The sequence below is a fragment of the Adiantum capillus-veneris genome, chromosome 21 (assembly GCF_014529385.1).
Source record: "Adiantum capillus-veneris isolate H3 chromosome 21, ASM1452938v2, whole genome shotgun sequence".
In the NCBI taxonomy this organism is placed as follows: Eukaryota; Viridiplantae; Streptophyta; class Polypodiopsida; order Polypodiales; family Pteridaceae; genus Adiantum; species Adiantum capillus-veneris.
In genome coordinates, this window is record NC_140951.1 from 70,830,862 (window position 1) to 70,975,040 (window position 144,179).

The 144,179-nt window shown below is 44.4% G+C and overlaps 1 protein-coding gene across 2 annotated transcripts; it reads left to right on the forward strand.

Annotated features, from left to right (window-relative positions):
* Positions 1 to 19,312: 19,312 nt before the first annotated feature.
* Positions 19,313 to 108,999, forward strand: LOC147431139 (Pleckstrin homology (PH) domain superfamily protein). Of its 2 annotated transcripts, XM_086493783.1 has the most exons (10): positions 19,313 to 19,331; positions 19,397 to 19,499; positions 46,980 to 47,077; positions 81,050 to 81,137; positions 103,447 to 103,669; positions 103,739 to 103,819; positions 105,526 to 105,626; positions 105,713 to 105,835; positions 107,821 to 107,910; positions 108,341 to 108,999. In XM_086493783.1, the coding sequence occupies exons 2-10, from the start codon at positions 19,431 to 19,433 to the stop codon at positions 108,482 to 108,484; spliced, it is 1,017 nt and encodes a 338-aa protein (XP_086349909.1). In that variant the 5' UTR covers positions 19,313 to 19,331; positions 19,397 to 19,430; the 3' UTR covers positions 108,485 to 108,999. The 2 variants fall into 2 exon arrangements, with proteins under 2 accessions (XP_086349909.1, XP_086349908.1); XM_086493782.1 differs by lacking the exon at positions 19,313 to 19,331 and having other exon boundaries at positions 19,350 to 19,499.
* The last annotated feature ends 35,180 nt before the right edge of the window (positions 109,000 to 144,179 follow it).

Sequence of the window (144,179 nt, forward strand, 5' to 3'; positions counted from 1 at the left end):
CCTCGGTAAGAGATGTTCAATGTTTCCTCGGATTTGCAAATTTTTATCGTATCTTTATACGGGGATACTCCAAGGTGGTTACAACACTCACAACGTTGACATACCATAATAAGTTTATCTGGGACTCAGAGGCCGCGAAAGCATTTCAGACTCTCAAGCAAGCTTTCACAACCGCATCCATTCTAATTCACACAGATCCTACAAAGTCTTTCATCCTAGAAACAGACACTTCAGATTTTGCCCTTGGTGCTATTCTATCCCAAGTAGGAGAGGATGGTCGAGTACATATAGTGGCTTTTCATTCCTGCAAGTTTTCAGCTGCAAAAATCAATTATGAAATCCATGACAAAGAGCTCTTAGCAATCATCGACTCCTTCAACACTTTGCGTCACCTACTTGAAGGAGCTCCTCATAAGATCGCTGTCTATACAGATCACAAGAATTTGGAATACTTCATGACATCCCGCGTCTTGAATCGTCACCAAGATAGGTGGAGTGGTATCCTATCAAGGTTTGATTTTCTTATCTCTTATAGACCTAGCCGTCAACAAGCTAAGCCAGATGCCTTATCAAGAAGATCCTACCTTGCACCTAGAGAAGGCAACGCAGCATTTGATCAACAAGAGTCAGTGATTTTGAAACGTGAGCAGCTTAAGCTACATGCCACCATGAGCCAAGCTCCTGAAGATTCTACTTTTCTTTCTAAGGTGAAGACGCAAATTGCCAAAGACCCACTTGTTCAGAATATTAGACAACAACTACAAGGACAAGAGGTTAATGAGGACTTTCAAGAAATTGATGGACTAATTTACTATAAGGGTCTTCTCTATATTCCGCTAGGACCAACACGCTTGGAGGTACTTCAGCAACGGCATGATCTTCCATCAGCAGGGCATTTTGGGGTTAATAAGACAATTGAGCTTCTCTCCCGTGACTTTTGGTGGCCTCAAATGTGGAAGCTTCTCAAGGAGTATGTAGGCACTTGTAACACTTGCAATAGATCAAAGGCCCCTCGTCAACGTCCTCATGGGTTACTCCATCCCTTGCCCATTCCAACCAAACCATGGTCATCCATCTCCATGGATTTCATTGTAGAGTTACCCTTGTCACAAAGATTTGACTCCATTTTAGTAGTCGTGGATCGCTTTACAAAAATGGCACACTTCATTCCAACCACTAAAACCATCACCAATGAAGGTACGGCCAAAATCTTTCTACAGCATATCTATCGTTATCACGGATTACCGGATGACATAGTTTCTGATCGAGGCCCACAATTCATCTCTAGCTTTTGGAAAAGCTTATTCAAGCTACTCGGAGTATAAATCAACCTCTCCTCAGCCATTTACCCACAAAGTGAAGGACAAATAGAGAGAGTAAATCAAGTTTTGGAACAGTATCTCCGTTGTACTATCAATTATCACCAGGATAATTGGGTCGAGCTCCTACCGCTAGCATTATTCTCCTATAATAACAGTTTTCAAGCCTCCACCCGTCACACTCCATTCTTTGCTAATTATGGTCAACATCCCAAACAGGATATCCACAGACACTATCAAGTCAAGAATCCAGCTGCTATTCATCTTACACAAAGAACTTACAATTCATATCAAAGAAGCTCAATCCAAGTATAAGGAAAGTGCAAATCTCCATCACATGCATCATCCAAAATACAAAGAAGGGGATAAAGTGTGGCTCCTTCGACGTTATCTACATTCATCTCGTCCCTGTCAAAAGCTTGATTATCGAAGGCTTAGCCCGTTTAAAATTATCCGTCAAGTCAATCTAGTCACCTATCAACTCCGATTGCCCTCATCCATGAAAATCCATTCGGTCTTTCATGTCTCAGTCCTAGAACCTTGTCACACATCTAAGATCCCAAGAAGAGCCCTACAACCACCTCCTCCGGTTGAGATTCAAGGACATGATGAATATGAGGTCGAGAAAAGCCCTAGATTCTCGAGTTTCACGTGGCAGGTTACAGTACTTGGTGCATTGGAAAGGCTATGATGTTAGTGAATGAACCTGGGAACCAGCACACAATCTACAACATGCATCTCTCAAAGTCCAAGAGTTCCATCAACAACATCCATGGAAGCCCCAACTCAAGGAACACTGCTGCTCCTCGTGGAACTTGTCGCTAGAGGAGGGGGTAATGTCATGGATGCTTGAGAGTCAGTCGCTGCCTGCACCATCGCCTACATCATTGCTAGAAGGCTCTAGAAGAATCTAGAAGGATGTAGAAGATTCTAGAAGTTCTAAAAGTATCAAGGAGGTTCTAGAAGTTTCTAGAAGCATGGAGAAGATTCCGAAAGAATCTAGAAGTTTTTGGAAATCTCTAGAAAGTTGAAGAAGGATCTAGAAGGTTCTAGAAGAACTAGAAGGATCAAGAAGTAAGAATCTAAAAGTTTCTGGAAAGCTCTAGAAAGTTGAAGAAGGATCCATAAGGTTCTAGAAGAACTAGAAGGATCAAGAAGGTTCTAGAAGATTCTAACCTCCTCAAGAAGAATTTAGAAAATTCTAACCTCCTCAAGTAACCTCCTCAAGCACTAGTATAAATAGGGGTCTTGGGCCACAAGCCCCTCAGTCTTGCCAACACCAATTGTGAGGCTCCTATGAGGAAAACCCTCTTCTAGTTCTTGTCTTATGTTCAAGTCTTGTTCTTGCAATCAAGCCTTGTCTTGTACTCAATCATGTAATCCAAGTCTTGTATCTAGCTCTCTTAATAAAGTATTAAGCCTTGTAATCAAGATTAAGCTTATCATCAAGTCCCAAGTTCTTGTACATTGTGAGCGCCTCCACTTTTCTAGCTCTATACGCGCTCATAACATAGCCTGCTCATTCTCACCCCTTTCCACATCAAGTACATCATGTACATCTGCATGAGTAATAGGCTGATCCATAGCATTTTCTGGAACCCCCAGAGGCTTTCCATTTGCCTCATTGAAATTGACTTCAAGTTTTTCACCATTAAAAAGAGGCAACAAAGTGCCATAAATGTCCGGTGAGCTTACATTATTGTCTCTAGTACATGATAACAAAGGCTAAACAGAATCTTCCACAAATGCAACATCTTGTGAAACAAAGATACATTTTTTTTGTTAATCGTATAACCTGTAACCTTTACTTTTAGTATTATAACCAAAAAATTTGCATTTAATAGCCTTATCATCCAATTTCCTACGCTACCTTTGTGGCACCAAAGCATAAGCCAAACAACCAAAACGTGCATGTGATCAATAGATGGTTTCTTATCATGCCATGCTTCATAAGGAGTCATAGACTGTAAAGCTTTTGTAGGACACCTATTAAGTACATATATAGCTTACCTAAAATTCAACCTTCACAAACATGCTTCACAAGGGCTTCAATAGGTGGCAAAGAAGCAACCATATCAGATTTTTGCAAACATACCAAACCGGAAAAATTCAGATGCCCAAAATGTGCATGCCAAAGTTTTGCATCTAAAATGGCCTTTGAATCCACAACTGCATTTGAAAAATTCTACCCATACTTGTCATACAAAGTGAGCTTATACAACAATTTCGTCACCAAAACTGAGATCATGAACTGTACATCTGTCATTCACAAATTTCACAATAAGACCAAGTCTAGAGTGTGCAGATATAGAAAAAAGGTTCTTTTTTATCCTAGGTACATAAAGTGCATCAACAAGCGTGAAAGAACTGCCATTTGCAGTAGTCAGCACAATCTTTCCTACTCACTTAATCGTATAAGAGGCATTGTTGGCACAAGTGGCTGGATTTCCATGAGGGACAACCTCAAGAGAGGTAAACAAGTCACGATGTGATGTAATGTGATTTGTGGCACCAATGTCAAAGTACCACACGTGTAAAATTGACATACATGTATAATGGACAAAAGGATCATAAGTGCACTGAGTCTTAACGTAGCCCGAGTGAGATTTTTCGAGCGACCTAAAACCTGAGCAAATTTCTAAATGGTTAGGACCCAATTTGTGCTATGTGTTGCACTCTATATTGTGATGGGTGAAATGTTTTTTGCTTTTTTCCCTTATTCTTGTCTTGTCCACAATGACTCAAAGTGTCTAAGAACCAATATCAAGCCCTTGCAAAGGGAGAATTAAGCCCTTGCCACTAGGCGTTGTCACGTAGTGATACATGGAACTACATAGGAGCTTGTTTTCCCCAATTCTTCTTTAGTCCAAAAGGGCCAAATATCTTGGAAGAAAAAATTACACCTTTTTCAGAGATTCTTGTAGTACCATGTGTCGGCACATGGTGCTATATGAAGCTTTGCAGGTGCTTTATTATGTTGGGGTAAAGGCGGGTGCCTTACCCAGAGCCGAACACTAGATTTGGATGCCCATTGTTTCACCTTATAGATAAAACATATACATGCAATAAGGAGTACTCTCACTTCACTTTTGAGAGGTTTCCCACCCACTCCCCATGTCATCTCTCCTCTTCCCCTTTATGCACCGTGCATGCAAGCATCACGCAGTCACAAATTAGTCCCTCTGAAGATTCCTAAATCACTATGTGACGACATGTGGTGCTATAGCACCATGGGCAAATACGTGGTGCTATAAGAATCTTCACAAATTGCTTAAATGAGCCCCTTTGAAGCTTCCTACAGCACTAAGTGCCGACACGTGGTGCTATAGGAAACTCTACAAAGCGCTTAAATTAGTCCCTTTGAAGCTTCCTATAGCACCACATGATGACACATGGTGCTACATGCAGCTCCACAAAGTGCTTAAATTAGACCCTATGAAGCTTCCTATGGCACCACATGCTAACACTTGGTGCTACAAGCAACTTTGCAAAAGACTTAAAGCCCCTTTGAAGATTCCTAAAATATCATGTGCCGACACATGGTTCTACAAGCATCTCCACAAAGAGTTTAAACTAGCCTCTTTGAAATTTCCGTTCGCACCACATGTCGACACGTGGTGCTATAGGAAACTCAACAAAGTGCTTAAATTAGCATCTTTGAAACTTTGTTTAGTACCACGTCTCGACACATGGTGCTACAAGTAAGTCCACAATGCTCATAAATTAGCCTCTTTGAAACGTCTTATAGCACCACATGTAGACACATGGTGCTACATGCATCTCCATGAAGGGTTTAAATTTGCCATTATGAAGCTTCCTATAGCACTACGTACCAACACATGGTGCTATAGGAAGCTCCACAAAGCTGTTAAATTAGCTTCTTTGAAACTTCCTTAATTAGCCTCTCAAAACTTTCTTTAGCACCACAGGTCAGCACGTGGTGCTACGAGCAGGTCCATAAAGGGCTTAGATTATCCCTTATGAAGCTTCCAATAGCACCATGTGCCAACACGTGGTGCTACAAGCAACTCTACAAATGGATTAAAGCCCCCTTGGATATTCATATAGCACCACGTACCAACACGTGGTGGTATAGAAAATTTCACAAAGTGCTTAAATTAACTGCTTTGAAACTTCCTTTAGCACCACGTGTTGACATGTGGTGCTATAGGTAGCTCCACAAATCGCTTAAATTTGCCTCTTTGAAGCTTCTTATAGCACCACGTGCTGACACGTGGTGCTACCAGTAGCTCCATAAATTGCTTAAATTAGCCCTTATGAAGCTTCCAATAGCACCACGTGCCAACACATGGTGCTATAAGAAACTCTACAAGTGGCTTAAAGTCTCTTTGAATATTCCTATAGCAACACGTACCGACACGTGATGGTACAGACAACTCCAAAAATGTTTAAATTAGCCTCTTTGAAACTTCCTTTAGCACCACGTGTCGACATGTGGTGCTACAGGCATCTCCACAAAGCAGTAAAATTAATCTCTTGAAGCTTCCTAGAGTAGCATGTGCCAACACGTGGTGCTACAAGCAACTTTCAAGATGGCTTAAATCCCCTTTGGATATTCCTATAGCACCATGTGCCAACATGTGGTGCTACAGACAACTCCACAAAGTATTTAAACTAGCCTATTTGAAACTTCCTTTAGCACCACGTGTCGACACGTGGTGCTACATGAAACTCCACAAAGCGCTTAAATTAGCCTCTTTGAAACTTCCTATAGCACCACGTGTCGACATGTGGTGTTATAAGCAGCTCCACAAAGCGCTTAAATTAACCTCTTTGAAACTTTCTTTAGCACCACGTGTTGACATGTGGTGCTGAAGGCAACTCCACAAAGCGCTTAAACTAGCCTCTTTGAAACTTTCTTTAGCATCTCGTGTCGACACATGGTGCTACATGCAGGTCCACAAAGCTCTTAAATTAATCTCTTTGAAACTTCTTTTAGCACCACGTGTCGACACGTGGTGCTACAAGTAGCTCCACAAAGCGCTTAAACTAGCTTCTTTGAAACTTCCGTTAGCACCACGTGTCGACACGTGGTGCTACAAGCAACTCCACAAAGCGCTTATATTAGCCTCTTTGAAACTTTCTTTAGCACCACGTGTCGACACGTGGTGCTACATGCAACTCCACAAAAGCGCTTAAATTAGCCTCTTTGAAACTTCCTGTAGCACAACGTGTCGCACATGGTGCTACAAGCACCACAAAGCACTTAAACTAACCTCTTTGATAATTCATTTAGCACCATGTGTCGCCACGTGATGCTACAAGCGACTCTACAACGTGCTTAAATTAGCCTCTTTGAAACTTTCTTTAGCACCATGTGTCGACATGTGGTGCTACATGCAACTTCGCAAAGTGCTTAAATTAATCTCTTTGAAAATTCCTTTAGCACCACGTGTCGACACGTGATGCTACAAGTAGCTCCACATAGCACTTAAACTAGCCTCTTTGAAACTTCCTTTAGCACCACGTGTCGACACGTGGTGTTACAAGCAGCTTAAATTAGCCTCTTTGAAACTTTCTTTAGCATCACGTGTTGACACGTGGTGCTAAAGGAAACTGCACAAAGCACTTAAATTAGCCTCTTTGAAACTTTCTTTAGCACCTTGTGTCAACACATGGTGCTACATGCAACTCTACAAAGCACTTTAAATAACCTCCTTGAAAATTCTTGTAGCACCACGTCTTGACATGTGGTGCTGCAAGCAGCTCCATAAAGCGCTTAAACTAGCCTCTTTGAAAATTCCTTAACACGTGGTGCCACAAAACAACTCCACAAAGTGTTTAAATTAGCCTCTTTGAAACTTTCTTTAGCACCACGTGTTGACACGTGGTGCTAGATGCAACTCCACAAAGCGCTTAAAATAATCTCTTTGAAACTTCCTTTAGCACCATGTGTCAACACGTACAAAGCGCTTAAACTAGCCTCTTTGAAACTTCCTTTAGCACCATGTGTCGACAGGTTGTTAGCGTGCAAACAACAAGAACAACGAGTGCCTCTATAGCCTTGCATGAGTCACACTCTCGGAAGGAAGAACTATTGCATTCCCGAAATCATCTGTGACAAGAACCTGTATATTTTTAAAAAAAACCTTAAAACATGAAAACACATTTAGAATTAGGAGAAACCAAGTACATCATGATGTAGCTCGTCTCATGCAGATGTTCGTATAGTATCCATAGGCAAAAAACAGATGAGAAATGAGAGAGTTATGGCTACTCAAAACTTGAGGTGTACTCCCTCTTGCTAAAAAATGAGGTCTCTGGAATGTGTGCAAGTGTTGCAACTATTAAAATGGGGCCTTTCTTATCTTTTATCCCCAAATATTTTCTCTCTCTTCTCAGCCTACAAGGCTTTCTTGCAAGGCTCCATTTAATTGGTCCTTTTTTGGGCTCAATTTGGGCATGAAATGGCGAGCCAGTGACTTTTTGGTCAAGGGAGAAGGTGGGGGCAAGTGTCCAATGGACCAAAATAGGTGGCTAGGCGCCTGTCTAGCTGAATGGGAACACAAAATGGCACCCCATCTCCCTCAAGAGTCCATGAGCCCTCCATAACCAAGCTTCTCCCCAAGCTCCTCTCAAGTGTTACACCTGTAATGGGCACCCCATCCTCCCCTTATACCCCCCACTTTCCCCTTTTCTCTTCTCATGTGGGATAATCCCATTGCCACATGGCACATTCCTCCCACTCTTCCCCAAGTCCCTTCTCTCCCCACAGAAAATTTCCAGCTTGACCTCTTCTCAGGACCAACTTCCCCAGAGCATAATGCACCGGTCCGGGCATCAAATGCGACGCCGTAAAGCACGGCTCGAAGCCCATTACTTCGGCTATCTCCAGAAATTAGAATTCTCAAAATTTGTAATTTTAGATCATCAAGCTGTCCGAGTTGCCTTTATCGCATGTATCTGCAACCACTTTCTAAGTCGATACCGCCCACTTCGGACGCACATAACTCATGATATACAAGTTCGATTCACAAGCTATAAAGCATGGCTGAAAATACTTATTGAAAACCATGTTTTGGGAACTCGAACAACCCAAAACCTCAAAATCCAAGCTTGGCCAAACCACACCTTTGTACATGAATTTTTACATGGTCACTTCCAAGACTTGCAGGGCTATGTACACATATATACATGAGGCTAGTGGGTAAACTTTTTGGCATGATCTAATGACTTTATGCTCATCCAAAAAATGTTTGACAACGTGGTGCTACACACAACTCCACAAAGCACTTAAATTAGCCTCTTTGAAACTCTCTTCAGAACCACGTGTCGACACGTGGTGTTACAAGGGTCTCCACGAAGCTCTTAAGTTAGCCTCTTTGAAGCTTCCTATAGCACCACATATCGACACGAGATGCTCCATGCAGCTCCGTATAAAGGGCTTAAATTAGCCCTTCTGAAGACTCACATATCACTACGTACGGACACGTGGTGCTATAGACAACTCCACAAAGATATTAAATTAGCCTCTTTGAGCACCACGTGTCGACACGTGGTGCTATATGCAACTCCACAAAGCACTTAAATTATCCTCTTTGAAACTTCCTTTAGCACTAGGTGTTGACATGCGATGCTACAAGAAGCTCCACAAAGCTCTTAAATTAGCCTCTTTGAAGTTTGTATTCTTTGTAATCTTCAAGTCGAGTTCTCTACAAAGACGAGACGTATTGTAGTACTTGTCATTCTTATGCAAATGAGAACCACAAACATTTTGTGAAAGAGCTCTAGAGAGATAAGCAAAGAGAAAGAAAAGAGAACAAAAGAAAACATGCAACATAAATGGAAAAATAGAGAGAGAGAGAGAGAGAGAGAGAGAGATTGTATTAATGTCATCAAAGCTCAAACATGACCTATGAGACCAAAGAAACATTTCTTATGCTCTATTGAGATTATCAATGGGCACTTTGATGCTTCATGACCGTGGATGTATTGAGAGAAAAAAGCTTAAATACGACCAAATATGGATATGTGATACTTAAGGACCATGGATGTATCGAGAGTCTATAGGGTGGTTGTGAGAGAAAGGAATATCGGGGGAGATCCAAGTTCAAAATGTGAAGAAGAAAATCTTGAATATGTTCAAAAGTGATCCTCACTCTAAAACTTGTAAGGGGCATAGTGAGCATATGTGTGTGCGTGGGTGACACACACACACACACACACACACACACACACACACACACACACATGTCACATTGCTTTGTACAAGACCAACAAAATTGCATGGTAACAATTCCTAGTTTAACACCTTGTGACTTATTGGGTTTGAAAGTTTATGAGGGCTCCTACTCTAAAAGGCTTGTACCTCATGTTCTATGAGGTACATTATACACACACATTCCTTTTTACCTACATCTTGACGTGAGAAAAATCAACCACATTATTGCTCAAGAGCCATTCCTAGTGGTTCATTTGTGAAATCCTTTGTCTCCTTTGCAATGTGCTATCATCATCGATTCTCAACTTAATGTCCTCTAATAGTCAGCATCTCTATCTTGGCTTGATTATTGAATTAAGTAGAAGTATCTTGATTAGTTTGGTATTTTCAAAACCATATATTGAAAAATTAGCTTGGTTTAGTAATTGCTTGGAAAAACTTGCTCGGGATCGGGATTCCTCAGTGCACTCTACACTTAATGTCCATTTTGCATCTACATCAACATCACAATCTCCTTTCACAAAAAAACTCTACAATAGCTGCACTTGTAGTGGAACCAACCTCTTCCTTCTTGGCCACTTTTGCCTTCAATTTAGGACACTGCTTGATCAAGTGATCATTAACTTTGCAATAATGGCAACACGTCTTCTTCTTGCCCTTTTCACCAGAATTCCTAGACAAGGTGTTGCCAGCAAAAGCATTGGAAATAGGTGATTTGCCACTCGCCAAAGAACCATGAGAAGTGGTTACATTGCTGTTACCACCTTTTCTTTGAGCAACAACAAAAGCATGTTCAACTGCACATTATTTAGACATATTCATGCTTGAAAGTGACTCTTGCAACATCAGTGTACATAAAGCATCAAGCTTCGCTAATGGACAAACAAATCATAACCATTACAACATCAAACGACATCCAAATGCTAGGAAACTTCTATGACATGTTTATAAGCCTAATCACACATGCTTATGGTGTCAAATCTCACTTTAGGTCAAGTGAAACATCAAGATTTCCTTGGGTCATAAGTCTCCAAGTACTAGTAAAAGTATGGTAAGAATCTAGCAATGCATCATTAACAGTCTACACGAGTGAACTGTCAGAAATGAATTTGCCTGCAGAAATGAGTTGCTCATTAATATCTTTGATACTAGTAAGGAAAGTGTCCATGTCATCTTCCTCATGCATAATCTCCGACTCCGGCTCTTTACGCAACAATGCAATTTTAGTCTCATTGCGACTTACATAAAGACCAGCCAGAATATCCCAAGCTTGTTTAGCTGATTTAGCTGAGCGAATGTGAGGATTAATAGTGCGCTTCATAGATAATGCAATTAATGCATGAGCCTGTGCATCTCTAACATCCCAACGAGACTACTCAGACGTAGGGAAACAGCTCTAGCACCAACAATCCTGCCACCAAAACCTTTAACATCCTCAACAACGCCTGTATCCACAGAATCCGGATGTACATCAATGCACTGCACAACATTCCAAACGTCCTTTGACACAAGAACATGTTGCATCATGTAAGCCCACATTGGGTAATTGTCCCCATCCAATTTATCCTCAACAACAAACATCTTGAACACATCCGTGTTGTATGTTTAAATCCATATTATTCTAGAAAAAATTGACTTGGAGGTAAATAGGAGGCACATTGTGGCACTTATTAAAAAAAATTCATTAGTGGAAAGATTCTAGATTTTGAACTTTATGCCTCCCCACTTGGGCCTCTTCTCTTTCTTTGTGTGCAACCCTGATCTCCTCCCTCTTGCCTCGCTTTGCATGGTGCAAACTCAGAGAGAGAGAGAGAGAGAGAGAGAGAGAGAGAGAGAGAGAGAGAGAGAGAGAGAGAGTTGAAGCTTGGAGAAGGACCATAGCGTACCCTTTCAACAAGGTTTTCTTGTTAATCTCACTTGTTTGCTTAGCCTTGCAGTTCGTGCATCTTCTTCGATAGAGGGTTTCTGTTTTAAAAACTTGCAAAGGGAGGTGATTGGTGCTGCTCATGACTAGCTGGTACGAGTAGACAAACACGATAAGATACTTGATGATGAGGTGAAAGATGAAGATTTGCAGAGAGAGAGAGAGAGAGAGAGAGAGAGAGAGAGAGAGAGAGAGAGAGAGAGAGAGAGAGAGAGAGAGAGAGAGAGAGAGAGAGAACTGCCAGTTCTACATGCGGGCTGATGGTTCTATTTTGTTTTTGTGTTTAGAACGAAAAAGAGACAATGAGAGATTTTGTTGAGATTCTCCTCCCAATTTTGTTTTCAAAATGGTGGGTCATACTAGGTATGTTCATTGAATTACACCATTTGTCTAGACACTTTATCGTTACAAGCCCTCATTGCTTTATTTTTTCAATTATTAAATTAATTCAACAACGTGGACTTACACAATTATATAGGACTATAATCGGGTCTCTCCTCTGGCAATTGGAAATTGGCCAAAAAAAAAAGATAGAGGAGTATATATTATGTGAGATATTTGGGGGCTTGAAGTGTACATCAAAAGTGTTTTAGATTGTATGACAGATAAATCTTGGTTGGCTCGGGCTTCTTCTTGTTTGTGAAAAGAAGAGTTTCATGAAAGGTTTCTCTACCAATAGAAAAAAATATTGGAATATATTGAAACTAAGACAACAAGGATAATCAATACTAGGGTAAATGCCCCCATATGTGGACATGCTCCTGTGATAATACGTACCATCCCCAACAAGCGCCCAACCCTATTTGAGTTAGTGGATAGGAAAAACTGAGGTGGAGTATTCCTATTCGTAGGGAGAGCCGATCTCAGGATGCCTTCATCCTTTTTGACCCTGGCTCTACTCACAACTTCCTATCAATGGAGTTGGCCACTAATTTGGGTATACAAGCTTTCGAGATGGTAGATACTGTGACTGCCGATGGAGCTTTCAAGGGATAACAAGCCTCCGTTACTCCCTTGATTGGGAAATTGAGCCTTCATGTCTAAAGCTACATCGACAAAGAAGATTTTTTCATCTCCCCTCTCCAACATGAGGTTGTCATCCTAGGGGCACCATGGTTCAACCACATGGCTGCCAACATGAAGTTTTCTGAAAGGAGAATTTATTTCACATACAAGGAAAAGAACATGTATATAGATGCCAATGAGTCGGGTCGTACTATACCTCTTGTAAATTCACGTGCTTTTGATAAGTCAATGAAAAGCTCAGTTTTCGTGTATATGATTTTGTCAAAGAGTCTATAAATGATGCTAATGTTTTACCAAAACAAAGTGGTAGGATTAAACCCCGTGCACAACTATCCTTTAAGTGGTCGCCTGTGTACTAAGGGCGTTTACACACTAATGGGCACTGCCTCACGTTCAATTTGGGGTGGGCGGGTGAGCTTTACACACCTGCCTGCCCAACCTCAAGTAACAATAAAATAAAAGCTGCAAATTGCAACAATTGGTGCGTAGGCTATTGGTTGCGTCAGAGTCTTCCTGCTGTCGCGACGTGAGCTCCACTCCCGCCCATCGATGGACAAGGGAGCTTGGCTGTCCCTTGTCTTGGGCACTCCACTTTTTGCGCATCGAATTCGACGTTGCCACCTGGAATCCACGCAAGCATGCCCAAACTTGGGCGTTCTGTGTGTAACCAGCCTAAACCTCTTATCCCAAAACCTGCATCCTCCAGTGCAAGAAACAAAATTGCCTACCTTGCAAGGACGAGAATGATGTAGCACATCTATTGGGCCTCTATTGGTCAAAGTTGTCAACCTGTCGCTCCGACCTGTGCCCGCCCGGGGGCTTTTACCCTATGACCTTTGGCTTGTGAGGATACCAAAGACGAGAACATTGTAGACAAACTATAAGGGAAGTATGTGCCACTTCCCCCAACTTGCCAGCCCCGTTTTCAAGTGATTACTTGCATCCCTTGTATTCGGCACTTTCTTATGATATTGATCATTCGTTCGCGTCCCTCATTCTCGTGTCCCTCTTGCGTTCAGTTTTCAAGTTGCGTTCTTGTATGTGCGTTTGCTTGCCTGCAGGTCCCGTTTGCATCGCAGGTGAGTCGGCGCGGCCCCGTTTCCGCGACGCCCCGAACGAGGGCGTCACACTTGGTATCAGAGCTTCGGCTCGAGTCCCCGCCGACCCGACGTCGGCCCGCGGCCCGTGGTTGTCACCACGTTTTCAGCCCGTCTGCCTCGTTTTTCCACGTTTTCTCCGCGTTCTCGGCCCATGTTGCCCCGTTTTGCCCCGTTTCACCACGTTCCTTGCGTGATTGCCCCGTTTTGCCCCGTTTCACCACGTTCCTTGCGTGATTGCCCCGTTCCTTGCGTTTTCTCCACGTTCCTCACAGTTTTTCACCGTTTTGCCTCGTTTGACCCACGTTTCGCCCCGTTTTCACCGCGTTCTTCGCATTCTTGGCCCCGTTTTTCAGCGTTTTACTTCGTTTTGCCCCGTCTTACACCGTTTGGGACCGGTTTTCACCGTTTTTGAGCCGTTTTTCGCGGTTTTCGTCGTTTTGGACCCAGTTTCGCACTGTTTCATAGTTTTTCAACGTTTTCAAGCCGTTTTCGCACAGTTTGTCAGTTTTCGACATTTTTGAGTTTCTCTTTTCGGTTTCGGCCACAAAAGTACAGGAATGGCTGGAGATCAAGAATATGATGACGGATACAGAACCGAGCCTGATCTAAATAAGAAGAAGAAGAAAGAAACGAAGACACGACAAGATGCACAAGACACAATAGAAAGAAGACTGGAGGCCCGCATCATGGCCTCCGTGGAACAACAGATCACCCTGATGTCGGCTAACCTAGGTGAATTGATTCAAACACAGCTAGGCCAGCGATACGAAGACCAACCAGGTCCCAGCAATGTCAACACGCGGCGTAACACACAAAGACGACCACGACCCGAAGACGAAGATGACCAGGATGATCGAAGTGAAAGACGCTACTACAGCCCTGACAGACATCTAGAAGACGAAAACAGACTGGAAAATTCAAACCCAGTCCCCCAGAGAAATACAAAGGCAACCGCTCCTCACTGGAACTCAACAAGTGGTTCAGCGAGGTAGAAGACTACATGCAGTGGAACAGCATAGGCAGACGCAGATATGTGCAAGTGGCCAAAACCTTTCTGGCCGACGACGCCTATGTGTGGTTCCTCACTGAACAGCAATCAAAGCACTGGGAGGACTGGGAGGACCTACAAAAAGACATGCTCAGCTACTTTGTCCCAGAAAATGAGGGCAACAAAGTCAGGGATTCGTGGCGCGATCTACACCAAGACGGCCACATATCAGACTACATTGTCAAATACCGGCGACTCATGCTCCAACTCCCATTGATGCACACAACAGACAGGCTACATGGGTTCTTGTATGGCCTTAAGCACTGGGCCCGCCGAGAGGTAGAGAAACAGAATCCCAACACCTGGGAAGTGGCCGCCAACATGGCAGAAAAGCTCCGTGACACAAACACCACGCCAGGGTTGCCTCCAAACAACCCTCGCCCCAACAATTTTGCACCCAACCACTGGCCTAACCCACCCGTCGGGCAAGGCCACGGATTTGTACATAATAACAGAAGCAATGTTACCCGCCCCCCACCACCCAATCCCAACCCGGGACTAGGCCGCGAAAATGGCGCCTTAGTCCCACGCAACGTTTTTGCAAGCAACTCCTACAACCCCACACCCAACAGTTTTGCCTCTCAGACTTACAACGGCAATAATAACAATCTGCACCCTGACCGCGTCTGGTGCAGCGACTGTAGGAAGGATCATGGTCCCTACTACGCTTGTGTACGCAAGCGCAATTATGCCTCAACATCATCTAGCAGAGCCAACACCATCCAAATCGAAGAACCACCCTCCCCCCCCCAACGAAGAATAGAAGAAACGGCTGACACTAGTGCTGACCAACAACTTCGGATTGGAGCAGTATCCCTCCACCCTCAATGCATGGCAGCAACGATCACGAACATTCAGAACTTGTATGTCCAGACAACAATTGGGACCCAGCAACAATGGATCATGGTAGACTCAGGCGCTACACACAACTTTCTATCCCCGCAGTGCGCCGCTCGCCTGGGCCTACGCCTCACCACCGTCAATGAAAATACAGTTAAGTTTGCCCAAGGAAAGGATAGCAACGTAAAGGCAGCCCATCAAGTCAGGGTCGAGATGGGTGAATTCACATGTCGCCTTGACTTCATAGTGGTCCCAATGGACGACTTTGAGGCCATCATTGGTTTGTCCTTCAACGACAAGTATCTCATTGCACTCCTCGGCATGAAGGTGGATCAATTACTGCTGAATAATCAAGGCAAAGCAGTGACAATACAAGGCGCCAGACTCACAACGCAGCAAGCATTCACCCGTCAGGCGCATATGCAAACCAAAGCCCCCCCCCATCAACTGCCAAGACCCTGCGCAGTTAGCAGCGATGAAAGGAAAACAGAAACTCCCAGAATACTCGTCCCCCAAACTCAACCTCATGAGTGCAAAGCAAGCAGAGAGGGCTCTCAAGAAAGGAGCTCAGGTTCACCTGTGCATCATGCAAGCAAAGGAGCAACCCACAGCAAGGCTCAACTCCATCACCATCGAGCAAGCCATGTGTGGGAGACCCCTCCCTTACCCCCATCCTCCAGAAGTACAAGGATGTCATGCCCCCAGAACTTCCCCCCGGCTTACCCCCTCCTCGTCAAATTCAACATGAAATTGACCTCATCCCAGGAAGCACACCCCCGGCAAAGGCCCCCTACCGCATGAACGACACTGAGCTCAAAGAGCTCAAGAAGCAACTCCAAGAGTTAGAGGACCAAGGGTTCATCCGACCAAGCAGCTCCCCTTTTGGCGCCCCAGTCCTGTTCGTCAAGAAGAAAGACGGTTCGATGCGACTATGCGTGGATTACCGCGCCCTTAACAAGATCACTATCAAGAACAAGTACCCAGTCCCCCTCATGGAAGATCTGCTGGACAGACTACAAGGTGCCCAATACTTCACTCGCATCGACCTCCGATCAGGCTACCACCAAGTCCGCATCGCCTCTAAAGACATCCCGAAGACTGCCTTCTGCACCCGCTACGGCTCCTGGGAATGGATGGTCCTGGGGTTCGGTCTCACCGGCGGTCCGGGTACTTTCTACAGAATCATCCATGACAGTTTCCGCGACATGATTGACGACTACCTCATCACTTACATCGATGATCTGCTCATTTACAACAAAACCTTAGAAGAGCACCAGAAGCATGTCGCCGCAGTACTCCAGCTCCTCCGCAAACAACAACTTTATGCCAAGCTGGAGAAGTGTGAGTTCGCTGTCCAGAAGATCGAGTTCCTTGGCTTCATTGTCACGTCCGAAGGGATTATGGTGGACCCCAAGAAAGTCGACGCTGTCATCAAGTGGGCTCCACTGACATCCATCAAAGAAGTCCGAGAGTTCGTGGGTTTCTGTCAGTACACCCGCCGCTTCATCCGCGACTTCAGCAAGATTGCGGCGCCACTGACAGAGATAACCAAAGGCCACAAACCCTTTCAGTGGACCTCTAAAGAAGAAGAAGCCTTTGAGAACCTGAAGATAGCCATGTACAGTACCCCTGTCCTTCGACTACCCGATTTCACCAAACCCTTTGAAGTCCACACCGATGCCTCCGATGGTGCCATTGGCGGTGTCCTACGAGTCCCACAAGTTCACAGATGTGGAGACCAGATGGACCACCCATGAGAAGGAAATGCTCGCTGTCGTCCACTGCCTCCGAAAGTGGCGACACTATGTCCAAGACAAACACACCAAGGTCTACACTGACAACATCTCCCTCAAGTACTTCCAGACACAACCCAAACTCACCCCCAAGCAAGCTAGGTGGCAAGATACTATTGCAGAATACGACATCGACATCATCCACAAACCAGGTACTACAAATCTCGTACCAGATGCTCTCAGCCGAATGCCCACCCTCACGGCTATCTCCACAGCAACCAGCACTTTACGCCAACGTATCCTCGACGCCCAAAAAGCTGATCCTGCTGTCCTCCACATGCTCAACGACCACATCTCTGGGAAAGCGGCAGTGGGTCTTTTTGAAGTCAAAGATAGCCTCTTCTACACACATGGAAAAATCTACATCCCCAATGATCCAGAGTTAAAGAAAGACCTCATGTGGGAGGCTCATGACTGCAAGCTAGCTGGACATGGGGGCCAGAAGAGATCTTATGATAAACTCCATCAACACTACATGTGGCCAAAAATGAAGGACGACGTAATCGACTACGTGCGCACCAGCCCCCCTGTCAACTGGTCAAAGCTCAAAGAGTCAAGCCTCCTGGCCTCCTCCACCCAATGCCAACACCCTCCCGGCCTCCTCCACCCAATGCCAACACCCTCCCGGCCTTGGGACATGGTAAGTATGGACTTCATCGTCGACCTCCCCCCCTCCCACGGCCACACTACCATCATCGTGGTCGTCGACTACTTCACCAAGCAAGCTCACTTCATACCTGCAAAGCCTCCCGTCACAGCCTACCAAGTAGCCAAACACTTCTTCGCCAAAGTCTTCAAATACTACGGCCTCCCCTTAGCCATAGTTTCTGATCGCGACACCCGCTTCCTCAGCGACCTCTGGCGCGAGCTCTTCAAGCTGCTAGGAACCCAGCTCCACTTCTCCTCCGCCTACCACCCAGAAACCGATGGCCAAACAGAAAGAGTCAACCAAGGCATTGAAGACTACATCCGCAGCTACGTCAAAGCAGATCAAAAGGACTGGTCCGAATACATGGACATCCTGGAATTTCACTACAACAACTCCATCCATAGCAGCACTGGCTACACCCCCTTCGAGCTCTCCACAGGTAAAGAAGTCATCACCCCTCTTGCACTGGCAACCGGCGACGTGCATGCCCAGGATCTGGAATGTGAAGAGTTTTTGCAGCAATGGCAAACACGCATGCAACGCGCAAAGAAGAGTCTCGAGCAAAGCAAGGTACGCATAGCCAAATACGCCAACCAAAAGAGAAGACCGGCCGAGCTGTTCCAAGAAGGTGACTTGGTACTGGTAAGCTCCCAAAATATCAACCTCCCTCAAGGCCTCTCCCCGAAATTCAACCACCGATTCTACGGACCATACAAGGTGCTCAAGAGCTACAACGACATCACCTACAAGCTGGAGCTACCCCCACAAATCAACATCCACAACGCTTTCCATGTAAGTCTCCTCAAGAGGTTTGCACCGGATAGCACCTATGGTCGGAATGTCCCCGAACATGTAAAGGATGGCCCGCCAAATGAGCCGGAGGCCATCCTAAAGTCGCGCTTTGGGCGCCGGGGACAACTATTCTATGTCAAGTGGCGCAACCGACCCATGATGGAATGCACTTGGGTACCTGAAGAAATCATGCTTCGTCTCGGACGACCCCTTGTGCTCCGATTCTACAACATGCCCACTGAAGAGGAGGACATCGATCAACATGACACCACATAGAATAGTCCTCACCCCCCTTGTAACTAGCACCACCCTAGGTAGCTAGACATTTTTGAGCAACACCAAACTCCCCTCTTTGTAAATATCCACCCCTCAACCTCGGCAACAAATTTTGTATTGGCCACTTCCCCCAACTTGCCAGCCCCGTTTACAAGTGATTACTTGCGTCCTTTGTATTCGGCACTTTCTTATGATATTGATCATTCGTTCGTGTCCCTTATTTTCGTGTCCCTCTTGCGTTCAATTTTCAAGTTGCGTTCTTGTATGTGCGTTTGCTTGCCTGCAGGTCTCGTTTGCATCGCAGGTGAGCCGGCGCGGCCCCGTTTCCGCGACGCCCCGAACGAGGGCGTCACACAAACACAATTATCGGAATTTGAAAGAGGTAATCTTTTCAAAAACAACGTTCTTGAAAATGGAGCAAGTGCCCGAAATCCAAGTGTCCATCAGGTGAAAGTGAAAATTTGTGCAACGAGCTTCGGCCATGGCGGCCTTCAAACGTAGAGCTATTGCACCTCCTCAGAGCGAAGCAGCAGGAGACGCCGAAGCACATGTAAGTCTCTTCTTCTCTGTTGCGCCCATTGCTTTCCTTATTTGCGAGTATCAGACACGAAATGCTCAGTTCTCTCTCTCTACTTCCCTCATAGACGCAGTATACCGTGTGTGTTGATAGAAAAATGTATGCATTCACAAATCACTGACAAATGAAGACATATGTTTCTTGCTTCTTCATCCTATACAAATGCCTTATAATGTCATCCTCTTTGAGCATGATCGTCAAAGAGGTATTGTGTTTTTTCCACCTTTTTTCTTTGCATGCATGAAGACGGACAACGTTTTGCCTGTATCCAGCTGCCTTTCTGTCGAGAACCCTTTGCTGACTTTGCTGTTAAAATTTATCATCAGAGCATTAGCACAGTTCCTTATATGTTTTATGCTTTCTACATTGCGTTTCTCATTGCTCATTCGTAAGTAAGGAGACAAGCACAAAGAGGCTAAAGGGGTTTGAAGAGCCGCCTACCTCTTTGAAGCAATTAACACACAAAACTTCAAAAGGTGCGATAACTTTGGGTTGAGACATATGAGAGAAAACTCTGTCCTAGTGATGCATGAGGTTTATGATTGATTTTCTGCATTCGACTTTTTCCTCATTTTCTGACCAGGAATAGTTCAAGTTAATCGATTCTTGAAGCTTGCCTGTATGGTAGAAAAAGAAAATGGTTGATTAGTTTTTCGTGAGCCACTCAAGGCAATATATTGGATGTTACAAACTCTTAAACTTTAAGAAATACGAAGTTGTTTATTGTGATCTTTCAAATCAAGAATGCCATAGCAGGATGGATTAACCTTGACACCTGTTGGAGATTGTGTCCTAGCACTTGTATAAGCCTCTTAGGCTTTGCATATGCATTTTAGTTTTTATTAGGCTTTGAGCCATTTTTGCCCAATGTTTAGGCATATAGTCTTATTTTGTCAGTATCTCCCTCTTTTGGGTCTGGCCTTGATATTTGCATTGCATATAAGTTGTATTGCTGTGGTGTTATTCCTGTGTGTGTGTGTGTGTGTGTGTGTACGTGTGTGTGCGCAAGAAAAGCATGGCTTGGTACCCTTTGTATTACGCAAGCAAATTATAGGCTGGAAGGCATTAGCTGATGGTTATATTGTCTTGTGGGTGACTACCATGGGTCTATACGGTACACTTTCCTTTAAGGGTGAATCTCGCTTATCCTTGGTTCATCTAGGTATATTAGATAAGCCCGTAGGCATAACAAAATTAAGGAATCTGTGCGATACTACAAAAGCTAGGAATAGGGGAGTAATGAAGGAAAATAGCAGAGAGCTGAAGCAGAAACGGGCCAAAACTTAGACAAGGAGGCCGAAACTCTACCAAAGAATCTCCGATATTAGACTCTGGAGTGGACATCGTGGCCAGGTCACCACCACCACTCAGTTCGGAGATTGGCTTAGGTGGTTGACATTTATGAGCCATTGGGGGATCATCTTCTGGATATATGGTCCAGCGTTGTCGTGTAGAGGGTGAGTCCTATACACATAGCACGTCTTCACCATCCTTGCACATTTTGAGCCTCGACACCCCATTGTACGTGTGAGTCCTCATTGTACCTGTGAGTCTTGGGCTGGAGCTGAGTGTGCTGCCATGCTAGAGCTTGTATCAGTTCTTTGAGATAGTCGAGTCATATGTTGTGGTCTGCTGTTGTGTCTTTGTGAGCTCAGTTGTTGTCTATTTGTTCCTTTGTTTTTAGTCTGTTTGAGTGAGATTGTCACGCACATTGCACTGAGGAGCACTCACTGTAGAGAGCACGACACACTATCCGCGCTACAATTTACCGAACAAAACCGCCAAGGCTGGTCTATTGATGCAAAAACGCTAGTGTATCTGCTCTGAGGCAAAAACGCTAGGCCTTGTTGGGGGTTGATCTTGCTGAGAAGTTGCCTGTTGAGCAATGCTCCTACTGCCTCTTTTGCCAGAAAGTGCTAGCGCTAGGTTTCTACTTATACAAACTTAGCAAAGTTGCCTACCTACTTTCCAACAAAAGTCACTTAAAAATAATAAGTGAAAAATGTCAAAAATAGGAAAAATAGGTCTATGCACTGTAAAAATGCTACTAATGGGTTCTGATTGTAATCTGATGGTCATGCTGTGTGCAACCAGAGGATATGCATTTAATTTAAGTGTCTGGACATGCACGGTCTGCGAACACACTCACAAAAGTGCCAGATCGCTTCCTATTCTAGACCGACTTGACGAAACTGAATCCTCGTCATGCTGTAGCTTGTCCTCGGACACATAGGGTTGGATGTGTTACGTGACATCCCCTCCTTTTCAAAGTGAGGTACTGGTACCTAACTGTATGGTGTCGAGGGAGATCGCCAACAACATCCGGAATCCTCGAAAGGACTCTTCACCGACCCACTCTGAGGTGTGGGTCGTGCGATACTTGAACTTCATAAAGGTCTGCAATGCTTGCTTCTTTGGGCCGCGCCGAAAGCGACACAAAGTTTGTTGTGGCTCCTTCAATGCGTCAACTTTGTCTAGAGTCATGCTTCTTCCTTCTTCAAGAATCTCCATGGCTGAAAATTCCTGAAACCACTTTCAACACAAAATCATGAACATACCCATTCCATGTAAAGTGACTGGAAAAATACTATTCTTTCAAAAAAACTGTGCATGCAATGCAGATGAACAAAGTGACGGAATGCCAAACCGTTCATCAAACACACGCAAACAATGTGGTCGAAACTTGTCTTTCTGATCTAAATCAATCAACTGTGACAATTCACAACGGAAATGCCCATGCTTGGTGCTCATACTTGCTTGTGCTCTTTCTACGACTGTGTCGTGCCAAGGAAGAGACATGGAATGTGACTTCTTTGAATGCATACTTTTCAGCTTTTCATGAATAATCTGCATACATCCGTGCTCATTCATGAGTGAAACGTGCTCATCACGAATGAAACACTCGAACAATGCGCGTTGACAAATCATTCGAACACATAGTACTTCCTGTAAGGGTTCTGTGGACCTAGGCTCGAGAGCCAAGATCGGTTCTTTTTGAGGGGGTTCTGTGGACCTCGACTCGAGAGCCAAGACAGGTTCTTCGTGATTGATCGAATCTGCAATGAGGTTAGCTTCGCTAGAAAAGGTATCAACTATACCATCATCCTTGTGAACAATCACGTCTTGATCATACAAATCATCATGCTTGTGAGAAATCACATCTGGATCATGCAAATCATCATGCTTGTCATTGTTATCCAAATCATCATGCTTATCCTTATCAGGCAATTCATCATGCTTATGATCATGCAAATCCTGTGTGTCATGCTTTGGAGACGAAGAGATTGAGAGAGTCTCCTTTTCCCTAATCTCTTGCATCTGTGCCTGCACTTGAGAAAAGAGTTGCGACATCTCTTTCATGTGTCGGTCGTTCATGGCTTTTCTTGCTTTGTTCTCGCGATCCATTTCTGCTTTTCTTTCTGCGCATTCACGATCAAATTCTGCCATTCTTTCTGCTCTTCTTGCTTCGCGTTCTAACTTCGTGTCCATCATCATCATGTCGAAAGCCTCCATAGGAGTTAGTGCAATCCTTTCCGTAGATGGGGAAGGGAGAGGGTCGGAAAAACCTCTTGGTGGGGAAAATCCTTCTTCGCCTCTCTCATGCGCATCACCTCTAAGTGAAGTATCCATTTGACCATCCACTGAAGTCGTGGGTTCTTGTGCTCTTGGGTTCTTAAGTTCACGAGGAACTTGGATTCTTGGGGTCTTGGGTTCTTCAGGGTCTTGAGGGTCTTGAGGTTCTTCTTTCGCTTGCAATCTGTGTTAGAGAAGGATCTTCTCTTCACCCGAGTTCTGCTCTTTTCTGCGGGCGCACCCCTTGGCGGCCTTGCGCTCACACCAAGGTTGCTTTTTCCCACCTCACGTCGATTGGCCGGCCATTAAGTGCATGGTCCGCTCTCAATGAGTGAAAAGAGGCACAAGGGGAGGCTGGACAAGTCCTTCTTTCTTGGGTTTCCTGTCACTCTTCAAAAACACGATTAGGAATCGACACGCTCAAGAGATCTTGGGTTACGTGCGACTGCAACAAGCAAAAAAAATTTTATGTGGTTCTTTCCTTGAGTGATACAGAACACTGTCAAAGCTCTGATACCAATGTAAGGTGCATCGGAATTAATGATGAACTTTGCTCAAGATGAGTGCTTCGAATTGTGCTCAAGGTTCCTTTTACTTATGGAAGGGAGAGCCTTTCGTTCTTTAATGAGAGAGTGCAATGGACACAAACACTCTTCTAAGGTCAAAACATCAGAAAATAATCATTTAAGACCTCAAATAAACGCATTTAGCTCACAGACAAGATGTCATGAACCACAACAAAATTGAGAATGATTACACTTAGATTAAAAAGCAAGAAACAAAGTGAATGGACACTGTGAATGGAAGTGCATGAGACACCAAAATGTTGTCAAACCCTCTGCGAAGGCCCCACTCTCTATGGCGAGAGCGGTCTACTATTGATTCCACAAATCTTTACAATGCTTGGACTTGCCGACGATGTCGACGACGATGAGGAGGACGACGAGATGGGCTGAAAACTGAAAATGCTAAGGGCTGAAAGCTGCAAATCTTTATCTGCTGAATTCTAACTCTATGTCGGTGATGATCTCGATGGCGACGATGCGACGACGATGCGCTGAAAACGCAGATGCTGAATTCTGTGTTTTCCGGGCTGAAACTGCAAACTTCGATGGATCCCACCATGCGGCGAGGAACTGCTGCGGGAAGGTGAGATCTGTGAGGTTTGGGGGTTCTACTGCGGGTACTGAATGTTGAAAACTGAAAATGCCGGTGTTCTTGATGGTCTTGTTGCGCCGGAACTGCAAAAACGTTGAGTGTCTATGTTGCTCCAAAAACGCTAGGCTGAGAACTGTCTTCCTGCTATGGAAACTGGTAACGCTAGGGGATATGCTGTGTCGTGATGACGCCGGATTGATTTGTTGAACAAAACCGCCAGGGCTGGTCTACTGATGCATAAACGCTAGTGTATCTGCTGTGAGGCAAAAACGCTAGGCCTTGTTGGGGGTTGATCTTGCTGAGAAGTTGCCTGTTGAGCAATGCTCCTGTTGCCTCTTTTGCCAGAAAGTGCTAGCGCTAGGTTTCTACTTATACAAACTTAGCAAAATTGCCCTACCTACTTTCCAACAAAAGTCACTTAAAAATAATAAGTGAAAAATGTCAAAAATAGGGAAAATAGGTCTATGCACTGTAAAAATGCTACTGATGGGTTCTGACTGTAATCTGATGGTCATGCCGTGTGCAACCAGAGGATATGCATCTAATCTAAGTGTCTGGACATGCAGAGTCTGCGAACAGAGTCACAAAAGTGCCAGATCACTTCCTATTCTAGATTGACTTGACGGAACTGAACCTTGGTCATGCTGTAGCTTGTCCACAGACACATAGGGTTGGATGTGTCACGTGACAAGAGAAGACTAGAATGTCATCAAAGAAGATTCGTGTGAACTATCGAAGATGAGGACAAAAAATTCGGTCCATCATTTGATTGAGAGTTGTTGGAGCATTAGTAAGGCCGAAAGGCATTACTAAAAACTCGTACAGTTTGAAAGTTGTACGAAATGCAGTCTTATATATATCTTCTTGAGCAATACGAATTTGATGGTAGCCGCTCTTGAGATCTATAGGGCTGATAATTCGTGCCCCTTGTAGCTTGTCTAAGATATCATTGATTTTGGGAATCGGAAATCTAATTGTAATCTTATTTAGAGAACGATAATCGATACACATTCGAAATGTGCCGTCTTTCTTTTGAACAAGCAAGACTGGTGAATAGTATGGAGAAGTACTAGGTTGAACAAGACCCTTCTTGAGAAGTTCATTTACTTGTTTAAGGATTTCTTCTTGTTGTAAGAGACTAACTTGGTAAGGTGGCTGATTTGGGGTGAACTGCCCATAATTAAATTGATACGATGATCTTTCGGTCTTTCAGGAGGCAAGTCATATGGAAGAGTGTCCGTAAAACAATCCTTATACTGATTAAAAAAAGTTACTCGATCTTTATCTAAATTTGACAAGGCATTTTCAGTACTCATTTCTCTGTCTTTGACAAAAAAAAAAGACACTTTTTCATTTCTATTTTAACAGTGATGTGACTGACCATGGGTATAGGCCAGTCACTATCACTTGCATCTACATTATACTGTTGCCCTTTGAAAGTAAAGGACAATTTCTTATTTACATAATTTGGTAGAGGATGAATTCTATAATGCCAAGGCATTCCCAAAATAACATCGCATCCTTGTATGGGAGCAACTAGGAAAGACTTTCGATCAGAGTTTCTCAATCTTTAGATTCAAATGCCCTTGCATTGGAGTGGAATTTGTAGTCAACCCTTCAAAGGTTGATCATGAACTGATTGTTTTCAATCTCTTGGGAGTAAAGTTCAAGAGATTCTGAGGTATCCAATGAAATGAAATTGTCGGTGGAGCCTGGATCAAACAAGATCAATACTCTCTGCCCATTCAAGCTGCCCCACCCTTTGAGTAGCTGCCTTTTTCCTTTCTCCCTCCCGATGCTCGCTTGTACATCAGGTACTGAATTAGATGCACGAGGATGTGAAACTTTTATAAACTGTGGGCAATTTGGTTTCCTGTGGCCTTTCTTGCTCAATAGAAACATTTACCCTCCTCCATATAGGCCTTCAACGGAGAGGGAGTGAGGAATTTACTCTTCTTTGTTCCCTGTGGCTTCTTTTTTGGACCTTGGGGCTGATCTGAAGGCCGCTTTCGTGAGGAGGTTCCTGCCTAGGTAGTGAGAGGCTTGTGCTTTGCATGAAAGGTACTAAACTCCTTCTTATGAGGAGTTCCTTTCAAATGCAAGTTACTGGCTATCAGGGCGGACTGCATCATGATTTGTAGAGTGTTTCGTGGGTACAACTTCATACTTTTCTAAAGTATTGGCTGGAGTCAAGCTTCAAACTTGCGCATCTTCTCTTCATGAGAAACTTTCATAAAGGGAGTGACCTTAAGAAGGATCTCCCAGAATTTGTTGACGGAGTCGGACACAGCTTCATTCTCTCTTTGGGAGAGCCAATCCCATTCTTTATTCACATCCCAGCAAAGTTGGGGAGAAGGAACTGAGTGTAGAACTCCTCTCAATCTTTTGGTTTGCGTTTTTCCAAAATTGTGGTAAGCCACGAGTTGCTAAAAAGCGAGAGCCTCCTTCCATTATAACATTCGAATTTGACATCCTTATCTCTAGCTTTGAACGTCTTCTTCTTCTTCTTCTTCTTGCGGTGTCGAGACCGCTTCTTGGAGATGGCTTTGGAATCTTTGTGCACCGGAATTCTATGTCGACTCTTCCTTTGATCCTCGTCTTGCATTTCAGCTTCTGGTGGTTGATCGACAGTCTCGTCTTGGGGTAACTCAAGTTCCTTGTTAGGGATAATATTATCTTGGTTCTTCATAAAAGAATACTTTGGGGAGTAGTTCAGTGAAGGGATTTCTTTTTCTTCTTCGTGCTGTCGGGAGGTTCCTACTGCAGGATTCCTCTGAGGCCATGTTGGGGTCCTAGTCTGAGGTATTCCCTGAGTTTGTATTGGGGGGCCATCTTTACTTTCCCTTTTTCAAGGGTCTTAAGCACTTTCAAGTTTCTGCATTTCTGGTTGAGCAAGAGCAGCTTGCAATTCTGCCATCAATTGCGTGAGCCGCTCAAGCTCTTCTGCTTGTCTTGCCATGACGGGTATTTTTATGCCAAGGACCGTCTCTCCTTAAGAAAGGAGACGAGAGGACCTTAATCTGATACCACTTCATAGAAACGGATGCTTAATACTTAAAGCTTATTTACTAGTTTTCGTAGGATTTTACACGACACAAAATTGAGAAAACAATGCAGAAAATCGACACAGCACTAGGGACGAGAAGATGGCTGATCCCTCCCCCCCTTGAAGGAGATTTCTATTAATTTCTGAATTGTTACAAGCACGAGAACCTGAAACTTAGTGTTCATGTTCCAAATACTTTTCTGATGATTAGAGATGCATGGTTTCATAAGCCTATTGGCTGAAATTCATCATACATGGAGCCAAAAATGGCCATGTTTGCTTCATACTGGGATTTTCTACATGGGAGAAGTTTTTACTGATATCTGCTCGCGTAAGGGATACCCACACGAGTTCTCCTTGGTTGAAATCTGCTTTTGGAATGCGTCAGAGTGCTGAAATTTTTGTGGGCAGCCGGTATTGCGATTGTTTGAGTGTGGCTATTCCCCACAGGGATGCACACAAGCTCCTATGGCTGCACTCTACCTTTGCTGCGCGCTTCACAGCTTCGGCACGGCCTTCACGGACAATAGAGCAAGAAAACGAGGAGAGAGAGAATTGGCTGAACTGAGAGCCGAGAGAGAGGACTTTGTGCGTCGGTGGAAATTGCTGCCAAGGACTCCCAATAGGTAGCGGCTAGGTCTTTCTTGTAGTCTTGCAAGGGAATTTGCCATGTGACGCTGCATGAGAGAGAGAGAGAGAGAGAGAGAGAGAGAGAGAGAGAGAGAGAGAGAGAGAGAGAGAGAGAGAGAAACAAAACTTCCATGCTGGTCTTTCAGTTTTTTTACGCTACATGCTGAGTTTTTAGTCTTATTTTAATGTTAAGTCATTTAACCGTGCTCGTTGGCCGGTCTGCAAAAAGCTGGCGTCGGGCTGATTTCTGCAAAATGCCAATTCTCTTGCAAAAATGCTGGGCTCTACTGCTAGCGCTATCTGCTTTTGATGATAATCGATGGACTGCCAGACTTCCTTTATAGGCAAGGGTGCTTATAAATTTACTAAGGGCTAGGTAGGGCAAACTGTCCACCAGACCCAACAAATAAATCATAAAGGTGATTTATTAATAAGTTTGGCTAGGGGTCCAGTTTTTGGGTGAAATTGTTGCACATCTGCCACCGGGGAATCCAATTGATGCGGAGAATGGCTCGTTGGATTCCTCTAACCTAAAACTACATGCACGTCATGCTAGATGCCCACCGTAGTGTAATAAGAGCTGTCAAAAAAGATTGTACAAACCATTTATGCAAGAGAGTTCCAAACTAGAAAACCTAATCTAATGGACTCGTCCGGGCATGTAGGTCCTACGAACAGGCTCACAAATTGCCGGTACTAATCCTCCTAGGATTCTAGACACTCCTATCTAGGAAGAAGGTGAAACCTGCTCTGGAGGTTGATGAAGCATTTCCACGTGGCACACTGAGCCATGGGCATGTGATACCGCAGTACAAGCACCAACATTCCAGTACCATGGCATTTTGGCCCAGCATCAGCCCACAATACCCGATCAGCCCCGCAATACCAAATCAGCCTTAGCATTAGTAGTTTTCAGCCATAACCCCGCCGTGCTGTTGCAGATCCAGCAACAAAACCAGCATTTTGAGATTGAGCCCTTAGAGTAGCCAACGTTTTTCAGTTTTCAGCCCAACTTGACATCGGCCCTAGCAAATCAGCCCATAGCCTCGTCGAGCTTGCAGATCCCATTTAACATCCGTAGCATTTTATATTTCTAGCTCTTAGTCTCTCATATCCAAGCATCTATCGCATGATCCCATCAGCATCTCAGTATGAAGGACCATTGTATCGGTATTTGTGGAATCTAAAGCAAATACCTCTCTAGCGATAGAGAGGGGGGCCCTTGGAGGGGGGCGTTGGGTGTGTAACAAACTTGGACACTCCAAGTCAAGAATCAACCGCGACAGCACCAAATAACCACTTCAAAACAATTCACAGATCACAATAGATTTGCACTGCCCCGGCGGAGTTCCGTGCCTAGAGATATTGGCCCCAAAGACTGGCGCCCCTTTCGGTATTTCTTTTTGTATTAATCAATCATCAAAGTACAAGAGAGCGGTCAGGGTTTCACTCTCAGACTCTGCGTCCAGATGCTCAAAGAAGTGAGGCCCTCACCACTAATTTAAAGGTTACAAGGGATGCCCAAAAGCAGAGCCCCAAAAGCTTTTAAAATCAAAAGCATCAGTTCTCTCTCTCTCTTAGAGAGTCTTTTCTCTTTTTTTTATAAAAAAAAAACAAAAGCAAAATTCGCGTCGCTCATCATTTTCCAAAAAATAAAAATAAATAAATAAATAAATATATATTTTAATAATCCGCCTCCGCGATTTCCGGAATTTAGGGTTTTTGGCAAAAATTAGGGTTTGCAGGAATTTTAGGGTTTTTGGCAGAAATTAGGGTTTCTGTTGTCCGCCACGTCATCACTTTGTGACATACCCCCCTCTTGAAAGCATTGTAATCGACTGCGATTACGCCTGCAAAACCGACAAAAGCCATAAACCGTCTTAGCAGACACTGACTGTTAGTACCTACGTACTAGGAACTCACATCTAGCACATGTACAAAATTGACAGCCACATCACACGACATCACAGGACATCACCAGACATCACAGGACATCACATGACATTCAACATTCATTCGGATCTTAGACCATGATTTATCGGCAATGTAGCTAGCAATCACATCTAGGTCCAATCGGGACCTCATCGATGTCCGATTGACTAACCCCTATTGCAACCATGTCTATTCGAGATCAATCAGACCAAAATGCTGCAGTCATTTCGGCTATCAGTTCCTGCACTCACAAGAAGTCAAGAACAAATCAGTATCATAATCAAGAATTCCATTTCATAAAGTCATCCAGCAGAATACTGTCAGCTCTCAGTATCCCTGAAGCTCAAAGAGACATCAGTGACTTTAGTATCAAAATCGAGGCATCTGTTGACAAAGGAGCGGAGTGACTCCCCTCTTGTGCATCCCACTGCACCAGATATCCGGCCAAGCTGAATTCAGGGTTCCGTTTGGAGTAGACTATGCTAAACCAAAACATCGAGGTAAAGTTTCACAATCCGAGGAGTATCTGCTAGGTCCTCCTCCTCCATCCACTTCGCATCAAATGCAGGAAAATTCTTGAACTTAACCAAGAACCGCCTTCGGACTTTACCCTGCTTCGTATCATTATGTGCCAAAATCTGTTCAGGAACAAGGATCTCCTCGTTTTCTTCCACTTTGGGTTGCTCATCAGGCTCCCCAACATCAGGCACATCACCCTTAACAGGTTTCAAGAGACTCACATGCAATGCATTATGAATCCTCCAAGTATCTGGCAGTTCCAATCGGAAGGAGACATCATTTATCTTGTTAGTGATCTGGAAAGGTCTGTAGTATCACATACTAAGCTTTGGAAAAAGCATCTCCTTTCCCTTTTTCTTTCTTAGGCGTGCCTTCTCAAAAGTAAGAGCACCCAATCATCCTCCTTCAGTTTCCAGTCGCGACGATGGCGATCCGCTGCCTTTTCCTGTCGTTCTTGAGACTTCTGTAAAGTCTCGTGAACCTTGGCAACAGCCGTATCCAAATCTTGCGAATATTCATCCGCTTCAAATTTCTAATCTTTCGTGCTCAGGAAGGATGGAACCTTCGCAGCAGTTTCAACAATCTCTCATGGCGTCTTCCCCGTCGAAGAGTGTATCGTGTTATTGTAGGCAAATTCCACCAAAGGTAAGTTCTTTTCCCATTGAGTCTTCTGATGCGAGATACAAGACTTCAATAAATCTAAAATCACTGAATTGGCAATCTCAGATTGCCCGTCAGTCTGCAAGTGGAACGATGACGAGAACTGCAACCGCGTGCCAATGTTCTCCCAAATTGCCTTCCAAAACAAACTCATAAATCTGGGGTCTCTGTCGGAGACAATCGTCTCAGGCGTGCCATGTAATCGGAAAATCATCGTGATCATTCTGTATTCTCGGGAGATAAAAAAAAATGAAATCCATTTCAATATTTTCCCAGGGGCGGGTGGGTATGGGTAAAGGCTGTAACAATCCCTGTGCCTTATGCCTGTCAAACTTGACCTTCTGGCATACCAAGCAACTGCGCACAAACTCTTCCACATCCTTCTTCAGTCTCCGCCAAAAGAAATCTCTCTCTACCCCTTTCATGGTGGTAGCAATGCCGCGGTGACCCGTAAAAGGTGGACAGTGGCAATCAGTCATAACCTTTTCCCTCAACTCACAACATAGTCTTTTTCATCAAGTAGCCTTCCCGAAGGGTGTATCCAGCTACTGTCTCCCCATCCCGTATCCGTGTGAAAATATCTGCAAAACCTGTATCTGTGGCATACTGATCGACCATATCCTCGAAGCTCCTACGATGTATCGCGGAAATAGCCAGAACCAACGGTTTCCGAGACAAAGCATCTGCCACCACATTCTTCTGTCCCTGCACATGGACAATCTGGAAGTGGAACTGTGACAAGATGTTCACCCACCGCATCTGCTTTTCCGAAAGTTGCTTCTGTGATAAGAAGTAGCGCAAACTCTGATGGTTTGTAAAGACAGTAAAATCTGCTCCGAGTAGGTAATGCCGCCACTGAGTAAGAGCATGGATAACCGCCAAAAGCTCTTTCCCATAGATCTGTGCTGTCATCTCCAGCCTAGAGAACAAACGGCTCTCGTAAGCTATGACATGGCCTTCTTGCAGCAAGACCGCACCCAGACTACGACCACAAGCATCACAATATACTTCAAATGACTTCTGCAATTCCGGCAAAGTCAAAATAGGTCTCGTAGTCAATTTCTCTTTCAATGTCCGAAAGGCAGTCACCTCTGTGGGTCCCCACGAAAAAGGTACTCCTTTCTGTGTCAAGGTATGCAAAGGGGAAGCAACCTCTGCAAACTTTCGTATGAACCGCCTGTAGTACGAACACAGTCCCAAGAAGCTTCTAACTTCATGGACATTCCTCAAATCGGGCCAATCACGGATAGTCTCTATCTTGGCCGGGTCCATTCGCACTCCTGTTGCTGACACAATGTGTCCCAAAAAGTGTATCTCTAGTAGGAAAAATTCACTTTTCTTTGCATTAATCACTAATGTGTGATCTCATAATGCCTGAAAGACTTGAAGCAGATGATCTCTGTGTTCTGCCTCATTCTTGGAGAAAACAATGATGTCGTCAAAGAAAGTGCCAACAAATAGCCTGCACTCTCGAAAAATCCTGTCCATCATCCGGTTAAATGTCGCAGGAGCATTGGTTAAGCCAAAAGGCATCACCAAAAACTCAAATAACCCAAAAGTCGTCCGAAAAGCTGTCTTGTAGACATCTCCTGGCGCTATCCTGATCTGATGATATCCACTCTTCAAGTCAATCCTGCTAAAGCACGAGGATCCCTGTAACCTGTCGAGGATATCATCGATCCTAGGAATCGGAAATCTGTTCTTGACGGTGATTTCGTTGAGAGTGCTATAATCGATGCACATTCTCCAAGATCCGTCTTTCTTCAAAACCAACAACACTGGAGAGCAATACGGTGAAGTACTAGGCTGGACAAGACCCTTTTCCAAGAGGTCTTTCACTGAGTTCATAATCTTTTCATTCTGTACTCGGCTCACACGATAAGGTGGCCGATTCGGTGGCGTGCTTCCAGATATCAGATCAATGGTATGATCTTCAGGTCCTCTCAAAAGCAATCGGCATGAGCGTGGAGAAAAAAAATCTTGGCGTTCTTTTCTTCAGGTCAAAACATATTCAACCTTTATCCATCGTTCAGTTCTCCCAAAAGAATGAGTAAGAAAACTGAAGTTCATCAAGTACAATCTCTAAACCCTTCATTTATCAAAGTCGCTTTCTCGGCCCGGTAGTCAACCACGGCGTAGTTCTTGTGGTACCAAGGGATCCCGAGTAGAACGTCACTCACGTGCCCTGAACACCCCTGTCATTGCAAACGAAGTTTGCCAATGCTTGGTGTAATGGCAGCATCCCATCCGGGTGCCAGTCGAACTACCTCCGCCTGTGGCGTCAGTCTGTCGGGCGTAGTTCCAAATCGAGCCGCCAATTCCAAGTGAAAAGAAGTTGTCCTTGGCTCCTTCAAAAGAGCTTCCTGATCCTTCACTTTGCCCCAAAAGCGGCAAAGTTTGTACTTTCATTCATTAGATTCGGTGCAGGTCCCACGCCATGTGGTACCAGTTCTGCTTTTCTATCTGCCTTTTCTGCCACATTCCTCAGTTGCTCTCGAACTCTCAGGCCTGTTGTCGTCTTTATTATTCTGTTCTTTTTGTGCCTTATCAGGGCACTTTGCGGAAATATGTCCATGTTCGCCGCATCCAAAGCACTTCCCCTCTCTGATGAAGCGAGCTCTCTCCTCAGGAGTAAGCTTGGGTCGTGCATCCTTTTTTTTTCTCTGGGCTCTTTTTCATTCTACTTTCATTCCCAGAAGTCTGTTCGGCTCGTTGTGTCATGGCCTCATCTGTGGGGTAGGTCAGACTGCCAGAGTGAATGGCAAAGCCCCGCTTCGCATGACTCATCAACTCCTGAATAGAAGCCGACTTCTGTTCCAAGCAGTCATCTCGGATCGCTGTAGGTAGACCCAAGGTAAACCGCTCAATCTGTTCTCTGAACGAGATCTTCTTGAATGAAGAGGCGGGTAGAAAAGAGTTCCAGAATCTTTCACAATAAGCATTGATTGTATCTTTCTTGGTCATCCGAAGATGGTTCCAAGCAGCTCGTACATCTCGTTCATATTCTTGCGTCAACCAAGAAGAAATAAAAAGCCTCTTGAATTTCAGCCATGTAACTGGCACAGTCTTGCTTAATAGAAGCGTGGACCACCAAGTACGAGCATTCCCCTTAAAGTAAGAGGCAGCTCTCCGAATCTTGGAGTGCTCTGAATAGCGTCCTCCCGCGAAAGCGATGTCAAACTGCTGTATAAAAGACAAAGCCTTCGAAGCATCTGAGTATCCTGAAAAGTATCAAACTTGATCGAGTGGCCACCTTCCTTAAACTCTCGGACTTTCTTGCTTTTATCTTCGAGAAAGTCATACTGGTTGGCTTTGTAAAAATTCTTCTTGTTCGCATAAAACTTTCCGTCATTGGAATCTGAGCTGTCTGTAGACGAGTCCTCAATAGAACTGTCAGTCTCTGGGCGAGATTTAGCCTTCTTTGCCTTTCTCTTGCCCTTTCCAAAGCGTCGCTTCTTGCTTTGCTTTTTACCTTTTCTATCTTCTTCGCTCGAATCCGAGGAGCTAAAAGAACTGTCAGAAGAAGAAGAAGAAGAACTGGGTAGTTCTTCAAACTTGACGCGCTTCTTCAATTTCTTTGCCTTGTCAAATGTCGACCGACGACCCAAATATCCCGGGAAGTCAGTGCCTTTCTTCTGCTTTTTGCCGTGCTTTTTGGCTTTCTTTTGCGTGTCAAAAAGCTGAGCAATCCGTGCATCAACCACGTTCTCCAGTTCCTGCTCCGTATATTTTCTTGGAGGCAGAAGGTTTCTTGAGAGCGGGTTTCGGGAGTGGTGTTGTGGTTCTCTGCCACTCCATCTGTACCTCCTCCAAAGAGGTCTGGTTCATATATTTTGCCATCTTCGGGTCCTTGGCAAAATTGAGCATCATCTTTGTTGCATCGCCGATCAACTGGCGACACTCCATCTCTCGCCGCTCCGCCTAAGTAGGCCAAGGCGGGCCGTACTCTCTGCCTGAATCTTCGTTGTGATCCCAGCCCGCATCTCCAAATGCAGAGGGAGTCGACTGATCATTGCCTGAAGCCATAGGTGCCGCGGAAAAAAATTCGGGGATCGGATTTCCCGTAGAAGAGAAATCGGCCGGGCTCTGATACCACTGTAAATAACTTGGACACTCCAAGTCAAGAATCAACCGCGACAGCACCAAATAACCACTTCAAAACAATTCACAGATCACAATAGATTTGCACTGGCCCGGCGGAGTTCCGTGCCTAGAGATATTGGCCCCAAAGACTGGCGCCCCTTTCGGTATTTCTTTTTGTATTAATCAATCATCAAAGTACAAGAGAGCGGTTAGGGTTTCACTCTCAGACTCTGCGTCCAGATGCTCTGAGAAGTGAGGCCCTCACCACTAATTTAAAGGTTACAAGGGATGCCCAAAAGCAGAGCCCCAAAAGCTTTTAAAATCAAAAGCATCAGCTCTCTCTCTCTCTCTTAGAGAGTCTTTTCTCTTTTTTTTATAAAAAAAAAAACAAAAGCAAAATTCGCGTCGCTCATCATTTTCCAAAATAAAAATAAAAAAAAATAAATAAATATATATATTTTAATAATCCGCCTCCACGATTTCCGGAATTTAGGGTTTTTGGCAAAAATTAGGGTTTGCAGGAATTTTAGGGTTTCTGGCAGAAATTAGGGTTTCTGCTGTCCGCCACGTCATCACTTTGTGACAGGGTGTTAGTCTTCTTCTCTTTCTATCACTCACAGAACGTTCACTCATAGTATCATTCTCTCTTCTCTCTTCTCTCTCCAATCTTTGCACATCTCTCATTAAGTAAAAGGAACTCTCTCATTTAATAAACAGAACCTTGAGACTTGAGTATGCACTGAGCACTCATCTTGAGCATTCACCATCAATCACTTTTGCTGCACATTAAAAAGAAGGGCTTTTGGGTGCCAAAATTAGCATATACTTTTGGGTAGTGTAAGCTTTTGTAACCTATTGGCTCTCGGCCGAAGGCCTTTAAATATGAGCCTTGAGGGCCACTCAAGTAGATCAGCTTGGTAGCAGATTGTAGAGCGGGCTCCTCTGGTAGTTGTACTCCGTGATTGAAGAGTATAAAAGACAAATTGAAATGGGAACCAAACTTCGGGGCAAGTGCATGTGGAATTGGAACTTCGCCACTTATTGTGACTACTTTGAGTTTTCAAGTTCCAAGTGTTAAAGATTTCTAGTTTTTATTGTGTGGTGTTGTGAGATTAGCCGATTATAGTGATAACAAAGCTTAAGCTGATTCTTCTTCTATGGAGGATCCGGTCTGACGTTTTGTAGCACACACCATGGATCCTAACAGAGAATTTGATCAAGAACGGAAGCATGTTCCGCCTATAATGCGGAAGATGACTCTAATGGCAACAAAGACTCAAATAACAACAAATCGATCGATGATGAGTTTGATGACCAATCAAGGAAACTCCATCAAAGATCCATAGGTTACAAATCTTCGATGGCAATTGCAAGTTAGTGCTTGTGCAAAGCAGTTTATGAAGTATGCAAAGGATCTATATTATGCTAAGTTTTTGAAGAACCAATTGATTTCAGAGTTCTATGAGAGTGGCAGAAGCTGACCAATCTACCCCTCAAGTCGGTGATGATAGTTAAAGCAAAGGCAAGATTTGACAAGAAGCTCTCTTTTTTGACAAAAGAGGACATTGAACGACCCATGGAGCGGAAAGTCAAACTACTAAAACACAAAAAACACTTGCACAAGGGACGAAAGTCCAAGTCTTGCCCTGGCTATCTCGGCCGTCAATCTACTTTTGAAGAACTAGCAAAGAAGGGGTCTAGAAAGAAACACTGTTGATGTGTTCACTTTGAAGACAACACACCAATCCTTCTTCTCCTTCTTCTTGTGAGGAAGACCGACAAGAATTGAAGAAACAGAAGCATCGGAAGAGCAGATTGCGAAAGAGTTACAACTTACAAGAACTCTTGTCGTTCAGACATCGACATTACTTCTAAGTACACTTTTGGGACCACTTTTAGCAAAAAGAGGAATCATCTGATTTGAGAACCAAAGTACGAAGGCATTGAGTGGAGAAAGGGCAAGAAGGAATTTAAGGATGGGGAACCAAAGTATAAAGCTCGACACTTTCTCCGGCGAGTGCGCCACAAGGATACCCATGAAGTGCCTTATCTTTTATTCTACAGTTCGACACTGAGGCAATTTACTGAAGCCTCAAGGGTTCAAAAGGTGGCATCTGACCTAAAAGAGAATGCCCAAACTTGGTGGTCTACACTTTTACTTCATGGAAAAGCACCTGGAAACTGAATTAAGTTCAAGAAATTGTTTTTATATAGTAGACTAACTCTCCAATTTGAAGCCGATGTTTTGACGCCTTGGAATCATGTGCGGATAGAGGAGGAAGATACGATCTCAACCTACAATCAAAGGTATCGGGATACAATCCTATGAGTGGCTTCTTTCTGAAAAGTATCTCTGAAGGAGTAGATAGAGCGATGTTGTTGCGGTCTACCCAAAGAAATTCAAAGATACTGTATGAAGCAGAGGTATTCGAGTATTTAACGACAAAGGAAGCACGCTATGGACAATGTTTGTTGAGATCATTGACTTATGCAATTGACTAAATCCATCGAGAAAGAAGCTGTTAGGTGCAACGGAATGAATGTTTGCGCTTTGCTCAAGATGAGTGCTCCGAACTGTGCTCAAGGTTCCTTTTAGTTCTTATGGAAGGGGGAGCCTTCCGTTCTTAATGGAAAGTGCTATGATCACAACAAAGTGAATGGACACTGTGCGTGCAAGTGTATGAGACTGAGAGATAGAGAGAGAAGAGAGATACGACACCAGAGCCTCCGAAGGCCCCACTCTCGTTAGTGAGAGTGGTCTACTTATGATTGCACAAAGTGGTACAATGATGATGCAACCTGGGACTATGCCGGTGACGACGACGGAGATGACTTTAGGGCTGAAATCTGTGGTCTTCTATCTGCAGAAAATCTGCTAATGTTTGGGCTGTTTTGGGTGGCTGAAAATGAGGTTCTTTTGCAATTCTCCGAGGCTGAATCTGCTACTATCTGTGAGGCTGAAATCGCTGAACTTCCTGCTGCAGCAAATTGCTGAAAATAGAAAACGCTGGCTTGTCTGATAGCGTTAGTGGAAAACACTGCCTGTGGATATGCTGGCGATTGTCAAACTGAAAACGCCAGGGGTCAGGGGGAGGTGTGGCGATATGCAAAACGCTGGGCTGAAGTGGGGAAGTGGCTCGCAATGGTGAAGACCGAAACGCTAGGGCTGTCTGTCGGTGGCGATCAAGCAAAGCTGAAAAACGCTAGAGATGGGGAGGTGCTGAAGATGTCCAAAAACGCTAGGGTTGATGGTGCTTGGGGGTTCTTGCTGAGAAGGTGCTTGTTGAGCGGGAAGCTCATGCTGCCTCTTCTGCCAGAAAGTTCTAACTTGGGTTTGCTTATATATTTTCTTAGCAAAATTGCCCTACCTACTTTTGTTGGGAAGTCACTTTAAAATAATAAGTGAAAAATGTCAAAAATAGGGAAAATAGGCTAAATGCACTCGAAAATTCCCCTGCTTGAATCTGATGGATTCTGAAGGGAATACTGATGATCATGCTGTGTGCAACCAGAGGATATGCATCTACACTAAGTGACTGGGCATGCACGGTCTACGAATAGACTCACAAAAGTGCCAGATCACTTCTAATCTAGACTGACTGGACTGACTGAACCGTGATCATGTTGTAGCTTGTCCACGAACACATAGGGTTGGATGTGTCATGTGACATCCCCTCCTTTTCAAAGTGAGGTACTAGTACCGAACTGTATGGCATCGAGGGAGATCGCCAATAGCATCCGGAATCCTGGAAGGGACTCTTTGCCGGCCCACTCTGATGTGTGAGTCGTGCGGTACTTGAACTTCATAAAGATCTGCAACGCTTGCTTCTTTGGGCTGCGCCGAAAGCGACACAAAGTCTTCTGTGGCTCCTTCCTTGCGTCAACTTCGTCGAGTGTCATGCTTCTTTCTTCTTCAAGAATCTCCATGGCTGAAAATTCTTGAAACCACTGCCAACACAAAAACATGAACATACCCATTCCATGTAAAGTGAGTGGAAAAATCTTGTCTTCCTCAAAGACTGTGCATGCAATGTGGATGAACAAACAAACGGAGTGCTAAACCGTTCTCCACATACACGCAAACAATGAGATTGAATCTTTCTCTTATGATCTAGAGCAATCAACTTTGGCAATTCACAACGGAAATGCCCATGCTTGGTGCTCATGCTTTCATGTGCTCTTTCGGAAACTGTGTCATGCCAAGGAAGAGACATGGAATGTGACTTCCTTAGATACATTACTTTTCAGCTTTTCATGAAAAATCCGCATACATTCGTGCTCATTCATGAGAGAAACGTGTTCAACATACAATATGTCATGCATAGGAAAAGGGATCACATAACGATGCTGACTAAAATATAGGAAACGATCACGAAGGAAACATTCGAACAATGCGTGCGTATGAATCATGCGAACACATAATACTTCCTGTGAGGGTTCTTGAGACCAAGGCTCGAGAGCCAAGATCTCTTCTTCGTGATTGATCGAATCTGTAACTAGGTTAGCTTCGCTAGAAAAAGCATCCACTAACACATCATCCTTGTGAACAATCACATCTTCTTTATGCAACTCATCATGCTTGTGAGAAATCACATCTTGATCATGCAAATCATCATGCTTGTCTTTATCATCCAAACCATCATGTAAATCATTATCATTCAAATCATCATGCTTCTCATAATCATGCAAATTTTGTGTGTCATGCGGTGGAGAAAAAGAGACCGAGAGAGTCTTCTTCTCCTGAATCCTTTCAATCTTGTCTTGCATATTAGCAATGAGAGATGGAGAATGAACAATGTCCTCTTCATGAATGACAATGGGAGAATCACTTTTGGCATTGAGAGTGAAAGTGTTAGCCTCCCAATCAATGAGAGGGTTATTATCACGAAACCATCGAATGCCCAAAATCATATCACATCCTGAGAGAGGAGAAACAACAAATCTACTAGTGAAGGCAGCTTGTTGAATTGCAAACAACACATCAAGGCACTCCTCCGTGATGAGAGCGTCCATACTGGGAAGAAAGCCAGAGACCTCGAAAGGAGATCTCGGACTAACTTCGAGGCGGGCTCTCTCAACAAGAGAGGAACTGATCTCATCATGCATACTACCTGGGTCAAACAATATGACAAAACGGTGTCCCGACGTACGACCGTAACATTTAATGAGAGAATCATCAATGGGAGGGTCATGAGAAACTTGGGGCACACTCATGTTATCATTTATTACATTGAGAGAGGAAGTGGGTTCTGTAGATTCTTTAGATTCATTTGATTCAAGCTTAGGACATGTTCTTTTTATGTGACCCTTAAATGTGACAATGAAAACAACGACCTTCCTTAGAATAAGTGCTTTGCTCTTCCGACGTGATGTATCCTCCTACAATTCCTTGTGCTACCTTTTCATTTGGAGTAAGCTTAGGTTTAGCAATTGTGTTAGCCTTACCCTTAGATTCATTGGAAGAATTCTTTTCTGAGAGGCTGTTGGAAGATTGGTTAGAAGAGTTATCATTCTTACCATTCTTACCGTTCTTACCATTCTGAGGGTTTTGAGAAGTCTGCGAGGTACTTGTGGAAGTCTTGTTCTCCTTAAGCTTTCTCTTGTTGTGCTTCATCTCCTGTGCGAGAGCAATTGTTATCGCCTTGTTGAGATCGATTGGATCGAGTACCTCGACATGGTACTTGATATACTCGTCCAATCCAAAGAGAAAAGCCTCTTTGCGCTCATCACCGATTTGCGTAATTGGGTGCCGAGCTGCAAAACACGATTAGAAAAAGACATAACCGGCATACCATTTTGCTTGAGAGCGCGCCAATCGTCCTTCAATCGTGCAAGGTACTGAGGTGGCATAAATCACGCCTTGAGCTTGTCTTGGAAATCAGCCCAATTGAAGGAAAGGGGCGTGAATTCGTCGGCTTCCTCTAGGTGCGCGGCTAGCTGTGCCTCTTGCCATGCGTGGTACCAATTGATGGCATCACCGGCAAGGTACATAGCTGCCGTCAAAACTTTGCTATTTCCTGTCTTCTTAGTTGTCGCAAAATAAGCATTAAATTGATGCAACCAAAAATGAAGAACCATAGCATCCATCTTACCGTCATACTTATTGAAAGTCAACTTCCTTGTGACTCGATGGTTGGAATCCGCATGCAAGCCACTTGAGGAACTCCCACGATCTTTGGGTGGTTCGGATTTATAGGCAAGTACTTGTCGAAGCAATTCTTGAGTGCGTAGTTCTCGTTGAGCTTTACGCTCAATCTCCAAAGCCACTCTTTGAGTTGCACGCTCCGTCTCAAAGACCGCGCTTCGTGCTGCCTCTTCTGACTTTCTTTGTTGTTTTCTTTCTTTGCGTGCGTCGCGTTCACGTTCTAAAGCAAGGCGATTTGCTTCTTGCTCGCGGTCCTTAGCAAGGCGATTTGCTTCTTGTTTATCCATCATGGCCATCATCTGCTTGACCATTTCCTCCATAGGGTTTGGTACACTTGGTGGCGTAGATAGCGAAGGGGGAGGGTCGAAAAAGTCTTCTGGTGGGGAAAAATCTTCGCTACCTCTCTCATGCTCATCACGTGTATGCGAAGAATCCATTCCGCTTCGGGTGACGACCATGCACTATGATCTTTGGTTCTTAAGTTCACGAGGAACTTGGGTTCTTGAGGATCTTGAGGTTTTCTTTCGCTTGCAAATCGCGTTTGAGAAGGATCTTCCCTTCACCCGAGTTCTACTCCTTTCTGCGGGCGCACCCCTTGGCGGCCTTGCGCTCACACCAAGGTTGCTTTTTCCCACCTCACGTCGATTGGCCGGCCGCTAAGTGCACGGTCCGCTTTCAATGAGTGAAAAGAGACACAAGGGGAGGCTGGACAAGCCCTTCTTTCTTGGGATTCCTGTCACTCTTCAACAAAACACGATTAGGAATCCACACGCCCAAGCGAACTTGGGTTCGTGCGACCTCAACAAGCAAAAAAATTCTTGTGGTTCTTGTCCTTGAGTGATACAGAACACTGCCAAAGCTCTGATACCAATGTTAGGTGCAACGGAATGAATGTTTGCGCTTTGCTCAAGATGAGTGCTCCGAACTGTGCTCAAGGTTCCTTTTAGTTCTTTCGGAATGGGGAGCCATCCGTTCTTAATGGAAAGTGCTATGATCACAACAAAGTGAATGGACACTGTGCGTGCAAGTGTATGAGACTGAGAGATGGAGAGAGAAGAGAGATACGACACCAGAGACGTAAAACCCTCCTCCGAAGGCCCCACTCTCGTCGGCGAGAGTGGTCTACTTATGATTGCACAAAGTGGTACAATGACGATGCAATGGCCTGATGCAACCTGGGACTATACTGGTGATGACGACGGGGTAGACGACGACGACTTTAGGGCTGAAATCTGTGGTCTTCTATCTGCTGAAAATATGCTAATCTTTGGGCTGTTTTGGGTGGCTGAAAATGACCGTTTTGGCTGCGTTTTCCGAGGCTGAAAATGAGGTTCTTCTGCAATTCTCCAAGGCTGAATCTGTTGCTATCTGTGAGGCTGAAATCGCTGAACTTCCTGCTGCAGCAGATTGCTGAAAATAGAAAACGCTAGCTTGTCTGATAGCGTTAGTGGAAAACGTTGCCTGTGGATATGCTGGCGATTGTCAAACTGAAAACGCCGGGGGGGGGGGAGGTGTGGCGATATGCAAAATGCTGGGCTGAGGTGGGGAAGTGGCTCGTGATGGTGAAGACCAAAACGCTAGGGCTGTTTGTCGCTGGCGATCAAGCAAAGCTGAAAAACGCCAGAGATGGGGAGGTGCTGAAGATGTCCAAAAACGCTAGGGTTGATGGTGCTTGGGGGTTCTTGTTGAGCAGATGCCTGTTGAGCGGGAAGCTCCTGCTGCCTCTTCTGCCAGAAAGTGCTAACTTGGGTTTGCTTATATATTTTCTTAGCAAAATTGCCCTACCTACTTTTGTTGGGAAGTCACTTAAAAATAATAAGTGAAAAATGTCAAAAATAGGGAAAATAAGCTAAATGCACTGGAAAATTCCCATGACTGAATCTGATGGATTCTGAAGGGAATACTGATGATCATGCTGTGTGCAACCAGAGGATATGCATCTACAGTAAGTGACTGGGCATGCACGTTCTACGAATAGACTCACAAAAGTGCCAGATCACTTCTAATCTAGACTGACTGGACTGATTGAACCCTGATCATGCTGTAGCTTGTCCACGGACACATAGGGTTGGATGTGTCACGTGATAGAAGCTTCATCGGACAAGAAGAAATCCAAGAAGTTGGTGTAGAAAAAGAAATCTACCACCCCTCAAATATCTACCAAGTAGAAGGCGGTGTCTTACAAGTTGGGTGGATGTGGTGAAAGAGGGCATATCTTAGCAAGTGCCCAAAGAAGGAGAAGTTTGAAGACAAACTAGAAACATCCAAAGCGGTAGAGGACCAAGCTAAGAAGGGGAAAACCAAGGCCAACTTTTACCAGATTTCATGGGGATGCTTGAGGATCACACGGATCGTAACACAGAGCATTGCAGGACGTGTGGCAAAGTAATTTTCTTTGACAACGGAGCCAAGTCCAACTTTATTTCTCGTTTGGGAATCAAGCTTGAAGACATGGGGCCGCAAATGGATGCAGTGTTAGCAGCACCAGGTTATGAAATCATTGTAATTCCTATCATAGGCAATCTGCGTCTGTATTGTCGAGGTGACATTGTGCATGGAGACTTCAACATTATGCTTGTGGAAGGGTGTGATGTTTTGTTAGGGATGCCTTAGCACGCCCAGAACCAAGGCTGGATCCGTACGTATGTACCGTACGTACATACGGATTCATATTGTACCGTACATCCGTCCGTACGTATGGAACGTATCGTATGTGCTGAATTTTTTTACATCTGTTTTTTTGGCCAATTGCAGGCACTTAGGGTCACTTTCATTGGGCACAGGGTCTTATGGGATTCACCTTTTTATATGGGTCCAAAGGTCACAATTTATACTCTGTGGTTATCTACGAAATGGAGAAGTTATTCACTTACACTTTCTCACTTCTCATATGTGGTAGTGCATGTGCGATTTTTTCATTCGGGTTACACTTATATGCTATGGTTATTTATAAAGTGCAAAATTTCTCCTCTATAGGCCCTGAAACTTGCTGTAGTGTGTGCATCTCTAAATATTGATCTGAGTGGATATATTCTCCAAATAAGTGTGGGGAATGGATATCTAATGTATCTCTACTAGTATACATGTATTCTATAAATAATTCACTCCTTAATCATGGTTTCTTACAATGGTACGTATTTTACGTACCTTAAAATCCAAACCGTTCAATACAATCTACTATACATACATATTTGTATGCTACGCGACGTTTGGTTCCACCTTGCCCAAAACAGCGTCGTGGACTGTGGGCAAAGAGGAATTAGGATTCAACTCGAGAATAGTAAGGGTAGGGAAGTTGTGATTGATGTAAAACTCATCGGCTACAATAATGTGGATGATGGTAAGGATTCCAATTTGTCAAAGTTAGAATCAGAGTGGCAAATTTTTCTTCAAGCTCATGCCAATTGTTTTCAGAGGGTTTGCCTGGAGAGCTATCAGAGGATCACACCATAGAATTGATCCTTTGGAGTACTCTGAATTGACCTTCTTAGAGTGAGTCGTCCTCAACAGGAAGAGATCTTAAGCCAAGCATAGGAGTGGTTGGAGAAAGGATTGATCCAGCACAGTACCTTACTTTTTTGTTCTCCGGAATTGCTTGTTTAGAAGAAAGAAAGATTTTTGAGGACGTGTATCGATTATAGCGCTCTCAATAAGATTACCATCAAGAAGGGTTGCTTTCAGTGTGCTTATGCTATTGCCATGCTTGTGCTGTTGCAGAGCCTCTCATACAAGCCACTAATCAGCCCATTGTAGGGCTGGTTACAGAGCCTCAACTGGTGGCCATCCACGCCATCCAAGGCGCCGAGATCTGCAACTTATTTGGGAGTACAACATCCAGAGATGGTGGAATTGATGCAGATGATTTTGGAGGCACAACACGGGGTTTTCAGTCCCTTGGCTTCTATGAGCCACAAGAGGTTTTTTAGTCGGCCCGTAACCCGCTTGTTGCACAGAGAGAGAGAGAGAGAGAGAGAGAGAGAGAGAGAGAGAGAGAGAGAGAGAGAGAGAGAGAGAGAGAGAGAGAGAGAGAGAGAGAGAGCCCAGCCCCAGCCAGCGCTAGAGGGGGAGAGTGCTGCGCTGGCTGGCAACCTGATCAGCTGTTGGGAGACTGATGAAACTGGGGTTGAAAAGAATATGGAACGATTTTACAAGTTGGTATTCAGCGTTGAAGTGATTTGTGAACCTACTACCAGCTACCGCTGGCTTGCTCCTACCTCCTGTCTCAGTCCTCTCCCTCATCCGTACACGTGCGCAGCGCCACAGGAATAGAGCCTCTCTCTCTCTCTCTCCCCCCCCCCCCCCCCCCCCCCCCCCCCCCCCCCCCGTGTGTGTGTGTGTGTGTGGTTCTTGCAACCGCACGAGTTGAGAAGCGCTGCCAATCGACTGATCTGATAACAAATGTTACTAAATAATAAAACAAGTAATGGACTTGCATTGGTCGTTCCGGTCACCTCCTGGTCGGTCACACACTGGCCTTTTTCTACCTCCAAGGAAGGCTACGCAAAATTACAGCCTCCCTGCCCGTCACATCGGGTGATCCTAACTAGTGTGGCTGCAGCTTGCACAGTGCGTGCTCCTATGCAGGAAAAATGGACTATAAGATTAAGCTCCAGATAAGGGCACTTAGGGCCCAACCATAAAATGTATTTGCCTCCTTTCTTTAACCAACTTAATGTGGTTATGGAAACCCACATGCATGAAACTATAAAATAATGCACTTTAAAGCACACCAAAGCTGCAAATTTTTTGCAAATGTTCCATGAGGTGTGTTATTAAGGACCACCGAGTCTCAGAGGCAAGGCAAGTGAAGCCATGAAACCCATGTGTGATTTGTTGGGCCATCGTTGGAGTGCAATTTCTGTGTAGAGTTTAAGCATTATGGAGGTGGGATATTGTGCTGGTTCCTATCGAAAACAGCTTTGAATCTCTTAGACATACAAGGCAGATGTAGGCAATTGGCTGTTTCATTTAGAGGCAGGCCTTGTGATTTTTGTAGTTTCAAAATGATGGTATCGAGTCTTGTTTGACATCCATTGTGTAATCTAAGGTTTTTGGAATTTGTTTTGTATCGAATAGTTTAGGGTCAACTGAAGCTTTTTGTGTGTTGTTTCAATTCTAGTTGTTTAGTGTTGGATGTCTCAAGTCGTACTTGCCTCTATATCATAGTACAATCGTATGAAAACCTCAAACTTTATCTTTTACGGTAGTCTTTGTTTGGTGTTTTAACATTTGTGTGATGATACTCTTGAATTAACCACGAATCTCCTGAAGCACTCTAGATTGTTGGCCTTCTAAAAATACGTACGAATTTTACGTACCTAGTAACTAAAACCATTCAGTAATATGTACCGAACCTTTCCAACTTGGTGACATGGGACGCTCATTTTTGAGCTTCCAGTCCCAACTATTTCCCTTACCCACTGCCCCAACACCATCTCAGTCTTCTCTTTGTTTGAACCCTTTTTTGTGCAAACAAGGTTTTTTTTCTGAGCCTTATCCCTCATTCCCCGCCCAGCTGTCCAGAACGTATCCATGTTTCTATGTTTTTTTTTGAAGCTTCAATGCTTGCACGTCAATAAAAACTAAAAGGTAAGAAGGGACAATATTGCACTTGCATTCTTGATCTGATGCAGATTTTTCTGCGCTTTTAAGGCAATACATTATGTATGTGCTTTGAATTTATGACTTCGTTCTTGATGATGGACAGTTAGTGATCAACGAATCAGGTCTTGCAACCCAGAATGATGGAGGGAGGGCTGCACGGTATATCCAACATATCAGAGCCTTGAATAGTCAATTTACCAGGTTGGAATTCAACTTTGAGTTTCAATATTTGTGGGACTGCTTTATGTCGTCTAATTCTTTTGTTACCTGGATTCATCCCACTTCATTCCATTCCTAGCAATAGAACGGTTTTGAATTCACATCTTGTGCTACACATGTTATGTTTTTCAGGTCTTTTTTCGGTTATGTACTTGCACTATGAATATTTAATTATCGCTTTTTAATCGGACAAAAAAAGGATTTCTGGGTAGAAAAAGGTCTTTTTTCAGGTCTTTTTTGGGTTATGTACTTGCACTATGAATATTTACTTATCGCTTTTTAATCGGACAAAAAAGGGATTTCTGGGTAGAAAAAGGGATTTTTGGGTAGAATGGAGCAATCATCAGATGTACACCATCTGTTCGTTTCAATAATGCTAGTTTCTCATGCTGCAACTTCTTTCATGTTGTAAATTCTATGAGTCGACCTATCGGCAAAATGTTTCTCTGGTAGGTATAGAACTAGGCTCAACTCCCTGCAACGTGCAAGTTTTTTTTTTTAATTTACAAAACCAGATTTAGGTCTTTGGTTATAGAAATTGTGCAAGTTGGCCTCACAGCCATCCGAAAACATACCTGAGTCATCAGCAAACGCAGCATCCAAAAGCTCCTCTCCGCGAATGGGTAACTGTAGGCCACGCAAACCAACCTCATATGAGGTCAAAAATCTACTCATCGCCTGCTTGCAAAAGAAACAGGAAGGGGGCAAGAAGGCAGCTTTGCCGTACTGATCGTGTAAGCATGAAGCGTTCCCATCGACCTCTTGCTAGCATAGTAGCAACACCTGACTACGAGCACACCTGTAGAGAGCAGACACCCCTCTGATCCATGCATTTGAAAAGCCCATCCTGCGCATAGTGTCCTCCAAGAAGTCCCAGTCAACTCTGTCGTAGGCCTTCTCAAAATCGAGAAGGAGCACCACAAGATCCTCTCCTTGCAGGCATGCAAGGGAAGGCGCCTCCCAAAATGGGAAGATATTGTCAAGGATACTACGCTCCTTGACATAGCCGCCTGAGTCTCATGTATGATGCTCTCAAGCAGTGGCTGAATTCAAACTCAGAGGCTTTGCAAGGATTTTGTAGGTTGAGTTGAGAATGGTGATGGGATGCCACTACCGAATCTTATCAGGAGATCCCCCCTCCTTGGGGATCAGGTAGATCAAACCCTCGCTTATGCTGTCAAGCATCTCCCCAGTGTGCAAAATGTGCTGATATGCACTATATAGATCCTGTCCAAGCACCTCCCAGTACTCCAAGAAAAAGCTGGGAGTGAAGCCATCTTCTCCTGGGCAACTACCACGTTGGAGTGCTCTGAGAGCCTCCCGGAGCTCCTCTAGCAGGAGAGGGCTCTCAAGCATCTGTTGCACCTCCTTAGTGGCGAGGCAAGGCATCTGTGCCCACACCTGCTCTCTGCCTGCATCTCTGCGTTCTGATTGCGGCTCCGTTGAGAACAGCTCTCGGTAAAAGTCGGTAGCTACTGCTCATATGTCCTCAGGCTCTGTGGCAACCGTCCCATCCTGTCTCCTCAACTGCCGAACACTGGTTTGCGCATGGCGAGGGCCCACCATCTCAAAATACTCTCCAGTGACTCTGTCGCCCGCCTGGGTCCACTGAGACGTCTGTGTGTGGTAGGCAAACTCATGGCGCCGCTCCTCAACGGTGATCAGCTCTTGTCAAGCCTGTTGCATGTGGTCCTCCATCCAAGGGTTACCTGGGTTCCGCTCCTATATCCTCTGTAAGGAGGCAATGCCCCGGCGTAGTCACTTCTCCTCCTCTCGAGCCACAACCAAACGTGTTGTCGACTCCCGGAGGAAGAAATGACTAAGCTCCTTGAGGCCATTGGCCACTTTAGCAGCAACACCCCCTCGTGTATCTAGACTCTCGGTCCACTACGTAATCACCTGCTCTCTGAGCTTTGTATCTAGCAAAATCCTCTCAGGAATGCATAACATAACGCTGCCACTCCTCTACGTGTCGGCAAAAGTAAGGATGTGGCACGTGATCAGAAAAGGTAGTCCCTGCTAAAACGCAAACTGAACCACCAAGGGCGCAAAAGTTCTCAGTAGCATAGACGTGATCTATCCTTGATAGATTCACTCCGTACACTTGGTGGTCGTATCTAGAAAAAGTGAGGCTATTTGAGGGCCGTGCAAAGCTAGCATGCTGCCATACATGCGCGATCCGCAAGGTCATTCATAGCCGTTCCCAAGCAGCCAGCTCTGCTCCATGAACAATTTCATGTTTGTCCTCAACCCTATCTGAGGGGTCCTCAAGCATGTTGACAACAACCCCCCCCCCCCCCCCCCCAATGCACCACTGCTTTGCATGAGGTCGGGACTCCACCAAATGCGACCAAAACTCAGCCCGTGCACTTGCATGGTTGGTTGGGCACATAAACGTTTTAGAAAGCCACAAGGCAGCCATGTATATGCATAGTGACCCACTGGGCCCTGCTTGGCACATTGCCCACAATGGCCTCCTGCCAAGAATCTGCAATAGTCATACATACACCTCCTTGAATGCCACTAGGCCCAAAAGCAGTTGACCAAAAGGTCTCATAGCGACCACGCAAGATCTGTCCACAATGTTGGGTTAAAGGCCTAAATAATCCCTTTTTGTACATTTTTATACTTTGTCCAGGTTCAATATGAACCTGGACACATTTTTTAAAGGTCACTTATAATAAAAGTGGGAAAACCCAAAACTCACTTATTGAGTTTTCCCCAAAAACGTGAGCCCTCTCTCTTCTGCTAGCGCTTGCTCTCCTGTTGGCCTTCGCCTCCCCTCTCTGCACATACTGCACTTCCTCGCGTGCTCTTTCACTTGCACACACCGCCGCGCGCTCTTCACGCGAGATTTTGCAATTTCGTCGCCAAAGGACTCGTCCTCGGACACTAGAGAGCTCCCGGCAACCCAAATTGACCCAAAATAGGCTGAAATTAGGTCCAAAACAGGAAATTACAGGTTATGACAGCAAAATACAGGTTTTGCAAATGATGTATTAAGGTGTGGGAATACTTTTGCTGAGTCCCCGAGACCGGAAAACACTGAAATTGCCGAAAAACAAGCCCTAAAACAGGTGTTTTAAGCAAATTTCAGATTTACGCATGTTTTTGCAAGTGTTTTTATGGTGCGATTACATTGGGGAAAGTGCAAATTGATGCAATCTACGCACATTTGACAAATTTTGTCGATGTATGACCATTTGTGGCTTAATTTCATGCAATTTTGATGCTACAAATTGGGGCTTTTGCGCTTACATGCTTCTAAAGGCTGTGTATTAGCCTTATGTATGTCTTCTGAGGCTAAAAACAACTAAATTTGTTGTTTTCGAGCACAAATTTGCTCGCTGAAATTTCCTGCGCATAAATTTCAGAAATTGAATTTTGTGCCCAAATCGACCTATTTTGCCCCAAATTGCTCCTGTGACCATTTGGAGCTGTAGTGCACATCTCTGTGAGGCTATACTTTGGTTTTTTTGCGCATTTTGCCCAAAAATTCAGCGTATTATCCCTCTTATTTCGTGCAACTATGGCCTCATCTTCTTCGGATGTGAAGAACCTCTTCGAGATTAGGAGGTTCGATGGAACAGGTTTTGATCTCTGGAAAGACAGGATTCAAGGAATCCTATTTCTTAAGGATTGCGAAGGGGCACTTGAACAGGTGAAGCCACAGAATATGACAGATGAAGTATGGGTTAGCATGAACAGGAAAGCCGTTACATACATTAAAATGGCCATGACAGATGAGATCTTCATTGATGTGAAAGGTCTCACGACTGCTTTTGATGTGTGGGAGAAGTTGAAGGGAATGTATGAAAAAACGCCGCCTGTCAACCAGGTGCACTTGATGCAAAAACTTGTTGGCATGCAACTAGATGAGTCCAAGAGCGCGGCAGAGCACTTGTCATTGTTCGCAGGCACTTTGTCGCAGTTACAGGATTCTGGCTTGCCCCCCTTTGATGATAAGCTGAAAGCTATCTTCTTGCTTATGACCTTACTTGAGTCATGGGAAACTTTGGTGGTTTCGTTGTCCAATAACCCCAATTTGACCTTTGATGGTGTTAGGGGCTCTATCTTGAATGAAGAAATCAGGAGGAAAGCAAGTGGAGAGGGAGGCAGTTCTGCCAACATGGTTAGATGCAGGACAGAAAAGAAGAATACTTATGCACAAAGGAGTAAGAGTAAGAGTAAAGAAAGGGGAAATGCAAGCAAAGGCAAGGGTGATGTGACTTGCTATTACATGGCAGGAAAGGTCACAAGAAACCCGATTGCAGGTACTATAAAGTTGAGTTAGAAATGAAAAAGAATGGCGGAGACAAAAAGAAAGAGAAGAAGGAAGTCAAGGCCGATGCATAGGATAGCTCAAAGGACAAAGAGAAGGCCAATGTGGCTTCTAGTGTCGTGATTGAGGAGCTGTCAGATGTAGAGGACATTTTGTGTGCCACTTTGTCAGATGATGATGCTTATGACTTTGATGCCTCTCTAAATGTTCATTCATAGGACATGCAAATCACCAAGAGTGATCTTATTGATGCTTTGTTGACTGTCAATGATGCATTGTCCCAGACTTGGATTGTTGATTCGGGTGCTTCATTTCATGTGACTCCTGTCAAGGAGTGTTTCTCTACTTTTGATGCGGGCAAGCGTGGCCATGTATACCTTGGAAACAATCATGCATGCTCCATTGAGGGTATTGGCACTGTGCATCTCTCCATAGATGGCACAAATGAGCTTGTCTTGCATGATGTTAGATATGTGCCGGGAATCAAGAAGAGTCTGCTTTCTGTTGGTCAGATAGATATGCATGGTTACAACATCTTGTTTGAGAGAGGGTCATGGAAAATGACTAAAGGCTCAAGGCTGATTGTAAAGGGCACAAAGAAACGAACACTTTACTGCATGCATGGAAAGGCCGTGTTGGGCAAGTTTATTGCATTGGCTGAAATTAACTCTCACATGGAGTTGTGGCACAAGAGGCTTGGCCATATGAGCCAAAAGGGCCTTTCTAAGCTTTGTACTTTGAACAAGCTTGATGCTAAGGGCACAAAGCTTGACTTTTGTAATGAATGTCAATATGGCAAGCAAGTAAAGCGTTCTTATTACTCTGGTGTCTCTCGTAAATCTTGTGTGCTTGATCTTGTACATTCCTGTAGCGCGGATAATGTGTCGTGCTCTCTACAGTGGGTGGTCCTCAGTGCAATGTGCGTGACAATCTCACTTAACAGACTGAATCTCCCTCACACAGACTGAACAGAAAGGAAACAATAGACGCCAACAGAGCTCACAAAGACACAACAGCAGACCAGAACATATGACTCGACTATCTCAAAGACTGATACAGACTCTGGCGTGACAGCACACTCAGCTCCAACCCAAGACTCCCAGGTACAATGGGGGTGTCGAGGCTCAGATGTGTTGGGATGGTGAAGACGTGCTCTGTGTAAAGACCCACTCTAGACGACTACGTACAAGATAATGCCACTGGCCCCAAAACGACTACTCATATGTACCATCATCAAGAGCCACCAACGGCTCATAAAGAACATCATCTAAGTCTATCCCCACTGGGTGGCGGTGGTGACTTGGCCACGATGTCCACTAGACCACCTTGCCACGTGTCTCTGCCCAAGTGTGAACCGACCAGACCAAAGACCAACTGACCAAAGCCCAACTGTAAACTACTGTCGTGTGAAAGTGAAAGTGACACCGTAGCAGGCTACAGGACCCAGGTTGCCCGCCACAAGACCGTTGTCCGTCCCGGAGAGCGGAACTGAAGAACTGGAATATCGGCAATCTACTGTTGGTGGTCGGATGATGGAGGAGGAGGAGGCTGATAGTAAGGTGGGTAAGGAGATGGAAGCCAAGTGTATGGTGAGGGGTAGTGGCCATGAGGAGGGTACATCAGGTATGGGGTAGCCACCCCATGAGCAGCAGGCTGCGTCATGTGAGACGGTTGAGGGTGAGCAGGTGGAGCTGGTGGAAACCCAAGAAAAGACTGGGCAGGCTGCGAGGGTGGAACAGGTTGTTGGAATCCCGAGAAGCCGTAGAAGTGCTGAGGAAAGGTTGGGGACTGGGAGGGGAAGGCCATAGAGGGACCATGAAATTGTGATGAGACCGATCTTATTGGTAGGATTTGCTTTCTCTGCTGTTTGAGAATCCCGTGAATGTGCTTTGGAAACGTTCGTCTGTGTCGGTATCTGTGCTGCCATAATAGGAACTTGATGAGAAACCGGGGTTGTAGTTGTAGCTGTAGCTGGAACTGCCTGTGAAATGGCTACAGCTTGGTATTTTGCATAAGAAGGACATAGTGTATGTACCACCGGAGAGAGGTCCTGAACTGCTGCGGTCATATCATTTGCCTCTTTTAACTGTTTTTGCTGAGTGTGGACAATATGTTTGAGGTCCACTACCTGTTGAGTTAAGATTCTTATGCGATCTTGAGCTGTAGCAATGAAATTGTCCCTATCCATCTCTCGTTGAAGATGAGTTTGCACTTCCCTTGTCATACCGTCATAGCAAGCGCGATGCAGACCGTTGGTACCTTGCAATGAAAGGGCTGCATTGATAATTGTCGAAATGGCTCTTCTGTCTGCCTCTAAAAGTCTGTCGGCCTCAGGCGCAAAAGTATCATATATGTCATGCTTGTCAGATGTAGGCATCCCAGAGCTAGATGCCCCTGCAGTATCCTTTGGTGCCCCAGCATTATCCCTAGGTGCCCCTGCACTAAGAGTAGTATGTGGTGCTGGCGACACAACTGGAGGTTGTGTTTTAGTGACTGCAACACTACTCACAAGAGGTGGTGTGAAAGTTGAGGTGGCCACAGAAGTAGACATACGCAGTGCTGGTGTTCTAGTATGGACGTCAGAGATTTTGACCTGTGATTCTGAGAAAGGTAGTGTTGGCAGCTGCTTAGGGGGCTAGGGCGAGAGGATGGGAAAGGCGAGGGCGAGGGGATGGGCGAGGGCGAGAGGGTGAGGGGAGCTAGGGCGAGGGGGTGGGAGGGTTAAGGCGAGGGCGAGAGGGTGAGGGGGGCTAGGGGCGAGGGAAAATTGCGAGGGGATAGGTAAGGGGGTTTGGGGGAGGGGAAAGCTAGGGTTAGGGCGAGGGGCGAAGAGATGGGAAAGTTAGGGCGAGGGCGAGGGGAGAGGGGGTGGGAAAGGGTGAGGATGAGGGAAAGGGGGAAGGGGAGGGTTAGGGCGAGGCTAGGGGCTAGGGAGAGGAAGGTAATTGTGGGGGAGCAGGAGAGAGAGCCCACTTGCTGTCCTATGCAATGAGAGTGAAGGAGAAGAGGAGAGAGGCGATGTAGAAGCACACGCAGAGAAGAACGTGAGAGAGAGAGAGAGCTCGTTGAAAACTGGGAAAAAAAGCCACGCTATTTCTTTTGGGCTTCACATTTGAGTATATGAGTAAGTGACTAGGGGGCCATTCACACTTGGGCCCCCTCACTTATAAGTCTTTTTAACTTATAAGTTATAAGTACAAGGCACTTAGGCCTTTATTCCCTAACAACCTCCCACCTAAAGGCAATGTACCTTGGGAGATCAAAGAATCAGCTAACTATGATACAACAGCTGATCATGCACTTACTCATCCAACACCCATCATCTGTCGGCAATATGCAAACCGCTCTGCTGGAAGACTCTTGGTCAAAAGATCTGCAGGGTTGTCATCTGTGTGCACCTTGACAAGTGTAATGCTCTTGTCATCAAGCACACTCCTGATAAAATGATACTTCACCTCTATGTGCTTTGTCTTGGCATGAAAAACAGGATTCCTTGCAAGCATAATAGCACTCTGACTATCACAGTGTAGCACAGGAACCGGTGACTTAATGCCAAGCTCTTCTACCAAACGCATGAGCCACAAAGCTTCTTTGCATGCCTCAGTGGCAGCCACATACTCAGCCTCAGTGGTAGACAAAGCAACACATTTTTGCAATCTAGAAATCCAAGAAACTGCACCTCCTGTGAATGTAAACACATATCCAGAGGTAGACTTCCTGCAATCTGGATGTCCAGCAAAATTTGCATCTGTAAAGCCATGCACAGATGTCTCACTCTTCCCAAAACAAATGCACAAGTCTTTAGTGCCTTTCAAGTATCTCAAGATACACTTCACTGCTTCCCAATGCTTTTTGCCAGGATTGCTCATGTACCTGCTTACCACTCCCACCGCAAATGCAATGTCCGGACGTGTAGCAACCATAGCATACATCAAACTGCCAACGGCTGATGCACAAGGAATCTTGGCCATTTCAGCCCGCATATCATCTGTGTTTGGGCAGTCATGTGCAGTCAGTTTTACATATGGAGGTAGCGGAGTACCAAGTGCCTTTCCCCCATCCATATGAAAACGATGTAGCACCTTATTGACATAATCTCGTTGAGATAGATACAGACGCCTGTTGATCCTATCTCGAGAGATACGCATGCCCAAAATATGATTAGCATTACCAAGATCCTTCATGTCAAAGCGATTCTTTAAGCTTTGCTGTAGTGCATCCAACTCCGTGACATTGTTACCCGCAATAAGCATGTCATCAACATACAAAATCAGCAATAGAAGAGATCCATCACTTGCCGTTTTGATATACAAACAGTGATCAGAATTACTTCTTTTGTATCCTTGAGACCTCATGAATGTATCAAACTTGTGATACCATGCACGGGGAGACTGTTTCAAACCATACAAGCTCTTCAAGAGTCTACATACTTTCTTCTCTTGCCCCTTTGACACAAAACCTTCTGGCTGCATCATATAGATCATCTCAAGCAAATCGCCATGCAAAAACGCTGTTTTGACATCCATTTGCTTTAACTCCATATCTTCAGAAGGAACCAGGCCTAAAACAAGACGTAATGTGGCAAGCTTTACAACAGGAGAAAAAATCTCATCAAAATCAACACCATGCTTTTGCTTGTACCCTTTAGCAACCAAACGTGCCTTGTACTTAGAAGAAGCATCCGATGTGACCTTGGTCTTGTAAACCCATTTACATGGCAGAGCCTTATGCCCTTTAGGCAAATCAACCAAGTCCCATGTATGGTTTTTCTCCAAAGACTGCATTTCCGAAACCATTGCTTTGAACCATTTCTTACTGTCTTCCCGTTGCATAGCCTCTTTATAGCAAGACGGCTCACCACAATCAGTAAGCATGACATAGTCCAAAGACGGTTCATATCTATCGGGGGGCCTTGTCACCCGAGTAGACCTACGCACCCAATGATCCATAACAGGTGGATTTTCAGCCTGTAAACCATAAAAAACAGCAGGCTGTTCAGCCGGTTGCATCGCAACAACGGGCGGTCTAGGAGCATCAACCTGTTCCCCTACCTGTGGTGCATCAATGGCAACTTGTTGGGGCTGATTTTCAGCAGCTAATGGCTGATTTTCAGCATGTAAAGGCTGCTGAACATTGGGCCTTCTTGGTTGTCCATATGTAACATCTTCACGAAAAACAACCCGGCGCACTTCCTCGACCTTTGTGGGCTGTTTGTGCATGCAATTCTCATTGAAGATGATATCATTGCTGCATATGATTTTCCGTAATGCGGGATCCCATAATCTATACCCCATTTCACCATCCTCACCATATCCTAGGAAAATGCATTTATGAGACTTTGGTTCTAGTTTGGTGCGTAGTTCACTCCGGATGTGAACATAGGCCTCACAACCAAACACTCTTAAATGTGCATATGAGGGTGGCTTGCCAGACCACACCTCCTCAGGCACCTTTCCACCCAAAGCCTTGCTAGGTGAGCGATTAATCAAGTGAATAGCTGTTTGTACAGCTTCTGCCCAAAAACCATGAGGTAATGCAGCATGTGACAGCATACTCCGAACTTTCTCTTGGATAGTCCGGTTTAACCTCTCTGCAACTCCATTCTGAGAGGGATTAAAAGGAGCCGTGAGCTCTCTTTTAATACCTTTAGTAGCACAAAAGTCAATAAATGCTTTTGATACATACTCCCCCCCATTGTCTGAGCGCAAAGACCTAAGCTTCTTGTCAGTTTGATTCTCAACAAACGCAAGAAACTTCTTGAAAGTATCCAAAACATCGCTTTTAGCACGTATTGGATACACCCACACCTTACGTGTAGCATCATCGATAAACGAGACAAAATATTTCTTTCCCCCTAAGGACAACTGTGGCATTTCACATACATCGGAATGCACTAAGTCTACCCTGTCAGACTTCAAAGAAAGTGACCTTTTGTGCGGTGTTTGACTGTGCTTACCGTAAATACAGTGCTCACAATGAGAAAAATCAGCATACCTCAAACACGGCAAATAACCACAACGAGACAGAGTTTGCATTCCTCTTTTACTCATGTGTCCCAACCGGCCATGCCACAAAGAAACACTTGGCTGCTCGGTTACGGCGACAACATGGTCACGCACACTAGATACATGCAAAGGATACAAAGTGTCCGATTTACAACCCTTGGCTACAATCCGGGCCCCTTTACAAATTTTCCACTTGCTATCACCAAAAGTGGTGTGATTGCCTGCATCATCTAGCTGCCCTGTACTAATCAAACTCTTCTTGAGTTGTGGCACATGACGCACTTTGTGCAAAACAAAAGTCATACCATCAGCAAAAGAAAACTGGACACTGCCAATACCTGCAATGTCACATGCATAGTTGTCTCCCAAATAAACAGTGCCCTGCACCTCACCTGAGTACTGTGTAAACCAATCCCTATGAGGTGTTACATGAAAGGAGGCACCTGAATCAAGAATCCAAGTATGCATGTCCACATCAGAACCCATAGCAAGGGTATGTGCATCCACAGAAGAGGCATTGAGTACATCAGTGCTGCTGTCACTGTCACAACTACTAGCAACATTGATTTCCTCAATCAACATAGTGCTCTTCTTGGCATTTCCCTTGTCCTTTGCATCAGTTTCAGCACCCTTGTTCTTCTCTTTCTTCCACTCATAGCATTCCCATTTATAATGCCCTTTCTTTCCACAATGATGACACAACATCTTTCCTACGAGATTTGCTGCGTGCCCTGTCCTTACTGTGAGATTTCTCCCTCTGTTGAGACCTGCCTCTCAAGTGCAATGCATTAGAAGACCCACCTGTGGTGTTCTTCCTGTTCATCTCTTCCATCAGGAGAGAACTCTCTACATCTGCATACTTAAGTGATGCACTTGAGTTACTAAGAGCTGTCCGGAATACATCCCAACTCTCGCGCAATGTGCATAGCAGAAAAGTAGCTTTGAACTCCTCATCAATCGTGAATTTCAGCTCTGTCAGTTGGCTGAAAATAGAATTGAATTCATTGAGGTGCACCGACATGTGCGTGCCCTCCTTCATGCGGAGATCCATAAGCTTCTTAAGCCAATACACTTTACTGGCAGAACTCTGCTGTGCATACAACTCGTCTAAACGCTTCCACATGCCCCATGCTGTCTGCTCATTCTCTACATTGAAGAGTAAATTGTCAGACACCGAAAGCATGATCGTGGAGCGAGCCAACTCGTCCACTTCTTCCCATTCTTCAACCTCCATATCAACCGGTTTCACACCCTGTAACTTAATAGGTTTCGCCTGTTTCTTCTGCAACATCACATTATAACATTGCTTCTTCCATATAGCAAAGTTATGGGCACCTTCAAGCTTGCGAATGTGCAACAAATTGCCACTTTCACTGCTAGAAGCCATTCTGAGTGATTGCAAACACTGAAACCCTGTTTTGCCGACCTAAACACGCCCAAATGTGCGCAATCGGGCAAAAAACAGCTTGCTGTTACAGAAAAACAGCGAGCAAATTTCACGCGAAATCACCCCAAAACAGCGTACATTCACTGCCAAACCCTTACCAAAGGTTTCCACAAGGTGTATACATCATTTGCTTGCTGAAATTCCCTGTTTTAGGGCAAAAAACAGACCTGTAAACACCTGTTTTGCTGAATTTTCAGAACCTCGTTGGTGGAAACACCTGTAAGATTGACCTGTGAGACTTGCCCTAATGAAATTGCATCAAATTGACCCCGAAATTGGTCAATTTCAGCAGAAATAGGCTGCTGTTCGCCAGTTTTTGAAACCCTAATTTTGGGAAAACTGTCACCGGAGGTCGATTCTACACGGTGAGAGGATCCCTTCGCGACAGAGTTGATCGAAAACGGTTGAATATCCTTCCCGCAGCGAGCAAAAATAGAATTCTGATCTGTGTTGCGAAGATGGCTCTCTTGGAAACCCTAAAGCTCTGATACCATGTGTGGGGGAGCAGGAGAGAGAGCCCACTTGCTTTCCTATGCAATGAGAGTGAAGGAGAAGAGGAGAGAGGCGCTGTAGAAGCACACGCAGAGAAGAACGTGAGAGAGAGAGAGAGCTCGTTGAAAACTGGGAAAAAAAGCCACGCTATTTCTTTTGGGCTTCACATTTGAGTATATGAGTAAGTGACTAGGGGGCCATTCACACTTGGGCCCCCTCACTTATAAGTCTTTTTAACTTATAAGTTATAAGTACAAGGCACTTAGGCCTTTATTCCCTAACAGTAATGGCTAGGGTTAGGGCTAGGGAAGGGGGTTGAGAGGAGAGACAAGCGGAGGGTAGAAAAAAAACAGGTAGCTTTAACGCCTCGAAAACTATCCCAGAGACCTTAAAGATTTAGCTAGACCAACATAATAGAAAGCATTGATTAAACCGAGGTACCAGAAAGAATTAGCAATTTCAGATAAAACGCGAAGTATCATCCTACATAAATACCCCACTCAAAGCATTTATGCATCTCCAAGAACTGAGTTTAACTTGAGAGCAAAAGCTGAGAAAAGGACCTGAGTCATATTGAGGAGATTAGGTTATGCCCAAAAAAGACAGAGATTGAAGACAGAGAGTGAAGGATAGAGTTGATCCAATTCTAGAATCAAACCCATTGAGCCTAACAGAGTCTGTAGGAGGGGAGCTGTCTAATGAGAGATTGTAAGCATAGGGTGTATGAGATAAGATGAAAAGGAACAGCAAGATGCCGATGATAGTCATCCCGAAGTTATTTATAGGTTTAGGAATCGGCGAAGCTCAACACTTGAATGTAGCTTGGTTAGACCCTTGAGCGGCAGCTTAAGCATGATAGCATTTTATCCGAGATCCATTGAGTAAAGGCAACGGAACTCCTTCGAGAGTGGCTAATTACAGCGCCGTGGGGTAGAATCTCCATCACCTTATATGGTCCTTGCCATGCTGGGACCAACTTCTTTGCTTTTTTCAGAAACTTGGCCTGATAAAATAGCACCAGTGCTCCTTGTGTTATTTGCGCCTTCCTGAGATGGCGATCATGCCAGGCTTTACGACGAAGCTGCTCTGCTTCTAGAGCCAGTGAAGCGAAACCTAGGCTTTCCTCTAAAAGGAAAAGACGAGAGACAGATGTCGACCCCAAATTTCCATTGGCACGAAGACTCCCCACTCGCGGGGATCCTGAGTTGAATTCGAAGGGTGCTATCGCTTCCAAACCGAAAGCCAATTGAAATGGGGTGTGATTGGTTGTGGCTTTGAAAGAAGTTCGATAAGCCCAAAGTGTACTGTGGATAGCTTGAGCCCAAGTTGAGGGATGAAGATGAAATGCTTTCCGCAGGAGTGCTATCAGAACCTTATTAGTGCTCTCGGCCTGCCCGTTTGCTCTAGGGTAATAGGAACAAGATTTTCTGTGAAAAATCTTGTAGTTGGCCAGCAAGGTAGAAATTGTTTCATTCACAAAGTGACTACCCTTGTCACTGGTGATTTCCAAGGGACATCCAAACCTGCACAAAATATTTTCGTAGAGAAACTTGGCTACCGTAGTGCCAGTGCTATCCGTTGTTGCAAGTACCTCTGCCCACTTTGTTGCGTAGTCGGTAGCCACCAAGAGATACTTCCGATTGCCGGGTTGGACAGAGGGAGTAATTGGGCCTACAAAATCTATGCCCCATCTCTCAAAGGGTTGCCATGCCATAGAGACCTGCAGAGGACGGTTTGACTGTTTGCTTGGTTTAGGGCCACAGCGCTGACATACATCACATACCTTTATATAGGCAATTGCATCACGGAAAATATAGGGCCACCATAAGCCACACTGGAGAATCTTTTGTGCAGTAATATGGCCAGGGTAATGGCCACCAGTGGGACCACTATGGGCATCCTCTAAAATATACTCGACTTCATGAGGGGAGACACACCGCCTCAGAACACCATCCTGCCCTGATTTGTATACCTGGCCCCCAATGAGAGTGAAAGGCCTAGACTTTAGCAACATGCGTCTCTTTTGCAGGGGAGAAGCATTCTCTGGGTAGAGGCCAGTAGAAAGCAGATGCAGAACATCGTCGTACCATTCCGGAGTGGTATCCACCTTAAAGAGACTGCTATCAGGAAAGTCGTCAGCAACCCCTGTTGCTTCTTCACCATGTGAACGCAAGAAAGGTGGTCGGCAAGGACATGATGTTTGCCGGGCCTGAGTACCACTTTGAAATCGAACTCTTGAAATAAGAGTAGCCATCGCCATACTCTACCTGCAACCTGCGGCTTGTTGAGTAGATATCGTAGGGCATGGTGATCAGTAATAACTGTGAAGTGGACCCCTAACAAGTAGTGCCGAAATTTTTGCAGAGCATACACAATAGCTAAACCTTCCCTTTTTGTGGTGCTATAGTTGCACTCTGCCTTGGTGAGTAGGCGACTTGCATAGTGAATAGGGCGATCCAGGTTATATTCCTCACTAGGTTGAGTCATCACTGCACCCACAGCCAGTTGACTGGCATTTGTATGCACATGAAAGGTGAGAGACCAATCGGGAGCTACTAAGATAGGCGCTTCAGTGAGGCGTTTTTTAAGGTATGCAAGAGCTTCTGCCTCTGCCTTTGACCATTAAAAGGGAACAGCAGCACTGGTTAGGCGGGTTTGGGGTTGAGCCACCTGTGCATACATGCGTATAAACCTGCGATGATACCTTGTGTGGCCTACAAAGCTCTGTACCCCTTTTGGGTTGATGGGAGGTGGTAACTTTAAGATTGCCACAATCTTCTCTGGGTCAGGCGCTAAACCTTTAGCAGACACCACATGGCCTAGAAGTGTGCCTTCAGTAACCAAAAAATGACATTTGTTAGGATTTAGCTTTAGGCGTGCCTCTCTGCACCTGAGGAAGATAGCAGAGAGCTGAGCGAGGTGTTCCTCTAGGTTTTCCACTGGGGTTGAACATTGAGCACCTGAGAAGGTTGAAAAATCGTCCATGAAGATGCGAAGATGATCCGTAAGTAGAGGACAAAAGATGAGATATACCGCCCTATTGAAAGATGGTGGGGCATTTTTCAACCCAAAAGACATTCGAGTGTATATAAAAATACCCCAGGGAGTCACAAAGGCCGTTTTCAGTTGATCACTTGGATGGATGCCCAACTGATTGTATCCACTAAACCCATCCATGAAACTGTACAATACATGCCCTGCTACATCTTCGAGCACACGCTCAGTGAAAGGTGTTGGTAAACCATCTGGGATAGTTACCTTATTCAGAGCACGGTAATCTACGCACACACGGATTTTGTTGGACTGCTTGTTAGGCGCTATCACCATGGGTAATAACCACTCAGAGTGCTCCACAGGTACAATGATCTCTGCCTCTTGCATTTTTTCTAACTCTGCCTTGACTGCCTCAGCATACTTCGGGTTGAGCTTGTAAGCTCGGCCTCTTACAGGCTTAGCCCCTTCAACCAGAGGTATAGTGTGGACACCCAATTCTGGTGGAATTTCCTTCTAAATCCTTGTAGGACCAAGCAAAAACATCTTTAAAAGAGTGTATGAAAGAGACTACCTTATTAAGTAATGCGGGATGCTCCCATAACCAAGCTGCTAACAGTACATGCTGAGGGTTGTCAGGATCTCCCAGGTTGACTCTCTGACGTGGTCGGGGGGTGTAGCTGGAGAGGGTGCTTTTGAAGATGAGAGGTGAGCTGCCTCTTGGAGCTTCAAGACATCATGTGCAGGTGTTAGATAGATTGGAAACTCTGCATATTCTTCTTGTAACCATCCCTATGGGAGCTCCTCGAAGGGTAAATCTTTAGATGCAGACATGACAGAGTGATTTTGAAGGGGGTTTGACTTGGGAGATGCTCCAGGAAGGCGGAAATCTTTGGCGAGTGCATGCAGAGGAGATTTCTTCCCCCTTCGGTGATGTGTTATAGGTTCCCCAAGACCGAGGGCTTCCATCGACGGGTCATTCGAAGCATGAGAATTTGGGGCTGACACACTTACTTCTTCGACTGTTGTACTGTCTGTTGTAGGACTTTGGACATCTGTGTCCTCCTGAGGAGTTTGAAGAGAGAGTGTTACTGGTGGCACAGGTAAGTTTTGAATAGAGACCATGTAGCATGGCATCGATGTGGTAGCTTCCAACCACTGTAGCAGGTCCTCGTCAGACCCGTCAGGTGGGATGGGCTGCTCAGGGTCGGGGTTGGATTGTACTGACAATGAGCTGTGCTGAGCCACTGGATCCATCCCTCCTTCAAGCCGGATTGGTTGCATTTGGGAGCCGGGAGTGTGTATCCACATGGCGTCGTTTCCCCAATCATGAAGTGCCTTAGTATGCCGCAACCATGGTCTACCAATCAGCAAAGGGAATCCTCCTTCCACCTGAGGAAGACCGACCACCACAAAATCCAAGCTAAATGTGAAGTCTTGTACCTTCAAAGGCACCTTCTCTACTATGCCCACAGGATAGACTGTCCTCTGCTCTGCCAATGTAACAGTGAACGGAGCAGGGCGAGTAGGCTGCAGACCTAAGGCTGACATGGTAAATTCGGGCATTAGATTGATTCCAGACCCACCATCCACTATGACGCCTGAGAATGACTGCCCAAGAATAGATACAGTAAGACGTGGACTTTTATAGTCGGTGAGGGGAGCAGCTGGATATGAAATCATGTAGGACTCCAGGGGGCTGCACAGGTAGGTGCCCGCCACTAGGCCCTGTACCAGGGTACAAAGACTGAATTATTGAGAGGGTGTCACTTCTAAGGGTTGCATCTAGCCGGAGCATCTCATAAAGAGACACTTGCTGAAAGGTGTTCTTCAAGATTACTTCTGCTGTGGGCCTAGCTCCTACAACCTGGGCCTCCTCGAAAACTTTGACCTGTTGCAAGTCAGCTACTGCTGCCAGGAATGCTCCATCAATGTCCGAAAGCATAGAGATTGGCCTATTCTTTGCACCACTTACGGGTGTGACATTTTGAACAGGTTGCGGAAGGGTTGGACTGGAAGGTCCAGTTGGCAAACTTAAACCCAGGGCTGCTCTTTGTGCTCGAGTGAGCACCCCAGTAGGCTCTGCTGCTTGTTGTGGCTGAACTGTATGTGTAGCAGGTGCTGGCTGAGGGGTGGTGTTCACTGTGATTAGATTGATTTTCGGGAATGTAAACTCTTGTTGATTTTGATTTGGGCCTGAAGATAAGGATGCCCTTTGTTTGGGACAATCTTTACTGTAGTGGTCCTTAGACTCCAGACAATGTCTGCAAGGAGGAGACCCTTCAGGTAAAGGACACTTACGTTGGTAATGCCCATATTCACCGCATCTGTAGCATAAGATTGGCCGATTAGACGGACGAAACAGGGGACGAGGTGGTCGCTGCTCTTGTTGTTGCATGGTGCTGGAGGCTGAGGTGTAGAAGCTTTGGGGAACTGAGGGAGTACTGGCATGATAAAAGCTGTGAGGTGCAAAGTTGTTGTGCATACCTTGCTGCATAGGGGGTGTTGTCAGCAGAGGAGGCAACGGGTTTTGATGGCCATAGAGTGAGACCATGTTGGATGCAGGTGCTAGCCCTTGTTGGAGAGAAGGACCTAGATTTTGTTGTATTTGCCGCAATCCTTTGATATAGTAACAATCCTTATCTTTGTGTCCAGATTTTTCGCAGAAATGGCAATAAGCCCGAAGGGGACAATCCTGTGGAGGATGTCTAGGAGAGCGACAAGAGCTGCACCATACCATAGCTTTAGTCTCCTGCTGAGACCGAAGCTCTTCTAGTTCTCTCTTGATTTGATCCAAAGCCTCAAGGTGCGATGGTTTCTCTTGTCTCAGAGAGATTGATTTTTCTTCTTGGAGGGTGCGTTGTAGCTTGAGGGCTTCGAGTTCCCTACGCAAGGAAGTCAAAGGATCAGCAGGGTTACCTTCCGAGAACATAGAGGGAGTATCTATGTGAGGAGAGTTGTTGAACAGCTTCCTAGCCCCCTCTATTCTAGTAGCAGCTGCGATGAATTCCTCCAGAGTGGCGTCAGGTCGTAGGCTCTCCCGGAGTTTTTGCTGAGAGGTTTTTGGAAGCGCCTTCTCCACCCACTTCTTAACCATGAATTCACTGGGTTGCTGGGGAAGCTTGGCAACCATAGACTTGGTTTTGGTCATAAGCTCTGCAAAAGTCTCCTCTGGCTGGAGCACCATGTTGGCCAACTCATCCAAGGACCAACATTTTCTCTTGGTAGTCGCCCGGCCTAAAAGCTGCACAGAACTGTTGTCTTAAGTCTGCCCAAGTGGCAAAACGATTCTTTGCAAACTGGCTGTACCATTTGTCTGCTAAGCCGTCCAAGGTGGATGGAAAAAGTACCAGATAAGCATCTTCCCTGTTAAGACCACGTCCTCTACAGAGAGATACGAACCTCCGTGCATGGTCGTCCGCATCTTCCGAGGAGAGTCCTTTGAAGGTGGGGAACTTGATGTTTACCTTGGCCAACACACTAGCCAACGCTTCCATGGCCCCTCGTTGAGCCTGTTGCTCAATAGCTTGCTGTAGCAGAATAGGAGAGAGCTTTACTGGAGAAGGTGATCTGGAAGATGTGGAACCGGATGAAGGAATGGGGATTGAAGGAATGGGAGACGAAGGAATGGGGGATGTCGTATGTGGAGGTATGGTTGATGAGGTTAAAGGACTTCTACTAGATACCACAGGGCATCTTCTGTTATAGTGCTTCAGTGGGCTCAGTAGTGCGCTTTGACGCTCAATTGACCGCCTTGTATGTGTCATGCAGTGAACAACACAGTTCTGACACAACAAGTGAGGATGGTGACTAGACCACCTGGTCCACGACCAGTGACTAGACCACCTAGCCGGCAAGACGAAGATGAGGAGGGTTGGACCAGGGCGAGGACTAGACCAGGACCAAAGACCAAGGACCAGGGACGAGGACTAGGACTTGGACCAGGGCGAGAGAGGACCGGGACGAGGACTACGACTTGGACCAGGGCGAGAGAGGACCAGACTTGCAGACTATCTCCACAATGTAAGCAAGTGTGCAGAGCCAAGCCAGGTAACAACCGATTAGCTTCACGATTTTATCTCCACAAGAGTGAGACTTCCTTTGAGGTCCCACCGTGATCGCCAAAATGAGAGCACCTATAGTGCGGATAATGTGTCGTGCTCTCTACAGTGGGTGGTCCTCAGTGCAATGTGCGTGACAATCTCACTCAACAGACTGAATCTCCCTCACACAGATTGAACAGAAAGGAAACAATAGACGCCAACAGAGCTCACAAAGACACAACAGCAGATTAGAACATATGACTCGACTATCTCAAAGACTGATACAGACTCTGGCGTGGCAGCACACTCAACTCTAGCCCAGGACTCCCAGGTACAATGGGGGTATCGAGGCTCAGATGTGTTGGGATGGTGAAGACGTGCTCTGTGTAAAGACCCACTCTAGACGACTACGTACAAGATAATGCCATTGGCCCCAAAACGACTACTCATATGTACCATCATCAAGAGCCACCAACGGCTCATAAAGAACATCATCTAAGTCTATCCCCACTGGGTGGCGGTGGTGACCTGGCCATGATGTCCACTAGACCACCCTGCCACGTGTCTCTGCCCAAGTGTGAACGGACCAGACCAAAGACCAACTGACCAAAGCCCAACTGCAAACTACTGTCGTGTGAAAGTGAAAGTGACACTGTAGCAGGCTACAATTCCGATGTATGTAGCATGCCTACTAAGTCTATGGGTGGTGCATGTTATTTTGTCTCCTTTGTTGATGATCATTCTAGGAAAATTTGGGTTTATTTGCTTAAGTCTAAGGATGAAGCCTTTGCTGCGTTTAAGAGATTTCATGCATTTGTGACCACCCAAAGAGGTAGAAAGATAAAATGCTTGCGTGTACAGACAATGGGGGGGAGTACATAAGTGTTGAATTTAACAAGTTTTGCGAAAATTTGGGCATTAAGAGAGAGCTTACTGTACCATACAACCCCTCTTCTAATGGTGTGACTGAAAGATTCAATAGGACACTTTGTGAGAGGGTGAGATGCATGCTGTCCACAACTAATGTCTCTCATGGATTTTGGGGAGAAGCTTTGAAAACTGCAGTGCATATATGCAATCGATCCCCTCACATGTCTTTGAAAGGTGACATCCCTGAAGAGGTTTGGTCTGGCAAGCCTGCTTCATATGATCACTTACGCATTTTTGGTTGCGAAGCTTTTGTGCATGTTAGACCTGAGTTGAGGATTAAACTAGATGCGAAGTCCATTAAAGGCCTCTTCATGGGATATGGTGAAGAAGGCGAAATGGGTTACAAGATTTGGTTACCTCAGCTCAAAAGGGTTGTACGCAGCCGGGATGTTGTTTTTAATGAGGCAAGGCTGCTTCAAAACAATTGTGACTCAAAGCATGACCATAAAAGGGTGAAATTTCAGCATGACCAGCCGCCTGTTAGGCCTATTTTTGACCCTCAGGATGCACCACAAATGGCTGAAAATGTAGATGATCCAGTGGTGTTTGAGCCAAATGATGTTGGATAGCAAATTGAGGCTCCTGAAGGGCATTTGCAGCCAAGAAACAATGCTGAAAATGGTGTTGAAAATGATGTACAGCAGCCCATTATTGATGATTTTGTAGTGCCACCTGATGTAAACCCATTGCCGGATAATGTAGATCATTGGGTGAGGCGGTCTACTCGTCAAAGACGGCCTGTGAGTCGATATGACCCCTCTTTGCATTACATTATGTTGACAGATGAGAGAGAGCCTCTTACGTATAAAGAGGCAAAGACATGTGAGCACAGCGACAAGTGGGAGCTTGCTATGCAGGAAGAGATTAAAGCTTTGCATGCTAATCATACTTGGGATTTGGTTGAATTGCCCAAAGGAAGGAAGGCTATTCCTAACAAATGGGTTTATAGAATCAAAACTGTTGATGCAAAACCCAAGTATAAGGCAAGGCTTGTGGCAAAGGGATATGTTCAAACCAAGGGCATAGACTTTCAGGAAGTGTTCTCTCCTGTTGTGAAGATGACCACTTTGTGTGTATTGTTTGCCATTGTGGCTGCTCTTGATTTGGAAATGGACCAAATGGATGTACATATTGCTTTCTTGCATGGTGATGTGGAAGAAGAGCTTTACACGAAGCAACCCGAGGGTTTTGTCATCCCTGGCAAGGAACATTTGGTATGTATGCTCAATAGAAGCTTGTATGGGCTGAAACAATCATGTAGACAGTGGTACAAGAAGTTTGATCGCTTCATGCTTAAACATGGTTACAAAAGAAGCCATGTAGACCATTGTTTGCATACCAAACGTGATGAGGATGGCAGCCCGATCATTCTTGTGCTCTATGTAGACGATATGTTGATAGCTGCAAAGAAAAGAAGCACTGTAGATGCTCTTAAAGGACAGCTGAAATCTGCGTTTTCAATGAAAGACCTTGGGGCAACTGAACATATACTTGGAGTGCGTGTTACACGGCAAAGAGACAAGCGCCTATTGTATTTGTCGCAAGAAAAGTACATTGAAAAGGTGCTGGACAGATTTAACATGGCTAAAGCAAAGCCTCTTGGTGTGCCATTACAGCCATATGTTAAAATCTCCAAGGATGATTGTCCCAAGTCAAAGGAAGAAGCCGATGACATGCAAAGTGTGCCTTATGCTTCAGCTTTTGGTTCACTTATGTATGCTATGGTTGCTACTAGGCTTGACATAGCCTATGCAGTGGGAGTTGTGAGCCGGTTTATGGCTAATCGAGGCAGGTTGCATTGGGATGCAGTGAAGTCCATTATGAGGTACTTGAAAGGGGCTAAAAACAAATGCCTCTGCTATGGTAAAGGACCAATGGAGTTGAAGGGATTTTGTGACTCTGACATGGCTCGTGATGTGGATACACGGAAATCCACAAGTGGCTATGTATTTACTCTTGCGGGAGGTGCTGTTTCATGGTGTTCTAGATTGCAAAAGATTGTTGCATTATCTACTACAGAGGCTGAATATATTTCAGCCACTGAGGCTTCCAAAGAAGCAGCACGCCTATGCATTGAGTTTGGCTTGCCTGCCAAGGCACCTATGCTTGGTTGTGATAGCCAGAGTGCTATATGTGTGGCAAAGAACGCTATGTTCCATGCACGCACAAAGCATATTGATGTGCGGTATCACTTCATACTAGAAGTGCTTGAGGATGGCCTTATTACATTGGTTAAGGTCCATACATCACAAAATCCAGCCGATGCTCTCACTAAGTGCTTACCCAAAGCACAACATCATCTATGCATAGAGATGGTGGGAGCCACGTAGCTTAAAGGTGCCAATTATGCCTTTAAGTGGGAGGTTGTTGGGTTAAAGGCTTAAATAACCCCTTTTTGTACATTTTTATACTTTGTGAACCTGGACACATTTTTTAAAGGTCACTTATAATAAAAGTGGGAAAACCCAAAACTCACTTATTGAGTTTTCTCCATAAACGTGAGCCCTCTCTCTTCTGCTAGCGCTTCCTCTCCTGCTGGCCTTCTCCTCCCCTCTCTGCACACACACTGCACTTCCTCGCGTGCTCTTTCACTTGCACACACCGCCGCGCGCTCATCACACAGCGCCTGTTGCGTCTCTCACACAAGTGATGCTCCTGGAGCATAACCATATCAATTGCTCCACCCACAAGGCATCTCTAGAGCTCCTATCTAAGTCGACCTCTCTGGCGTAGAAGCTGAGGTTCACCTAATCTGTGCACATTCCATGAGACTATCCTCATGGGGTTAGTGAGAGAAGGGAGATGCTGCCATCATAGCCAATCTCGCATTCTTTGAGGCAGGTTTGGATGGGGAGTAATCCGCATCCGAGCACCCTCGAGAAAGTTGTCTGTCGGACCCATGCCCAAGCTGGGTGTATAGTCAGTAGAGCTACATCCTCTGTCCAAGAGTCCTCATGAACATTTACATAGCGGGCTGCACTCTATGTGTCTGCAAGTGTATCATAATGTGGATACATCGTGCCGTATGTTGTGGTCTCAAAGAGAATTTGGCCAACGGCCACAGAGTCTATCAATCTGTCACCCCAAGTCTCCTGTGTGGTGAGAGAACTTGAGAGCTTGAACCTGAAGCCAGTCCCACACTGTATGCATAGTCCACTCAGTTTGATCCTTGCCACACAGTGGGAAAGAAAAACCAACTGTCGTGTCCAGGGCCTCTGTCCCTCTAGCTGCTAGAAACGGTACATAGCTGCTAGAAACGGTACATGGACTTTGAAGCAAGTCGGCTCAAGGTCGGGGGAAGAGTCGCTGAGTAATTGTGTAAAGTTGTAGTCAAAAAAGTCCCAACGGCTCCTCTCACGCCAAGCTGGCAAATGCATTGCCAAGAGACCTTCTAGCTGCTGAGGAAGGACTTGTCCCCTAGGTCAGCGACAAGGTAAGGGAGAGAACAGGCAACGGAGTCGGGGGAGTAACGGTAGAGATGGGAGAGACGGGAGGGGTGGGCGAAGGAGGTGATGGTGGCGGCGGAGGGGTGGGGATGGTAGGTGGAGGGGGAAGTTGAGGTGGAAGGGTTATCCGTCGGCTCATCTTGCTGTAAAGGGTCGAAACAATTTTCGTTCCTAGTGGGAACCCATTGCTGCTGGCCTGGTGCAGGCCAACCACCAGGGGCGCCAAACTGGCCTGGTGGTCCCTGACGACGTCGACCACGAACTTGCTGCCAGTCCTCCTTTGCCTGGGCAGCTGTCTTGGAGGAGGTACCTGTTTGTGCTCCTTGTGTCTCTGCCTGCTGAGCTGGGCCATACTTAGTAGGTTGGGTTTGTGACGCGAGTCGAGGCCTCCACCGTGGACAGGCCTTCGCAAGATGGCCCATCTGTCTGCGAACGAAGCACTGATTCGAGAGCCCCGAATACTCCTCGTTCTGAGAGAGCCAACCACCACTCACCCAAGGTAGCAAAATGACCTTCGAGAGGGTGTGGGTATCTCGAACCAGAACACGTACATGCTGCTTTGGCCGCAACGGAAGTTATCGTGCGCAATGTCTCCAAAACGGTCCCAATCTAGGAACGCATCCTAGAAAGTAGCGGGAGGTACTCTCTCTTTAGGCCAAGGAAACAGATCAAAATGGTGCCTCCTCGACAAGGGCATCCGTAGCTGGATCGAAGCCATGGCGCCACTGTTGAAAATGAGCTCTGGCTGCTCGGATGGCCAAGGGGCTCATCGCAATGACCTTGGATGCCATCTCGGTACTCGAGAAGTTGAACGTCGAGGATCTTTCCCACCTCTGCTAAAAGGCGGATTGGAGGAGGCACGCACCTCTCCATTGCTAGGTCGGGTGCCTCTGTTATCTTGTAGATAATAGAGGTGATGTACTTCACTCATGATCTCTTCTTGTTGAGCTCGGCTCACTTAGTAAGGGGGTCTATTCATCGGAGTGCTGCCAAGGATCAGGTCTATGTGTGATCCTCTTGTCTTTCAGGCGATAATTCCTCGGGCAAACCCTCTATAAAACAATTGGCTTGAGCTTGCAGAATTTTTTTTCGCTTTGACTGTAACTTAGATAAATTGGAATACCTACTTTTTTTTTCTAGTACAGAATAGCTCGCTGCTGCTCGCGCACCTCCCTCGCCATCGCCATTGCTATGGTTCCCTGTGTGTAGCGTTTTCGTCTTGCCTTAGTTCCATTTTCGTTCGTCGTCATAGCAGTAGATACAAATGGAGGATTTTGCTTCGCCACAGAGGGATTCGATTGAAGCCTCCTCGCTTGAATCCACGGAACCCACCATTCGACTTGCTCTTTTGCCGTCAAAGCAAGCGAGCTTAGAGGCAGAGGTGGTGCGTCTTCAAGCCACCTGTGTTATCTGCAAGATCATCGGCACTCTACCTAGTAGAGGGGAGGTGCATGATCTCCTTCAGGCCTGCCTTTTAGCAGAGGTGGGAAAGATTTATTGATGTTCAGCTTCTCACTATCAAATATAGTTTGAGACTTTCAAGATGGCATCCAAGGTCATTGCCATGAGCCCCCTGGCCATCCAAGCAGCCAGAGCCCATTTTCGACAGTGGCTCCATGGCTTCGATCCCACTACCGATGCTCTTGTTGAGGCAGACCTGCCCATTTCAATGTGTTTCCCTGGCCGGAGGAGAGAGCACCTCCCATGTCTTCCAGGATAGGCTTTGAGATTGGGACCGTCTTGGAGACTACCTCGCACGATAGCTTCCGTCGTTGCCAAGGCAGCAACCATACCTTTAGTACACGTTCTGGTTTGAGACACCCATACCCTCCTGAAGACGTTTTACTACCTTGGGTGAGTGGTGGTTGGCTCCTTCAAAATTTGGAGTATTCGGGACTCTCAAATTAGTGCTTCATTTGTAGACAGATGGCCATCTTGCGAAGGCTTGTCCATAGAAGATGCCCCAACCCGCGACATAGACCAAGCCTACTAAGGGTGGCTAGGCTCAACAGGCATACATAGGGAGCATAGGCGGGTTCCTCCTACGAGACAAGTGCCCAAGCAGAGGAGGATTGGCAGCAGGTTCGTGGTCGATGTCGCTAGGGACCACCACGCCAATGTTTTTTTTTTCTTGAGAAAAAGATCCTTCTATTAGTTAGTGAAACTGCCCACAGGGCTACAACCACCTCTACAAGAGAGGGCTACAACAATCATGATGGGAAGACTCTCCCAATGAAAAAACAGCATATGTACAATGAGGCTAAATCGAGAGATGGGAGGAGGGAAAAGCCACACAGGTGGACGGTAGTGCCATCTGAGCACACCCTAGACCATGGTGAAAAAAGGCCTAGGACGCTAGAGTGGAAGGAAAGCCTCTCTGCGCTCCCGCATGCGGTTGGAGCTGCCTTGGAGTCTCTCAAAGTGTCCTCTCAGAGTATGGATCAGCTCTAGTCAAAGATCCCGAATAGTCTCTGTTGGTGGTACAGGGCGAGCCTCGAAGATGCGGAGGACGAGCCTCTCTCTGCGGTGCCGGTATGTGACGTCCCAGTCGAACAGTGTACTGAAAGAAAGGGACACCTGGGTCCTGGATGGTCTGCTAGGAGAAAGGGTCCCTCCAAAGCCACTCTCTAGGATCCCACTGTACTCGTGCCAGTGGACAGCTCTCCCAAACACACAGTCTCCAGTGGCCAGTCTCAAGAGCTGTTGGGTTAGGATCTATGACACAAGTCCTCCCACAGATGCCCACCACTCTGATCCTTTGAAAACAACACTCTGCCACCTGTGGGGCCTCTACTGCAACTCGGTGTAAGCGTCCCTCACCTTGTAGCTCGAAAAACAGGGAGGGTATAGTCTCTGAGCAAGCTTGAACTGAGATGAGAATGAGAACCTCCAGTCGCGTGAAGGCCCTCATCCATCTGGGCATTGCTGACTCGAGAGGTGTGAGCCACTCAGCTGGTACTGCCTCTGAGATTTCCTGACACATGCTCTGCACCCCTCTCATGCCCTGAAGCTTCTCTGACAAGCCTGAAAACTGTAGCCAGTCACCTAAAGTGCGTGCTGGACCCTCTGCCATGGACCCCAAGAAAGATGAGGCCAACTACCAACTAAGTGGTCTCTCTGAGTGCTGACCATAGGGTTCTGTAACAAACTGCTGACGTGTCAAAGCCTAAAGAATGGAGCCAACTTACAGATGTGGCCGAGGGGCCTAAACCCTAAGAAGAACAAATAACAGAAGAAGTCCTACCAACTTATGGGGACCCCGTTCGATGGGGCCCCAGGTGACATAAAGGAAGTAAATAAAGCAGGATCCGAACACACACAAATCTGATGACGTGGCAGATTTCCGAAAATTGCATTGGCATGATGACGTGGCAAGCTGTACGGATTTTCGTAAATTACGTTGGCAGCTTTTGGCATTTCTTTTTGGACCAGAAGCTTTTGAGTTTTAAAGGCTTTTTACTGTAACTGCTTTTCAGGCCAAGGGTCTTTAAATATGAGGCTAGGGCTCATTCTCTGGCATGCTTCCTGGAGAAGGTGCAGAGTCTGGAGTACCGGCTTGTACTGTGTTGATGCATTATAAAGAAATACCCAAAGGGGCGCCAAGGTTTGGGGCCAATACTCTTTGGGGTGGAATTCCGCCACTCTGTGTCGCGTGTTATCTCTCTCTCTCTCTCTCTCTCTCTCTCTCTCTCTCTCTCTCTCAGTTCAGTTGTTATTTGAAGTGCTTAAAGTTGTTCAGTCTGTTCTTTTCTATTGGCACGTGGTGCCCGTCTTGTGACAGTGGTATCAGAGCATCAGGCGTGTGCTTTTTTGAAAGCATACCGGTCCTACAAAAGAGCAGACAGAGCTATTGGAATTTTATTTGAGGTATCTTCGCCATCCAACCCGGACTTATTAGCCACTCCCACCCTTACTTCATCGTGCATCAAGCGCGCTCCCGTCTTCACCGCTCATGTCTTACAGGGCATAAGCCATTAAGATCACTTGCAAAGAAGGATCCGATATTTGTTTCGAGGTACTGTTTTTCTCAAAAGCAGTGCCATGCAGATATTGATGTCTATAGCTACCAAGCTGCACACTCCAAGTACATGGCAAGCTTTCAAGAAAAAAAATTGTCTGAAGTTATACGGTTTCTGACATCTTTCGTCAGAGTGCAACTTCTGGCAGAGTGGGGTATCCTGAAATGCTTGCCATGGAAACCCTAGCAGATTATAACTTGAAATTTCTCGACATCTCCTAGTAGATGTCTCTTCACGAGTAGATGACCTTGGAGGTTCTGTGTGATTGCTATCTCTTGGGACTACCATCGCCACCAAAGAAACACTGTCTGTCAAGAGCTGATGGACCATGCTGTGCTCTGCTACGACCTCATGGAAGGAACCTAACCCTAATTTTTGGTGCAGGTTTCAGGATGGAAAGTCGGTCGACTTTTCGAGCTCGACTGATGTCGAGATTGCTTTTTAAGTTTGAGTTCTGTTTGATCTTGTTTGGTGATCCTGTTTGGAATTTGTTTGAAATGGATGGTATCTGTTTCGAACCTGTTTTGGTGCCGATTTGAATTGTTTGACTTTGGTCTGATATTGGTTTCGATGATTGGTGATTTTACTCCTGGGTGGAGAAGTGAGACGTACTGTTTTGGTATTGTTTGAACCTCGGAATGACGTAGGCCGATTCCTGGGAAGCGTTTCGTTGTATGTTTGAAAACCTTGGAACGACGCAAGCCGAGGCCTGGGGAGCGTTCCGTTGTATGCTAGAAAACCTCCAAATGATGTAGGCCGATGCCTGGGGAGCGTTTGGTTGTATGCTTGAACCTCCAAGCAACGCAGACTCGTCTAGGGAGCGTTTCGTTGTACAGTCCTCTCAGCTCATGGCCCGTATCTTTTTAGGTTATTTGTGGGGGGAGTGACGAGGTAGTTGTTGAGTAGCTTCATACCGCAGACCGTTTGTCTCGGGGGAGTGCTTAGCGGCGCTGTTTGTTGTGTCTTGTAACACGCATATGTAAGTAAGCATTTGTGTTGCATTGTGATGTGCCAATTATTGAATATTCGTAATTGGATGAGATTGCCTGGGTATGTAATTTTTTAGTGCATCAAGACACCCGTGGAAGATCAGTACGGTTTGGGTGTGATGGCTAATTTTACTACGCCAGAATATCAAGAGTTTCGATCTGGACGAAAGGAGAAGCCAACTCCTTGATCAAAAGAGCAGAAAGGAGAAGCTAACTCCTTGATCAAAACAGCCGAAAGGAGAAGTAACTCCTTGACCAAAAGAGCAAAAAGGAGAAGCTAACTCCTTGATCAAAACAGCCGAAAGGAGAAGCTAACTCCTTGATCAAAAGAGCAGAAAGGAGAAGCTAACTCCTTAATAAAAAGAGCAAATTGATTGTCCCTCGGAATGACCCTCAGAAATTTTTGAGCTAACTTGAGTTGTTTTGTAGATATGCTGTAATCGCGGACGATTACTCTCTTTCAAGAAGGGGAGATGTAACAAACTGCGGACGTGTCAAAGCCTAAAGAATGGAGTCAACTTACAGATGTGGCCGAGGGGCCTAAACCCTAAAAAGAACAAGTAACAGAAGAAGTCTTACCAACTTATGGGAACCCCGTTCGATGGGGCCCCAAGTGACATAAAGGAAGAAAATAAAGCAGGATCCGGACACACGCAAAAACTAATGACGTGGCAGATTTCCGAAAAGTGCGCTGGCATGATGACGTGGCAGGCTGTACGGACTGGCTGATGGCGTGGCAGGTTGTACGGATTTCCGTAAATTACGTTGGCAGCTTTTGGCATTGCTTTTTGGACCAAAAGCTTTTGAGTTTTAAAGGCTTTTTACTGTAAGTGCTTTTCAGGGCAAGGGCCTTTAAATATGAGGCTAGGGCTCATTCTCTGGCATGCTTCTTGGAGAAGGTGCAGAGTTTGGAGTACCGGCTTGTATTGTGCTGATGCAATATAAAGAAATACCGAAAGGGGCGCCAAGGTTTGGGGCCAATACTCTCTGGGGTGGAATTCCGCCACTCCGTGTCGCGTGTTGTCTCTCTCTCTCTCTCTCTCTCTCTCTCTCTCTCTCTCAGTTCAGTTGTTATTTGAAGTGCTTAAAGTTGTTCAATCTGTTCTTTCTATTGGCACGTGGTGCCCGTCTTGTGATAGGTTCCAAACAAGGGGCTGTCTCAGGCGCTTCTCCGTGCAAGTAGGTTGACGCTGCTTCAGGCCTCTCCGCAGTTGCTCCCAGGAATGTAGCAGACTCACAGTGAAGCGGTCCTCCAGTCTCCTGCTCAAGCCAACTCTGCGCATCTCTGTGAAAATCCATCTGGTCGAAGGTCGCCAGTGGCCTGTAGCCTGAGGCACCCTAGCACTAAGCCGCTGAAGCAAGAACTCCTTCCAGGGCTCCTCTCCTAGAAGAAGTCCTTTGACGATAAACTTCCCTAGTAGGGCTCTGCGTTGCTGTGCTGGGTCTATGATCCCCAACCCTCCGGTCCCTCCCTGAGAACAAGGAAGAATGATGACCTGCCATGCCACTTTGGCCCGGGCTATCTGAGTGTCACGCCCTTACCAAAGGAAGTTCCCGATCAGCCTCTCTACTTGGCTGATGCAAGAACTCGAAGAGATCCAACAAGAAGTGACGTACCACATAGTAGCCAACAACACCTGGTTGGCCACTACAACTCTGCCTGCCAGAGAAAGTCGTGCGGAGCTCCAATGTAACAACTTCCTCCTGATGGACAGGAGGAGGGGAGCAATGTGTTGCTCAAAGACAAGTCCAAGCCAACCTGACAGCCCAAGTATCGAACTGCAGTCCCTGGGGGAATCCACCTGAAACCCTTACCTGGCATCCAATCAGGCGTAGGAGCACTACCAACCGAGAAAGCCACTGTCTTTCTCCAGTTGATCAGTGCGCTTGATGCACGACAAAAAGTCTGAAGAGCCTGCTCACACTTGTGAAGGTTGGCCTCCTGGCCAAAGGCTGAGTCGTCTGCAAACTCAGCATCCAGTAGCTCATCTCCTCGAATAGGGAGCGCTAAGCCACGTAAATCAACCTATTGTGAAACCAAAAACCTGCTCATCGCCTTAGCATAGAACAGAAAGAGGAAGGGGGCAAGAGGGCATCTTTGTCTGACCGAACGTGCGAGCATGAAACGATCACCTCTACCCCCTGACAGAAGTACCTTACTGTGTGCCCGTCTGTATAGAGCTGACACACCTCTGATCCAAGCATCTGAGAAGCCCATCCTGCATAGAGTGCCCTCCAAAAAGTCCTAGTGAACTCTATCTTAGGCCTTATAATCGAGATGAAGAATCACCAGATTCTCACCACGGAGCTACGCGAGGGCAAAAGCCTCCCAAACAGTAAAGATGTTGTCAAGGATACTACGCTCCTTGAGAAAACATGTCTATGTCCCATGTATAATGCTCTCTAGAAGTGGCTAAATCCTCAAATTCAGAGCCTTGGCAAGAATTTTGTAGGATGAGTTTGAGGATGGTGATGGGTCGCCAGTGTCGAATCTCATCCAAGGAGCCACCCTCCTTGGGAATGAGGTAAATTAGGCCCTCACTCATGCTGTCAGGCATCTCTCCTGTGTGTAGGATGTACTGAAAAGCGCTGCGGAGATCTAAGCCAAGCAAGTCCTAGTACTCGAAGAAAAATCTGTGTCAAACCATCCTCACCTGGACAGCTATCACGTGAGAGTGCTCTAAGAGTCGCGTGAAGCTCCTCTAGCTGAAGAGGTAGCTCAAGCCTCTGGCGCATCTCCTCAGTCACAAGACAAGGCATCTGTGCCCACACTTGCTCTCTGCATGCATCCTGCCGCTCTAACTGAGGCTCTGCAGACAGTAGATCACGCTAGAAGTCAGTAGCAACTGCACGCATGTCCTCTGGCTCTAAAGCAACTGACCCGTCGGGCCTCCTCAACTGACTGACCTTGGCATGCGTATGCCTGGGTCCCACTGCCTCAAAGAAAGCGCCTGTCACTCTGTCACCCACCTGGGTCCATTGAGATGCCTGTCGATGGAAGGCAAACTCATGGCGCCTCTCCTCTGTGCTAACGAGCTCCTGGCGAGCATGTTGCAGCTGCGCCTCCAACCAAGGACTGTCTGGATGCTGCTCCTGCATCCTCTGCAAGGAAGCAACACCCCGGTGGAGACGCTGCTCCTCTTCTCTCTCTGCAGCCAGGCGAACGGAAGACTCCTGAAGAAAGAGTCGACTAAGCTGAGCAGGTCGTGAGGCCACTTTGTCAGCAGGAGAATCTTGTATGTCTAAGCTCTCTGTTCAAAGAGCCTCCACTCGCTCTTTGAGCGTAGAGTCCGGCAAGACCCTCTCAGGGGGGATGCGTAGCATCGTGCTCCCCTCCTCTTCCTATCAGTCATAGTGAGGATCACTGGTGCATGGTGCGAAAAGGAAGTCCGAGCCAAGATGCCAACTGACCCACCCAAGTCACAGAAATGGTCACTAGTGTAGAAGCAATCTATCCGAGATAGATTCGCGCCTCCCACTCTGCGGTCCGCCGAATGAGAGAAGGCCAGGCTGTCTGGGGGCCTCACAAAGCTAGAATGCTGCTACACATCTCAAACCCGCAGTCATACAAACACCTCCCAAGCTGTCAACTCAATTCCATGCACAATAGTATGTCTACCATCAATCCTGTTAGAGGGGTCTTCCATCATGTTGAAGTCACCCCCTATGCACCATTGCTCTGCCTGCGGCAGAGACTGAACAATTTGAGACCAAAACTCTGCACGTGCACTCGCCACATTGGGCGCATAGATTTTCGGGAAGCCCACAAGGCAACCATGAACCTGCATAGTGATCCACTGCGCCCTGCCTGGCACAATAATCCCTCTGTCCACAATGGCCTGTTGCAAAGAGTTTGCAATAGTCATACATACCCCGCCTTGGATGCCTCCAGGTCCAAATGCAGTTGAACAAAAAGTCTCCACACAAAGCTAACCACAACGTCTAATGCGGCTCTCACATAGATGATGCTCCTGTAGCATAAGAAGGTCAATCTCTCCTCCCACAAGGCATCGCTGAAGCTCCTAACGTAGTCGGCCTCTTTGACGTTGAAACTCGGGCCCACCTAATCCCTGTACGTTCAATGAGACGATCCTCATGGGGAGCAAGAGAACTGATACTGCAGCAGCAGCTAACCGTGCTATCTTCGAGGCAAGCTTGGATGGGGAGTAATCCGCATCCGAGCGTCCTCGAGATAGGCGTGACTGCAAAGAGTGTCTAGCCCAAGTCCAAGTAGACCGAGCCGTGTGCAAAGCAACCTCCTCTATCCAAGAGTCCTCATGTATGTGTACATAACATGGCGGGCTCTGCGTGTCAGCAAAGAAGTGAACCACAATGTGTCTACATCCTACTGCGTCTGGAGGTGTCACAAAACTTGGCCAACGGCCATAGAGTCTGAAGCAAGTTTGTAACCCCTAGGTCTCCCATGTGATGAGAGAACTCTAGGGCCTGTGTCTGCAGCCACTCCAACACTGAGTGTATAGTCCACTCAGCTTGGTCCCTGCCGCATAGGAGAAAAGAGAAGCCAACCGCTGAGTCCGAGGCCTCTATCCCCCTAGCTGCAAGGAACAGTACATGAACTTTGGAGCAGGCTGCCTCAAGGTTTGGTGAGCGGTTGTCGAGAAACCGTGTAAAGTCGTAGGCAAAGAAATCCCAACGGCGATGAATGTCGAAGCTCGTCAGACCATGAGGAACTATTGCAAAGGGAGACGTCTACACCAAAAGAGGGGTTCGCAAGACAGGCTGCCCCTCCTCGCTAAGCGACTCGTGGCAAAGGCGTTGCCAAGAGATCTCCTAGCAGCCGAGGAAGGCCTTGACCTGCCCCCTAGGACGGCTGCGAGACTGGAGCGGGAGGAGATGAGGGAGCAGGGAGGGGGGGGGTGGGGGGGGTGGGGGGACGGAGGGGGATCAACAAAGGTAGGAGGGTGAGATGGAGAGGCAGAGGGAACAGGAGGGGGGGGGGGGGGGGGGGGGGGGGGGGGGGGGGGATGGAACTCGGGGGGAGGAGAGGCTATTGAGGGTGAGGCTGGAGCAGGGACCTCGTCCTGCTGAAGAGGGTCGAAACGGTTTCCCGTGGGAATCCACTGCTGCTGGGCAGGATCCTGGGGACCACTCTGACTGCCAGGCATTAATAATGTGAGAGTAATTGCCTTTCGTCCGTTTGAAGACATCTGTCTGTCTCTTCTTCATGGATTCTAGGTACATTTTTCAGTCTTTTAACAGTTTTATTGCTTCGTTGCATCTTTCTATTTTGGATTGCTTGTCCAAGGTAGATAGTGATACTGTGTTTGTTTTGGTTTGCTTGTCAATTAGTTGGGCTCAACAGCAATTGAAGGAGCATCCACTTGAACTTTGGCAAGAAGGGATTCAAGACTACCTTCGACATGCATCTAAAATTCAAGTGAGTTAACGGAGCTACATTTTTTGATTTTGTGACATTCCTTGTTGGTAGAGAATGTGTATTGAGGTCCTATGATGAGTAGAAGAGGGGAAGATGAAACCAATTACTTCATGAATTGTTGGTAAAGAGTGTGCATTGAGGTCCTATGATGAGTAGAAGAGGCGAAGATGGAATCAATTACTTTCATAAATTGATTTTGTGACATTCCTTGTTGGTAGAGAGTGTGTATTTGAGGTCCTATGATGAGTAGAAGAGGCGAAGGTGGAATCATTTACTTTCATTGTGCATGGTGGTCAATGACATTCTTAGCTCTTGTTTGCGCATAACAAATATAGTGGGCATGAAAATAAGCATGCCGCTGAAAACTGGGCTTTTGTATTAAGAAATGAATGTGATTGGGGAGAAAGAAGTTTTGAGAAGTGATGGAGCGCATATTGGTATGCATGAAGACTTTTGTCTCCATGTACGGGTTGTTTGAGGAGATGCTTGTTTTTTTAATGCCATTGAGCCAAAAAAATTCTTTTGAGGAAGTTATGGAAGAAAAGCATGAGAATGGCATTTAAAATATGAAGATCTCATGGCTGGCCATGTGCTTAATTTAAGATTCACGCAAGCAATAGGCTCCTATGTGTGACGATTGTAAGTGTGATGAATTTTGACAATAGTTCGATGAGTATTTGGCTTGTATTATGGTAAACAATTATGTCATTGAGTGGATCAGAACGTGATAAAGATAATGGTGATTGTGCAAATTCTTTCCTGGATGTGCTGCAAGCGAATGCTTGGACAATGTTGTTACTTGCTTTTGATTATGGTGATGATGCTATGCTGGGAGTGAAAAGGTTTTCTGCATTGTTATTAGGGATAGAACAAGAAAATATGACAGAATCGAAAAGCTATGGCTGATTTATATGCGTTTGGACGAAATTCTTAAGAACAAAGGCCTCCAATTTTATGTGTGTGCGGGCAAGAATTTTATGCGCTTAAGCATTGTGCCATTTTGTTCACTATGGTGACTTAGGTACTTCATATCACAGCTCTTTTGATTGTTATTCTGAAATCAATAATCTTTCTACATGTTGGGAAGCTGTATTAGAGTCTAGTTGCTTCGCATTTTGTAGCTGGTAGCTTAACTCTGAACTAGAGCTCCTTTTGCAGTAAGACTTAAGTATCTGTTCAAACTGACCTTTTGGCAAGGGCGGATCCTTGTTAAATTTTATAGTGTTCTTTTGGGGGTGGGGTTTTGTCTTTTTTTTTTTTGTGTGTGTGTGTGTTTTTGAGTGGGCCCTGGGGGCGGGGGGGGGGGGGGGTTTGTCTCAGCCAACTTCTATATTGCTGCCTTTTATTTAGTTCTTGAAAAAGGGCTATGCTCTTTAGGATAATGAATCCGGCCCATAGACTCGCTAAAGGGCGGTAGACTTTAGCTTTCACCCAATCTTTACACTTTTTTTTTTCTTCGAGAAAAAGATCCTTCCATCAGTTAATAAAACTGCCCATAGGGCTACAATCACCTCTACTAGAGAAGTCCATATCAACAGCAAGGGGAAAACTCTCCCAATGAAAAAAAAGTACAAAGCTGAGTCGTTGGCAAACTCAGCATCCAGTAGCTCGTCTTCCCGAATCGGGAGCTCTAACCCACGCAAGCCAACCTGTTGTGAAACCAAAAATCTGCTCATCGCCTCAGCATAGAACAAAAAGAGAAAGGGGGACTAGAGGACAACCCTGTCTGACCGAGCGTGTGAGCATGAAAACCGCTCCCCTCTACCCCCTGCCAAAAGCACCTGGCTTTGTGCATGTCTGTAGAGAGCTGACACACCTCTAATCCAAGCATCTGAGAAACCCATCCTGCGAAGAGTGCCCTCCAAAAAGTCCCAGTCAACTCGGTCGTAAGCCTTCTCAAAGTTGAGAAGCAGTATCACTAGATCCTTTCCTCGGAGACGCGCGAGGGCAGATGCCTCCCAAAAAGTGAAAATGTTGTCAAGGATACTACGCTCCTTGACAAAACCTGTCTGGGTCCCATGTATAATGCTCTCTAGTAGTGGCTGAATCCTCAAACTCAGAGCCTTTGCTAGAATTTTGTAGGCTGAGTTGAGGAGAGATCTATGGCTCCATCTCCGGCTTGAGTTTTTCAGCTATACTTAAATACCTTAAACTTGGAGCATTTGAAATGTGGAAATGGCTTAGACAATGTCTCTTGACGATGTATTTAGATCTTTGGCATAAAGACTATGGACCTGGCATTGGTTTTTTAATACAATGAATAGGTTATCTCTTTGCTCTGGATAAATCTTTGAACGGTTTGGTAAGTAGCCGGTGTGGCAAGAGTAGTATTGTCTCTGAATGGACTACACAAAAAAAAACATTATGTTGCATGGCACCAATGTTTGAATAGTTACATTCTCTTGTTAGAAAAAAGGGGGGGATGGATATATGACACTTGGATCAAAAGGGGTAGTGGCCTTCTGATCAAAATTTTAAATTATTTAAATAAGCTATTTAATGGCTCAAAAAATTGGGGTCTATAATAGTATAATGACCTTATTTATAACCTATAGTAAACTCACTTGTATCTCCACTGTCTAATCTCATCCAAGGAGCCTATAAGGTAAATCAAGCCCTCACTCATGTTGTCAGGCATCTCTCCTGTGTGCAAGATGTACTAAAATGCGATGCAGAGATCTGAACCAAGCAAGTCCTAGTACTCCAAGAAAAAACTGGGAGTCAAACCATCCTCTCCAGGACAGCTACCTGGGGGAAGTGCGCTCTCTGCATGAACCAAGCAAGTCCCAGTACTCCAAGAAAAAGCTGGGAGTCAAACCATCCTCTCTTGGACAGCTACCTGGGGGGAGTGTGCTAAGGGCCTCTGCAAGGAAGCAACGCCCCGCCGGAGACGCGTCTCCTCCTCCTTGGCTACAACCAAGCGAGCTGCAGACTCCTAGAGGAAGAAGCGACTAAGCTTAGCAAGTCCAGAGGCCACTCTACCAACAGGAGAATCCTGCGTGTCCAAGCCAGCCACAATGAGGATCACTAGTGCATGGTCGGAAAAGAAGTCCTTGCCAGAATGCAAACAGATCCAACCATGACACAGATGTGGTCACTGACGTAGAAGCGATCTATCCGTGATAGATTCACTCCTCTTGCTCTGCGGCCTGAGCGAGAGAAGGACAAGCTGTTTGAACTTTGGGGGCTTCACAAAGCCTGAATGTTGCCAAATATCCGAAATCCTCAAGGTCATACATAGACGCTCCCAAGCTGCCAACTTAGCCCCGTGTACAGTAGTAGCATGGCTACCTCCAATCTTGTCAGAGGGGTCCGTCGGCATGTTGAAGTCTCTCCCAATACACCATTGCTCTGTGTGCGGCAGAGACTCAACAATGTGAGACCAAAACTCTGCACGTGCACTTGCCCCATTGGGGGCATAGATGTTCAAGAAGCCTATGAGGCAACCTTGAACCTGCATAGTAATCCATTGAGCCCTGCTAGGCACCATAATACCTCTTCCCACAATGTCCTGTTGCCATGAGTCCGCAATAGTCATACATACCCCTCCCTGGATACCACTAGGTCCAAATGCAGCTGACCAAAATGTCTCATAACGCTCATGCAAAATCTGACCACATCCTCTAATGTGGCTCTTGCAAAGTGTTGTTCACGCAGCATAAGAATATCAATCTCACCACCCACAAGGAATCACTGAAGCTCCTGTGCAACCGACCCCGTTGGCACTAAAACTAGGGTCCTCCTAATCCCTACACATTCCATGAGACAATCGTCATGGGGTCCGAGAAAGAACCGATGCTGCTGTAGTAGCTAACCTCGCTACTTCGAGGTCGGCTTGGATGGGGAGTAATCCGCATCCAAGTAACCCTGAGATAGGCGCGAATGTAAAGAGTGTCCAACCCAGGCCCAAGAAGAGCGTGTCCTCCGTAGGGCTACCTCCTCTGTCGAGGAATCCTCATGTATACATACATAGCATGGTGGGCTCTGTGTGTCAGCAAAGAAGTGTACCACAATGTGTCTACATCTCGCTGTGTTCGGAGGTGTCACTGAGAACTTGGCCAACAAGAAGTGTACCACAATATGTCTACATCCTGCTGTGTTCGGAGGTGTCACTAAGAACTTGGCCAACGGCCACAAAGTCTGTACCAAATTTGTAACCCCCAAGTCTCGTGTGTGGTGAGAGAACTCAGAGCCTGGGCCTGTAGCTCATCTCTCGCAAGGCGGTTCATTGCAAAGGCGCTGCCGAGAGATCTCCTAGTAGCCGAGGAAGGTCCTGCCCCTTGGGTCGGCTGTGGTGCAGGAGCAGGAGAGGATGAGGAAGCAGGGGGGTTGGTGGGTGGAGTGGGAGGGGATGGGGGGACCACGGGGGGGATGGAGGCAGGAGAGGGAGGGGGGTGGGTGGGGTGGTAGAAGGCTCGAGGAGAGGAGGGGCTGTCGGTGGTGAAGCTGAGGTGGAGGGTGGAGCTTGCTGTAGAGGGTCGAAACAGTTCCGGGAACCCACTTCTGCTGGCCTAGAGTAGGATGACCACTAGGGGGCCGGATTGGCGTGGTGGTCCCTGGCGACGCTGACCACGTGCCTGCTGCCAACCCTCTTCTGTCTGGGCTCATGTGCCAAAGGTCGGGGCCTCCTCCGTGGATAAGCCTTCGCGAGATGGCTCATCTATCTACAAATGAAGCACTGATTTGGGAGGCCCAAATACTCCACACTCTAGCGGAGCCAACCACCAATCACCCGAGGTAGTAGAATGACCTTCGAGAGGGTGTGGGTGTCTCGAACCAGAACGCGTACTGAAGGTATGCCAATTGCCTTGGCAACTACAGAGGCTGCCGTGCGAGGTGTCTCCAGGACAATCCCAATCTCTGAGCCAATCTTGGACAGGAGCGGGAGGTACTCTCTCCTCAGGCCGAGGAAGCAGATTGAGATGGGGAGGTCTACCTCCTCGACTAGAACATTGGTAGCTGGGTTGAATCCATGATGCGATTGTCGAAAATGAGCTCGAATTGCTCGGATGGCCAGGGGGCTCATCGCAATGACCTTGGACGCCATCTCAGGGGTCTTAAACATAGCTACCCGGAACATGGAATGGAAATGGCGACAGGATCCCCCGTGGAACGGGGAAACGGCGAGGTCCGGAATGAGAGGCATAAAAACACCCAAATAATGCAATTTAAAGCTCTGTGTGATTGAATAATAGTAGTGTGTCAAAGTCCTTTGACTCTAATACTCACAAAAAACTTGATTTGAAGACCATTCAACCTTACTATGGCAAACGTGTGTCCTGAGAGCTTGAGAGGGGGGGAGGGACGCGTGGAGAGAGAGAGCTTGAAAGTTGAGAGAGAGAGAGGGAGAGAGCTAGAGAGAGAGGGGGAGAGGGAGAGAGCTTGAGAGAGAGGGGGAGAGGGAGAGATTGTTGAAATTTGCTCAAGATGAGTGCTCCGAACTGCGCTCAAGGTTCCTTTTACTTATGGAAGGGAGAGCCTTCCGTTCCTTTAGTGAGAGAGTGCAAATGATCACAAACAAAGTGGTAAACACTGTGAATGAAGGTGCTGAGACAGAGAGATAGAAAGAGAAGAATACGACACCAGAATGTTGTCAAACCCTCCTCCGAAGGCCCCACTCTCTATGGCGAGAGCGGTCTACTATTGATTGCACAAATCTCTACAATGCAATGGACTTGCCGACGATGTCGACGAAACGATGAGGACGACGGCTGAAATCTGAAAACGCTAATGGCTGAAATCTGCAAATCTTTATCTGCTGAATTTTGACTCTATGTCGGTGACGACGGCGATGCCGACGATGCGCTGAAAATGCAGATGCTGAAATCTGCGTTTTCCGGGCTGAATCTGCAAACGCTGGCTGATCTGTCTGTGCGGCGAGGATTTGCTGCGTGAAGGTGAGATCTGCGAGGTTTGGGGGTTCTATTGCGGAGTCTGACTGCTGAAAACTGAAAATGCTGATGCTTCTAGTTGTTCTGTCGCGGCGAATCTGCAAAACGCTAGAAAGTCCTAGTGATCCAAAAAGGCCAGGCCTCTTGCTGTCCTGATGCAAAAACACTAGGTGAACTGCTGTGCTCTGTTGTCGCCAGGTTGATCTGCAAGTTGCAAAACGCTGGGCTGAGCTGCAATTGCATGAAAACGCTGGTTCTTGGTGATGGTTGAAAACGCTAGTTTGACTGCCGGGGGTCTTGCTTGAGAAGGTGCACTGTTGGACACAGATCCCTGCTGCCTCTTCTGCCAGAAAGTGCTAGCGCTAGGGTTTCTTATATACTTCCTGACTCAAATTGCCCTTCCCAGTTTCCCAAAAGTCACTTAAAAATAATAAGTGAAAATTTGCTAAAATAGGGAAAATAGGTCTACGCACTGTAAAAAATGCTCTTGATGGGTTCTGACTGAAATTTGATGATCCTGCTGTGTGCAACCAGAGGATATGCATCTACCGTAAGTGCCTAGACATGCACGGTCTGCTAACAGACTCACGAAAGTGTAAGAAGACTTGGGTTCGGTGCTAATCTAGACTGATTGAACCCTTGTCATGAAGTAGCTTGTTCACATACACATAGGGTTAGATGTGCACGTCACATCCCCTCCTTTTTAAAGTGAGGTATTGGTACCGAACTGTATGGCGTCGAGGGAGATCGCCAACAACGGAATCTTGGAGAGGACTCTTCGCCGGCCTACTCTGATGATGCGTGGGTCATGCGATACTTGAACTTCATAAAGGTCTGCAACGCTTGCTTGTTTGGGCCGCGTCGAAAGCGACACAAAGTCATCTGTGGCTCCTTCAATGCTTCAACTTCGTCTATAGTCATATGTCTACCTTCTCCAAGAATCTCCGAGGATGAAAATTCCTAAAACCACTTCCAACACAAAAACATGAACATACCCATTCCATGTAAAGTGACTGGAAAAATTCTAATCTTCTCTAAAAACTGTGCATGCAATGTAGATGAACATATAGATGGAGTGCCAAACCGTTCATCAAACACACGCAAACAATGGAATCGAAACTTGTCTTTCTGATCTAAATCAATCAATTGTGGCAAATCACAATGGAAATGCCGATGCTTGATGCTCAATCCTTCTTGTGCTCTTTCTGATACTGTGTCATGCCAAGGAAGAGACATGGAATGTGAATTCCTTGAATGTAAACATTTCATCTTTTGATGAGTAATCCGCATACATCCGTGCTCATTCATGAGTGAATCGTGTTCATCGTACCATATGTCATGTCTATGAAAAGGGATCACATATGGACGGTGACTAAAATACAGGAAAGCATCACGAATGAAACACTCGAACAATGCGTGTTGACTAATCATTCGAACACATAATACTTCTTGTTGGGGTTCTTTGGACCTTGACTCAAGAGCCAAGATCGGGTCTTTGTGATTGATCGTATCTGCAATGAGGTTAGCTCATCCTTGTGAACAAGCACATCTTTATCCTGCAAATCATCATGCTCGTGAGTAATCATATCTTGATAATGCAAATCATCATGCTTATCATTATCATGCAAATCATCATGGTGATCATCTCGCTTATCATTATCAAGCAATTCATCATGCTTATCGTTATCATGCAATGCATGTGTGTCGTGCTTTGGAAAAGAAGAGACTGAGAGAGTCTCCGGATTCTTTTTAATCTTTGTCTGCACATTAGAAATGAGAGATGAAGAATGAACAACTTGCTCTCCACGAATGACAATCGGAGAGTCCCAATCAATTAGAGGGTTATGCTCACAAAACTATTGGATGCCCAAAAGCATATCACATCCTGAAAGAGGAGAGACTACAAATCTTCTGCGAAAGGACGCTTGTTGAACAGTGAACAAAACATCAAGGCACTCGTGCGTGATGAGAGAGTCAATACCGGGAGAGAAACTCGACACCTCGAAAGGAGATGTCTTGCTAACCTCCAAGCGCTCTCTTTTGACAAGAGAGTCACTAATCAAATCATGCATACTGTGTGGGTCAAACAATATGACAAAACGCTGACCCTTCACATGACCATAACAGTTAATGAGAGACTCATCAATGGGAGGATCATGAGAGACTTGGGTCACACTCGTGTTCTCATTTATTGCATTGACAGAGGAAGTGGGTTCTGTGGGTTCTTTAGATTCATTAGAGTCAAGCTTAGGACATGTTCTTTTTATGTGACCCTTGATGTGACAATGAAAACAACGACCTTCCTTAGAATAAATGCTTTGTTCTTCCGACGTGATGTATCCTCTTAAAATTCCTTTTTCTATCTTTTCATATGGAGTGAGCTTAGGTTTAGCAATTGTGTTAGCTTTACCCTTAGGTTCCTTTTTAGTGTTCTTTTCTGAGAGACTAGAGGAAGATTGGTTAGAAGAGTTACCATTCTTACCGCTCTTACTGTTCTGAGGGTTCTGAGAAGTCTGAGAGGTACTTGTGGAAGTCTTGTTTTCCTTAGGCTTTCCCTTGTTGTGCTTCATCTCTTGTGCGAGAGCAATCGCTAGCGCCTTGTTGAGATCGATTGGGTGGAGGACTTCGACATCAAACCTGATATAGTCATCCGACCCGAAAATGAAAGCCTCCTTGCGCTCATCATCCGATTTGCGTAATTGGGTGTCGAGCTGCAAAACACGATTAGAGAAAAACATAATTGACATACCATTTTGCTTGAGACTGTGCCAATCGTCTTTCAACTGTGCTAGGTACTGTGGTGGCATAAACCGCGCCTTGAGCTTGTCTTGGAAGTCAGCCCAATTGAAGGAAAGGGGCGTGCCTTCCTCGGTTTCCTCTAGGTGCGCGGTCAATTGTGCCTCTTGCCATGCATGGTACCAATTAATGGCATCACTGGTAAGGTACATAGCTGCCGTCAAAACCTTGCTATTTCTTGTCTTCTTAGTTGTCGCAAAATAAGCATTAAATTGATGCAACCAAGAATGAATAATCGTAGCATCCGTCTTACCATCATACTTACTGAACGTGATCTTCTCTGTGACGGGTTTATTGGAGTTCGAATCTTGGCTTGTGTCACTTGATGAACTACCAACATCTCTGGCCGACTCGGACTTCGAGGTGAGAACCTATCGGACCAACTCTTGCATGCGTAGGTCTCTCTGTACCTCACACTCGGCCTCCAAGGCCGCTCCTTTCTTGCTTCGGCCGCAAAGCTCGCTTGCTCACGCTCACGCTCAATAGCTGCCTTTCTTTCTTCGCGTGCTTCAGGCTCGCGCTCCAAGGCAACGCGATTCGCTTCTTGTTGTAACATCATATCCATCATCGACTTGACCAAAGCCTCCATAGGATTTGGTGCAAACTGTGGCGTAGATGGGGAAGGGGGCGGGTCGGAAAAACCTCCTGGTGGGAAAAATTCTTCTTCACCTTCTTCATGCTCATCACCTTCATGCAAAGTATCCATTCCGCTTTGGGTGATGACCATACACTTGAAGTCTTGGGTTCTTAAGTTTACGAGGAACTTGGGTTCTTGGGTTCTTGAGTCTTGAGGTTCTTGAGGTTTTGGAGTCTTGAGGTTCTTGAGGGTCTTGAGGTTCTTCTTTAGCTTGCAATCTGTGTTAGAGAAGGATCTTCTCTTCACCCGAGCTCTTCTCTTTCTCACGGGCGCACCCCTTGGCGGCCTTGCGCTCACACCAAGGTTGCTTTTTCCCACCTCACATCGATTGGCCGGCCGCTAAGTACACGGTTCGCTCTCAATGAGTGAAAAGAGAAACAAGGGAAGGCTAGACAAGCCCTTCTTTCTTGGGTTTCCTGTCACTCTTCAAAAACACAATTAGGAATCGACACGCCCAAGAGGACTTGGGTTACATGCGACCGCAACAAGCAAAAAAATTTCTATGGTTCTTTCCGTGACTAATACAGAACACTGCCAAAGCTGTGATACCAATGTAGGGTGCAGCGTATGTGATTGTTGAACTTTGCTCAAGATGAGTGCTCCGAACTGTGCTCAAGGTTCCTTTTACTTACAGAAGGGAGAGCCTTCCGTTCCTTTAGTGAGAGAGTGAAAATGATCACAAACAAAGTGGTAAACACTGTGAATGAAGGTGATGAGACTGAGAGATAGAGAGAAAAGAATACGACACTAGGATGTTGTGAAAGACTCCTTCGAAGGCCCCTCTCTCTATGGCAGAGCGGTCTACTATTGATTGCACAAATCTCTACAATGCAATGGACTTGCCGACGATGTCGATGACGATGAGGACGACGGCTGAAATCTGAAAACGCTAATGGCTGAAATCTGCAAATCTTTATCTGCTGAATTCTCACTCTATGTTGATGACGACAGTGATGACGACGATGCGACGACGACGCGCTGAAAACGCAGATGCTGAAATCTGCGTTTTCTGGGCTGAATCTGCAAACGCTGGTTGATCTGACCGTGCGGCGAGGATCTGCTGCGGGAAGGTGAGATTTGCGAGGTTTGGGGGTTCTACTGTGGAGTCTTACTGCTGAAAACTGAAAACGCTGATGCTTCTAGTTGTTCTGTCACGGCAAATTTGCAAAACGCTAGAAAGTCCTGCTGATCCAAAAACGCTAGGCCTCTTGCTGTCTTGATGCAAAAACGCTAGGTGAACTGTTGTGCTCTGCTGTGCTAGGTTGATCTGCAAGTTGCAAAACGCTGGGCTGACCTGCAATTGCATGAAAACGCTGGTTCTTGGTGATTGCTGAAAACGCTAGGTTGACTGCCGGGGGTCTTGCTTGAGAAGGTGCATTGTTGGACACAGGTCCCTGCTGCCTCTTCTGCCAGAAAGTGCTAGCGCTAGGGTTTCTTATATACTTCTTGACTCAAATTGCCCTACCTAGTTTCCCAACAAAAGTCACTTAAAAATAATAAGTGAAAATTGGCTAAAATAGGGAAAATAGGTCTATGCACTATAAAAATGCTCTTGATGGGTTCTCACTGAAACCTGATGATCATGCTGTGTGCAACCAAAGGATATCTACTCTAAGTGCTTGGACATGCACGGTCTGCGAACAGACTCACAGAAGTGCCAGAACACTTCCTAATCTAGACTGACTGAACCTTTGTCATGAAGTAGCTTGTCCACGTACACATAGGGTTAGATGTGCACGTGACAAGAGCCTTGTGTACTCTAGAGTGTAGAGTCTAGACTAACGAGGCTAGAGCTTGAGAGTCAAGACTCCAGACTCGAGAGGGTAGACTTGAGCTTTGGCCCTTGAAAGCTTGTGTGTATTGTGAAGGTAAGGGGTGGGGGAAAGGCATTTAGTAAGGGGGAGCCTCGCAAGATAAAGCACATAAACCTGAAAATTTGGCCGTTCCAGATTGGCTGTTCCGGTACCAAATGCCTATCCGGAACGTTCGGTCGTTTCGGGCCATGAAACCCCTCTAGAACGCCGTTCCGGCATTCCCAGCCCACAGAGTGGCGTTCCCCGGTAACTATGGTCTTAAGCTCTATGTGGTAGTAGCCACGTCCTAGAAACTGAACGTCGATGATCTTGTCCACCTCTGCTAAAAGACGGGCCTGGAGGAGATCACGCACCTCCCCTCGGCTAGGTCGGGTGTCGATGATCTTGCAGATAACAGAGGTGGCCTAAAGGCGCGCCACCTTTGCCCCTAAGCTCGCTTGCTTTGTCGGTGAGAGAGCAAGTTGAATGGTGGGTTCCGCGGGGTCTGGCGAGGGGGTTTCCGTCGAGCCCCTTTGTGGCGGAGCAGAATCCTCCATATGTGTCTGCTTCTGTGATGGCGAGCGAAGGTGGATCGAAGGCGTCGAAATGCAAGGTGAAGCGACATGGCGAATCGATGCCGCTTGGAAACACCACCAAGGACGAGCTAAGGTGAGCAACCAAGAGAGCGAGGTGGGGGTGGTTGGTGTGAGGGCAGCGCGAGGAGGGAATGGAGGGTGGGCCCCGGCTATGGGCAGCTTAGGGTAGGGCGTGTGGCGGGCAGCTCTGGCGCGACGAGCAGCTCAGGGCAGCACGAGGGGGGGGAGAGATGGGGTGGGATGGTAGGTTTAGGGCAGCGCAAGGGAGAGCTTGGATAAGGGCAGCGATGGCGAATGATCTTTACACTGTTAACTTCATGACACAAAGAAACTTCAGGAATAAACCTATGATTGGAATTTAACACTTCAAACAAACCACGGCTTGGCAGCTTGTCATAAAATCTAATATCTAACCAACTCAAATGATTTTCTCATATTAAATTGATCACTTAATGTGGGAGAATAAACGGGAACAAGTGTTAAGATATAGATATGTGCTTATAGATCTATCTCAACACGGGGCCAATAGTAAAGGGGCCCAAATGGGAGATGGTCTATCAAGAGCAAGGCTAACCAATGGAGCATAAGACCTTAGGGTTAGCTTCATTGAAGACCTCCAATAATGTGTGTAAAAGTCCTTTGACCTTAGGTAAGCTAGGGCTGAGCTTGAGGTGGGAACCCGGCCCAAACTCGAGGTGTTTGTCCTACTTGAGGTGCTTGTCGTGCTTGAGGTGTTTGTCCTGCTTGAGGTGCTTGATTAAGGTGCTTGAGGTGCTTGACTTACTCCATGCTTGAGGTGCTTGACTTGCCGCTTGATTAAGGTGCTTGAGGTGCCTTGACATGCTTGCCTGAGATGCTTGTGGGAATACCCCCTAGTCCAAGTGCTTTGTCATGCTTGATGACTAAGGTGCTTGAGCTCCTAAAGTCAAAAGCATCCCTACAAGAGGGGGGGCGAGCCCTTTTCCTAGGGATTAGAGAGAGAACACACACTCACACTCACAAGGGAAGCCCCAGCTTGAAGAGGCAGCAAGGACACATGTCAGGTCCCTACCCATGTTACCTTCATGTGTTGCTTGAAGCCTATTGGCTAGGCTTCAAAGGGGTCCAATGATAAATTACTTGAATTATCTAATTGTTTTTGCATTTATCAAGTCCTCTCTCTCAAAGGGGAAAGGGGGACACTTGTCCCAAGGCTATCCCTGTTGCTTGCAATGGCTTCTGCTTGTGATTGGCTAGGCCTGGAGGGGTCCAATGAGCTTCAAGCATGAGCTACAAGGGGGGGTCGACCCAAGCAAGCTAGGGGGGTGCTTAGGGCGTATACTCACCCACACACACTCACAAGCACTCTCATTGTGTACTATGCAAAGTGCAAGAGCTCCCTCTCCTTCTCCAAGCAAGTGGAGGTTGAGAGCCTACACCAACACTCTTGGCTATGGAGTGCAAATCCAACCAAGAGCCATGCTTCAATGCTTAAGCTTGCCATCTCCTTCTTCTTCATTACCATGCTATTATGTATGCTAGCAACAAGAGTATGATAAGTGAGGAACTAATTCTTTCTCCTACGAAATGTTTCAACTTTCTTCTTCCTCTTCCCTACCCTCATTCCCTGCTAGCTCTCTCCACCTTCGAAGGTGTTTGAGGTCTTGGGACTGAGGCTTGGGATAGTTAAAGCTTTCTTCAAGTTTATGTTATGTTTGTGATGCATGAAGCCTTCCATCTTCATGGCATCGCCTAGGTCACAAAGAACACAAAGACTGTATTGTAACAAGTCTCTCTTTATGGGAGAAATCATAATACAAATGCCTATTGGAGGGGGGACCGGCTCCACATAAATCCGGTCCTCAACTGTTGTCATGTTCTCTAAACTCTTTCTCTTGCAAAAGTATTGTCTATGCCAAGTTAACTAATTGCTATGATTATGTTGCTATCTTCAATTATGTCAACCCGCTATGCTCACAAAATCATTTCTTGAAAGTACTCTCATTAAATTCCGCTACTCTCAAATTGAATAGGCAAATTCCATTACACAACTAGTGTGCTTCCAAGTAGATAGTGACACTGTATTGGCCCCAAAGGTTGGCGCCCCTTTCGGTATTTCTTTATTCTTATTGCACTTGAGAAAAACCTGTAAACTTCTACAAGCTGTCCCACTTTTATTAGGCTGAAATTCCCCTACTCTCGCCCAATTTCAGCAGCATGACCATAGTAGAAGTCTCCACGGACAAAATCCCAAGTAAATGGCGATTTCCCACGCGTTGTAGCGCACTTTACAAAACCTGGGGAGAAATTACAGTACGCTGAATTCTCTATTTTTGGCCTCCAATATGCACCAAAACACATGTTCGGTGATTCCCTAGCTTCCCCAAAGCTCGTGGGACCTATAGGCATCCAAACTGGCCAAAACCCTAAACCTGCAAAAAATTACAGCAAGCTGTAATTCCCTGTTTTGTGCTCCGATTCGTGTGCCGATCACTTCTGTGGGTAGCCCATGTCACAACTTAGTGACGTGGCATAATGGCATCCACACACACTCTTGCAGGGGCAGCTCCCGGGAAACGCGGACTAAATGCTGACGTGGCCCTACGGCTGTCCGGAAAAAGCGGCGCGTTTTGCGGGCAGACAGCCACGTGGCAGTAGCGTACGGAAAAGCAGTTACGTGGGCTAGATTCTACGCAAGAGGAAGGGGAGAGAGAGAGAGAGAGAGAGAGAGAGAGAGAGAGAGAGAGAGAGAGAGAGAGAGAGAGAGAGAGAGAGAGAGAGCCTTTTGCTTTATTTTAAAAGGCTTTTGAGTTTTCAGCTTTTAGGGGCTTTGCTTTTGGCCTCCCTTGTAATGAATAAATAAGTGGGTAGGCCTCCCACTTCTCAAAGCATCTGGACGTAGAGTCTGAGAGTGAGAGCCTCCCACTCCCTTGTACTTTGAGTTGTAGATTAATACAAAAATAAATAGTGAAAGGGGTTCCAGTCTTTGGGGCCAATATCTCTAGGCACGGAACTCCGCCGGGCTGTGTCGAATCAATTGTGAACTGTGAACTGTTTTGAAGTGAATTCTTGTCGTGTCGCGATAGAATCTTGACTTGGAGTGTCCAAGTCTGTTACAGTGGTATCAGAGCACGGCCGATTTCTCTTCTACCGGGAAATCCGATCCTTTTTACACAGCACTTAATGGATTCAAGCAGAGATTAGTCGACTTCCTCTGCATCCGGAGATGCGGGAAGAGATCACGAGGAAGATTCACACGAGGAGTACGGCCCGCCTCGGCCCACTCAGGCGGAGCTTGACGAGATGGAGCGTCGACGATTGATCGACGACGCAACAAAGATGATGCTAAATTTTGCGAAGTACCCGAAATGCAAAACTTATGAGCCAGACCTCCTTCGACGAGGTGCACTCACAGTGGCGGTCAACCACAGAACCACCCCTTAAACCGGCACTCAAGAAACCTATTACTCCAAGGATGTTTACGGAGCAAGAATTAGAAGAGGTGGTTGATGCACGGATTTCTCAGCTTTTTGATGCGCAAAACAAAGCAGAAAAGCACGACAAAAAGCAGAAGAAAGGAACTGACTTCCTGGGTTATTTGGGTCGTCAGTCTACTTTTGCCTCGGCAAGAAAGCAGAAGAAGCATGTGCGATTTGAAGGAGTAACCAGTTCTTCTTCTTCTTCTTCTTCTTCTTCTTCTTCTTCTTCTGACAGTTCTTCTAGCTCCTCTGATTCAAGCGAAGAAGACAAAAAAGGAAAAAAGCAAAGCAAAAAGCAAAGCAAAAAGCAAAGCTTCGGAAAGGGCAAGAAAAGGGAAAAGAAGTCTAAATCTCGCCCAGTTGTTGACAGTTCTACAGAGGACTCGTCTTCAGATGGTTCGGACTCTGACGATAACAACTTTTATGCAAAGAAGAAGAATTTTTATAAAGCCAACCAGTATGGCTTTCTGGAAGATAAAAGCAAGAATGTCCGAGAGTTTAAAGAAGGTGGACAATCAATTAAAGAAGTTGTTGACAATTCTACAGAGGACTCGTCTTCAGATAGTTCGGACTCTGACGACAACAGCTTTTATGCAAAGAAGAAGAATTTTTATAAAGCCAACCAATATGGCTTTTTGGAAGATAAAAGCAAGAAAGTCCGAGAGTTTAAAGAAGGTGGACAGTCAATTAAATTTGACACGTTTTTTGGATATAGAGATGCTTTGAAGGCTTTGGCTTTCATACAGCAGTTTGACATAGCTTTCTTTGGAGGGAGTTACTCAGAGCACTTCAAGATTCGGAGGGCTACCTCTTACTTCAAGCAAAATGCTTGAACTTGGTGGTCCACTCTTCTACTGAACAGGACAATGCCAATTAAATGGCTGAAATTTAAAAGGCTTTTTATTTCTTCTTGGCTTACTCGAGAGTACGAACGAGACATATGAACTGCTTGGAACCAGCATACGAACTGCTTGGAACCATCTTCGGATGACCAAGAAGGATACTTTGGACGCATATTGCGAGAGATTCTAGAGCTCTTTTCTACCAACCTCTTCATTTAAGAAGATCTCGTTCAAAGAACAGATTAAGCGGTTTACCTTGGGACTTCCTACAGAGATCCGAGATCACTGCTTAGAGCAAAAGTCAGATTCTATTCAGGAACTGATGAGTCATGCGAAACGGGGTTTTGCCATTCACTCGGGCAGTTTGACCTACCCCATAGATGAAATCATGACGCAAAGGACCGAACAGACTTCGAACAATGAAAGTAGAAAGAGGAAGAGCAACCCAGAAAAGAAAGAAAAGGATGCACGACCCAAGCTTACTCTTCGAGAGAGTGCTCTCTACATCAAAGAGGGGAAGTGCTTTGGATGCGGGGAAATTGGGCATATCTCTGCGAAGTGCCCTAAAAAGGCACCGAAAGAACAGAACGACAAAGTTGAAGAAAGGCCTGAGAGTTCGAAAGCAACTGAGGAACGTGGACGAAAAGGCGAGATGAAAACAGGATTGGTTCCAGATTGCATGGGTATTGACCCAAGCACGATGGACGAGAGTACAGAACTTTGCCAAGCATGGGGCAAAGTGAAAGACCAAGAAGCCCTGATCTTCTTTGATGGAGGAGCCAAGGCCAACTTCATTTCACCTGAATTGGCGACGCGGCTCGAGATCACACGCGATCGGATGGGACCACTAGCGGAGGCAGTTCTAGCGGCACCTGGCAGGGACGTAGCCATTACATCTGTCATTGGCAAACTTCTGTTGCATTGTCAGGGGTATTTGGGGCATGAGGACTTCTACATAATGCCCTTGGAAGGTTGTGATGTCCTCTTGGGAATTCCCAGGTACCATAAGAACAATCCCGTGGTCGACTATCGGGCGAGAAAAGCGACTTTGATTGCAAAGAAGGGCAGAACCATTGTACTCGATGTAAAACTTAAGGGCGAGTTTGTCCCTATTGTATCGGCTTCGGCCGTTTCAAAATTAATGAAATCCAGTCTGTTTGTTTACTCGATCTTCTTGAGAGAATTGAATGATGAGAATAGGACAAATATGTCTGAACTTGATAAAGAACGCCAAGATTTTCTCCAGACTCATGCCAATTGCTTTTCAGAGGGCATGCCAGGCTAGTTACCATCCGTTCGTCCTGAGGATCATACTATTGATCTGATACTTGGAAGCACACCACCGAACCGGCCACCTTACCGTGTGAGCCGAGCCCAAAAAGGAATAGATTATGAACCAAGTGAAAGACCTCTTTGAAAGGGTCTTGTCCAGCCTAGTACTTCACCGTACTGCTCTCCCGTGTTGTTGGTTTTGAAGAAAGACGGATCTTGGAGAATGTGCATCGATTATAGAGCTCTCAACAAAATCACCATCAAGAACAGATTTTCGATTCCTAGGATTGATGATTCTTGATCAACTACAGGGATCCTCGTGCTCTAGCAGGATCAACTTGAAGAGCGGATATCATCAGATCCGAATCGCCCAGGGAGATGTCTACAAGACAGCTTTTCGAACAATTTTTGGGTTATTTGAGTTTTTGGTGATGCCTTTTGGCCTAACCAATGAACCTGCGACATTTAACCGGATGATGGACAGGATTTTTCGAGAGTATAGACTATTTGTTGGTACTTTCTTTGACGACATCATTGTTTTCTCCAAGGATGAGGCAAAACATAGAGAACATCTGCTACAGGTCTTTCAGACATTACGAGATCACAAGTTGGTGATTAATGCAAAGAAAAGGGAATTTTTCCTAACAGAGATACACTTTTTGGGACACATTGTCTCAACAACAGGAGTACAGATGGACCCGGCCAAGATAGAGACTATCCGTGATTGGCTCGATTTGAAGAATGTCCATGAAGTTAGAAGCTTCTTGGGCTTGTGTTCGTACTACAGGCGGTTCATTAGAAAGTTTGCAGAGGTTGCTTCCCCTTTGCATTTGTTGACGCAGAAAGGAGTCCCTTTCTCGTGGGGACCCACAGAGGTGACTGCCTTTCAAACATTGAAAGAGAAATTGACTATAGGACCAGTTTTGACTTTGCCGGACTTGCAGAAGTCATTTGAAGTATATTGTGATGCTTGTGGTCGTAGTTTGTGTGCGGTCTTAATACAAAGGCCATGTCATTGCCTACGAGAGCCAACTGTTCTCAAGGCTGGAATTGACAGCACAGATTTATGAGAAAGAGCTTTTGGCAGTTATCCATGCTCTTACTCAGTGGCGACATTACCTCCTTGGAGCGGATTTTATTGTCTTCACAGACCACCAGAGTTTATGCTACTTCTTGTCACAAAAGCAGCTATTGGAAAAGTAGATGTGGTGGACGGACATACAGTTTCACTTCCAGATTGTCCATGTGCAGGGATAGAAGAATTTGGTGGCTATTTCCGCGATTCATCATAGGAGCTTCGAGGATATGGTCAATCAGTATGCCATGGATACAGATTTTGCAAATAATTTCACTCGGATACGGAATGGGGAGATGGTAGCGGGATATTCCATTCGCGGCTTTTACCAAGGTCCGCGACGCTTTGCAGAAATCTCAAGAAAGACAGAAAAAGGCAGCAGATCGCCATCGTCGCGATTTGAAATTGAAGGAGAACTATTGGGTGCTCTTACATTTTGAGAAGGCACGCCTGAGAAAGAAAAAGGGAAAGGAGAGGCTTTTTCCAAAGCTTAGTATGCGATACTACGGACCTTTCCAGATCTCCTAAAAGATAAATGATGTCTCCTTTAGACTGAAGATGCCCCATACTTGGAGAATCCACAATGCTTTTCATGTGAGTCTCTTAAAGCCTTATAAAGGTGATGTGCCTGAAGATGGGGAGCTTGATGAGCAACCCGAAGTGGAAGAAAACGAGGAGATCCTTGTTTCAAAACAGATATTGGCACATAAAGACAGAAAGATTAAGGGTAAACTGATAAGGCGGTTCTTGGTTAAATTCAAGAACTATCCTGCATTGGATGCGAAGTGGATGGAGAAGGAGGACCTAGCAGATACTCCTCAGATTGTGAATCTTTACCTTGAAGCTTTTGGTTTAGTATAGTCTATTTCAAATGGAACCCCGAACTGAGCTTGGGCGGAATCTGGTGTAGTGGGTATGCACAAGAGGGGAGTTGCTCCGCTCCTTTGTCAACAGATTGCCTCAATTTTTGATACTAAAGTCATTGATGTCTCTTTGAGTTTCAAGGATAGTGTGACCTGACAGTATTCTGTTGTATGACTTTATGAACTGGAATTCCCGATAATATGAAACTGTTTGTTCTTGACTTGTTTAAGTGCAGGAACTAATAGACGAAATGATTGCAGCATTTTGGTCTGAATGATCTTGATAGACATGGTTGCTATAGGGAAAGTCAATCGAGCATCTACGAGGTTCTCAAGCGATCTAGATGCGATAAATCATGGTCTGAGATCCGAATGAATGTTGAATGTGATTTGTCATGTGATGTCTTGTGATGTCATGTGATGTGACTGTTGATTGGTACATGTGCTAGATGTGTGTTTCTAGATCGTCGGTACTAACAGTCAGTGTCTGCTAAGATAGTTTATGGCCTCTATCTGTTTTGCAGGCGTAATCAAGGGCGATTACAATGCTTTCAAGAGGGGGGTATGTCACAATTGAGTGACATGGCATAATGGCATACACACACTCTCTTGCAGGGGCAGCTCCCGAGAAACGCGGACTGAACGCTGACGTGGCACTGCCGCAGGGCTGTCCGGAAAAAGCGGCGCGTTTTGCGGGCAGACAGCCACGTGGCAACAGCGTATGGAAAAGTAGTTACGTGGGTTGGAGAGAGAGAGAGAGAGAGATATATAGAGACTTTTGCTTTATTTTAAAAGGCTTTTGAGTTTTCAGCTTTTAGGGGCTCTGCTTTTGGCATCCCTTGTAATGAATAAATAAGTGGGCTGACCTCCCACTTCTCAGAGCATCTGGACGTAGAGTTTGAGAGTGAGAGCCTTCCACTCTCTTGTACTTTGAGTTGCAGATTAATACAAAAAGAAATACCGAAAGGGGCGCGAGTCTTTGGGGCCAATATCTCTAGGCATGGAACTCCGCCAGGCTGTGTCGAATCAATTGTGAACTGTGAACTGTTTTGAAGTGAATTCCTGTCGTGTCGCGGTAGAATCTTGACTTGGAGTGTAACAGACTTGGAGTGTCCAAGTCTGTTACAGCCCGCGAGCTCCGGCACATGTAGGGTCACTTGCCCTTCGATTTAGACGAGATTCCTTGCGGGAATTCTCTCTAAATTATCCTGTATAAGCACCCAAGGCTTTTTCGAGTCTCCCCTGGCATGACCTTGCAGTTTAGGTGCGAAACCCTAAACCTGCAGAAAAACACAGCAGGCTGTAATTTTCTGTTTCGCATCATTCTGAGCGGAGCAAACACGTCTACGCCTCTCTCAAAAGCTCCCGCACGCAATGGGATGGTTCCCTTGTGAATTGGACGAGTTTTCACGCGAGAAAAATCTCCGTTTTGCAATTCTTCGCGATGGAATTGTGCGTACCTATAGGGGATTAGCAATTAGCTTGGCAAACGTGCATAAAATGCCCAGAGAAGTGTACATGGGCATCTGAGAAGCCCAACTAGAGGGGCATTACCATATGTGCAAAGGGGGGGGAGAGATGCACGAGATCGCGCTACATGAGACAAGGGAGAAGGCAAGATTTCCATTAAAGCTGGAGCACCTGCACCCACTACTCACACACACACTGTTTCACTTATGATAAAAATCAGCCTTCAGCCCCAATTTTGGGCACCTCGTCTTGAGCGAGACCTTCTGGAGTGAGAATTGACTTGGAGGTTGCTTTCTTATTGCCATGTGTCCTGTTTGCTCCTGTTGTTTTAATTCCTAGTACCCACCAACTTATAAAGTCTTGCCGAGGGGTCTAAATGACTTTAATTGACTCTAGCCACTTCTTTACTAGTTGGATTCCAATGCCGATCGGCCCAACCATCTCGTGGATGCTTGGCCTTAACTCATGCGGGTGAAACTCTCGGCCAACGGCCATTTCACACTGGCCATGCAATGTTCGAGCATTTGTGATTTCAACAAGAGGGTCCCAAAAATTAAATAAAAATCAAGGGAAAGAAAGCAAGCAAATATATATAGTGGTTGTCACAGTCTTGTGACAGATACCTAGTGAATTGGTGAAAGCTGGGAGCTCAAAACTCAAAAGCCCACTTATTCACTTAGTGCTTTATGCTCCTCTATGTTCTAACTTCTGTTGTAGTATGTATATAGGTTCTTTCTTTGATGGCTGAGTCTGCCTGTCACCTTTTGCCTCTTGATTGGAAAAGGAGTGCAGTTAAGGTCGTATGATTTGTGTCATGCCTTGGAAATTTGTAGTGTAATGCTTCATTTCATAAATTGTTTGCTCTAATTGAGGATTCAAGCAAATCAAATTTGTCTTATGTTATTAGGGTTCGCACGTCTAGGCCAACATTCTGTCTGCATTTATTTTTCAGCTCCTGTGAAATATTGACCGAGTGTTTAATAAGAAAAGCTCCAATGAAGGAAGCTCTATTTGTCCGATTGGCCTTTTGTTTGTATTTTTAAGCCCTTTTTTTCATTTATTGGTGTTATAATTAATTTAAAAATGTGAACTTATTTTACAGCCTTATACTTCCTTTTGATTGTGTACTGCACTGTTCTGTTTGTTGATTATAGCTTTTTAAGCATTTGATTATCGTTTTTGTAATTGTTTTCTCTGTTTTGCCAACCCTCATCGTAAGATCAGATTTTTATGTGTGTGTTTTCTTGGCCATAGTCTAATGGTAGAGCTTAGGGGTGATTTTGTGAACAACAGATCTTTTGTTACTTAACACTTCACTGGAGGCCTTCAGTTTTGAAAGTAAGAGGAGAGTTACAGAGTGTCAACAAAAGCCTATATACAATAAATATGGGAAACACCGTGAAAGATATACAAGTTACACTGTGTTAACAGTTTTCTAGATATGGGATAGAAGCTTTCTCAATTTGAACTAAAACAGTCTTTCTATACTTTTGCGTTGGAACTCGGTTGTGGACCATTGAATGAATCATTTGAGTGTCTGGCGATGAGGACCCTGTCACTCTTCTGTTTATTTTGTCTGGGTACCATATTCTTATCCTTTGTATTTTTAACTGCAGGATGATTTTAAAGATGTGATTGGATCATCTGCTCACACAGAAACAAATGTTGGTATGCAATCAAGATCTCTTTTTAGCACTCAAAATGCTTTGCCCAAGGTGACTGATGGTTCGATTGCAAGTGGCTTTGGAAAGTCATTGTTTGACCTTAAAGGAGGGCCTTCTGTTAGCCTATCTTTTCCATCCTTTGGCGTTGCATCCTTTCCAAAAGCAGCACCAACTGGTAAGAAAATTCTTGAGAATGGAAGGATGTTATATATGTTACGCGAGCTGATCGGTCTCTTATGAGTAGGATTGCCCTTTTTGAATATTCCTTCTGGATCCTCAGCTTTGAATCGTCCACCGAACAATGAGAACGATACGCAAGAGGATGGTACTTATTTAACCTTGTTTTTCTAGCAAATCAAAATTAGATGGATTGAAGGAAGAATTGATAGGCCTTGTTTTTTTGAATGGAATTGGTCGCTTACTCAACTACACTGTCACTTACTCAACTACACCAGTTGTCTACTAAGTCAAATCTCAGGTGTATGAAGGGAGTGTTCTCTTAAAATTAAGCCAACTGCCTTAAGGTGGTTTACATTAAAGCTCTACTGATCAGTGCGTGTTTTCATGGAGTATGATTGATCAGCAGCACTTTCGGTGCATGGAGTGTTCTAAATTTCAAAAAAGGCAAACGGTCTAGTGGTTATATCATTGGAGAAGTTTAAATGGCCCATCATTTTTCAAAGAAGGATAATTTCATGAGAAGCTATGGAAACAACTGTTTTAGCTGCCCTTCCTGCACGAAGGGTGTGGAAATGTATTTCCACATGCATGCATGCATAGTTCTTACATGAAGAGTAATAACCGCCAAAATTTCAACCACTGGTAAGTAAATGTGGATAATTTTCATGCCATGTGGTGAGGTCCACAAAAAGGTGTTCTATACTGGTTGTTAGACACTTGAAAATGATGGTCATCAATGTCCTCTGCAAAATCTATGAAGGGAATGTGGCATTTTGACGCATAGTTACTATTATAGAAAGGCCCTTGAGTAATCTAGCTTGTATTAGTGGTCGTCTCTTGGTGCATTTTGATGGAAGTCAAGATGTCAGATTATGTTCGCGTGATCACATTTTTGTTATCACATGATTATAACAAAAGCATGGTGTTCATGTTAAGTGGCACAAACCAACTCGTCAGGTAACCCAGGGAAGGTCCTTTCTATACCCTGTCGAGGTATACAAAGGACCCTGGTGGGGTGCACATCAAAGGAAAAACCGTAAAAAGCCGTTAGTGTTGGCCTTTGAGAGTACATGATCGGGTTACCTCCCAGAGTAAAAAGTAACTCTTAACCGTGTTTACTGTGCATAGTCTTGCTAATTGCAATTTGGGCCTGCAGCGGCCATGCTCCATGGATGCTTACTGGGATATGTGGACATGCAAACTGCTTGGGAGTGCAAAACTCCTCCGTGAAAGATGTGGCACCCACCTTTTTGTTGTTAAATGTTTTTCTTCAAATGATGGATATCCACACACACTTAGATAATTAATGTGGATCATTATTCCTCTCTGTTTGGAAGAGCAGTGATGTTAAGATGGCATGTTGTCAAGGTTTCAACATTGCGTTAGTCTCAATATGTTTTGCCTCTGCTAGGTGCATACATAGAAGATTCTCATTTTGGTCTTTAGCTTACATTAGGATTGAAGAATTTTCTCTTTGGTCTTTTGTGTGTGTTGTCATATGGAGTCTGAAATGTAGGGTATTTACAGTACTTAAATGTCTTATCCTTGTTGTGATTGTCTTTAAAGTTCAGTAGTTGTGTCAACGTTTCAGTCCAGTAAGCTTCTGTCATCAATTTTGGTTAAGCCTTCTAAACGAACTTTCAATAACTGCTGTTTTGTCTTTATCAAATTTTTGTTTACAATTAAATAATGTATTTGTTTTTCTTCTTTATCCATTTTCTTGTGTACCTTATTTTTTGTTTTGTGTAAGTGTTTTAGTCTCTCTTTCAATTTGTAAGTTCGGACTTTTCTGACCTGATGAAGCTGCATTTTTCTTAGATGGTGTTTAACATATTTACTGTGTAATATCAGGAGATGATGCTGAAGAAGAGCCAAGCAGTCCTTCTGTGAAACGTGCAGAGGAACCTGGCATCAAAGTCGTGCACGAGATAAAATGCAAGCTTTACATCAAGGTGTGCAATACTTTGTTTAACTGCAGTATCTTTCAAGCGTCGTATAATTTAGATGGCCAACTTTGGAGTGGTGGTGTTGAAACTAGGGTGATTCCACCACAGATAGTGCTTGGAAAGAAATGGGTATGGGCAATCTTACATTGAGGTCAAAGGAAGGTGCAGAGAAAGGAACTAAGGAAGCAAAAGCTACGCTTTTAGTGAGAAATGAAGTAAGTTGCAAGTAAATGGATTGCTCTCTCTCTCTCTCTCTCTCTCTCTCTCTCTCTCTCTCTCTCTCTCTCTCTCTCTCTCTATATATATATATATATATATATATATATATATATATATATATATATATATATATATATATATGTACATATATATATATATATATACATATACATATATATATATATATATCTATATACATATATATATATATATATATACATATATATATATATATATATATATATATATATATATATATGTATATAGATATATATATATATATATGTATATGTATATATACATATATATATATATATATATACATATATATATATATATATATATATATATATATATATACATATATATATATATATATATATACATATATATATATATACATATATATATATATATATATATGTACATATATATATATATATATATGTACATATACATATATATATACATGTACATATATATATATATATATATATATATATATATATATATATATGTGTGTGTGTGTGTGTGTGTGTGTGTGTGTGTGTGTGTATATATATACACACACACATATACATTTTATTTGTCTGTGTGTGTAGTCGAATGAGTCTAGTAATCTCCACTTGTGTAAGAGACAACGATGGTGCATCAAGGGAGTGTTGGAAGGTAGGCAAGCTGTCCAGGCTGAAGCCATGTATCTGGAACCATGATGACATTTGTGCATACCAGCATGATGTGTCCCCCTGTAAAGCTAACTGTCTGGAGGGAATTTGGCATATCTGTCTTTGGTAGTATCCCATAAGCTGTGGATAAAGGAGACTGATCTGGTAAGCGCCTCTATCTCCATAGGGGGAGGCTGCTAACTCGGCTCTAATGATCTCGTGTAGCACAGAGGCCTTGGCTCTGATTTGGGGAGAGATCATAAATACCAAGGGCTCATAGATAACGGATGGTCTCATAGGTCATTTTGGCTTTTCGAGGCCTTTAATATATCATTTCATTTCATCTCTCTCTCTCCCTCTCTCTCTCTCTCTCTCTCTCTCTCTCTCTCTCTCAATCAATATATCATTTCATTTTAACTCTCCTCGTCGGATAGATCTTTAAGGTCTCTTGGGATAGTTTCCTACGACGTTATTACTCTCTCTCTCTCTCTCTCTCTCTCTCTCTCTCTCTCTCTCTCTTAACAGATCTTGAGTTCAACTCCTCGTCGGCTAGATCTTTAAGGTCTCTTGGGATAGTTTCCTACGACGTTAAAACTCTCTTCTTCTCGGGTGTGTGTGGGTGTGTGTGTGAGTGCTAATAAAAAGAGGAAAATGGTATAACCTTTCTATCACCCAAGTGTGGTAGATTGGTTATGCCATTTCCCTCTTGAATAACAGATCTTGAGTTCAACTCCTCGTCGGCTAGATCTTTAAGGTCTCTTGGGATAGTTTCCTACGACGTTAAAACTCTCTTTTTCTTCTTCTTCTTCTTCTCCTCTCTCTCTCTCTCTCTCTCTCTCTCTCTCTCCCGGATAGTTTCCTACGACGTTAAAACGATCTTCTTCTTCTTCTTCTCTCTCACATCCTACACAGCCCCAGTCAGCTGCTTAGCTCACGTATAGCAGTTTAGGAATCTACAGTAACCTTTTCTACAGTACCTTTTTATTTTTTATGTACTTAAGACATTGTATCAGATTCAACACTTTGTAATTTTTTGGTTTCGCAGGTCATTTTGGCCTTCTGAAGATGTTAATATATCATTTCATTTCATTTCTCTCATGCACATGCTTGTTCACACCCCTTATTTCTCACACACTCACATGCTGGCGAACAACTTAGGTGCACTCAAATCACTTGTCATTGAACATCTTTGATGTTTCTGTTGGATGTATTAGTCAACTTTGTTGCCTGCTATTTTTATCTTGTTACACTTGATGCAAAGGACGAGTATCACATGCTGGTCCCTTCAATGACTTCTGAACCTTGACTTTTTGCAGGTAGGGCGAGTGCTTCTCAATGCTTTATTATACCCGAACATGAAGATGAATGTTCAGAAAAACACAGTTGCTGGGATCTTTCATTCAGCTGTATGTGACTATCAATATCTTTTTTGCAATTGAAATTCGTCTAGGATAATATGTTTCAACAGTTCGGTATCTTTGGAGAGTTGTTTCGTGTTTGAACTTGCATTCACAAATAGAACAGTTTCAGTGCAAGCACGCAATTAATTTGCCCACCTCTGAAGGCTATGAGAGCTTTCATGCTAAGATTTAATCACGAGAGGCCACAGTACCATCTAAAATTTAAGGGCATTTTGAGATTTTTTGGCAAAATTTGAGGGGTATTTTGGAAATTTTCACAAATTTTATGGGTATCTTGCTATCTAGTTCCTTTTAACAATGGATGTTTTTTTGCACTTCCAAACTTAGCAATTCTCTCTTGGTACTGATATGCACAAAGGAGATTCACAGGGTTTATGCATCCGTATAACGTACTTGATTTCTGTTCATTCCACAGGAAGCAGACGTTAAAGTCCAAGGGAGTGGCAGTCAAGAAACAGATTCTGGGAAAGGGAGGCTTTACTTAATCAAATTGAGGACCCCGAGCGATGCGGAGCAACTAGAGGAGGTTCTAACATCCAATGCTCCAAGAGGGGAGTAGGAGCTCATTTTTTTCCCGTTGTAAAAATCGGACCAGTCTAAAGAGAGGTTTCAATTCTGAGAAGGGCATCTGTAAGGCGGCATCTCTCGTTGTCGCTACAGCTTACACTGCATTGCTGGTCGCGGTGGGTTGGGCTGCCAGCCAAATGAGAGAACTACATTTTGAACTGCGTTTTGACACGCTCATGAACTCATCAGCAGCGAGAACAAGGATTACCATGCTTGCAGTAGCTAATGGCAGAATTGGCTGCGACGAATGTTCTCTCGATGGCAGTAAGGCTCTATGGAGAGGAGAATATCCGACTGCAGCTGGCAAGAAGGGTGATATGCTTCTTGATGTAACCTTTGTAGCATAGTGTGACACATATACGTCGGCTACCTTAGCCAATTTCAGTATAATGGTAATCGTGCTGGAATACGATGCAGTAGCTTTTAGGACTGGAATAATAGTCTGGGTTCTCTCAAAAGATGTTAACAAAAAGGCTAAAAATAAAATAGAAAAATTTCTCTCTCTCATGATAGATCTTCAGCTCAGCACTCGTTGGATAAATCTCCAAGTTCTCTTGGGTTGTTCCTATGATGTTAAATTTTCTCTTCTTCTTCTCTTCTTTCTTCATTTTGGCCTTGCTCTTTGCATACTTTTTTGGCATACATTTAACTTTTGTATGCGAAGCATTGAAATCTTCTTTGGTTTTTGGCCTAAAGAAGGCCTTACTAACCGACTTGCAATCCAGAATTGCTCTCAGAATAGTGTAACGCAAGCCCCCCCCCCCCCCCCCCCCCCCCCCCTCCCCCTCTTGTCGTATATGTAGGCCCCTTGAGAGAGCGGCCCCACCCACTCTTTCTCATCCTCTTGCGTAGACGAATGTGATTTTCACCTTGTTAAGTTTGTAAATGGGTCCTTTCTAACACTAATGGGCAAAATCACTACCTACTAGTGCAAGAAGAAAACACCGAAGAGAAAATGAAGGAGAAGACGAACACAAATGCACTTGACCACCTCTTTGTATGGACTCAAAAAGTCTTTTGGCTTTCCACCTTCATGTGTTTTTTCATTTCCTATACTCATCCTTCACTTATGCATTAGAGATGTTTTGAAAGAATTATTATTTTTTCGAGATTGGGGAACTGTAATGTTGAAGTAGCATCGTTCATTTTGTTTCTTCAAAGACGCTCTTCGAAGTTCTTTTGCCCCATGTTCATATGATCTTTGATAGGAATGCTAAGCCAACGCTTCTTGACAACAGCAAGTAGTTGCCTTGCAAGTCTCATGCTAGTTGTTATGGCAACTTTGCAAGATTTTCCTAAACCAGCTTTGATAGGGCCTTTGCCTATTTTATCCTTTGTTATACGAGTTTTATCCCTACCATCATATAACGGCAAAGAAGTGTGCATTGATGTTGTAGAAAGGCGCAAGGGTTATCCTTGAGCATCACTCGAGAAATTAGATGGGTGGAAGCCAGAGGCGTGATATAGCAAGCCCAAAAGCAATTGATTGGCCGTTTGTCAATTAACCATAAATAAGGTCTATCCATAATTGATGTATGTATTTTTTTCAAAAATAATGGAGACCCTACTTACTTTATACTTCATGATATAGCATTCTTTTATGAAAATTCATTAGTTTTAAGATTTTACCTAATGGCTCTACTCTTGAAAAAATAATTTAATGTGTTAGATAATGTAAGCCAAGGGAAGCTAGAGCTTGAGAGTCCACCACCCAACCACCCATTATATAAGCAAGCCCCTAGCCCTTTGCTCTAGTTGGGGACTCCCCGTTCCACACCACCTAGTCTGGCCTTGCCCTTGTCTAGTTCGGCCTTGCCGGTGTCCTGACATTACTCCCCTCTTAAGAAGAGTTTTCGTCCTCGAAAACAAAAGTGGGAAACTTTTTCTTAAGAACATTAATGTTTTCCCAAGTAGCACCTTTTTCAGGTCGGTCTTTCCACTTGATTAAGGCTTGTTGCCGTACGTGACGACGTGTACGCAACTCATGATAATCAAGAACACGTTCAGGTTCATGAGGTAAGGTAGGAAGTTCAATGAAATCAACCAAAACTTGTTGATCAATGACATTGTCGTCCCCATGTAACCGCTTACGTAAACGGCTTACATGAAACACCGGATGAATGCGAGAATGTGAAGGTAGCAATAATGTGTAGACAAGATCACCTACTCGCTTGAGTATTTTGAAAGGCATACAATATTGAGGAGATAATTTAAGCGTTGGCCCAGTTTTTAAACTTTCTGAATGTTCTGACACACGTAAAAATACTTCCTCCTCTTCTTCGAAGATAACTTGCCGACGTTTCTCATCAGCGTACTTCTTATACCGATCTTGTGCTTACCGAACATTCTGCGAGCAAGTTTCAGCATATCCATGTGGTCTTGGAGAAAATCCTTAACCTATTGGAGTTTTTTGGTTGCCAACCCCACCGTAACTAGTGACCTAGGTTGAAAGCCATATATAAGCATGAAATGACTAAAACCTGTTGTGACATGTTTAGCACTGTTGTAAGCAAACTCGAGAATAGATAAGTATTCTTCCCATTCTGATTGTTTTTTGTTGACGTATGCTCTTAGCATATCCTCTAGCACTTGATTAACCCGTTCCGTTTGACCATCTGTTTTTGGATGATCAGATGTACTGAGGTTTAGTTGTGTACCCAATCGTTTAAATACAACTCTCCAAAAGTGGCTGTTAAACTTGGGATCATGGTCACTAACAATGTTACTTGGCAAACCATACAATTTGTATAAAGTGTCCACAAATAACTTGGCTAGTTTTGGTGTCTTAATCGTTAATTTGGTCTGAATAAACTTACATAGTTTAGTCAACCTGTTTACGATCACCCATACTGAGTCATGACCTCGTATAGTGGTTGGTACACCTACAATAAAATCCATAGACATGCTCTCCCATTTTTCATTGAGAATCTCCAAAGGATGTAAGAGTCCTCTTGCTTTCAGGCGCTCTGCCTTGTGAACTTGATATTTTTGGCAATGCAAGACATAAGCTTGAACAAAGCCATGTAGACATGGCCAGTAAAACTGTCATCGTACGAGAGCATAAGTTTTTCTAATCCCCGGATGCTCTGCACTTGGACTATCATGACATTCATAAAGAATTTGGCGCCGAATGTCTTTGTCCGTCGGTACACAAACTCTCCCCTTGTGGAGTAGGTACCCATTGTCGATGGTAAAATGCTTCCATCACTGTAGTTCATCACTTGATAAAGGAGAATTAGGTGTGGAGGTTAATTGTACACTACCGTCATTGGAGTGAGAAGGATCTCTCTTTAGAACATGGCTCCACACTTTGGAATATGCTTCATCATGCTCATATTTGCCCTTGAGAGAATCTAAAAATTCACTACGAAGTTCCGTGAACAAGAGCGAATTGATCTCTGGCAGTCGAGTTAGAGCGTCTGCCACTACATTGTATCGGCCTTTGCGATACCTTAGCTTGGCGTCATATTCCTGAAGGATCTCGGCCCTCCTGGCTTTTCGACTCTTTAAGTCCGTTTGTTGTGTAAACCATTTGATGCTTTCATGGTCAAACACGATCTCAAACTGAGCACCATACAGATAATGTCGCCATGTTTTTAAGACAGACACTATTGCATAGAGTTCACGTTTGTAAACAGAATAGTTATACTGAGCTGCATCAAACTTTTTGCTTTCAAATGCAATCGATCATCCGTCTTATGACAGGACTGCTCTTATAACACGGTCATTGACATCCGTTTCCAAAACGAATGGTTTCAAAAGATCTACAATAGCCAGTATAGGAGTTGTAGCTAATGCATCCTTGAGCCAATCAAAACTATGTTGTTGAGCGGATCCCCACTGAAAAGCTTTACCTTTGCCTTTTAGTTGATCCGTCTCATAGGAACAACAATTTGAGCATAGTTTTTGACGAACCTTCGGTAAAACCTGCAAATCCTAAAAATATATGTAATTCTTCTAGATTTTTAGGAGGAGGCCATTTCCTTATGGTATCCACTTTGGATCGATCCATGTATAGGCTGTTAGCTGAAATAACAAGCCCTAAATAATGAATTTCATCTTTTAAGAAATCACATTTAGATTTATTGGTATATAACTTGTTTGTGCGTAACAACTCAAACACCTGCCTGAGATGTTGTAAGTGTTCTTCTTTAGAAACACTATAGACTAGGATATCATTGAGGAAAACAATGACAAATTTGTCCAAATATGGCTTCAAGACACTATCTATAAGTGTCATGAATGTCGCGGGCGTATTGGTTAACCCAAAGGGCATTACCAAAAACTCATAGTGTCCAAACCGTGTTCCGAATGCAGTTTTAGGTATATCGGCATGCCGAATACGGACTTGATGATATCCTGACCGCAAGTCGATTTTCGTAAAAATGCGAGCATGAGTGAGCTTATCAAACAACTCATCTACTCTGGGCAATGGGTATTTGTTCTTAATTGTAACCGTATTTAAACCCCGGTAGTCTACGCACATGCGCATACTGCCGTCCTTTTTCTTCACTAAGAGAATAGGCGAAGCCCATGGTGAAGAACTGGGTTGTATAAACCCTCTGCTAAGGTAGTCAGCAAGTTGACGTTCCACCTCAGCAGCCTCTGAATAAGTCATACGGTAAGGTGGTTTACCAACAGGTTTACAGCCTACAGACAGCAGCCACGTCAATGCTATGTTGTACTGATCGTGTCGGCGGTAATCCTGCTGGCAAATCATTAGGAAATACACTTTGAAATTCCTTTAATAATTTCTGTAATTGACTACCAATGTTTGCTTGTTTAGAATTAGCAATTGGTGGAATAGAGGAGAGAGAACCATGCTGCGTTGAGGAATGTTCAACAGACTCAATGTTAGAAAGAAAATGAGACAGTGAGTAACACAAGAAAACCTGATCTATTTCATTATAAAAAACGAACTGCATAAGCTCAGCGGTACAAATCAGTGGTGATGAAGGTATATCTTTTTCTCCTAAAAACAACACATGTGCGCCATGGGATTCAAACATCAAGTTGTTGTGCTCATAGCTGCGCTTCAGTGATGGTCCTAGGCTATCCAACTACTCCCTACCAAGAACCACATCAACCCTTTCCATGTTCATAACCTGAAAATCCAAACAAGTAGAGTACCCTTGTACTTCCAATGGAACAACTCGACATTGAGTATCCCATATTTCAGTATCATGTCCATTCATCATTGCTACCTTGTAGCGGTGGGTACTCGGAGTTTGAGGCAGTTTGAGCTTTTTCACCAATCCGTAATTGATGAAATTGTGCGTAGCACCGTCATCTACCAAGATGCGCACCTTGTGCCCTTGTAGATATCCGTGCATACGTACTAACTCATGTGGTCCAAAGGTTGGTTGCTACATGAAAACTGTGAGACAGCATTCATGCACCACCTCAGTGTGTATTACTTCCACTGTAGAGAATCTTGAGGAAGACTCAAGAGGCAGCAGTTGCACCGTGTGCACTGCTTTCTCCTTTCCCTGAGCAGCAGATTTCCCCTTGGGACAATCCTTTTTGCCATGACCTCTTCCTAAACATTGAAAACATAACTTTTCTTTCTTAGCTTTATCAAAATCCTCAGGAGAGAGAGGACCCCTGGACCCCTTGGGCTTTTTAGATGCATATACTAGCAGGCACGTGACTATTATGTGTTTTCTTCTCATCAGGATCATCGTGAATATGTGCTTTCACTATGGCTTCCTCAAGTGTTTTAGGGTCTTGGGTCTTGACATACTTCTTAAGCTCGGGTGTCAGACCTCGTATGAACCCCCGTACTTGTTGAAAGGTATCCAAGCCTTCCAACTTGTAGATAACGTCCTGATAGTGAGAGATATATTCAAGGAGTGATGGGTATTGGCGCATGGAACATGTGTCCCAAGCCGTCCAATTCCGATCGGCCTCGTTTGTAGGCAAAAATTCCTTGCTAAGCATTGCTTCAAAAGCTGCCCAACTCTGTGGTATGATGTTCTTCTCCTTGAGAGACATCCACTATTTGTAGGCTTTGCCTTCCAGAGTTAAGCTTGTTTGCAGAGCTCTGACTGCATCCGGAGTACGCCGTAAGGCGTGAATTCCATCCCACTTGCTGAGAAAGATATTCACTGCATCCTTATTGCGGTCTCGGTCTTCTCCCTTAAAAATTGGTGGTTAAATGTTCTTTAAAAATTCATCCACCTCTTTGGCAGTGAGAGTATGCAACGTATCAGCAGTTGGGCCTTGCCCTAGATTAGAAATGCCCTGCCCTTGTGTGGCAACGTGCTCATGCATGTGGGTGTCAACAGGACTCTTAGACTGCTAATGCATTAATCGAATTACTAATGTGGATAGTTTAGTAACATTTTCATTTAAAGCTTTAATATTTTCATCCATGACTATCATGCGTGTCTGAAGTGCACGAAATTCTTGAATATCGAGCAATTCATAAGTATCGTCTCATGCCGTAGTGTCGCGGTTACTCTCCTTGAGAGGATCCGGCCGCGTGCCATCATTCGTAGGATCAGGAGTACTTTTCTCAAAATCGAATGTCATATTGATATCCGAATCCATGGCTACACAGTGCGGTGAAAGAAGTAATCAGAAAAAAATACTTGATAGTGAGAGTAGTCGCAAAGTATAGAAGCCTTGCTAACTCCGTCAAAATCGAGAGTAATCCGGTGGAAAATGATTTGAATTGTCCGTCGTATATGGAATTCCACTAGCTCTTGATAGTCGAATCAATTAGGCTTGAAAGCAGTAATTGATGCCAACAAAAACTTGTACTGCAACTTCGCCAATTTGGTTGTCTTTAAATTTTTGAGTTTTTGCGTAATACACAGGAAATTGTCGTCGGAATGCGTGCCGGCTTCGTTGATGCCGCCTAGCTCGACTGTGCCGTACTCGCACGTAGTGGAGTAGGGGGGGGGGTACCCACTGTGGGTACCACCCCTTAAGATTAAAATTGTTGTATGGCCACTACCCCTAAGGGGGTGGGCGCCCTTCAAGTGGGAAAAAACGATCTTCACAGTCGGCTATGGCGCCAACGGACAGCGCGCAGAGGCTTGAGAGCCTGGGGCGGTCGATGCGAAGCCCAAGGAGCTTCGGCCCTGTGTCGTAAAATCTCCAGCACGGCCTTGCGCCGCTAACGAGCCCAAGCGCTTGCGCTTTGGTGCTCCTGCACCTGGCGGTCCTCCCTTGCCAAGGTCGCGTGCCCACGGTATGCGACTTTGTTGTCTCCCTTGCTAAGGGGTGATCCCCACTGTGTATGACCCCGATATGCAAGCCTTGAGTGGCTAGAAATCTCCACGCCCTTCCCCCTTCCCCAAAATAGACCTAAGCTCTGATACCAGTGTAAGCTAAGGGAAGCTAGAGCCTGAGAGTCCACCACCCAACACCCCATTATATAGGCAAGCCCCTGGCCCTTTTCCCTAGTTGGACTCTCTGTTCCACACCGCCTAGCCCGGCCCTGTCCTTGTCTAGTCCGGCCTTGCCGGTGTCCTGACAGATAATTTCTTCAAAGCTCCACCCCCTCTCACAATTCAACCCGGGGCTTCAAGAACTCGATAATTAGCCTGGAGCAAAGCTTTGGGGGAACATCTCTTGAGTGAGCATGTAGTGCACTCATACCAACTGCCTATTTTATTGGTGTCTCCTTGTCTATAGTAGCACCTGATGCGTGGAAATATGCTAAGAATAAGATTACAGAGTACATTGCTAGGTTCACCCATCCAACATATCATCAAATGCATAAACCGTGAAAACAAGGTTTTGCACTAGCTTCTACACCGTGGAGAGCTTGTTGCAAAACAAGAATTCAGTATCAAAAACATTTGTATGTGCATCTTTCATGAGTGGAAAGTTGGCCAAAGGAGTTTGTAAAAGCAAATGTGGTGTACTTGAAGAGTTTGATTGATGATCGTCAATTTTCGGTTCGGCATGAGAGATACATATTTGGTAATCAAGCCTATGATGATTCCACCGTGAGAGTTGTTGACATCAAGCTTGCCAATATAGGAAACGTATGGATGGGATGGTGGTCTTCCCAAGAAAGTATAAAGTCTCTAAAGAAGCCTCCTCATTGCTTGGTTCACACACAAAGAGAGCCATTCAATAGGCAAAGAGGGATGTTTTTTGGCAAGTATGTTTATGCAAGATATGTTAGCACACATAGTCCATTGCATAGTGTTGCCTTTTTACTAGACTTTGATATTGGAAAATGGACACACCAATCAGCTGGATGAGGAGGTGATAAGATTTCTACAATGTGGTCACACGAGATTCTATTCTAATGTAAATGGCCAAGGTGTGACAAAGTATAATCTAATAAAATACAAACTAAAAGAGAGCATGTTCAGCTCAAGTTTATTCAAAAGCTAGCTTCAGAGCAGCCTGAATGGAGGTGGTGGTGGCTAATGAATCATAAGGAAAGAAATGGACTCATTTTTGGGCCTTTAGAAATGTCCATGAAAACTATCTTGTTGAAACTGCAAGGCTCTTGATAGTGACATCTTGCACAAGCACCAAGCGCCTTTTTATGACTCATTGTTGCTATCCATAAAATGACGTACTTGTAAGTGTGTATCTCATGCAAGCATCAATCACCTTTTATGAGCTACTCACAATTCGAATTTGAATGGATCGTACTTGATAGCGATTGATAAGTGCCATTTGAGACTATGGGGTCAAAACCAAAGCGAATAGAGACCCACGAGGAGTCTCTTAGGCCTCTATTTGCTTGGTTCTGACCTCCGGAGGTCCTAGGCTATATATTGAGCAAGATATATCAGACTTGAGTATTTTAAAGTGCTATCCTAAGGTTTTTGGACGTTCCGGATACATCCATGGTATTCTTTTTGTATTTTTTTTAAAAAAATCTCTTATATGCTTTCTCTCATCGCACATCACATCACTCATTATGATTCATGGACATGGAATTTTGTGCACACTTAAGTTAGGCTCTCGAAAAGCATTTGTACCGAGAAAAGTTTTACGTTTTTACGATGAGAAATAAGATTCCAAAAAAGTACATTTGTATTTTATAGGATTATCGCTCTCTATGATGAGTTGGCGTTTCTTATAGGGCCCAAATTTGAGTCCAAATTTCTCCTAATGGGTACCTCTCCTTCGATGCTGAGCAAATTGGATGTTTAGGTACTTGCACAATGTCCATTAAATTTTAGCTTCAAGCAAAATTGAAGTACTCACATCTACATATACTCTACCATATGAAATTGCTTGACCTCTCATGCTAAAAAATTGGTGTATATGTATTGCACTTATTGGTTGATTGACATGGTACAATGTATAGACCGTGAGGAGGATACACCATGGTGATCATGGATCTCATGGAACGAATTGAGGAGATGGAAGATGTTGCTATTGAAGAAACATAAGTTTGAGAGCTAGATGGTACAATGTGCAAAACATTGAAGACATTTTGGAAGTTTATGAATGCTTGGGCGAATTAAAAGGCAAATGCCCTTAGGAGCATTGAATGATTGCAACACTAGGACATAATTCTCACAATTGCAATCTTTTAATTTCTATAAATTAAAAACACTATTGTTTGTAAGTACACTTTGTTTAGCCAACACTTTGGCATTATTTAATTAGTAAGTGTGAAAATAAACACAGTACCATGGGCTTAGAAACCTTGCCACAGTGGTAGATATAGTCCCATAGCCACGAGGCTTCAAACATTCTGTCGTGACAAAGATTTATTTACAAATTTTATAAAAAAGTGATCCATTTACAACTCCCTTAATGATGTACAAAGATAATCCATGTTCCAAGTCACTAACATAATCATAGTGAAAGGTTTAGGTTGCCAATCACATCGTTGTGCTCTTTGTTTTCAACATCTACCAAGTATGAATAGTTCTTTGACATCTTAAAGATATTATACATGTTGGGAGAGATGTCCACATCACATGTGGCACACGCTCTTCTGCTTGCCCTACTCTGCATGAGGCAAGTCAGGTGGTACATGTTGCTACACGCAATCTTGTAGTAGCCACTCCATGAGTGGAAAAGAGTGATAAGCATATAGGACATAGGTCAATGGGCGCAATAGGGGAAATTGGTAGAGGCTTGATTTAGTTTGAATGCTTGATCTGTGTCATGACATAGTGCAATTGTCAACATTCCTCCATACTTCATAGCTGTTGTGTCAAAAGCTTAATCTCATCGTGTCTCTCCATAGCTGCACTAGCAAGTGCACACACACACACACACACGTGCATGTGCAAAAAGGTTTTATGGCATGCAAGGTTTGCTTTTAGAGACAATTGAGACTTCCCATGTCATCTCTTTGTCTATTCTTTGACTTTTCATATTCTTCAACAACTTTTCAAATTTGATCTCTACACTCTTGAATTTCCATATCCTTTACATTCTTGACCTTCCACATCCTTGTGTCCAACCATTTTCCTTATGAGAATACACTTTGAAACCCACATGGAGACTGAGTTCCTTCTTCTCTGCTTATGCAAGTCCTTGTGAATGAAAGTCTCTCATATCATTTTCCTCTTCTTGGTTCCTTGAATCACTTTAGAAGAAAAACATCAACTGCAGGGTGCCAAGAAACTGCTTATCACTTATCCAAATCTATTTTAAGATGCACATTTTTAAGGCTCTTGTATCTCGTTCCACGAAAGAGCTAAGTCACAACATCAATATGAATGTCTTTCTTACACATGGTCAACAACGCATTTACCAAAGGAACACTCAAATTAGACATAAAGAAAGGGATTATCAAACGCATCCCAATGCAAGTTGCTTGCTCTCAGATCAAACACTGGAGACCTATCACAATGTTGACAATAGTATATAAGGTGTTGGCAAAACTTATTGCTGGAAGAATGGCCCCTGTGTTCGCGGATATTATCTATCCTCACCAACATGGATTTATTAAAGGAAGATCGATTTGTGATAACATCTTGGTGGCTTTGATAGGTATGGATTATGCCAAAATCAAGAAACAAGAATGTATCTTATTGCAACTAGACCTAGATAAAGAATATGATAGAATAACCTAGTCATTTGTGCAAGAGACGTTGCGGACCTTGGGATTCGGTCCAAAAATCTATCAAGCAATGAGTAATCTTGGTGAAGGTAGCTCCTTTGAATTGCCCTTCAATTCAAGAATAGTTGGCCGCTTTGATGTAAAGAGATCCATTAGTCAAGGTTGCCCCTTAGCGCACCTTTGGCTTGGAGCTTGTAGTCATCCTTTGATTTCTATGTTGGAGCAAGAAGCCGCTAGAGGAGAGATTAAAGGGCTTCAAACCCATAATGCTAATTAATTGTTGAGTAAGATGTTTGTTGATGATTCTTTACTTTTTCTCCAAACATAAAGGGATAATGTAAGAAAGGCCTTGGAGGTAGTTTATGTGTTTTCCACAATGTCGGGGTCTCAATGTAACATAGAAAAGTCAAGAATTATTTCTTTATTAGAAGAAAACAATTTTGATTCCTCAGGGTGGATTGGATAAATTTCTAAAGAGGTAATGTCTTCCGACACTTGGGGGTGCCTATCAGGGAAGGAACTATTCACAAACAAGCTTTTGACCGAGTTCAAGAAAGAATGAAAAAGAAAATTAAGCACTGAGAGTTCATTTTGACTTCTTTCCATTGCAGGGCTATGATTATTAACACCTTTTTGATCCCTTACATTACCTTCACATCACCATTCTTGCAACTATCCCAAAAAAACTGGAATGCCTTTTTGAAACCAATCAAGGAGTTCTAGTGGAGAAATAAACTGATAGTAGGCAGATCGTGGATGGAGTAAATCGTCGGCAATTGCTAAACCTAAGGCTCAGGTTGGTCTTGGCATTCTGGATTTTGTCAGTCTTGGTCTGGCATTATGTGCAAAACTATTATGCACCCTAGCTAATTTAGAAGAGAGCTAGGCTTGTATGGCAAGGAAAATGATTATGGAATCCCACATGAAATCTAGGAAGGCCTTGGCTCAACATTGGCATACAAAACACGATTATTTTTTCCATCTATGTAAGGGACAAATTAGATGGATTTATGGGAAATTTATTGATAAATATTGTAAAGTCGTAGCTTCACTAATGTGGAAGGAAGAGACCCGGTACAAGAACGGAACAGCTAGGCAGCATTGATCTCCTTGGCTTCCCATTGTGGAGGGAATGGGCCCTAATAAGCATTGGATTGAAATAGCCAAGAATCTCAACAACAAGGGCTTTGGCACCGTGGATGCTTTTTTGGGACTACGAGAAAGGGGATTGGCTATCCCTGGAGCATCTAAAGATGAGCAGCAGACTTTCACTCCAAGAGGAGATCCTCATCAAAAGAGTTTTGAAAAAAGCCTTAAGCCTAACCCTTCCTCCCTGCTCCACACTTGCGGATTGAAATCTTGGAGGTGGCCTAGAGAACATATTTTTAGCTCACCCAAGACTTAAACTATTTGTAAGAAGATGTGCATTACAAAAGACTGGGTTGAGCACCTCAAACGAATCTGGGCCAAAAAGTGGACAACAAGCAAATGGAGCCAAGTAGTAGGAAACATTTGGAATGCCAAATGCAATGAGAGGAACAAAGATTTCCTTTAGAAGGTGCTTTTTGGATTCATGCCTACTAGGGAAAAGCCCAAAGTGAGAGGCTTAGGTGAAGGCACCTGTATCAGATGTACCCGAATGAGAGCCTCTTGCACCTATTTTGGGGATGTATGACAATCAAAGGCTTCGCGGGCTCATTCTGTTGATGGGTGTACACGCATTTGGACACTCCCTTCTTTAGATGTTACCCAACAATGGGCTCTACACACATTGATAATCAGGATCTCCTGATAGACATTTGTATGGCAAGAGCTACGGGTTTAAGAATAGTCTGGTAGTCCAGGAATGTGCTACTCTTTCAGAAGAAATGTGATCCTTTGGACAAAGAACAGGTTCTAGAAACTTGTTGGTGGCTAATCCATAGCAGAAAAAAAACAATGCAAGCTTTGCAAGAAAGGTTGAGGAATCCGTATTGAGTATCTTGAAAAGTTGTAATATATTGTAAGGGTTCGTGTAAGGTCAATTGTCCTCAAATCCCTTGGGGGGCTTTGTGCCCATTGAATGGATTTTTGGTAGATGTTGGAAACCCATGTGCAAAGGATATGCTAGGGTTTGCATGTATTTATTTTGAGTTAATTCAAATCTAGCTTGAATGAGCATTAAAAAAAAGAAACTTTTAAAAGGTCCTCAATAACCTTACAAAGGTGCATAAGCTTGAAAATTTTGTACACCTTCATGATAGTTTCAAAGCAAGAACCTTAACAAAAAGCACCTAGGCAAGAAGTTGGCATTACTCCAAGATGAATGGAAGAAGATTAATAACCCTTGTGACTGGCATGGAAAGTATCAGTGTAAACTTGTGATTGAAGATACTGCATTTTTTATATTCTTTTTACATTCTTATTCCAATAGAGGAGGAAGAAACATCTACATATTTTCAAAGTAGAAATGGAAAAGATTCAAAGAAAAAAGGTTTTGGATGTGGCATAGTTCAAGGCAAGGAACACCACAAAGGTAGACTCGGAGTCCAGTTATATATTAGAGGAAAAGCTTGATCCCTTATTGTGCACAACAATCATTCCCACCTACAAGATAAGCATTGAGGAGTATGTGATGCTACATAATATACAGAATCTCTTTGATGTAAGAGAGGACTAGTGTCTTTTCATTAGCATCAAACCTTCCCTATTTAAACTCACCCTACTCCTCTCTCATATTTTCCCTGCCTATCAAGCTATAGCATTGATGACGAGCTCTCAAAAGAGCAAAACGTGTTTGGTTATTTTTAGTCCTTAAGCTCTCCCCCACCCCACCCCCAACACACCCAAAGCGTTACGCATGCTTGGCTTTTGAAAGTTTAAAGAAATAAACCATCCCTTCAAAAAGGAATCGATCAATAAGCTTTTGGAACATGAAGTAAGCAAGCAAATGAAATCCCTTCCTTCTTTAAAAAAATCCACACAACCTAAAACCTCCACCTTCTAACTCTCATTCTAACCCAACCAAATCATCCTTGGTTCATCCACCTTCCAAAGAAACCTTCTTTCCACTTAGAGCCTCTCTCTCTCTATCAATCTTATCAAACTTGGCCAACCAAATATTTCAATAGGCTAACTTCAAAGCTCCATATCTCCCTAAACACTACCAAGCCCAACCCTCCTTCATCAAAGAATTTGACATCCAAGTCTAACCATGTTTCCTCTTCTAACCATGGACCTACTTCACCCCCTCCTTTTGATCCCATGCAGCTCCACTCCACGGTGTCCCCCTATCTATCCCTCAAAAAACCAAAGGAGTTTGATGACATCAGTTCGTTCTCCCTCTCAAAATTTCAAAAACTACACAAAAAAATGTGTGAGGCAACATCCTTAATCTCTCACCTAGGGGAACTACACAAGCAACTGAGGCAAGCTTTTCCATGCATGGGAACCCCCCCATATATCTTTGCCCTTTTACCAAAATATTTCCTATTATATAAGTTACTTTTGATTTTTCTTCCCTTTTTCACAAAAGTTTTAGCCTTTATTAAATAAATAAGACTTATGCTAATCAATCACGATCTAACATAAATAAGTAAACTTTCTTTGTTGATATCTCTTTTGACCTTAAATATTAAATATATATATTCTAAATTACATTATATAGTTTAGTATTTTCTAATATATTTTTCATGTATATATATTATTCCACCCTACCAAATATTTTATTCACTAGTTTTCATTTTCAAACCTCAACCCCTCTTTCAAATTTCAATAATACCTCCATCTAGATGATTGCCAATCTTTTCAAAACTCTAGGTCATGTTTTCATACACATGAAGGAGCTTACACTTGAAGGCAAGAGAGAAGTCCACTCAAAGGGGACCACCAAAAGACCTTTGCAGCCACAAATAATACATTATTTGGATGAATTTTTAAGTAGAGAAGAACCCGGAATCTGAAGGAGCGTTCAACATGAAAGATGTAGCTCGTAATCTCAACTTTTAGCTCAATTTTTTTTAGAATTTTTGGAGTCATGAACATGGAGATATGATTTTTGTAGTGGACCCCAGTTTTCTCGTGTAATGGTGACACAGGCCATCCCCAATTTTCTTCCCTCTAGAATGGCTATGGTTCTACAAGTCTTCAAACATGATTACAAGAGACAAGGCTCTTTTAATGAGGTATTGGCAAGTCTAGAGTGATTCTATCACCATTTTTGGAGGATCCATCCTCATCAACAACTATCCACCTTTGACAGTCTCTCTTGTAAATTTCTTACCTCTCTCTTCTCTCCCTAAAAAGCTTATGTCTAGCCAAAGCTAGACTATTGTAAATATTTCCTATCCTCTACATCCTACCCACATTCTCTCATCTTCTCTCTCTATTGACTCTGGTATTTTAAATAATGAGGAGACAAGATGGGAGCCACAGTCACATGCACCCCATTTTCCTAGTCACCAAAGTCGGACACTCACCTCAAATAGAAATATTGCTAAATCCTCCCCTCCTTTCCTATATAAGGAGGCCATGAGAGCTCACTTAGGACACACACACACACACACACCTATCGATACACACTCTTGTGCTACATGCTTGTAGCATGAACCCTAATCACATAATCACAACACCATCATCATCACCATCACCATGCACAAAAGATGAGCACCACACCTCCACACCACTTGTAATTAAGGGTTGAAGGCACAATTTCAAGAAGAAGAAGGGTGGACACACTCATGATATTCCTCGCCATCAACTCCCATCTCTCCATTATGCCTCCTACGATCTTGTCCCCTTCTCATTTTCCTGCCATACGCTACCTATTGTATTCATCTTTTGCAAGCAATCAACACACTCCATCTTGGTGCCATACTTTGTGTCGCTTTGGATACATCTCATTGTGAGTATGGTATATGCTTGTTCCTTGCCTTTTTTTTTCTGCTTATGTAAAGGTGTGCGGATTCGCCACCATACACACACACACTCTCTCTCCCTCTCATATTCCTATCATCTTGCTACGTCTATCTTGAGGTGTGCGGATTCGCCACCTCTTGTATGATAAGTGAGCATACTCGCAAGTTTCCCCTACCTCATTATCTTCCTTACTAATATGCACGAGTAGCAAGCCCATTCTCACTCATTCCCCACTCCTCTCACCTTATTTTCCGACCACCCCATTCCACATTTTCCATGGCATGCTTCATTGTGTATATGTATGCGTCCTAGCCACATATCTTGCTAGGTGGTGCCCCTATTGTGTATCCCCCATGATGAGGCCATTGTGCATAGTCTTGGTGTAGAGGCCACCGGGTCTATTTTTTCACTTCCGCCTCTCATTTGGTGCCCCCACGGAGGAAGGCTCTTGAAACCTTCAGTTTACAAGGCTGACATGTTTACTTCTCTTCATGGACGAGTGGCTTCTTGAATTCTCTCATTGGACCACTGAAGAGGAGGAGCTTCAAGCAGGTTTGACACAAGTCATCAAGACACTCTTGCCAGGGTGTTGTATTGTTAGCATAGAAGAAGTGGTAAGACCCTCTTTCCCTACTCAGATTGTTTACATTTCTCATCATCCCCGCAAGCGTAAAAGCAAGGCACAAGCTGCATCATGCTCACATTGTAGCCAAAAACCGCACCTTCAACATGAGTGCAACCCAAAGTGAAGAAAAGGCCATCATTTTGTCCCTCGAAATCCGCACAGGCGTTCTCACAATGGTAGGCTTTCAAGTAGCACCATGCTTCTCTACATCTACGTCCCCATCTTTGCCACCTATTCCACCTACATCCACAACAAGCCTTCACAACTTGAGGAAGCTACTACGAACGCGTGGTCCCTCCCTCTCCCTTGCACCAAAAGATTCAAGGGTTTTCCAGCGCCGACAATCACCCCGTCTCCAAAACAAAAGGGTAAATCCTCTAAAGTCTTTCTATACCTCACTCTTATCTCATGAGCCACGAACTAGAAATAGTAGCATGGATTCTACGTTATCTATCGAGTGAAGTGGTGGAGCTTGTCATCGACAAGGTCTTTGACACAGGTTCTGCTTGGCAGAAAGACAAGACCCTCCACCTTCAAGGGGTGTTGCTTGTAAATCAAGGCTATGATGATGACTTTACAGCTTGCTATGTATCCATCCAACTTGGATTAATACAAGTGGTAAGACTCACCACCTACCTCATCACACCTGTGTATACACTAGATGGCACTCTATCTTGCAGGAAAGTGAAGTTGCTCAAAGAGAGAGAGTTCAAGCTTTTCCAAGAGCTTGCTAGAGGGGCAGTCCTAGAGCTAGAAGACGAAGACAACCTTGTCCTGTGGTACTATAAATTTGACCTCGACTACCAAGAGCTCTACACCTCCGACTATAATCTTCCACCACGAAGGAGAGAGCCTTTCCGAATTATCATGTGATGGACCCAGCGCATCAGCCTTTTGCAAGGAACCAAACTTATGCACCACAACGAATTCAATCAATCAAAGTAATCTTGGACCGCAAGATGTTTTATCAGCAGATCATTACAACCATGTTTGGTAGAGAACGACTGCAAGAGATAAACACCTCTTCTCCATCCTTTATCCTCCCTATGATTAATCATGAAGTGTCTTTTGATGTAGTTATTTTCATCCTTGTATAGTATGTTTTCCATCTACCGAGCACCCATGTATTGAATCTCTATTTATTATAAAAAAAAAAAGATTTCTAAGTCGAGTTAATTTTCTCACTCTCACAATGGCAAGTGTAGCATTTCCAACCTTTACTGGTAAGGTGGGTGAGGATGCTGCAGACTTTCTAGACAACTTGGAAATAGCATGTGTCATCTCTGCGAGAGATGATGATGCTTCGCGCTTGCGCATCTTCCCACTTCTAATGAAGGTGGAGGCAAGATCATTGTACAATGCCTTGGCACAAGCAACCAAGGAACGGTGGGACTTATTAAGAGCAGCCTTTGTCAAGCGTTTTGGAGAGGGCACAACATCAGAGAAGCTATAGCAATTGTTGACAGAGTTGAAGCAGGGCAATATGCTGGAATACGCATCATATGAGTCAAAGTTTGTAGATTTATGGGGGCGATGGGTTGCATCGCTAAGAGAGGATGAGGGGGCACTTGATTTCCTAAAGAAGGATCGGTTTGTGGCTGGGTTATGGCCAACTCTTAAAGAGAAGGTGAAGGGAAGGTTTCCTGCTACGTATGAGCTAGCAGTTGAAGTGGCCCGCCTTAAAGACAAGAAGTTGCGCCTACAAGCCAGGAATATCGATGAAGAGGAAGCCGTTAGGACCCGACCACCTCTAGCACCACCTAAAATAGCCGCCCAGAGGATTCAACCACAAGAACCAATTGAAGATCAGCAAGACCTGCTCAATCGAATCACCAATCAACTTGAGAATCTCTCAGTCCATTTGATACAACAAAGGCATGCACACAATTGCAACCAAAAGCAAGGAAGAGGACAACGAAGGCAAAACCAAGAATACCACTGCTACAATTGTGGGGAGGATGGTCATGGCATGTACTATTGTCCACACCCAAGGAGGCAGAATTTCAACAGAGGAGCCAGGCAAAACCAGGTTTCACCACCGAGAGCAAGACCACCACCACCGAGGGCACCACAACAAGCACCACCCATGCAAATCCTACAACCACCCATTCAACCACAACCACCACCACCACCACAACCTCTCATTCCACCCTTACCCCCACCACTAGTTGGCAATCAAAGAGTAAGCGTCATCAGTCTTGATGGTAAAGGAAAGGAGAAAGTGGAGGAGGATATCAAGGGAGTGGGAGTAGCAAAAGGTAAGACCAAGTTTAAAGGAGTAGATGCCATAGGGGTAAAACGCGCTAGGCATGGTGAATCTTCCCAAAAGGAAGAAAAGATGAAGACTAAAAGGGAATCTAGCAAAAAGCCGTCCAAGTCACGACGTAAAATTGACATTGTAGATTTCTCTTTGGGTGAATGTTCTAAACCATATGATTTGGTTCAAGATGTTTCTGTGTAGGGCCCAAAAATCACCTGGCCCCAATTACTCCACCTAGCACCTAGAGTGAGGAGACAATGGACAAAGATGGTTAGCACGAGACGACCAAAGCCAAAGATAGCTGGGGCTATCTCTGGGAGGAATCTAGATGACATACTACCAGTGATGGATGCTTACATCAAAGGGCAACACATCTCCAATATCTACATCGATGGTGGCGCACAAATATACGTCATGAGTGAAAAAATGATGCACCGTTTGGGTTTAGAGGTGAGTCGGCCAGCACCATGCCGAGCCAAAATGGCAAATAATTTAAAAGTTCAATGTGTTGGTGTCATAAATGCAGTTAGGATAAAGGCATTCAACACTGAGGTAGATGTGGATATCTTTGTCATGCCACACAAAGGGGAGGGCTATCCTATCACTCTAGGGAGGCCTTGGCTTATGGCTATGAGAGCTAAGCAGGACTGGGACACCGGCATAATCCAGATGAAGGATGCAAAAGGAAGGCCAATACTTTACGACATGAAGAAAGGTCGGCAATGCGACATGGATCTAGAAACCTCTATGGATGAGTTTTCTAGTGGTGACTCTTCAACCACTTCAGAGGAGGAGTCAACAGTGAGTGAAGAAAGTGACAGAAGCATTGAGGTGATGGGGATCATTCTCAAGGACCCTAAGAAGATGGAGCAACCTGATTTCTCATCATCAAACCAAGGGGAGACACCAGGTATACAACCTCTGGTAGAAGCACGTAAGCTACATCAAATGCTCTCTAGTGAGTTGTGTGGGAAGGAGCGTGAAGATTATATTTTGATGCTAAGTAATTTTACCACATTGTTCATTGATGAATATGATAAAATCACTGGCATCACAGTAGTTCAACATCACATTAAGCTCAAGGAGGGAAGTAAACCTGTAGTGCAGAAGCTCAGGCGGCTAGGAGTAATTCAACAAGACGCCCTGCTCAAAGAGGTGAGGAAATTGCTAGAAGCCGGTTTTATCTATCATGTTGAAGACTCAGAGTGGGTTTCTCCAGTGGTAGTCACACCAAAGAAGAATGGTAAGTGGAGGGTTTGTGTTGATTACAAGCCTCTTAATGCAGCCACAAAGAGGGACCATTTTCCTCTTCCTTTTCAAGACGAAATTCTCAATGAGGTAGCAGGACATGAGCGCTACACGGTATGTGATGGCTACTCAGGCTACTTCCAAATTAGCATCGCTGAAGAAGATCAAAAGAAGACAACCTTCATCACACCATGGGGATGTTTTGCTTACAGAGTTATGCCTTTTGGTCTCACTAATGCTCCAGCCACTTTTCAACGATATGTAACATTTGTTTTTCAGCCATTCTTTGGAAAATCAATCCGTGTTTTTATTGATGACTTTTGTATCTATAGCTCTCGCTCTCTTCATTTGGAGAAATTTTATGAAGGTCTAGCTAGGCTACAAGTTTTGGGGGGCCAACTCAATGTGGAGAAATGCCACATTGGTGAAAGCAAGGTTACTCTTCTTGGCCATGTGATCTCGGCCAATGGCATTGAAGCTGACCCAAGCAAGGTTCAAGCCTTGCTGGCTTTGACCTCTCCCACCACAACAAAGCAGTTGGTCTCTTTTCTTCAAAAGGTGAGGTATTTGAGTAGGTTCATTCACTTGCTCTCCCAAGTGGTTCTCCCTTTACAACAAGTTACCCATCAAGAGATCTTCACTTGGAGTGAAGAAAATGAACAACAATTCAATGAGGTAAAACAAATTCTAGCTTCACTTCCCACCATAGCACCTCCAAAGTGGGACGAGCCATTTTATGTAAACCCTAGTGTGGGCAATGACACACTTGGGGGCTGTATTGATGCAAAAGGATCCTCAAACTTCGTTCATGCGTCCTATCTACTTCTCTAGTCGAATGATGACTCCATCAGAAAAGGGATACACGACAGTGGAGCACATGGTGCTTGCATTAATGTTTGCTACCACCAAATTTCGCTCTTATTTATTGTCTAGACCATTCATAATCTTAACAATGGAAGAAGTATTTCCTTATGTAATGCAGCACATTGATGTTTCTTCTAGGATCTCCAAATGGCTCACAAGGCTACAAGAGTTTGCCTACACAATGCAAGTGGAGAACTCCACAAGGGATAGTCTAGGAGGTATTCTCACTCATCGCCACTATGAAAAGAAGCTAAAGATAAAGCCAAATGATCAAGATGTTACACCTGTGCTGGAAGTCCCTAAGGTAGAGGAGGTTCACTCTCTTTTCTTTGATGGAGCCTACAAGAGGAAAGTGGACAAAGCTGCAGCAGGCATTGTCATCTTCAACGAGCAAGGGGATAAGGTTTTCTCCATTGGGAATCTCTTGGATTCTCACTCTAACAATGAGGCAGAATATGCAGCCTTAACTCTTGGGTTAGAGTGGTGTGTGACACAGGGCATTCAACGGTTAAATGTATTTGGTGATGCCATGCTTTTAATAAAACAAATACAAGGAACTTGGGCTTTTAAAAATCATAGCTTGCTAGGCCATTTGCACAATGTCAAGGAACTTTTAGGAAAATTTCAAGTTGTACAATTACATCATGTCCCTCGAGCAGAAAATCAAGAAGCAGATGCTCTAGTTAGAGAGAAGCTGCAAGATGTTTCAGTGGTGGGTGCTATCAAGTTGAAGCTACCTCTCTTCCAAGGTAGTGATGCTATGCTTGACATCATGAGTTTCTTGGACACAGGAGAGTGTCCTAAGGATCTTACTAAGGGCCAAAAGCAGTGTCTTGTGCGCAAGGCAACAAAATACCGCCTTATCAATGACGACCTCTACTGCAAGGGTAAGGATCAAATTCTTAGGTGTGTACCTCTCTCTAGAGAGATCACTGAAATCATTTCAAGTTTCCATGATGGTGTTTGCGGAGGACACTTTGCACTTGACATCACTAGTAGAAAGATTCTACAAGCCGGGTTTGTATGGCCTAGTCTACATAGGGATGTGCATCATTGGTGTAAAACATGCAAGGAATGTCAAAAGGCAGGGGATAGGAGGCTCACATATGAGCCACAGACTCCTATAATCTCATATGGACCATTTGAGAAATGGGGAATTGATGCTATTGGGCCTTTGCCAAGGAGCCAATCAGGTAAATTTTATATCATCATGGGTGTGGACTACATGACCAGGTGGGCTGAAGCAGTTGCCACCACCCGGATTACAGCTAAGGAAGTGGCTAAGTTCGTATTTGAAAACATTTGTACCGTTTTGACACTCCTCTTGAAATAATTTCTGACAGGGGGCCAGGTTTTAGAGGAGACCTTGTAGGAGAGCTAATGGAGAAGTTAGGTATCTCACGACGACACTCAACTCCCTACTACCCACAATGTAATGGTTTGGTGGAAAAGGTAAATGGTATGATCTGCAAGATCATCACTAAACATGTAAACAATCACAAAAGTGATTGGGACAAGCATCTTATGGCTACACTTTGGGCTTATCGCACTTCATTTTGCACATCCCTTGGGTTCACACCATATCACTTGGTGTTTGGTAAGAAAGCCATTTTACCCATTGAAGTACAATTGGCTAGTCTCAGGGTGCTAGCTGGGCAGATGGAACGTCCTAATGCTCATCTCCACAACCACATTCTTGATCTAGAGAGGCTTCAACTAGACAGAGAAGATGCTATCAACTATTATGCAGCACAGTCAGAGCAACGTCGACTTACCTTCAACAAGGGACTTAGGGCAAAAGGTCTCAAGAAAGGTATGTTGGTCCTACGGTATGATAACAGATTTGACACCAGGAAGGATAAAAATGTTTCACCCATATGGGAGGGGCCATTTGTCATTAGAAAGCGCTACGCCAATGGCAGTTACTGATTGATGGATGCAGATGGTAGGCTCCACAAAACACGTGTCAATGGATGGAGGTTGAAGCGATACTTTTTGAGATTTGATCAAACACCTATGATGGAAATCCCCGAGGAGGGAGACTCCTCCACCTCAATTGAAAAAGAATCAAGTACAACGTTAGAGGCATGAATACCTCTAGCCTTCGGGGGAGGGCTAATGAGGCAAGCTTTTCCATGCATGGGAACCCCCCCATATATCTTTGCCCTTTATTAAATAAATAAGACTTATGCTAATCAATCACGATGTAGCATAAATAAGTAAGCTTTCTTTGTTGATATCTCTTTTAACCTTAAATATTAAATATATATATTCTAAATTACATTATATAGTTCATTATTTTCTAATATATTTTTCATGTATATATATTATTCGACCCTACCAAATATTTTATTCACTAGTTTTCATTTTCAAACCTCAACCCCACTTTCAAATTTCAATAATACCTCCATCTAGATGATTGCCAATCTTTTCAAAACTCTAGGTCATGTTTTCATACACATGAAGGAGCTTACACTTAAAGGCAAGAGAGAAGTCCACTCAAAGGGGACCACCAAAAGACCTTTGCAGCCACAAATAATACATTATTTGGCTGAATTTTTAAGTAGAGAAGAACCCCGAATCTAAAGGAGCGTTCAACATGAAAGATATAGCTCGTGATTTCAACTTTTAGCTCAATTTTTTTCAAAATTTTTGGAGTTATGAACACGGAGATATGACTTTTGTAGTGGACCCCAGTTTTCTCGTGTAATGGTGACACAGGCCATCCCCAATTTTCTTCCCTCTAGAATGGCTATGGTTCTACAAGTCTTCAAACATGATTACAAGAGACAAGGCTCTTTTAATGAGGTATTGGCAAGTCTAGAGTGATTCTATCACCATTTTTGGAGGATCCATCCTCTTCAACAACTATCCACCTTTGACAATCTCTCTTGTAAATTTCTTACCTCTCTCTTCTCTCCCTAATAAGCTTATGTTTAGCCAAAGCTAGACTATTGTAAATATCTCCTATCCTCTACATCCTACCCACATTCTCTCTCTATTGACTCTGGTATTTTAAATAATGAGGAGACAAGATGGGAGCCACAGTCACATGCACCCCATTTTCCTAGTCACCAAAGTGGGACACTCACCTCAAATAGAAATATTGCTAAATCCTCACCTCCTTTCTTATATAAGGAGGCCATGAGAGCTCACTTAAGGACACACACACACACACACCTATCCATACACACTCTTGTGCTACATGCTTGTAGCATGAACCCTAATCACATAATCACAACACCATCATCATCACCATCACCATGCACAAAAGATGAGTACCACACCTCCACACCACTTGTAATTAAGGGTTGAAGGCACAATTTCAAGAAGAAGAAGGGTGGACACACTCATGATATTCCTCGCCATCAACTCCCATCTCTCCATTATGCCTCCTACGATCTTGTCCCCTTCTCATTTTCCTGCCATACGCTACCTATTGTATTCATCTTTTGCAAGCAATCAACACACTCCATCTTGGTGCCATACTTTGTGTCGCTTTGGATACATCTCATTGTGAGTATGGTATATGCTTGTTCCTTGCCTTTTTTTTTCTGCTTATGTAAAGGTGTGCGGATTCGCCACCATACACACACACTCTCTCTCTCCCTCTCATATTCCTATCATCTTGCTACTTTCATCTTGAGGTGTGCGGATTCGCCACCTCTTGTATGATAAGTGAGCATACTCGCAAGTTTCCCCTACCTCATTATCTTCCTTACTAACATGCACGAGTAGCAAGCCCATTCTCACTCATTCACCACTCCTCTCACCTTATTCTTCGACCACCCCATTCCACATTTGGGCGTGGATCTTGAAATTGTTTTTCATGGCATGCTTCATTGTGTATATGTATGCGTCCTAGCCGCATATCTTGCTAGGTGGTGCCCCTATTGTGTATCCCCCATGATGAGGCCATTGTGCATAGTCTTGGTGTAGAGGCCACCGGGTCTATTTTTCACTTCCGCCTCTCATAACAAAAGGCCCCAAATGGTGTCAACGTGAAGCCTTTATGCCTAAAAGTGGAGGATAAACAAGCTCAAGCCCTCCTCAATGCAAAATTCACCTCTCTTAGTATCCAATATCAATTAGATTGCACCCAAGCCCTCATCGTAACCAATAAAGTCCTCCTCCAAAACCTCAACATTGAATTGAATAGCTACTACACTTGTGTAGCTGATTGCCTTTCTAGCCTCCCAAAAAAACTCTCCCGTATCTCTCTACCCCTAGTGTCTAGCTCTAATTGGCAAAACCATTTGGAAGAATGAAAGAACCCAATTATTTTATTCCTAAATTACACAAACTCTCTCTAGTCACACACCCTATTTGTTCTTTTAAAGGCTACCTCTTTGAAAATGATTCCAAATGGCTCCACATGGAGCTATAACCTCTTATTACAACCCAAAAACAACACCTAAAAGACTCCCTCTCCCTCATTAGAGACGTCCGTAAAACTCCTTTTCAACCTAAATCTCTCATGTTTACCTTTGATGTAAACTCTCTCTACCCTAGTATCCCCATGGACCATGGACTCCATGCTCTTAAACTAATCATTTGCAACCAATTTGACCCCCAAAAACAAACTTCATCATCTTCGTTGCTACCCTCATCCATCCACAACAGCACATCAAATTCAAAGATAAAGTCTTCAACAAATCAAGGGTACAACTATGGGATCGACATATTGCCATAGTATATGTGTTAACTGAGTTGATGTCAGTTAAAAGAAGATGCTAAAGGCCCGAGCCTTACGGATGCACATCGAAGATCAACATGAAGAAGAGGTAAAGATTGGAGTTATACATTTTTCCAAAATGGTCATGTATTGTAACTTTTTGATTTATTTCGAGCCATTGTAATATTGTTAATGTGTTACGGGCTCAATGGGAGTTCCAAGCTGTAAAGAACAGATCAGCTAGTGTGTCTATGTTGCAGATTTAGTAAGTGGTGGAGCCCTAAAGGCCTTGGATGCCCAGACATTGCATATTTTACCCTAAATATATAAGGCAATGTGTAAAAGATATTAGGGTTCTCAAGCTCATTGGTTGAGACCACTCTTTGGTGAGAGCTCATCAGGTGTGTGACTATGGAGTCCTTGAGCTTCTCCTTGCTTATGTGACTTGATTAACACTAATCAATGCTTGATTCTCTTTCACTATGCCTCTTTCATACTTCTTGTGATTGCTAATAATGTTTTGATTAGCTAGATCGTAACTAAATAGTGGTTAATCCCTCTCTAATCTTGTGTGATTGTCCTCTTTTGCTTGTGTGTGCATGTAGGTTTGATTGGAGCGTGGTGCTCGATAGATCTATGTGTGTGTGCTTGTGATTAATGTGTTGCATGATAGGATTAGTGTTGTGTGTTGTTACCATATACATGTGGTAGTGATGTGTGTGAACACACTAGGACCGCCGGGGCATTTTTTCCCTCTTTAGGAGGTTTTTTCCCCCGTGCATTGTATATACTCCCATCACTCTAGGGCTATCTATCTTTCCATTGCACACTAAGTAACACACTCTCTATTGTGTGCCTTGAGCTTCCTTCGTCTTCTCCAAGCTGTGTGTGTTTCTCTTCAACCCTAATTCCAACAATTGGTATCAGAGCAGGTCACGTCCTCCCGGGCTTAGTCGCCAGCTGCTCCAGCACACGCCTGCTCACTTTCTCTGATTTCAGTGAGCTTTGGCAAGCGTTCGCAGGTCGACAAATATTTTGGGTGAGCTTGAAGAGCTCGGTCTGCTCAGAATTTTGATTTGGGCTCATTTCGGCCTCCGTTTCCACTACGGGCAGTACTGCACAGGTTATTTCGTCATTTTGTGCAGATTTTCTGTCAGTGCCGTTTTCTGCATAACAGGTGCCTTATAGTCTTCTACGGTTTGTGCTATATAGCACAAGTTGTTCCCGCTCCATTTCTCCTATTTTGGGGCAGTTTTCACATCAGGTGCAGCATTTACCATGGCTGACAACAACAACACAGATGTGTTCAAGATGTTTGCTGCTGAGGACAGGTTGGATGGGGACAACTACCCTATGTGGGCTTATATGATGCAACATGTTCTTGTGTCAAAAGGTGTCTGGAACATTGTGCAGGGCATTGATGTACGTCCTGGTTCTGAAGATGTAGGCGATATTGAGGATGTTGCAGGTCTTGCTGCAAGGATTGCAGCTGTTAGAGTTGTTTTGCCTACAGCAGAACAAGCTCGTTGGGATGTTAAGGATGCGCAGGCTCATGCATTGATTGCGTTGTCTGTGAAGCGCACCATTATTCCTCACATCCGTTCAGCAAAATCTGCAAAACAGGCTTGGGATATTCTAGCAAGTCTTTATGCAAGCCGCAATGAGGCTAAAATTGCTTTGCTGCGTAAAGAGCTAGAGTCGAAGATTATGCATGAGGAAGATGATATGGACACTTTCCTTGCTAGTGTCAAGGATATCAATGAGCAACTCATTTCTGCAGGTGAAGTCATTTCTGACAGTTCCCTTGTGCAGACTGTTCTTGATGCCTTACCAGATTCCTACCAGACTTTTGCTAGTACTTGGAGACTGATGACCCAAGGAAATCCTGAAGTTGTCAAGTTTGATGCATTATGCACATTGCTGTTGCAAGAGTCACTTTCTAGAAAAAACAGGACTAGGCAGCGTGCAGTTGAACAGGCTTTTATTGCTTCTCAAAGAAAGGGTGGTAACAGTAATGCAGCCACTTCTTATGGTTCTGCTGCGAGTGGCAAAAATTCTGTTCCTAATGCTTCTGCTGGCAGCACTTCGTCTGGCAATTCTGGTGATAAGGGCAAAAAGAAGATGCGTTGCCATTATTGTAAAGCCAATGATCACTTGATCAAGTCGTGTCCTAAGTTGAAGGCCAAAGAGGCTAAGAAGAAAGAGGGTGGTTCCACTGCAAATGCTGGTTCCACTACAAATGCAGCCATTGTTGAGTCTTCTGTGAAAGGAGATTGTGATGCTGATGTTGATGCAGAATGGGCTTTTAGCGCAGAGTGCACTTACAATCCTGCTGTCCATGATGCATGCTTGTCAGTTGCTGCAGATTCACATGTGTGGTATTTCGACAGTGGTGCTACAAAGCACATTACCTCACATCGTGAATTGTTTACCTCTCTGGAGTCTGTCCCTCATGGGAATTCAGTCACTTGTGCCAACAACGCCTCTTATCCAGTTCAGGGAGTTGGAAAGATTGTGCTCACTGCTGCTAATGGCAGTTCCTTCACACTTGTTGATGCACTTTATGTACCTGGGATCAAGAAGAATCTATTGTCTGTATCCGCACTTGCTAGACTTGGACTTGTAGTCAAATTTGTGGATGACAGATGTACAGTTCATGATCTCAGTTTTGGTGATGAAATTGTTGCATCTGGGCTTTTGTGCCGTGGGCTGTATAAGCTCACTTTGTATGACAAGTGTGGACAAAATTTTGCAAATGCTGTTGTAGATTCAAGGGCTATTTCAGATGCAAAACTTTGGCATGCACGTTTTGGTCATCTGAATTTTGCCAGTTTGCTGCGTTTGCAGAAATCTGATATGGTTGCTTCTTTGCCGCCTCTTGAAGCACCTATCAAACATGTTTGTGAAGGCTGTATTCTGGGTAAAATGCAGCGTTCTAAGTTTCCAAAGGATGGTTCAGTTAGGGCCACATGCAGGTTGCAGCTTGTGCATAGTGACGTTTGTGGGCCCATGCAAACTCCGTCCTTGGGCAATTACCTGTACTTCGTGACTTTCATTGATGATTACTCCAGGCATGCGTGGGTATTTCCCCTTAAAGCGAAGTCCGAAGTTTTTATGTGCTTCAAACAATTTTTGGCTATGGCTGAAAATGTCTCAAAATGTACTATGGGCACCCTCCGTTCCGATCGAGGGGGGGAGTATATGTATCATGAATTTAATGCATTTCTGGCTAGTCGTGGGATAAAACACCAATGTACAGTGCCTTATACACCTCAGCAAAATGGTGTTGCTGAGAGGAAAAACAGGTCACTAACGGAAATGGCACGATGTATGGTCAAAAGTCAAGCTTTGCCGCATTCTTTTTGGCTTGAGGCCATCATGTGTGCCACTTATGTACTTAACAGGTGTCCTACGAAAGCTTTGCAGTCTATTACTCCATATGAAGCATGGCATGATAGAAAACCTTCTATTGAGCACATGCGTGTTTTTGGCTGTTTGGCATATGCTTTGGTGCCACAAGTGCAGCGCAGAAAATTGGATGATAAGGCTGTCAAATGTATTTTTGTTGGTTATAGTGCTGAAAGCAAAGGTTACAGGTTGTATCATCCGCAAACAAAACGTATTTTGGTTTCACGGGATGTAGTGTTTGTGGAAGATTCTGTTCAACCCTTGCTGTCATGTACTAGAGACAGTAATGTAAGCTCACAGGACATTTATGACACTTTGTTGCCTCTTTTCAGTGGTGGAAATACGAATGTAAGTTCCAATGAGGCAAATGTACAGCCTATGGGGGTTTCTGAAAATGTTTTAGAACAGCCTATTACTGATGCAGATGTACATGATGTACTTGATGAGGAAAGGACTGAAAATGAGCAGGCTAGAGGTATGCCAAAATGGCTGGTGCACACTTTGCGTGACAGTAAATTGGATGCACCTTTATCTAGTCGTACTCGTTCAGGCTCTCGCCATGCATCTTATGCATCAGATTGTTATGCTTTGGCTGTGTCTAGTTTACATGATGTTGAGGAGCCTCTGTCTTTTGATGAAGCACAGAATTCAGAAAATTGGATTGCTGCCATGAAATCAGAATATGATGCACTTATAGAGAATGACACATGGACTTTATGTGATTTGCCTCCTGGCAAAAAGGCCATTGGTACGAAGTGGGTTTACAAGTTGAAACGCAAGCCGGATGGTGAGATCGATCGCCATAAGGCTCGACTTGTTGCAAAGGGTTATGCACAACAAAAAGGCATAGATTATGAAGAGACTTTTGCTCCCACTTGTCGTATGACTACTGTGCGTTTTCTATGTGCATTGGCAGCTCATTTTGGTTGGGATGTACATCAATCAGACATTGTTACTGCTTTCTTGAATGGTGACATATTTGAGGAAGTTTATGTAACGCAGCCTCGCGGTTTTGTCATAAAAGGACAAGAGGACAAAGTGTGCAAATGTAAGAAGGCTTTGTATGGGTTGAAGCAATCTCCTCGTGCTTGGTATGAGAAAGCTGACACTCATTTGGTTAAACGAGGCTTTCGTGACAGTCCAACAGAAAGCACATTGTATGTAAAGCGTGAGGATGATGTATTTCTCATTGTGGTTCTTTATGTTGATGATTTGCTGATCACTGGACCAAATGAGAGACATATTGCTGAATTTAAGGCTGATTTGAATGCTACTTTCAAGATGAAAGATTTGGGGCTGTTGCATCATTACTTGGGTATACAGTTTAAGCAGTGTGATGGTGGTATTGCCTTGTGTCAGAAAAGTTACATAGAGACATTGCTATGTAAGTTTGGACTTGAGGATTGCAAACCTATTGCCACTCCCATGGAAACAGGTTTGAAGTTGAGTCTACATGATACTGGCGATCCTGCTGATGTCACTCTTTACCAAACTGCTGTTGGCTGCCTCATTTATGTATGCAACACGAGGCCAGATATTCAGTTTGCAGTCTCGCAGGTCAGCAGATTTATGCATAGCCCAGGGTCTAAGCATTGGCAGGCTGTCAAGAGGATTTTCCGCTACCTTAGTGGCACTTTACATCTTGGCTTGTTTTATCCCAAGGGGGGATCATTGCCGCCAGACTTACATGCTTTTTCGGACTCAGATTGGGCTGGTTGTTTTGACACGTGAGTGTCCACAAGTGGTTTTTGTTTCATGCTTGGCAGTTCATGTATATCATGGTTGAGCAAGAAGCAACCTACTGTGGCCACTTCGAGTTGTGAGGCTGAGTACAGGGCAGTCTTCACAGCTACGGTTGAGTGTGTATGGCTCAGACGCCTTATGGCTGACTTGGGTGTTGGACAGGACACTGCCAACACTATCTACACTGACAGTCAGAGCGCATTGGCAGTTGCGAGGAACCCAGTTTTTCATGCTCGCACAAAGCACATTGAGGTGCATTACCACTATGTCAGGGAGAGGCTCTCAGCAGGAGAGATCAGCTTGGCTTATGTGCCAACACAGGACAACCTTGCAGATCTTTTCACAAAGGCATTGTCTCGTGAGAAGCTTGAAGCTTTCCGCAAAGCTTTGGGCTTACTCCCCTTTGTGGACTGATCCTGTCCTCAGGGCATGGCACTTCCCTTTACTCATGTGCCAGCTCTCGTTCACCGCATCACTCCAGGGGGGATTTGTTACCACATACATGTGGTAGTGATGTGTGTGAACACACTAGGACCGCCGGGGCATTTTTTCCCTCTTTAGGAGGTTTTTTCCCCCGTGCATTGTATATACGCCCATCACTCTAGGGCTATCTATCTTTCCATTGCACACTAAGTAACACACTCTCTATTGTGTGCCTTGAGCTTCCTTCGTCTTCTCCAAGCTGTGTGTGTTTCTCTTCAACCCTAATTCCAACATGTGTGTCTTGCAATCGTTAGTGTGTGTAATTGGGTTGATTGGAGGTGAAGGGAAGTGGATGTGCAGATTGCTAATCATTGCGGCTTAGCTCCTCCATAGACCAAGAAGCTTACCTCATAGAGTCACCATTTGTGTTTCCATGATTAGCTCACTAATCTTGTGAGTGTTTCCATGCCCTAGCCGGGTAACTCATCTCTCCGAATTGATAATTTTGTTGGTCATTGGAGCTATGCTACGATGATACCCCCAACATTTGGCGCCGTTTCCGAGGAGAATGGCCTACGCTAGTGTAATTATGGCATAATCAGATTTGTTTCCTCACTAATTTCACTTGTTGTTTTTGGTTTTGTGGATTCTGGATGTGTGTGCATGAAGCAATGTGTTCATTTTTTCCTAATTTATCACCATATCTTGCCAATTGTGTGCCTACACAGTCTAATTTCACACTAGCCCCTTGCTAATTTCACTAATTTTGCTAACTTACACACTAATTTTCTACTAAGAATTGGAGCTTTCAACCGTGCAACCAATCTTCATCGGAAAGACAAGGTGGTATTCTCAACCTCCCTATAATCTAAACATGTGTACAGATGAGTAGAGATGACATGATGATGCTATGATATGCTTCGTTAATTAACACCATGTCAATGTTGTGTTATGCTATGCTAATTAACACCATGTCGATGCTATGTTATGCTATGATTTTTTTTGAAATTTTCATTTTCATGCCGTCGTAATGCCGGAATTTTTCAGATTTAGAAGCGTATGGAATTGACAAGTTCAATTGCTGATTGGTGAATGTACATTGCCAAATGTGTGTCTAATTTATCTAATTGCATGCTTGAATGGTCAATTGCAAGTGTGTGTGCACTAAAATAAAGTGTGTGTGCATTCTAATTGAGTGTGTATGCCTAGTTTTACGTGTGTGTGCCCTTGTTTGTTCATCTAAAAATTAATGTGTGCTTAATGATTTTTCAATTGTGATGATTGATTTGTGTTGTGGTCATGCCCAACTAGAGATTTGTGAATTCAAATTGCAATTTCGACAAGATTAACCCTTTTGTGTGTGTACTTGAAAATTGGTAAAAACTGCCAATTATTAGTGTGTGCGCGTCTAAAAAGTGCGTAATGTGCATGATTAATTCAATGCTTGTTGCATATTTGATGTGTGAAATGGTTAATTGCTGCGTTTTTGAGCTTAAAACAGGGATTTACACATTGCAAATGCGTCAATTTTGACCTAATTTTGTCGGTTAATTGTCTCATTTTGATTTTTATTGGTGAAATTATTTGGCAATTGAATTGATGTGCTAATTGTGATTTGATTTGGCTGTACTAATCCCCTATGTGTGGAGAATTTTATTTTAAAAAAGATATTTTTTGGATAATTTTTGTAAATTTTTGGCAATTTTGGATTAATTTTCACTTAATTTTATTTTGAGCGCATTTGTGTCCTCCTTGGTCAAGTTTTGAGCGTTTTGCTATTTCCAGAGGCCGGGTTGTTAATTCTGTCTTCGTAAATCATGTTTTTGATAAAAACTAGTATTTTTGGTGTACTTATGCCTGTCAAAAATGTTTGATTGTGATTGTCGATGTTTTTTTGAGATTTTTAGAATTTTTTAGAAAGTTTTTGGATTTGTTTGGTAATTTTTTGGATTTTTGGGTGAATTTTAACATTTTTGGCTAATTTTTGAATTAAATTTGGCATTTTCGAGCATTTGAAAAATTTAAAACTGAAAGATTTTCTTTGATGCGAGCGTCGGCGGCGGCTGACCTCAACCTTGGGCGCACGTTCCGATAGATTTCGACGGTTGTGCGAACTTGGTGGTTAAATTTCGAGCTTCGGCTTTGGATAAAGTGAACCTATTTTTTCTCGAGCCCTACTTGCTCTCTTGTCTTTTTCTCTCTCTCTCCTCTGTTAACACTGGAAGCCACCAAGGGAGTGGACCCCTCTCTCTTGTCTCTCTCTCAACTATCCATGTCTCTTGGGATCTTGCTCTCTTGTCTTTTTCTCTCTCTCCTCTGTTGACACTCGAAGCCACCAAGGGAGTGGACCCCTCTCTCTTGTCTTTTTCTCTCTCTCCTCTGTTGACACTCGAAGCCACCAAGGGAGTGGACCCCTCTCTCTTGTCTTTTTCTCTCTCTCCTCTGTTGACACTCGAAGCCACCAAGGGAGTGGACCCCTCTCTCTTGTCTCTCTCTCAACTATCTTCGTCTCTTGGGATAGTTTTCTACGACATTCAAATACTCTTCTTCTTCTTCTTCCTCTGACTACTGCCAATCGTACTCTCTCTCCTTGTCTTATTACCCCACACATACACACACACACACACACGGCGCGCTACATCCTCTCTCTCTCTCCTCTTCGCTGCCCGCTGCACCAAACATCAATGCTATCGTGTACTCTCTCTACCCGCCATGTGGCGAGCAAAACACACACACCCACTCACTCTCTACCCGCTGCCCGTACTTACTCTCTTTCTCTCGCTCTGCCCTGCTACATGCCACGCCGCCAGTTGGCCTTCTCACTCTCTCTCTCTCTCTCTCTCTCTCTCTCTCTCTCTCTCTCTCTCTCTCTCTCTCTCTCTCTCTCTCTCTCTCTCGTTGACTCTCCTCTTCTCTGTCGCCTTGCACCTTAGCGCATCGCCCACCAGGCCCCACCTCCTTCCCTCTCCTGTACGCCACGATTAGCGTTGTTGTTGTCCAACTCCGCGCCATCACCAACATGCGTCACCAACAATAAGGTAAGCAGGTAATATCCTTAGAATTTTAACTTTTATTTTTTTAGATTTTTACTATTAGTTTGTTAATTAAAATAAATAACTAAAATAGGAAAATAAATTTTAAAATCCAAAAAAATTAAATCAATCAAAAAATCACAAAAAATAATAAAGAGTCAAAAAACCATTAGAAGAAAAGGGGGGAAGGGGGGGTTTTAATTACAAAATTATAGAACAATTCACCAAAAACTTTTTAAAAAAAACAAAAACTCCTTTAAAAAAAATTACACAGATAATTCACAAAAACTGTAGAAAATTCATACAAACTCATAAAAAATCCTTTAAAAATAAAAAATAGATAAGATAAATCACAAAAAAACTTTAAAATTCATAAAACACTTTAAAAATCTACAAAAATAAAAAAATTCACCAAAATTTTCAAAAAGATAAAAAAAATTATAAGTAATTATAAAAATATCAAAAAAATGTAGAAAATTCAAACTTTATAAATAATAATAAAAATAAAGAGAGAGGAGTCGAAAAAGAAAAAAAGGGAAAAAAAGCAAAAAAAACCGTTGAAAAGAATTCACGCATCACAAGAGCGAAAAAAACAGGCCGAGTAGCAACGAAAAAGCCAAAAATAGCCGAAAAAAGCAAGAAAAACTCAAAGTCATGAGCGGCAAAAAAGAAATCAAGCACAAAGCGAACCAAGTGTAGTTGAGAAATCAAAGAATGTAGAGAGCTGATCTACTAGGATACAATCACACGAAAAGTCAATTCAAACTGACTTTTTAGTAGAATTTGGCCGTTAGGGTAGTTTCACACGTGAAAATTGTGACTTGGGGCTGAAAACACCATATTTTGGGTGAAATTTAGCAAGTGCGAGTTGCAAAACTCATGAGAGTTTCAAATTTGGACCTAAAAATAGGGAAATCATCAACAAACAGTTGGTAATCATTCGAGCCGAGATTATCACAGTTCTAGCCCAGTTTTGGAAGGTGTTGCCACAATTCAGTCACGAAGCTAGAAGTGATCGTGCATGCGAGAAATTGGCTAGTGCAAGTAATTTCACTACAACTTGAGCCTCCAGTTGGACGAACAAGGACAAAAATCACGGTGGATTGCAGATTAGGCTACTCAAAGCCCATATTTTCATCATTTCAAAGACTGCAATCAATTCTGACACTGTCGCGCTAGAGCTAATCAACTCTTGTGAGTCTCAAGAGCAGTCAACTGCCAAAATTGCTTTGACACAAGCAGTTTTATCAAGTCGGAGTAGGAGAAATTCTGCTAATCAACACCAGGATCTGCTAAGAGACAGTTTTTATAGATTGAGCCAACATAGACTCACGTCAAGCCGAGAATTCAAGTACAGTAGAGCAAGCTAGTAGAAGTGGCAATATCAACACAAGTTCAAAAGAGCAGCTTCTACAACTATATGGCTACAATGGAGATAAATTTCTATATGCAGATTCAGAAGGCCATAGATACTTGATGAATAGCAAAAGCAACACAGAAGCCACGAT

Coding starts and splice junctions, on each gene's coding strand:
- LOC147431139 (XM_086493783.1), top strand. CDS start 19,431: ATGGCGGCCTTCAAACGTAGAGCTATTGCACCTCCTCAGAGCGAAGCA. Junction 19,500..46,979: donor CAGGAGACGCCGAAGCACAT/GTAAGTCTCTTC, acceptor GATGATGGACAG/TTAGTGATCAACGAATCAGG. Junction 103,670..103,738: donor TCCAAAAGCAGCACCAACTG/GTAAGAAAATTC, acceptor TCTTATGAGTAG/GATTGCCCTTTTTGAATATT.